This window comes from Monodelphis domestica, chromosome 6 (assembly GCF_027887165.1).
Source record: "Monodelphis domestica isolate mMonDom1 chromosome 6, mMonDom1.pri, whole genome shotgun sequence".
Lineage (NCBI taxonomy): Eukaryota > Metazoa > Chordata > Mammalia > Didelphimorphia > Didelphidae > Monodelphis > Monodelphis domestica.
The window spans coordinates 64,548,584-64,692,762 of NC_077232.1; the positions used below are offsets into that span (position 1 = coordinate 64,548,584).

General features: G+C 43.1%; 1 protein-coding gene across 7 annotated transcripts; it reads left to right on the forward strand.

Moving 5' to 3' along the window:
- The first annotated feature begins 4,966 nt into the window (after nt 1-4,966).
- Nucleotides 4,967-84,715, forward strand: LMO1 (LIM domain only 1). Of its 7 annotated transcripts, none has more exons than XM_007497054.3 (5): nt 4,968-5,948; nt 62,995-63,232; nt 66,563-66,776; nt 75,904-76,029; nt 84,218-84,715. In XM_007497054.3, the coding sequence occupies exons 2-5, from the start codon at nt 63,211-63,213 to the stop codon at nt 84,321-84,323; spliced, it is 468 nt and encodes a 155-aa protein (XP_007497116.1). In that variant the 5' UTR covers nt 4,968-5,948; nt 62,995-63,210; the 3' UTR covers nt 84,324-84,715. The 7 variants fall into 7 exon arrangements, with proteins under 7 accessions (XP_007497117.1, XP_007497116.1, XP_007497114.1 ...); XM_007497052.3 differs by lacking the exon at nt 62,995-63,232 and adding an exon at nt 12,830-13,024 and having other exon boundaries at nt 4,971-5,948; XM_007497053.3 differs by lacking the exon at nt 4,968-5,948 and adding an exon at nt 12,390-13,024.
- The last annotated feature ends 59,464 nt before the right edge of the window (nt 84,716-144,179 follow it).

Below are 144,179 nucleotides of genomic sequence, written 5' to 3' on the forward strand. Positions count from 1 at the left end.
AGAAGACAATTTCTTGGGGGTAGAGATTATTGCATTCTTTGCACTTGTCTCCCAGCTCCCAGTGTCTAGTAGAGTGCCTGGCATATAGTAGACACTTAATAAATGCTTGTTGGTTGATTGGATGATTCATAATACTTGCATCAACTCCCCCACAATTTATTGTGAGAAAATTGCTTTGCAAACAGAAATCTGAACCATCGTCATTCTGTCAGTTTTTTAAAGGATATTGCTCAAAAGGTACTCTTGCTTCTCATATTTTTAAAAAAAATCTTCTCTTTTGTCTTAGAATCAATACTGTGTTTTAGTTCTAAGGCAGAAGATACTTAAGGACTCTGGCAATGGGGGTTAAGTGGCTTGCCCAGGGTCACACAGCTAGGAAGTGTCTGAGGTCATATTTGAACCTGGGACCTCTAGGCCTGGCTCCCAATCCACTGAATCACCTAGCTGTCCCCTTGCATATTGCATTTAATAAGAGTTCTCAGCCCTTGAGAGAAGCAGTATAAGGATTATTATAACCATTTTACAGATGTGTTAACTGAGTCCCAGGGGTATCTGGGGTTATCCAGTTTGGGAAATTTCCCTTTGACATCTAGGAGAGATATTTTTGAGCAATGAAGAAATAAAAGCCCAGAGAAAGGATTTAAATAAGTGACCCAAAGTCATGTAGTGAATCAGTGGCAGATCTGGGACCAGCACCCAAGGCTTCTGACTCTCAGGCCAGAATTCTTCCCCTAATTCATACTCCCCCCCCCCAAAGAAATGCACTAGGCATACTAGAACTCTCTTTTAGTTCTCCATGTTCATGGTGTCTACAGTGACACCCAGCCTAGCAAAAACCATCTTGAGTCTCCAGAGACTAAAGGGGCTCCTGAACTAAGAAGCCATGATTCCAGTAGTCTAAGATGGGATGTTTACAGAAATTCCTCAGATTTGGACATTCCAGTGGATATTTAACTGATACAAACCCCACTGACAGTCAGAAAGGTAAACAGCCAGACTGGATTTCAGAACTGGGCATCAAACTTTATTATAACCAAATAAATTTCACCTTAGTCCTTACTCTGAGCCTATAGAGTCTTCCTCTGCACGTGACTAACAAATTGAGTTATCTCACAGGAAATTAGAAGAGTTGAGAGTCGAGATCACCAGATCAGAAAGAGAAACACATTGTGAAGAGTTTTTATGTTTGCATTCTCAGTACCTAGGACAGTGCCTAAGTCTCAACTGGTACTTTAGTGTTGGTCACTTGACAAGAATTTAATATGTATTGAGGATTTTGCTAAGCACCAGTAATATAAATAAAAGCAGGAAGAAAGACAGTCTTTGCCAGCAAGGAGCTTACATTCAAAGGAAAAGACAACATACAAAAAGGCATTGATGATGAGGGCAGCTATGTGGCCCAGTGGATTAAGAGCCAGGCCCAGAGATGGGAAGTTCTGGGTTCAAATCTGACCTGACACTTCCTAGCTGTGTGACCTTGGGCAAGTCACTTAACTCCCCATTGCCTAGTCCTTACGACTCTTCTGCCTTGGAACCAATACATAGTCTTGATTCTAATACAGAAGGTACGGGTTAAAAAAATTAAAACTAACAAAAATTAAAAAATAAAAAGGAATTGATGAGAGGGTAAAGTGAGGATAGAACAAAAGTATCCAGTTCAGGAACATGATCCAGGTGCAGCCTGGGGAAAAATGAGAACTGCTTGGCCTGGGCATTCTCCTTAAATGGAGGTTCTGGGAGAAGCAATGGTTTTGGAAGGCACTTCCAGCGCATTAATTCCAGGGCTGGAAGAAGGCTTCAGGAAGAAGAATGGAAGCATAGGAGAGGAAGTCTGGACTGCAGCTTGGGGAAGGATAAGCCATGACTAGCTTGAGCACCATCCTTAATAAATTCCTGGTGACTGATTGATTGATAAGCATTGATAGATGCTCATTATTGTTAACCCTGGACCATAAGGAGGTTAAATTATGTTCAGTTTGCTCTTTTGGCAGAAGTCTGTGATACCATTCATAAAGGATCTTTTAAATGAAACTTTGATCCTTAAGGAGGTTATAGGGGAGAAAGAGATAATCTTCAGTTATCAGGAAAATTCATTTCCCCTAGTGTTCTGGATAGTTGTTTTCTTCAAAATTTAAAACATTTTAGATCACTTAGGTCAAGTGTGTATAAGAATTTGGAGGTAGGAAAAAAAGGAAAAATTTGATAGCAAATAGACCTACCCCATCATGGAATGGGCTGCCTATGAAAGCAGCAAAACCCTCATTGGAGGTCTTTAAGCCAAGGTTGAATGACTGCTTTGGGGGTATGTTTCTGAGTGGGATTCTTGTTCAATTCTGGGTTAGACTATGAGGTCATTTTTTTTTTACTCTGAGATTCTGCAATCCTAGTGGCTTTAGAGATCATTTTTCCAAGAGTTGCTAGATGTAGCACAATAGAAAAAGTGTAGGCCTGGAGTCAGGAGGAACCTGGGTTCAAATTTGACCTCACATACTTCCTATCTATGTGACCCTGGGCAAGTCACTTAACCTCATTTACCCTGCCCTTATCCAAATCTATTCTACAGAGGAGGAAACAGACCCAAAGTTGGAAGGAGCAATACTAGATTTCTTTATTCTACTGCACTTGGTTTTAATAATCTTTCTTCCACATAATCTTGTCCATTCCCTAGTTTCATGGGCCAGACAGTGAGTCTTTGCTTTTAAAATCATTCTTCCTTTGCTGTTTTCTAGGCTCTGTGCCTGCCAAGGACTTTCTGAGACTTGGTTAAAGTAGGACAAATTTTTCTGACAAACCTTCATTCCTTCTCATCCCCTTCAAATAATGATCATTTCATGATGTCATAGTAGAAAGAATATTGAATGTAACCCGAGTTCAAACCCTGGGCCACGTTGGACTGATCACTTAACCTTTTTGAGTCAATATCATTTGACTAACATCTAAGAGTTATGATCCTCTAGACAAATATTCAAACTGTTAAACCTCCCACAAGACAGGTAATATACCTTATTATCTCTGTACACTTGTCCTCCTTCCCCTTGCTAAGTTCACAGCCATCTTGTTCAAAGTAGAGACTTAGCAAACATTTGTTATTGGTATAGAGAGGGAAATAAAGTAGCTTAACTTTGGCCAATCAGGCTCAAGCTCCATGACGATTGGCTTGGACCTGGGGAGTGAGGAGAAGGGGAGAGAAGTGAGTGTTCTCAAATAATGGCCTTGCCTGATATGGTACCACTTGATTGGTAGACACTGGATAGTTCCAGAAGAAAAAAGAAGAAAGAAAATACCCTGCCATCCAGAAGCTTATGATCTTGGAAATCTGAAGGCAAGAAATCCATTTGTAATCTGGGTTCTTGCTCCAGCCTTCTCACACTATACTTTCTGCATGACCCCCTAGCTTCAGGTTGCCTCCTTTGTAAAATGTGGGCCATTATCTTAAACCTGGGGTTCTTAGACCCTTCATGGCATGGACCCCTTTGGCAGTCTGAGGAAAGCGGAAAAACCCCTCTAAAATAATGCTTGTTTGTTTTTAAATATTGGGAAGAATCACTAAATTTCTGTTAAATGTTAGTGAAAATAAAGATGTCATTTCTTCCCCATCCTAGTTCATGGACCCTCCTGAAATCTAAGTTTGGACCCAGAATAAATGATCTCTAAAGTCTCCTTCAGCTATAACATTCCATAATGGAGGAAAAAGAGTTGCCAAACAGCCCCAGCTGCTGGGACACCTTAGTAATAAACACAGCATAAATTCAGTAAGTAACCCCAAGTTGTCACCATTGACTACTTCTATTTAGACTCCTCCTACTTTTCTTATATTCATTTTCCTCCTAGCCCCGTTCATGCACTAGAAAACATTTCTTTCTTGTTTATAAAAAGGGGGTTGGGGAGAGAGAAGGGGGTAACTGGTGGGCCCCTCTCCCCTTCCCAATTAAATAAAGCCTGTATGAACAGAGCTAATATTAGTTTCCTGATTTATAAAAGCCAAATGGATTAATGGATCAGCTCATTCATTGCCTGGGGGAACAAAAAGAAAATCTTCAATACCTCTGTGCACATTGAGAACAGGAACAATGAGGGTCTTTAGAAAGCAGAAACCTAATTTGGGGGAATCAATTACTCCCTCAGTCTCTGCCTCTCTTGCCTCTATGTCTCTGGCTTCTCAAGCTCTCCTCTCCTTCTGCCTCTAACTCTCTCTGGCTTTGACTCTACTTTTTCAAAGGAGATTTCCTGGGAGCTAAAATTTAGAAAACTCTTCTCGTACTCGTTCGTCCATGTCCCACAGATTCCAAGACAGCATTTGTGTGTGGTATTGATAGGGGTGTACGGGTTGGGGGATGGGGGGCATAGAAGGTATGACCTGTATGTCCCTCGGATTTGTTTTTTTGGGGGGGAGTAGGGAGGAATGGATTGTTGGTGAAGATATGGATCCTATATTATGTTGCGGAGAGAAGGGAGAAAAGGAGGCTTGTCCTCCCTTCTCAAGCATTTCGAGTCAGGACATTGAAAATAAAAAGCTTGCGTGTATTTGAGGAGTGGGGGAGATGGCACGGCTAAACTAGTGGGAAAGACTAAAGGGAAGAGTTCTTTCTTGCTCATTCTGAGCCCAAGTCAGTAAAAAGCAACCCCAAAGGCGAGGTGGCGCTGTCCCCCTACATCTCGGGAGGTCTCGCAAGTCCCTCAGCCTGGAGAGGCTCGGCTCCCTGCTTGCCCTACCTAATGAATTGTTCTAAGTAGTTCCCCGCCCCCTACTACCGCTGGGCTTTGCCCTCTGCTCCGGCCGGCCACTGGAGTATGAGGAGAGGGGGTGCTGGGAGAGTGGCAGGGCTTATTTCCTTCGAAGCACGTGTGTGTGTCAGGCGCTCCTCTCCTCCCCGCCCGCGCAGGCGGCTCGGCGCGCACGAACACACACACACACACACACACACACACACACACACACACACACACACACACAAAATCACTCTTTCACACACACATACACACACACACTCTCTCACACACTCCGGCTCCGCTTTTGTGTTTTGTCAGAATTAATGAGAAAAGTTCCCTTGCCCTAGGGGTAATTAGTGTCCTTGGAGTTAAATAAGCTAATACTTAGGCACCTCTGGCACAGGCAATTATGTTTGTGTATTGAATAATTGATTCAAAGAGGGGGGGAAGGGCCGCTAATCAGATCTGAGCATAATGAATTGATTTAATTAACAGGGGAATCTGAGGGTCCCTGGGAAATGCGGGCGTTTATTCAGCAGCCGGAGAGGGCAGAGGCACATAAATTGCGAACGGGCGGCGGCGGCGGCTTCGGCTCGGGCTCCAGCTCCTCCTCGCTCTCTCGCTCGCTGTCCCTGGCCGCCGCCTCGCCCGCCAGCGGACAAGCTGCTGCTATTGCCCCGAAGCGAGCCAGGCTCCGAGCTCTGGGTTCTGGGCTCCGGGCTCCGGGCACCGAGCGCCGAGCTCCGAGCAAGCTCGCGCTCCCTTCTGTTGGCTTCCCGGCGCACGGCCCGCTCCCGCGCTCTTGCCAGGCTGCCCTTTCACAAATTCATTATTAATCTCCCCCCCACCCCCCTGCGCGCCCGCCTCCCGCTGCACAACAGGGGCCCGGGCTGGGGAACCGGAGCCGGAGCCGGAGCCGGAGCCGGAGCCGAGGCAGGGGCCGGGATCCAGATTGGGAGAAGCAGTGCCGGCCGGGTCCAGCCCGGGCCGGGCGGAGGGCACTCTCTGAGCGGGCCGGCCCAGGGCCGGCGGCCGCCGCCTCCCGGTCCCGTACCCTAGTCACTGTCCCCTCTGGGGCTCCCGATCAACCGGGAAGCGGCGGCGTCTTGCCCACGCTCCCCGGGGCGGGCATCGGCAGCATCCGCCGGTGGACGAAGAGCCGCGGCGGCGGCGACGGCAGCAGCGGCGCGGGCGCAGCGCCCCGGCAGCCAGGACAATGGTGCTGGATAAGGAGGACGGTAGGTGCCCCGGCTCGGCGGCCGGACCCGTGCGCCCCGGGCCTGGGAGGAGGAGGGGGCCCGGTGAGGGGGAGGGGGGCAGGTTGCGCGCGCCACCTTCCAACTCCGTACCCCGCAGCCCCGGGAGGTAGAAAGTGGATTTGTTGTGGCTTGGAATGGGGCTGGATGGGGGGCGGGAAGCGGGGGGGACGCAAAATACGCATGGACGCTGGGCCGGCCGCCTGGACCGTACTAAGCCACCGACCCGCCTCGGTGGAAAGGCCAGACTTTTTGGAGCTAGTACCACCCCCCCCCCCAAAAAAAAAACTCTGTCCAGGGGCCTGAGGGGGAAGGGAGGGAGGGAGGTGTGGTGTGCGGTGGGGCGGGACGCATTGGCTTCTCCCCTGGGATCCCGCCCCCTGACCGCTTTGCCCAAACTGACAAAGGGCTGAGCAGAGATTTACTTTTTAAAAGGGGAGGAGGACGAGGCCAGAATTAACCCCAACACTCCAGCTCCTTATTCGGGAACTCTTGATCTAGAGACCCTTTTTGAGGAAGCCAATGGGGGATGGGGAGGGTCAGAGCAGTGAACCAGGGCGGGCTAGGACCTGTCACCAAGATCTGTCCGGGAGAGAGCCGGGTGGCCGGCCCCTTAAAGAGACCTGTCCTACTGCTAGGGGAGTTATGGGGCTAGGGGGCAAACTCCTTTTCCCACTTCTCCCTCTACCCTCCTCCCGATCCCCTCCAGGAGATAATGTGACCGCTCACCAATAGCTTGAGCAGTCCCAGGCAGCTCTTGTCTCCCTCACTCTCTGCCTCTCCACACCCCTTCCCCAAATACAGGGCCTTCAAGTGACCTTCCCACGTAGGTAGGCGGGATCCTTCCTAGAAGGGAGGCTCGGAGCTCCAGATAACACCTTCTAGGAGGCCCTTTGAACGCGAGGATCTCTTTAAAGGACAGACTGAGAGGGAGCCCCGAAAAGGAGGGAGAAGTCCTCAGACTCAATTCTTGTCGGTGGCCCATAGTGGTGCAATGAGGTTCTTGCTTCCTCATTCTCCAGCCCATTAAATTGTCTTTGTTTTCCCAGACTTCTCTTGGCTAGAGCTCTTAACCAGGGTGGTTACTCTTTGCTATTCCATCCCTACAGATGCCTCCCTCAGAGTCTCAGGTACAGGGATCGATCCTGGGAACTAGTTTTTGGTGGTAAACTTTAGAGGAAAAGTGTAGTCCTTTCTCCCATTCCTTCCCATGTGCCCAATTTTCTCTTATTTTTCCCTCTTGGCTCAAGCTTCCTATTATGATCCTAGGACTGCAAGTCTCATAGAGGGGTGCATGGCAATATTTGGCCCAAGAGCTCTTGCTAGAATTAGGGAGGTCACTGACCCAGGAAGCAGAAGCCTTTTGATTCCTCTCATTGGGGAGTCCTAAAGTATCCCAGAGTAGCATCCTTCACTAAGACTTTTTGGTAACAGGAGCTATACAATATTGGGGGGCATTGAGGGGGGGATGAGAATGTCCATGACTGCTTAGAGAGTGGGACAGCATGAGAGTTGACAATTAGTTGATCCCCAGAATCAGGGCTGCTGGGACCCACCAGGAAAGATTGGAGAACATTGTATTTTTACGATTTTTGCTCCCTGGCAATGCCTTCCAAGCCTAAGACTGCTTTCATGGGCTATGAGCAGAAAGATTGCTGTCTTTCTTACTTCTAATTAGTAGGGATGCAGGCAGGCACAGTTAAATGGTACAAAAATTAAGGACTGTTAAATTCTATGTTCCTGTTCAGGTCTGCTGACCTGTGATTGTAAGAATAGGTACTGGTCAATGTTAGGAGGGGAATATGGGCAAATAGCTGGAGGAGGGCTACTTATTGGTTCTCTCAGCATTGCAAATGTGGTCATTAAACACCAGGCCTTGCAACCGGTGTGACAGAAAGAAGACTGGTCTCTGGACTCACCTCGTGGTCTTCCTCACCTGAATTGCCTGGTTTGCTGGAAAGGAAGGGGGTATTCTGGGTGTTTATCTAGAGGGTTCCTTAAGGCCACATTCACCTTTGCCCTGTAGGCAGTGGGGCTGCCAGCAGACAATGGGTCAGCCTGCTTTGAAAAAGCTTTGCCTTCTTATCCTAGCCTCCTCTCTATAGACAGTTCAGAAAACCTGAGAACACATTTGTGTATCTTGATTTTTGTTCATTTTAAAAATCCAAGACTACGTAATTTTCCTGAAACTGTAGGAAAACTGAGGTTGCACATGAAAATTCCTTAGTTTTTCTATGTGGCAAAGTGCTAGTGTGTGTCTGTGTGTCTCTATCTGTAGCTATGTCTGTGTCTCTTTGTGTATATGTGGACATGGCATGCAAGTGTTTGCCTAATTCCAGAGGAAAATAGCTTGAGCCATCCCTCAGTGACTTTGCCCTGGCCCATTGAGGGATATGAGAAAAGCCTCTCGCCAGGCCCATGGGAGGCCTCAGGCTCCGAGTTCTCTCTGTGGAATTTCTTAGCCTCACTGGCCATGAACCCTTAAGAGTGATTTAGGAGACTAAATCCAATCTTCCCAGACTTGGGATAGGGATGAGGACAGTGTGGGACTGCTGGCCTCTGGCTCTATTAACTGCCATGACAACCTTTGGTGCCAGATCATAGTAATCTAAAGCTAGAACAGGAAGGGGCATTTGAAATGATAATGCCTAACTCCCTCAGGAAAAGACTGAGGCCCATAGAAAAGTGACCCTGCCCAAGATCAAAAGGCAGTAAGAATTTGAACCCAGGTTATCTGATTCTATTTCCTATTTCCTCTCCACTGTGTCATACTGTGTTTGTTCCTGGGTCATAGAATCCTCAACTCCAAAGGTACTTGACTCAAGCCTCTGCCTCAGCATCCCTTACAGGTGTTCATGGAGCCTCTATTTTAATATCTTCATTGACAGGGAGCTCACCCACTCATAAGCAGCCCTCCTATCCCCTTTCTTACCTTTCTCTGGCCCTAGGGACTGGTGCATCTGCATCCTACTGCTATGATCTGATTTTGGACCAGAGTCTCCTGTTAGTATAGCTCCCCTTTTCAGTTGTTGTTTAGCCATGACTCTTTGTGGCTTCTTTGGGGAGTTTCTTGACCGAGATACTGAAAGGGTTTGTCACTTCCTCTTCCAGCTCATTTTACAGGTAAGGAAATTAAGGCAAATGGGGTTAAGTAACTTGTCCAGAGTCACCCAGCTAGTAAGTATTTGAGGTTGGATTTGAACTCAGGTCCTCCTAACTCCAGCACAGCACTCTATCCACTATGCCCTTTTCCATTCTAGACCCAAAAGTCAGTTTTGTGAGGCACAGGTCCACACAGACAGCATCTTAAGCATTTGGCCAAATGTGAGTGCTAGCTCCTTATGACAGAAGAGAAGATTCCAGAAGCAAACCACCTTTCCTGACCCAACCTGATAGAATTTTTCTACCTTAGTTGGAATTGAGACTGTTGAGGCCACTGTATGGTAGGTTGCAGAGAGAGCCTTCCAAGGAATATGGAGGATACTTGACTTGTATGTTGTGGAATCCATAAAGCAGTATTATTTTGTGTGTCTTTGGACACTCAAGGGCCCTCCTCCATTAGAACCTGATGGTATATCTGAAACACTTTTCCAGATCCAACAACACCAATGTCCCCACAGATGTAGGGATTCAGGATAGCAAGAATAGGAGCGTGTGTTCCCAACCACTCATCTTCACTAGACCCGAGAAAGAAGAGTTTTGAGGTTTTAAAGCCAGAAGAGGTGATCTAGCTTAATCTCACTTTACAACTAAGGAAATTGAGGCATGGAGTGAATGAAGGAATTTGACCAAGGTCACACTGATAGTAAGTAAATGGTAGAATCAAGATTTAACCTAGGTCTCAGGATACCAAATTCCAGCATCAGGTTGCATCTGTCCTTAAAAGAGGAAGTTGACAGTCCATAAAGAGATCTTATGTCTTATAGCCCCCAGGGCTGAGATGGGCACTGCTGCCAGCCTATAGCCCTCTCCTCCTCTTTCCCCAAATCCCAGTAAGTGGGATTTTAGTTCACACAGCTCCTGCCCTGGCAGCATCTAGATGTTTGGTTTAGTTCCCATGGATTAATTATTGGAATTCTAGCTGTTTGACTGCTAATTAGGTGCCTTGGAGATTAAGAGGGAATATGATGTTAGGACTGAACTTAGGGTGTTGAGTGTATGTGGGAAGGTGTGAAGTAAAAGAAAATAATGAAAGCAAACAAAATTTCAATCCATTTCTGTGGAAAGAAGGAAATTCCTTCTTCATATCATGTTCACAAGGAGAATGATCTTACCAGGAATGAAGTGGGTTTAAATGGAGGTCCAAGATGGGGATGGTGTAGAATTTTAGCCTGGATGCCTGAAAGAAATCCACTCCTGGTTATCACCCAGAGTGCCAAAAATTCCAGCCTTGGAAATGATGGGTGATTGTTGATATAAGTTAGTAATGTGCATTGGGATGGAAGCAGAGGGGCTCAAATTCTGAATATATAAATATAAAATTCCAAACTGTGCTATTGTAATGCTGGGATTTTAGTTTGTTTGGGGGAGACATATAAGTACTGGAGGGAAAGTTTTCTTGATGAGTGACTTGGAAGCTTCTTTAATGGTTGAGAATCAAATACCTTTTGGGAGCAGCCCTCTATCTTTGGGCATATCAGGCACCTTTCTCATCTTTTCAAACTGTCACCAAGGGAAGGGGAAAAGAGTCCTGGATGAAAGCTATTCTATGCAAAATGAGCTACTTAGCTTCAAATATATCCAAGGACTCTTTGGATTAAGCAATCTAAATGGAGGGGAAGAGGGGAAAGCATTTGAGCTGTGGAGAAGGAAGCTAATTAAAAGCAGGTTGTGGGGCTACATTGCCTGAGCTTCCCACCCTTGCTTTTTAAAAGTCCCACTTCAATGCTTGGAAGATGGAGGGTAGGGGCCCTGAAATGGGGTCAGATTTGACCTTGGAGGGGCAGGGAGGAGCAACAGTCTAGTGAAAAGCCCTCTGATCTTGAGTCAGAATTTCTGAGTTCGAATCCCAGTATCAGTACAAGTTACACACACACACACACACACACACACACACACACACACACACACACACACACACACACATATATATATCCCTAGGCAAGACATTTCCCCTCACACAGCCTCAGCTTCCTTTTCTGTCATTTTGGGGATAATAATCATTGCAATGATTACACAACAGGTTTATTGTGAGGACAATATTTGTTAACCATATTATTAAAGTTGAGCCCTACAGCTCTAGTTTTCTTTTGTTGCTAATTTGAATGGTATTTTGTGATTTACAAAGTGTTTTCACATACTATACATGATAATTCATATGAACCTCATGACAACCCTACGGTGAAAACAGGACAAATATTATCCTTGTTTTGTAGATGAGGAAACTAAGACCAAAGGTATCAAAGGATTAAAGATTTCCTTACTCCTCCTATACCCTGAAGCCTTTAAAACCAAATTGTTTCCTATTCATTTCTTTGTCAGAATCTACTCTCCCAACATGCCAAACAATCAGAGTATGTTTTGGTCAGTAGTAGTTCTAATCTGATATTCAGAGTTGGCTTGAGCTGAATTTGGGGACAGCAGGTGGGGGTAGTGTGGTGTTCCCTCCAAATATAAGAAGGTAGAAGTGATTTAAACCCTATTCAGAACTCCACGTGGTCCAAGAAACAACTTGGGAAATCAGAAGAAGATTCTAGGCCAAGCTCTAGAACCACAGAATAGTCCAGGAGGGCTGGGACCTGTCCTGGCAGATGAATGACCTTCAGAGACTTGGGTAATGCCTGGCTTAGCAACAAAGATTCTTTCTGGTTTAGAGGTGGAAAGAGAGGGAAAGGGGAGTGAGTGTGTGCACTGCTCCAATCTCCAAATCCTACCTTCAAGGTTAAAAGTCAGGCACCCAATCCCAATATTTGGCTTAATGTGTTGGAAAGAGGCCTGGCCCCAGAGTTGAAAGGCCTGGAATTGAATCTCAGTTCACACCACTTGACTCTGTGACCTTGGCAGAGTCATTCCCCTTTCCAGGTGGATTCCCTCCCCCTTTGAAATGAGAGTTGTACATTCCATTAGGCTTGGAGCTGATGTTTGACCAGAGACGGAATGGGTTTAAGCCTAGAAGAAAAGATAATTCCAAGGTGATGTGTGTGTGTGTGTGTGTGTGTGTGTGTCTGTATGCACGCAGTGGAGTGGGGTGGAATGGGGCAGGAAGTGGGCGAGAGGCTGCGCGGGCCCCTCTTCTAGCTGAGGGCCACAGTGTACCTCTGGTCCTGAAACCTCTACAAAAATGATCTCGGGAGAGAAAGAGGAAAAGAGAGTCCTGTAGGTGGTGCTGGAGAACCAGGCAGCCTTCCACTCCCCATTAAACTCTTGGGGAGGGGGGGCAGTGTGGGAGGAGGGGGGCTGTCTCTGGGAAATGTGCGCATTTATTCAGTAGCAAGAGTGCAGACCTCATAAATTGAGAGAGAAAGGCAGCGGTAGCCAGCCTCCGATATTTCCCCCCCATCTCTTTGAATATAATTTTAGATTTAGATTCAGATTAAATCTAAGGGGAAAGCACTTTATAAGACTGAGAGCTGTGTAGTTGCGAGAGCCAGGGTTATGAGCTATCAAATGCAGTTACATTAAGACAGATTATACTGGGCAAATTGAGCCATTTAGAAGGTGAGAATCAAAGAAAAACTCTGCTCCTCTCTTCCCTCCTACTCTCTCCTCTCTCTGTCTCCTCTCCCTCTCTCCCTCTCTCCCGCTCTCTCTAAATTGCAGCCCCTAGTCTCTTGCAATTCTGAGGCACAAAAAGTAGGTGAGACTGCTTTTGTATCTGCAAAGTGCTTCACTTCTGAATGTAATTCTAGCTGAGTGCAATCTAGGTTAAGAGCTGGACAACCGGGTAATTAGAGCTCGCTGGCTGCCAAAGGGCTGTCCGCTGTGCTGTAGCTCATCCCCGTTCCTGGAGCCGAGACCTCTCCTCCCTGGAGCGGAGGCTGCAGCGGCTGGAGACGCAACGCCTGCCCTCGGACACTTCTTCTTGCAGCCGGAGATGATGGTGTTGGACAAGGAAGACGGTAGGTAGGCTGAGGAGGTCCCCCCACCCCCACGCCCCTGGGCTCCCTCCACTCATGCCTCCCCTATCCCATCCCGGCAGGCTGCCCCTGCCTCGGCGTGGCAGCTCTCCTGGCAGGAGCAGACAGGGGCCAGCAGGCACGCGAGTGTGCCTCGGTGCCAAGGGCCGACCCGCTGTGGTCGCCCTTCTCCCTGGCATTAATGAAAAGTGATCTAGCCCAGAAGGCGTCACTCCACGCTCTGTTTGTTGAAGGATGTACAGTAGGAACCATTTCTGCCCGTTTGAATCATCCAGGCTGAGAGCCCAGTGACTCATATTGGTCGGGGCTTTCGAGGGCTTCTTTATATAGTTAGGGTGGGCGGGAGGGTGTGCAGTGGGGGGGGGGGGGGTGTGCGTTCATGCTTGGGGATTGGGTGTGCATCCCTCTTGGGGAGGCAAAGTGCAGGCACCCAGAGCCCCCTCGCTGCCCGATTGCCCGCGATCCTCAGTCGTCGTCCTGTTTAGGATTTTGTCTTTGCGGCTTCCCTGCCCACCACAGCCATAAACCCCGCAGCCCTAATCCTGTGTTCTCCCCAAGCAGTGGGAGCCAGTTGTCGGGTTCCCAGAGCTTTGAGGACGACCGGGAGAGGGGTGTGCAAGGTGCACTGTAGGGGGGAGCAGCCCTAAGTGTCAAGGGACTGGCCCAAGGCTGCTCACCCCGGAACTTTAGCAGCAGCAGCAGGCGGCATGTACAGGGAGGATGTCATCCCAGCACAGGGCAGGAATAGAAGCTTCCCAAACCCAGCAAGTATGGAAGAAAACTGCTCCACTGCCCTGAGGTCAAGTTTAGGAGGTGGATCCCCCCCCCCCCAGGATGTCCCCTTCCTGGCCTCTGCACATTGGGTACTGTTCCTGGGCTTTGCTGTGTCCATTTCTCTGGGCTCTCTAGGAAGGGCAGAGTGAAGTTAAGGCGAAGAGCTTTGTAATGGCATATAATTGTTGCTGTGGTGCCCAAGAGGGGCCTGACTGGCCGGACTCTTCCGGAAATCCCTCATCCCCAGACCTTGGCCAAATGGGAACCATCCAGAGGACTGGTGGACTTGGGAGCAGAAAGCTGACGAGCTTATTCAACAGAATAGAGGCTCACTGGGTTGGAGCCAAAAATGGAATAGAAGAGTCATTAGAGATGGGCTGCATGGGGCCTCCTCCACTGGTGGAGGAGAGGCAACTGTCAGAGGCAGTGCCCTGAGTGGGCATGTGTTTGGGGGAGAGAGAACTGCAGGTGCCACAAGAGTGCTGTGGGTGGAGGAAACAGGAGCAATATTGCAGCCAAGTCCCGCTTGACCCACCATTACCCATGGGTGCTGAGTGCAGTGGGACACACGAAGGATGATCTGACAATGCCCAACTCTTACCTCGTCCCCCTGTTGACACAACCAGTTGGTTATTTCCCCCCTAATCCTTCCCAGTTAATAAAAACTGATGCAAAAGACCCTAGAGTGGAACTGAGACAGGCCACCTGCCCACAGTGGTAAGTGACTGTTTGAGTGGGAGCCCTGCTCCCATCTTTTCCCTTTCACGGCTGAGGTCTCTTCTTCTGACTCCTCTCCATCAGCCAGCAGACAAGAGAACTTGCCAGCTATGCAGCCTCTGTGGGCCCTGTTACAAGGTAGGGTTATTTCCATTGGAACCCTGAACATGGAGTCAGAAGACCTGGCTATAGGTTCTACTTCCTACTGGTGTGACCTTGGACAAACAAATCCCTTGATCTCTTTGGGCCTCTGTTTGCTCGTCTGTAAAATCCAAGGCTGGACCAGGTGAGATTTGAGATGTGTGCTGGCTCAGGAGGGCTGAGCCACCTCAGTTGTAACCAACCCTATGGCCATGATAGTCAGGCCTAAGACATCTGCATCCCTGTATATTTGAACATGCATAGTTCACATGAAGCCATGACACATTCTTGTGGCATTGATACACATACATGCTGCTTTCAAAGTCCAGCTGTTCTAAAGCTAATCAAGGAAATCCCTTTTTGGTGGGGCTGGTGATAACATAATGCCTGAGATGTCTAAATCTGGTTTTCCAGCAACCCCTTTTCTCCTTGGCCCCCTACATCAGGCAGTGTGAGTAATACCTTTAATGTTATTTTACAGGTGGGGAAACGAAGGCCAGCAAGTTAAGTGACATGTCTAGGGTCACACAGCTAGTAAATGTCTGAGACAGCATTTGAATTCAAGTCTTCTTGGCCCTAAGTGTAACATTCTATTCACTGTACCGTCTCAAAAGTCAGGGTGGATTTCTCCTGACAAAGATATGGGCTTCTTCTCACCTTGAAGTGTCCTCTGTAACTCTCCTGGCTTGACTGGGTCCTTAGGCCAGCCGGCCCTAGCCTTGCCAACAGCCCCTCTCTAGGCCACCCAAGCTGATAAGTTATGTGGCTTTGTAGAAACTGTACTGTCCTCCACGCTGAGCTTGAGCTCTGCCTTTCTTGTCCAAACTCATACCCATGCCATAATCACCACAGGAGCAGTTTAGCAAGGATTCCTCATCTCCTGCCTTGAGCAACAATGATGGACCATCTCCTGACCCTTATCTCTAGGGTGCTCCTAAGACTGGTGTTCTATGGGGATAGTGACAATGAGTGGACACAGAGAATTTAAGAAACTACTCCATGGCACAAAGCAAGCCAGGGATGGAATTGGAAACTGGACTACTTCCTGACTGGAAGGAAATTAGAGGCTTGGTTCTTCATTCTGTATAGGTGCCCAGTTCCTTGCCGTATAAATCCTTTTAAATTAGGGTAAGAGTCGGAATCGGACACATGATTTCACTTTTGTCAGGAGCTACCCCCTACTAACAAGGGTCCATACTTCCTCAACAAAATAAAGTCTTAAGAGAGTTGCCCAGATCAGTGCTGTCAGGTTCAACTAGAAATGGAGCCCTAGGAATCCTATGTTGACTTAGACAATCAAAAATTTACATTACTTATAAGGTATTGTACTTTTGTTTTGTCAAAAAAAAATTCCTAATTACAATTTAATCTAGCTCAAGCTGTCCAGCTACTGGAGATGTTACATGACTTGCCAGTATGCCTCAGAGGCAAGACTGGAACTCAGATCTCTATCCACTATTGCACATTGCCTCTCAATTTTAAAATAATTGCTATATTTTTTTTGTCAGATGAGGTTGGAGTGTGAGATCACCCCAGCATATACAGAACCTACAAAAGTTTGCCTTTGGGTGTGGATGCTTGAGTATGTATAGAAGACACTAAATATATAGGGCAAGCGAGAGAATTCATGGAAGGAAAAAAATCAATACGTTTGGGTTTGATTGTCTATAGAATAGATCTTTTGTACAATCTGTGCTGTTCACTAATCCCACTATCTGAAACAGCAAGTTTGTATTTAAGAGTTGCTAGAATTCCATCTAATGCTAAGTCTGTATGCAGCAGAGGGATGGGATTAAATCTGATGGTTCTGTCCAGTCAGCCCTGTTCCGTAGCAGAGGAAAGAGACAAGGTGGCCGCCAAGATGCTGGAAAGATTATGAGATGAACTAAAGAGTTCATCTAGTCCAATTATCTCATTGAACAGATGAGGTAATTGAGGCTAAGATAAATGGTTTGCCCAAGGTAAAACAGAAGAAGGGGCAGCGATGGATTCAAATGCAACGCTCTGAACTATGATATCAGGAGGATCGTAGTCCCATGGTTAGGAACGGGAAGGATGGGGGTTCCAAACTCACCACCCTCCCTTGATCCCACAAGGAGACAGTTAAGACAAATCAGACTACTTTTTTTCTAAAAGACTCTTTAAAAATTCTTCCTTTTAAAGTCTGCCTTCACCATACCATACATAGTCTCCTTCCATTGCCTAATCATGATGAGGTGACCCTAGGCTCCCGAAGCCTCTGTCATAGCTCATAGTTCTAGAACTGGAAGAGACCTTAAAGATGATATAGTCCAACCCTCTTACTTCCCACATGAAGAGCTTGCCCATTGTCACATAGCTAGTGGCAGACATAAGATTTGAGCCCAGTTCTTATGACTTCTCAATTCAGAATTTGTTTTTAAAAGAAGTGTATTTTTTATATAAAGCAAATTTATTTTCTCTCTTTTCCACTCTAACCCCCACTGAAAAAAGAAAAATAAAACTCTCGTAACAACTTTATCCAATCAAAACAAATTTGGCTTCAGCTGTATCCTCTCCCCTCCCCACCCTGGGGAAAAAAAAAATCTCAATTTGATTCCTGAGTCTGTATCCTTCTGTCAGGAGATGGGTATCATATTTCATTATGTGCCCCTTGGAACTCATGGTCAGATGGTGATCAGAGTTTCTTTCAAATTGGCATTGGGAACTACCTGACTTTCCGATTGGTTTGTCTTTACAAAATTGTTATCTTATAAACGAATCTCCTGGTTCTGTTCTCTTCACTTGTATCAGTTTACCCAAGTTTTTCCCAGTTTCTCTGAAACCATCCTCTTCTCTTATTCTTATATCCTGTCACATTCATATACCATAATATGTTTGATCAGTTTTCATTCCTTTGCCACCGCTTTGTAATAATAATAATAATAATAATAATAATAATAATAGCAGCTAACACTTACTCTGTCTGTGTCAGACATCATGATGGGTGCTTTACAATAATTATCTCATTCGATCTCACAACAATGCCATGAAGTAAGTGCAATTATTCCCATTTTATAAATGAGGAAATTTGATGCAAACAGAGGTTAAGTGATTTGCTCAGGGTCACATAGATATTAAGTGGCTGAGGCTGGATTTGAACTTCATACCCAATGGTCTATCAACTATACCACCCAGATGCCTTAACTTCCACATTCTTTCTACCACCCCATGATGATTCCTCTGAAGTCAGTGCCCCATGAGGTTCAGCCAAATTGGAAAGTCTTCATTAGACTGTCTATCCTTGGCGAGCCAGCCAGCCTGGCTGAATGGTGGAACTTCTCATAAGAAGCTCAACCACCAGGGGATGCACTTCATATCTATAAACCATGATAAATCTTAAGAGAGTACAATGATCAGTATAGATGGAAAGCATATCTACATGGAGCAAATAGCAAATCATTAACTTTTGCCTTACGGAGAAGTCAGCTTTGACTGATTATCATTGGCCTTTGCTTTAGCCCCTAGTTATAAAGGACAGGGTTATTCCTGACCCTTGGGGTTGCAGGCATGGCTGGTCATCTCATACCTCTCTTCTCACTGCCTCTGCTCCAAAGATCTTCTTGCCTTCCTGAGTAAAGAGAAAGTGGACACAGCCATCCTTCCAAGATCCCTCACATCTTTCCAAGTGACAACTTGAAGGGAAGAAGCTCTCCCCTCTCTCGTGCTTCATAGCCTGTTTTGTTTTGCTTTGATGATTCAAAGGAATTAGGGGAGTACACAAGTACAGGGTTTTAAACCATCTTTTTCTCCCCACTTAAAAAGCTTGAAAATCTTTCCCCCCAATCTGAGTAGCAGGCTCTTGGAAGGAGCTTTTGCTCCAGTTTGCTCTGGAGTGGGTCTGCAAAAGACTTGGGACTGCGAAAGACCAAAGCGGTCATGGTGGTGCTTGGCTTTCATGTTTCACTTCTGAGAGATAATAAAATATCAATCGGGTTTTGCTGTAGCAACGGTTTTTAAGAGACTTTCTGAAGTATTGAATTGTCAGATTTTTTTTGCTTTTAAAGCACAGTACATTATTAATAAAGTAATCCATTAGGTCGAACTGTGAGGGTCACCACAGAGATGGGCAGCAAGTTCAGCTTCTCAAATGGTTAAACTTAGGGTTTTCAGATTAATTGCTTTTATTTGGGAAGTGGTTCTTGGCCTCATAGGCCCAGGTTTACAGGAAGCTCAGGAACAGCATTTTAGTGAAGCCCCACCATCCATTCCAAGGCTGCATTCAGTGCAGCCAATGCCAGACAGCTGACCCACCCCAGCTTTAATGTAAGGATGCAAGACCTTAGCTTAGGCAAGCTGGTCGAGCCCCAGCTCTCCCCCCCCCCCCCCAGCAAGCTATTTGACCTTGACCAAATCTTTTCATATCAGGTTGCACCAGCAACCCAGATTAAGTAAGGAGATGCCAATGGGTAAGGAGCTTGAGGAGATTTGGTGATGACTGGTGGGTAAGGAAGGAAAGGACTCAAAAGAATGTTTGGTTCTCAGATAGCCTGATGTTCCAGAAGGAAATTGTAGACATAGACAGCTAGGCTGCATGCTTGCCTCTTCAGTAACCAACTTTCTCTTTGTGTCCTGAAAAGTGAGGGCAAAAGCATTACTCCCTATTAAAAAAAAAAGTCAAGTGGATAGTGATATACTTTAGTTGGGGGGGGGGGAGAAACACTGAATTTGGAATCAGAGGACTAAGGTTCTTCTAATCAATGCCCTTCTAGTGAATTTCTGTATGATCTGGAGCAGGATCCTTCCTCCTCCTAAGTCTCAGTTTCCTCCTCTGTAAAATTAGAGGGTTGTATTAATTCATCTAGGGATGCTTCCAGTTTGAAATCCTATAATTCTGCTTTTTAAATGATAAAGGAACCAAGTAGTCTAATAGAAACAACTCCCATCTTTATAGCACTTAAAAGTTTATGAAGTGATGTGTCTCCCCTGACAACCCTTTGAAGGAGGTGATGGAAGATTATTCAATAAAGAAACTAAGATCCAAGAGATGGGAAATGACATGCCCAAGGTTACACAGCTAATAGGGGAGGGAGTCAGACTTTGAATCTAAATCTCCTACCCCTGAATTCAGTATAGTTTCTCCAGTGTGACTATTACCTAAATCCTGACCAGTGACAATAAGAGCTGCTTAGCCTTCTTTCATTATGGATTGGAGGTATAAAAATATATTATAAGGTATTTTTAATAAAAAAAAGTGTTGAATGAGAATGAAACTGGATGCAACTAGGCTATAATTTTTAAAAATTAAATATTTTTCTGCCCCACCCAACCCCATTGGGAAAATAATCTTGTAAGAAATATTAAGCTATAAATTTGTATCGCCATTGTCTCCAGCCCCATTTGTTATTGTTCAGTCATTTCAGTTGTGTCTAACTCTTTGTAATGCTATTTGGGATTTTCTTGGCAAAGCTACTGGAGTGGTTTGTCATGTTTTTCTCCAGGTCATTTTTCAGAGAAGAAAACTGAGGCAAATATGGCAAAGTGACTTGGCCAGGGTCTAGTAATTGTCTGAGGTCATATTTGAACTCAGATCTTTCTGACTCCAGGCCTGGACCTCTATCCACTGTGCCACCTAGATGCCCCATTACAGGGACAGCTTTAAGTTGAATTTGGGACCCTTTGGCTGTGGTTGCCATTCTGGACTGGTCCTATAGCATCCCCAAGAAGGCAGAGGTCCTGAAGGGGCTCTTTGATCTGCTAATATAGAAATGGGTTAGAGGTAAGAGGAGGCTGACCTTTTCAAGGTCTAGGCAGCAGAGTGTTACATCTGATACTAGGCTTCAATAAAAAAGAAACGTTACATAAGCAACTATCAGAGCTCTGTGATTGCTCAGTACTGGAGGAGGTATAAAGTTTAAATAAGATACGATCCCTTTCCTCAGGGGACTGGTAGTCTGGTAAGGATAGAAGATACAAACACAGATTATTATGAAATGCATCATTGAATGATGAATATGTTAGAGAGATCTAAACCAAAAGGCTTTGTGAGGTCAGAAGAGGCAGAGAATAAGGTTGCTAGTGACTGAGGAGTTTGGGGAAGACTTCATGGAAGAGATAGCATTTGAGATGTACTTAAAAGGATGACTAGGACTTCTTACCAATATGGCCCTGGACAAATCACTTGACCCCCATTGCCCAGCCCTTACCACTCTTCTGCCTTGGAACCAATACTTAGTATTGGTTGAAAGATAGGAGATAAGGGTTTAAGAAAAAAGAATGACTAGGTATTCAGTAGTTAAAATTAAAGAGGAGGAAAGAGGGCATTCCAGGCACAAGGAACAGCCTGAGAAAAGACCCAGAAGTGGGAGAGGTGATACATATGTACATAGAGGGAGAAGGGAGTACATCCCAGGTAAGTACAAAGACAGAGAGATGGCAGCTAGAAAGCAAGAAGGCTGCTTGAGTCAGGATGCAGAGTGCATGAAAGAAAATAATGTGAAATGTGAATTAGAGACAGCCACCAGGCTAGGTTTTCAGACCCAACCTGGAGAGTTTGTTTTATCCTAGAGGCAACAGGGAGTGCTTGAAACTTTGGGGGCTTGGAAATGCCATTGTGTGTACCCTTATTCACTGTGTGGAAGATAGTTGGGAGATTGACATCGTATCATGGACTCTATCCTAAGACCTGGGTCTGTAAAATACCAGGTATTTGTCCTTTCTGGGCCAGACTGACCCCATATGGTGCCTTCCTCATGGCTTTATGGGCAGAGGATGAAACCCTACACACACACACACACACACACACACACACACACACACACACACACACACACACACACATACAGAGCTATCACTCATCTCCTTATCTCTGAGACCCCAGATGCATACAACATCTGGTACACTAACACTCCAGCTAGCTAATGGATCAACTCAGAATCTAATGGGAGAAAGTTCCCTTTAGTGAAGGCTCCAGCTGCCTTAGATACAGAATCTCTTAGGGTTCTAAGACCCTGGGGGCAACTGATGACAACTTTGGTGATCAGGTTCCCTGGGGCTAGAGAAAGCTCCCAAACTTTGATGGATGTTCATTCTCTTTGGTGCCTGGCCATCTGACTCCCCGTGGAGGGTTTGGACCAGCAGACAAGGAGTTATTATAGAACTCCCCTCCCCAGCAAGCAGTCAGAGTCCCATGGTCCATACCAGGGCCACCAGTCCTATAACCCAGTGGACAGGAGGCCCTGTTTGGAGCATTGCCCATCTCCAACCTTTGGATAAGAGGCCAAGTCCTGTGGTGACTGGAGGAGGGATTTTGCCAGGTGGTTCTGGAGAACTGGCTGCATTTAATGTTCAGACACCAGGCACCTGGACCCCCATAGAGCAGTCAGATTGCTGGGATATAATAAATACCCAGCAGTAATTACATACCTTTCCCTTCCTCCTTCCCACATTCCCCCCCCCCCCCCTTGCCCATGGAGATCCAGCGATGCACACACTCACTCTGAGGTCAGCCTGATGTGTATGTGGGCCTTCAGCCCACCAAGCCCTGGTGCCAGATGGGAATTGGCTTTGGGAAAGGAGCTCTCTCCTGTCTTTCTCCTTTGTGATCTCCCAGTCATTTGCCCACGCACGGCAATAAAGGGTAAAACGCAAGTAACATAAATTGGTCTGTCTTCCTGAATCCATGTCTCGCTAATGTACCCAGATTAACTCAACTGTAAATTGTCTCCTTTGGATGCTGGTGTCTTGCTAAAAGTTTCCTCTATGATTCATGATTTGGATTGCTTTTAACAGCTATTGGCTAAGCAATATGGTAAGGGTACAAGGTGATGCAATTGGCATTAGTGGGAGGGTGCACAGGAGCATATAATGCAGTCAATACTACATTAACTACTGCTGCCCAATTACAGAAACGGGGAGAGTGGCTTTTAGGAGCATTAGGACTCCGTGGAAGCGCTGAGATCACCTGCTGCTGCATCCCTAAAAGCTTCACCCTTTGTGTGCTGGACTGGGGCCCACACTCCCCCAGTAAGTGGGCCTGTCAGAGAGGGAAAAAAAGAGCCTCCCCTCCTTTCCCCCCTCACTCCCTCCCCCTTTTAGAGCCGATCACCCCGAAGATGCTTTTAGCACAAAGAAATGGAAATCTTCCTATGCTGGGAGCTGACCTTTCCTCTCCTCATCTCCTGGAGCAGGGCAGGCTCTGTGGAGACACTAAACCACCTTTCGGTGGCCAGGCTGCCTCCACAAGACTAGCATTTCCATTTAATTCCAGAGAGCCTCTTTAGAGTGATGATCTTTTGGGTGTCCTATCTGTGAGCCTTGCAGAAAGGAGCCTTATTCTAGCCCTTTACCCTTTCTCCAATCTGTATATTATTGTTCATGAGAGCTGCCCATAGAAGAGGCCATTTGAGAGGCTGAGCCCTCTGCAGTCAGGACATGTACAGATTCTACATATATAGCAGTTGCCGCCACTGCTAGAGCCCATAAAAGCCAAAAGCCATCGTTTGGGATGTGGAGAGATGCCTGGACTCCCACAAGCCAAGTTAGGGACGTTTTCTGAATGGAGTGTGACTTAGTAGGTCTGTCCTAGTCTGACCCCAAACTATCTTTTGAGCCTTACTCCATATTTCCCATCCCCTGTTTATGCCTTGCTAGCCCTCTCCTCTCTGTAGTTGACTGAAAATGGACTTCTCTCCAATTGGATCCCCCTCCAATCTCTCCCTGTTCAAACCTTTCCCCATTCCTTGAAACTTTTCCCCTGCCTGAGCCTCTCTCTCCCTTCTCCCAGTGAAAGTGAAGTCTTTTCATGTTTCTTTTTTAATTTAAAATTTTCTTTTTATTACGAATTTTAACAAACAGCAAAAACATGAAAAGGAAAATTCTACACGAAACTAAGTTTTTATTATAGAATTTTTCCAAAAATGTATATTAAATTTAATAAGATAGTAACAAAACTGCCTGTTTTATGAACTTTAGAGACTTAATCTCAATCTCCCTCATGTCACAGCTATTTATGGACCAGCTTTTTCTATTTCCTTCCCATTAAGATCATAGATCTAATAATAGCAAGCATTTATATAGGGCATCAAGGTTTACAAAATTCTTTACATATGTTATCTCAACTGGTTCTCATAACAGCTTTATGAAGTACATACTGTTATTATTCCCATTTTACCAATGAGGAAATGAAGATAAGTGATTTGTAGAGGGTCACACAGTCAGGAAGTGTCAGAGGCAGAATTTTAATTCAGATCTTCCTGATGGCAAGTCCAGCACACTGTTCAGTACATCACCTCATTTCCTCTAGAATGGAAAGGGACCACAGAGACCATCAGTCTCTTCATTTTACAGATGTAGAAACTGAGAACTCATCCAAAGTCACATATGGTAAGCAACAGAGTAAAATTTGAACTCAGGTCATCTGACTACAAAGCCAATGTTCTTTCTACTGCATCATGCATTAGAGTATGAGCTCTTTGAGAAAAAGGTGTGTATCAGATGCATATACCCACACACAGACACACAAGAAAATTGGTACCCTTGGTGTTAAGTTCAACACCTTATAAAAGGTGTATGTTTAATGTGAGCTTTGTTGAATGAATGCATGCATGCATGCATGCATGAGTGAATGATTCTGAGTCCTGTGTCTCTGACCCAAAAGGCATTTCCACTGTCACCTTCAATTATTTCATTAGGGCAGACTCAGAAAAGAAAAGCCCTGACTAGGAAGGAAACACCCCCAAATCGTGGATTAAGGGGAATTGACATTTACACAGAAAGCTACTAATACAGCAAGGACTTGAACTCAGCTCTCTCATACTACTAGGGCCTCGAATCAGGTGCCAAAATGTGACTGAGCCTCTGAAAACAGAAGTCAGAATCTCATACTAACACTGTTCATAGTGAAACCTATTCTAAATAGCATCAGTGAGAGAGGACCCAGGTACCCAAGCTGACAGCTACCCAGAGGGTGTGGCTTTCTCTTCAACCTCACAGGGACTCGAGTGGAAGAGGCAACCCTCCACCCCTTACCTCCAGAAAGCTGGCCTTACTTTAACCTACCAACATCTCTGAAGATGCTTCCTAGAAGGAAACCTATAAAAGGAGCCTTAGGGCATCTGGTGCTCTCCTTGGTGCTAGGATCAAGGCTGCCTTGCCTCACTGAGCTTGTTTCCCAGCACTGGCTCTAGTACATACTACTGTGCAGGGACACATCTTGCCTGCCTACCTGACCCAGCATTTGGCCCACATGCTGACCGAAAGCCAAACAGGCTAGCCCAGAAAGGAGGGAATCCTTCATCCATCTAGAATTTCAAGTAAAGACTGAATGCCCAATGTTAAGAATTACTGAAATAGATGTCTACTAAGGTCTCTTCCATGCCAATGATTCTGTGAAGTCTTCCCATTCCTGCCATGGTTTAGAAGGTCACAGAACCTAAGCTGTACTGATTTTTCCCTTGACTGTTTTGGCCACTATGAGTTCCCCTTGCCTGGAAAGCTTTCTCCCCTGCCTCTCCCCACCCAGTTCCCCTCAACTTTCCAGATCCTACCCACATTCAAGGGACAACTCAAATTCACTTCTAGAAAGTCTTCACCAATTGCTCTGAGCTATTCTGCTCCAGAATCCTACCTTTTGCCCTTAAATCCAGCACACACTAGTTCAGTGCAGGGGCTCCTAAACTTTTTCAGACCCCGAACCCCTTGGCTTTCATTCAACATTCCAGTTCCCCTATTTAATATGACAGGAAGCAAAATCTAGAGTTAACAATGCATAGGTACACAAGAAAGAAGACAAACTGAGATGACGTCTAAGATTCTGGATTCATGGATATAAGTTGTTATAGATGGAATGAAAGTCTTTTGTAATAGTTCAGTGTGATCGTATAGTTATTTGCAAATGGCTCCCATACCTTATGGGCAAGCTTCTTAGACCACCTAAAGGGAGAAAATACCCTGTTAGAAACTCCTGGTTTAGTGTTTAATTGTTCCTGATTGTTTAATAAGATCAGAGTATAAAATGGCAGAATTGGGTAGCTGTTAAAAGATAGAGCATAGAACATGAGAGTTGGGTGACAAACTAGAACATAGAACATTAGACCCAAAAGGAATAGTAGAATATAGAATGTTAGCATTAAAAGGAGCCTCTGGGATCATCTAGAACAAAAATTCTAAACATCATTGATATCATAGATCCCTTTGGAATTCTGGTAAAACCTTCATTGCCCTTCTCAAAATATGTTTTCTAAATGCAAAGTAAATAAAGGAAATCAATTCTATTGAAATGCATTTATCAAAATATACTAACCCTTGATCTCATCCAACACTTAAAAACTGCAGCTGAGGTTGAGGAGAAGAGACATTCCAAAGGCCATTCAGAATGTTAGTATCAGAGACACAACTAGAACCCACATCTTCTCAGTGTAAGGATCATGCAAGACCATCATGCTGACACATTTTTTAAAACTTTCAAGTAGCAAAAGCTATTTGATAGGGGAGTGTTCTCAATCTTGTCTATCAGCTAGAATGAAAACATTGTGCAGGCAGGAACTTGGCCTTCCCACTGGGCCAGTCAGAAGATTGTGGTTGCAAAGGAGAATATGCTGGCAAGGTTGGTTAAGCCTGATGGCATTGAATGCCAGACTGTAGTGGGGGGAGAGAAATAAAGGTCTGCTTCTAGAGGCAGAAGGCAGACATAGTAGAGCTGGGGAGCCTAGCCGGGAACAGCCCATCATCCCCTTCCTATGGTCCATGAATTAAGCCTTTCCATATTCCCTTGCCTCCCTTCTTCCATTCCTGCCTGGAAGGCCATCAAGATACCATTGGCAGCCAGCTCAGGAGGAATGGTGTCCCCCATAATCCCCAGTAATCTCTGAGAAGGGTTATATGTCCCCAGTAGTCTAGTGGAACTCTCCTGGAAAACCCTGGGGAACTCCTAGAGTCCTGGGAAGCTATCCTTCTCTCTTCTCAAAGGTTTGTGGCCAGAAGGAGAGTAGCTTCCCCAGCAGATCTTGGCTGAAGTCACATTAGATCTCATACTAGAGAGCTATGTGCAACTTTTTCTCATTTTTCCCCAAATCCTAGAGTCACAAAATGTCAGGGATAGACAGGAGCGTAGGTATAATAATAATAACAACAACAACATTTATGTAGCACTTCATGGTTATAAAGCACTTTACATACATTTATCTCATTTGAAAATCCAAGAGGTCCTAGATTGTGAACTAGAGACATCAGAGGTCATCAAGCCCAACACCTTCATTTTACAGAGAAGGAAACTGAGACTCGGAGGTATTAAGTGCATTCTTCAAAGTCACAGAGACATCATTCATCAACAGAATGGAGCCCAGAATCTGAGTCCCCTGTTTCCCCCACACATACACACACACCCTGCCCCATTCCTCTGGTACAGCTACCCCCCTCGAAAGAAATAAATCCTAATTTAGAGAAAGTGAAACGGTTGTGTTACCAGGACTGACTCAAAACACATGAAAATATGTAGATGTCTCTGTGTAATCAATTCACTGGTTAGCCTTTCCTGGTTTAAATGCACACCCTTTAAGTGGGCTGCTTCGGGAAATTTGTACATTCATAGAATAGCTGATTGAAAAGCAATATTTCAGATAAATACACGCCGGCGATCTATCAGTGGCTGTAATAAAACCTAGGCTTCAGGCTGTGATTTTATTTTGAAATAATAAGAATTGGTTTATTCTTTTTACTTGAGTTACCATGGTAATTCTGTCGTGGAGCAGTGTTATATTGATTTAGAAAGTGGACAGTAATATTTCTTTTGTGTTATTCTGTTTCTCGAGGTTGATTTCTAATTTCCACTTGGAGATTACTTTTATAAATTTCTTAAGTCCTTCTACTTTTTTTTTCCTTGTGCGGTGTAATTTTCCTCCCTCACACTGCCATTTTCTGAGCTTATTGGTTTGCTCTTATTTTAAATTAAACTTGCTGGTTTCAAATATTGAAATGACATCTTTGTCTGTGTCTGTACCTCGGTTTAGCAAAATATTACAGTCTGATGTCTTATGCTTAATAATTTAAGGGAGATGCTGTGTCTGCCATCATGGGTGCTGGTAACTTATGACTGAACCAACACGGGGCTTAAACTCCTGACATTTTAATATTGTGTGGCTGAAGCTTCCGCCCCCCTGCTCTGCTCCTTACAGGAGAAAAATCTACTTGGTCACTCAGAATATGAGTTTTAATAATTAAACTTGCAGGGTGGGCACTGGCTTCTCTTGGTAGAGAAGAGGGGGGTGGTGAACTCGTGTGTCTAGGAGACTCCTGGAGGGCCCGGATATTGGCACCTCCTTCACTCTGTTGAATGTAGGTGTCTCTCCCTCACTATTATATTTTTTCAGCCCTTCTCCTTCATCTTCTAGTCCACATTCCTCTTACCTTGGATCTTCAGAAACTTTCTAGATAGACCCTCAGAAGGCATCTGGTCTGATGTGTACCTCAGCAGGAATCCCTTTCTATAGCATCCCCAACAAGTGGTCATCAAGCTTCTGCTCACAGGACTCCACTGACAAAGAACTCACTTCCTTACATGGTAGCTCATCACACTCCTGAATAGCTCTGAACATCAGGGAGCTTTAAGCTGAAATTTACTCTCCAGCTCTTCAGTTTTGTTTACATGGACTGTCCTCCCCTACCTGGAGCCAGTGGCTTCCTACACGACTCAGCTCAAGAACCAAAAGACCTTTCCTGGTCTCCACCCTTCCTATCACACAGCACACCCCCATTTCCTTCCTTTCCCAAGATCACTTCACACCTGTATGTGTCCATTATATGTTGTATCATTTCAGTCTTTCTATTCTCAGTGACTTGCATGGTTTAGGATCCAGGAAAGGGGCTTAATGAATGCTTTTGGCTGATTTCCCCTCATTGGTCCTCTTCCTTCTCTCTGGAAACAAGTCTGATCCTTGTTCCCCAAAATAGCCTTTCAAATATTGGAAGATAGCAATCAGTTGTGTCTTGTCCCCCCTATACACCCATAAGCACACTTGCATGCCAAGCTTAGTGTTCTCAGTTAATTAATTAAGGGACAAAGCTACTGACAACGGAGGGCTACTGACATGTAATAGAATGAATTTAAGAGGTCTTGATGGTAGATGTGGCTTCATCACTAATTTGCTATGTGTCCTCTTGAGTGAGTGGACCAACTTTTCCAGGGCTCAGTTTCCTCATTTGTGAAATCAGAGAATTGGATTAGATGATCTCTAAGATCCCTTCCTATGTAAGGTAGAAATTCCTCCTCCTGGTATCATGGCTAATTGGCTATGTGACTTCAGACAGCTCATGGCAAGCCTCTGCGCCTCACTTTCCTTCTAAGCAGGTTGGGAAAGGGCGTGGGACTTCCCCCTTTCTATCTACGTCATAGAAATGCTGTGACGTTCAAACGAGGTAAAGGATGTCGAGCTGAACTCAATCGTGGATGAGTGACTTCTGCATTTCTAATCTGCAATATGGAGATCATCATAGAAGGGATGACCAAGGCTATCTAATCTACCCTCTTTCATATGAGGAAACGGAGGCTCATGGAAGTTGAGTGACTTGCCCAGGATCACAGGGCTAGTAAGTAGCAAAATAGAGATTGGAAGCCACATCTTTTCCTGTCATATCTAACTCTCCCTTTCATGGCAGCATGGCTGTCTCCTTGGGTGGTCAGGCCTGGTTAATGTCCTGATGGAGTCCAGATGAAGAGGGCCCTGTGTCCTTCCCCAGGGCAAAAATCCTGCCCTTGGTTGCCAGAAGAATCGGTGCTGTCTGGGAGACATCCTCCATTTAAATGTAATATCTACTGCAGGGCCTTGAACACAGTAAGGGTTCAATTAATGGTGTGTTGAACTGAGTGGAAACTAGCCTTGCTCCAACTTGAAGCAGGAATTCCTCAAAAACATTCCAGCCTCTACTGGAAGACCTCCATTGACAGGAACCTCACTACCTTCCAAAAGAACCCCTGTTCCCTTTGGGGACAGTTCTGATTCTCTTATATTTTGTTGCATTCTGCCTTTCTCTGCCACTTTCTTCCATCGCTTTTGGGGCCAAATCCCCCTTCCATATGATAGCTTTTCCCATCATTGAAGGCTGTTAGCGTGCGTGTCTTTCCCACGCACACACATTTCTCCTAGCTTACTTCCCAAGTTTTCTCTTCTCCAAGTGAAGACTCCCCAGTTCCTTCAACCCATCCTAAACTGGCATGACCCCTAGACCTTTCATCATCCTGGTTGTCCTTCTCTGGACCATCCTCCGCTCATCTATATCCTTCCTTAAGTGTGATGCCCAGAATGGAACGCAATCATCCTGCCACAGTCCCAGCCCCCAGATGTTGGCTCATCTGTATGAAGGACCACAAGACTCTCAGCTCTTTTTGCATTTTTAACTAATTGCAATGATACTACTCTTTCAATACTACAGTGCAGCCAACATTTAACCATTTATTAAATATTGATATGGCTTTAAAAAAAAAAACGTTTTCACTCCTCTCCAGATCTCCTTTTCTCTTCGCAATAGTTTTGTGAGGGAGGCCAAGCAATCACGTTATTTTCCCTTTCCTGCAGGCCCAGAGAAGGGAGGTAACTTTTGTCAAGTTGCAAAGCAAATTCATCATAGAATCTGAGCAGACCTGGGGTCTCTCACCCCCCCCCCCCCCAGTCCAATGCCCTTTCCACTACTGATTTAGAAACAGAGAAGCCCTTCTGTTTTGTGTGTGTGTTTTCTTTAAAAGGAGGGAAACCTATTGTGAATATGATAGGCTTTCCTAGAGAATCAGCTCCCTTTTTGCTTGGAAAAAGGTCAAAAGGTTAACAGAGCTTTGTGAAAAGAATTAGATTAAAAGCTCATTCAAATGCAACCCAATTGTCCAGGCATTGATTGGCCGCCCTTCTGGATAGCATCAGAGATGTCTGGCCATGCATGGTCTAGAGAGCATTCGGTTTAGAGGCTGTGCAGGACAGTGGAAACAGCCCTGGCCTGGGCTCAGGAAACCTGGGTTTTAGCCCAAAAGCTCTGCCATGAACTCTTCAGAAGGATGGAGAAGTCTGTCCCTTCCCCTCTCTGGGTCTTAGCTTTCCCACCTTCAAAATGAGGATGGTAGGTTTAGATGATAAAACAAGAACTAGGAGAAACCTCAGAGACATTTATTTAGTCCAGCATCCAGTTTACAGATGAGGAAACTGAGGCACCGGATGTTTGAGTGGCTGGCCCAAAGTCATAAAAGGCAATCATTTAGAAACAGGATTTGAACTAAGGTCTTCACCACAGTCAGTGGCTTTGCCCCAGTTTCTAGCCTAACGCTGGGGTCATTAGGGAACAACCAGATGGTTAGAGCCCCACAAATGGATCTCCAATAGTAGGTTCCAGGCTGTGATTTGAGGTCCACAACCCTTCTCAGTCTGGGGTTGTCTCTTGGGCTCACCAGGGTAAGATCTAGCAACTATATTTTAACAGTTCCTGGAGGGGTTTGGAGAAGGAGTAGATGGAGCCAAAGAGGGAGTTTTTCATGACCAAACTCCGAGGAACCTTTTTTTGGGGGGGCTTGGGGGGCTTGAGCTACCAAGGGGTGAAGAAGGAGCTGAGAAGTATGAAAGCTCGTCTCCTCTCCACTCCTCTCACTTCCCTAGAATCTAAAGGAGAGAACCCCAGTATTAGATCACTCTGAGAGAGTGGGAAGAGCTCTGGGCTGGGGAGTCCCAACACTTGGTTTTGCCACTAACTTGTTGGGCATCCTCATCTACTCTTCTCTTACCAAGGCCTCAGTTTTCTGTCCTGTACAAGAAGTGCTGCTGGGTTTGCTACCACTCTGACAGTGTCAGCTCTCCATGCTTGTCTGCCCTCCCCTTCTGTGTGGTCCACAGATCCTGCCCACCTCCAGACCTCATTTTATTGTTATTGTTTAAAGGGTTAGGATGGGGGTAGGGGAGGCAGTGCCTGAGACCAGATGGTGTCAGCTAGGCCAATGGGTAAGAAATGGACTCTTGACTCCCTCCACCTCCCCCCACCCCCCCACTGGAGCATTCTGTCCATGGCACTGAATTACTCAGAGGAAATTCTTCTTATGTCATCTGCAGAAGGGGTCGAGGCATTTCAGCAGGCCCATCAGCTAATAAGATGGGTAACCCAGCCATAGACAGAATGGCGGGCCCAAGGCCCAGAACAAACCAGGCCTTGAGCTCTAATGGAAATGAGGTCGTACATCTCAAAGAAATTAAGCAGACACTCAGGATGAGGCAATGTTTACTAGGGGTCTGAGCCTGGTGGGATGGAGGCAAAAGGAGGAAACCTTTGTTGTTGTTTAGTCATCTCCAACTGGAATGGTTTGCCATTTCCTTCTCCAGCTCATTTTACAGATGAGGAAACTGAGGCAAACAGGGTAAATGATTTGCCCAGAGTCACATAGCTAAGATTCTGGAGTGGGTTGCCATTTCCTTCTCCAGATCATTTTTACAGATGAGGAAACTGAGTCAAACAGGGTTAAATGATTTGCCCAAAGTCACACAGATTCTTGAGTGGGTTGCCATTTCTTTCTTCAGTTCATTTTACAGATGAGGAAACTGAGGCAAATGGGGCTAGGTGACTTGCCTAGAGTCACACAGATAGTAAATGTCTAGTTCAAATTTAAATTCAGGTCTTCCTGATCCCAGATCCAACGTTCTATCCACTGTGCCAACTAGCTGCTCTGGAAACTTTTAGAAGCTCCCTATTACAGAAGAAAGGCTACACTCAGCCTGACACTGCCCTACCCCACCATTTTGGAAATCATTGAATATTATAACTGGCAATAGTCTTATTGATTATCCAGCCCAATTTCATTTTACACATGAGGAAATGGGGCCTAGATTGGTAGGGTCATTTGCCCAGGTATATAGCCCAGTGTCCTATGCAGTGACTATACAGTGATGGTAGCAGTCAGGCCCCATTTGGTTTTCTGATCAAACCTTTGCTCATACTATTACTTCCTCCTGAAATGCCTTCTCTTCCTATGCATATAAGCCCTACCTATCCTTTGAAGCTCATTACTTCCTCCCGTTGAGTCTTCCCTGACTAACTCAAGCAGAAATATTCTCTTCCTCTCTCTTTTAGCATGTCCTACCTCTTCTGCTTTGAGTTCTTGTTACCCACATATGGATCTTCTCTCCTTCCCTCCAAGTCAGGGACAGATTCACAGCTCTGGGTCCCACATGAGGCACATCTTGCTGCAGCCTGGAATTTCTGCAGCCTCATGATTTGAAGAGCCATCGAGGCCATGTGTTTTGTATAAACATTGATGTGCATGTTGCCTCTCCCTTTCCTATGTGACCTCCATGAGAGCAGAAATTTTTGCTTTTGTCTTTGGATCCCGGCACCTACTAGCACAGAGACTGGCACAGAATAGATCTTTAATAAAATGCCTGTCAATTGATTGATTGAAGCTCCCATGTCCTAGTGGGGGTTATTGTGCTTCAGAATGGAATTTCAGCAGGCTCTCAGTCTGGGAAGAGTATCTAAGGGACAGTGTTCTCTGCACAGTGGATCCATCAAGTGGATTTGATGGATGGTGGAAGTGATATTTAGGTCTTTTTCAACTAAAGACCCTACCTAAAGATAGCTGGAATTCTTGGGTACTCTTGGGAGGCAATACAAAAATACTATATTTGGAATTCAACAGATAACAGGTCACTGCCAAATTATTTTACTTCCTTGGACCTTACTTTCTTAATCTGGAAAATGGAGCTAACAATCCTTGTCCCTTACCTCCCTTCTAGTGCTATTGTGTGTCAAACGAATTCATGGGTTAAATTGGAGGCCAAAGACCTGAATTTGAGTCTTAACCCAAATTCTTAAAAGATATGTAACCATGAGCCAATCATTTCTCTCCTCAGTTTACTCCTCTGTAAAATGGATTCAATAAAATGCTTATATTGAATAAGCACCTGCCTACGGTATACAAGGTATACTAAGCATCCTGGAGTAGTGGATAGAGAGGCATCTCTGGGTCAGTTTCAAGCCTCTTCTCCATGATAGATAATGATTGTGAGACCCAGAACAAATTCTTTAACCTCTCTGAGACTTAGTTTCCTCATCTGTAACATGAGAAAATTAAACAGCCTCTAGGGTCCCTTCCAGTTCTAGGTCTCTGAAGTACCCTATCTGCATTGGTTATGACAAGTTCTTCACTAGGTATACCCTGTTCCGGGGAAAACAAAGGGATGAACCAGCCAAGAAACACCATGGGATGGGTCCTAGACATACAGAGATGTCAACAAAATTGCCTCTATTCCTGAGGATTTTATGCTTGCTGTGGGAATGCAACACCCACTAATGGGGTAAATATAGGAAACTTTGAGCAAGGAGAGAAGACTAAAACAAGATAATTTGGAAAGGCTTCCTGTAGGAGGTGACACCTGAGCTGAGCATTGAATGAAGGCCAGGATTCTAAAAGACTGGAGAGGGGAGGACGGCCATTTCAGACATGTGCAAAGGTCAAGATCAGAAAACAGTTAGTTGTCCAGTTTTGTTGAAATGTTGGTTATATAAAGAGGAATAATACCAAATTCGCCTGAAGAGGTTGACGGTAAATGACAGCCTAAAGAGTTTACATTCATCCCATCTGTCCTAGGAGCAATAGGTAGCCATAGATGCTTCTTGAGAAGGAGGTTGACAAGGTCAGATCCATATTTTAAGAAGAATATTCTTTCAACTATATGAGAGATTTAAAAGGGGAGACACTAGAAGCCAAGTGACCAGTTGGATGCTGTTACAATATGGTGCCTCCTGGTGGAAAGAAGAGCATGGATGGGAAAGACATTAGGAAGAAAGAACTGACAAGCCTTGGGGCAGTTAGATAGCACCGTAGATAAAGCACCAACCTAGAGACAGGAGGACCTGGGTTCAAATTTGAACTGAGACACTCCCTAGCTATGTGACCCTGCCCACTCAATCTTCTCTTCTCTTCTCTCCAAGGAAAGAGAGTGATTGATAGCACTTGTACTGTTTCCTTCTCAAAGGATGTTGGGAAGACCAAATGAGATGATACATGTGGATGCCCTGATATAGGACTCCATCGACCTAGGGATCATTTTTTTAAATAAAAGAGTGCTTCTAGGAATGGGAGACCTTTTGTGGTGATGGGATAAAGGCTTCTCCCTCCTCTTTGGGCCAAGATGTTCATAGGAGGAATAAGATTTCATAAGTGGTCTCTTTGGGCATTCCCTTACCTGGGCTTCTAGGGATAGTCCTGCTGAGGTAGTTCCTGCCTCCATATGCTTGACCTGGGAGAAGAAAGATAGGGCACCTGGCCTCAAAGGATTTCAAATCCCATGCTTACACTTGGCTACATCCTCTTCCCTACCCCCTGGAATAGAAGGAAGAAGGACACTTACATTGATGGGAGTAGACAAGAGCCTTTGGTCCCCTTCCCAGAAGACTCCCAGGCTCTCTAGAGCCTGAGTTACCCTGACTCCAAAGAGCCCAATTTACTTGGCAAGAGACCATCTGAGCTACTGAGAATAGCCCTGGGGTCACTTAAATTTCTCTGAGCCTCAACTTCCTTCTTTGTAAAATGAAAAAGTTAGACTTCTTCATGTTGGCAATCTGGGCCTCTGTTCCATCTCTCCAGGGCTCAAGTGTCCTTTGGCTCTCCTTAAAGCAAAGCTTAAATAAAAACTGGTTTTCTCCCAAGAAGGGAGAGGCAGCATGACCACAGTGTGGTAGTGGATGGAGTCAGGGAGACCTGGGTTCGATTCCTTTCTCAGACACTTATCAGCTGTGATGTCTTGGGCTTTCTGCAAGCCTTTGTTTTGTTTGTTTGTTTTTCATATGAGAAAGGTTGGACTCTGAACTCTAAGGATCCCAAATTTATGGTCCTGTGAAAGGTCTTCTTGAGGTACCGGTGATACTGGGATCTCCTAGAGAGCTTGAAGCCACTCAATCAGGGAGATTATGCCCTCCCCTAACCCCAGGCATAGGCCAAAGGAAAAGCTGACCAGACCACAGCCTCATCCCTTAGCATCATTCTTTCCCAACCTCCTCATCTTTTTGTGGGAGAAAACCCTTTTCTTTTTTTTTTTTAATAAGTTTAATTAATTAATTAAGACTATTTTTCCATGGTTACATGATTTATGTTCTTTCCCTCCCCTCCTCACACCCCCCCCCCCGTAGTCAATGAACATGTCCACTGGAGAGAAAACCCTTTTCTGAGTTTGGCTGAGGGGATGCCTTCAGTCTTTCGCCCGCACCCCCACCCCGCAAACACAGATCAGACAGCAAGGCGGCCCAGCTTGCCAAAAAGCTTGCGGTCTTTAGATCTTGGGCTGGCTCTCTGGACAGATATAGAAACAGCCTTCCCCATCAGCCCCCCCCCCAAGCACCCCAGTGCCTCGGCCTCCAGCTATTTCCAATCCTGCATCTGGTTCAGCCTAATGGGTGTTTGCATGAACGCTTTAGTTAGCCAGTGGTAATAAAACACTTTAAATTTATTGTGACATTTGGATTTAATTAAAAAGTACACACTTAGGGAAGTAAAACATAATGGGAAGAGAGGCAAGGGGTGGCAGTTCTCCTTTTTTCTTCCCCAAACTAATTAGAGTTGTATTTTAAATTGTTTATGTGCCGCTAATCATGGTAATAAATCATTTATACTGGAAAAGACACACTCGAATGTGCCCGTGTAACTGTTCCCGCTTTCAAGTTTCTATCATGGACAAATTGATCTGGAAGTGAATTTATTAACCACGAGGGAAGAAATCATTAGTGCTTTCTCCAAATATTCCCCAGGTGTGTTTTCATTGTGGCGGCTTCCTGCCTTAACTAAAAGTAGCTTCACGCAGCCTCACTGGTAATTATGATACAAATTGACTTTCCATCACTTCAAAGAGGAGGCTGCCTTCTCACCCAGCTCAGATTGGTCTCCTCCTACCCCAGCTGGTGGATTCAGGGCATCACCGCTCCCTGGAAGCTCCAGGAGGCCCAAGGAGAGGGTTCTCGAAGTGAAAATACACCCGTGTCCCCGCTCACAACTAGCTAATGACCTCGAAGATGATCATCCCCATTTCTACAGGGCTTCCCAGCTGGCAAAGCATTTTCCCACAACACTCCTGCCAGGAAAAGAGTGCCAGTATTATTATTACCATTTTACAGAGCAGGAAGCTGAGGCCCAGAGACAAAGGAGCTTGCTCTGCAATCACCCAGCCAGTGAATGGCAGAGGAGAGACTGGAACCCAGAACTTAAGAACCTGGGGTCCTTTCTGGGATGTGCTTCTCACTACCTATTGGATAAAAATGTATGAATTTTGACTCTGACATCCAAAGTACAGGAGGAAGTAGGAGCAGTGCCAAAGCCCTGGGATCAATCCAAAGCAGAGGCTTCTGGAAAGCCTTTATTTCTTTCATTGTCTTTGAGCAGGAGTAGAAACAACCAGGCTAGCTGGCTAGCTATGCTCCACTGGAGGAAGGAGTAAAAGGAAAATGGACCTCTGGGTGGAGGCATCCTTTTGTTTGCTGTCTGTATGGGTGAATATAATAGACTCAGACAGATACAGACAGACAGACAGACAGACAGACAGACAGATAGATAGATAGATAGATAGATAGATAGATAGATAGATAGATAGATAGATATGGAGAAGGACAGATAGCTAGCCAAGACAGATATGGAGATGGAAAGACAGACAGACAGACAGACAGACAGACAGACAGACAGATAGATAGATAGATAGATAGATAGATAGATAGATAGACAGACAGACAGATAGATAGATAGATAGATGGATAGATGGATAGATGGATAGATAGACAGACCCAGATACATACATACATACATATGGATAGACAAATGGATATAGACAGATAGATGTGTATGTATGTTTATGTGTGTGTGTACATATATACAAATACGCCCTTAGCCATCCTTTTGCTGGACTGATGCAAGCCTTGCCAAGGGACTTGGTTATGAAAGGCTTCCTCTTGCTTTATTATTCTTTCTCTCCCAACGCTCTCCCACAGCACCACCATGACCACAAGGGAGGTGATTAATCCCTCCCAGGAGCTCAGGTATCAGGAGTCTGTCTTTACCGACTATGTAACAATGGACAAATCTTTCCATGACTTTGAACCTCAATTTCTTCCTCTACAAAAGGGGGATGGAGGAGGGTGTTACTAGAGAATATCTAAGGTCACTTCCAGCTTTAAAATCCCTGATTCAGTGAAGTCTTTGGCGTGTCTCTATGACCAGACTTGTTGCCTATGCTAGGAATACGTCATGCTCCTTCTGACTACCCTGTGTAGGTGGTAGAAAGATGTGGAAAGGTCTAGATGATTTCTAAGGTCCTTTCTAGCACTAAATCTATAATTTATACAATAAGCCAATTTGAGAGGAAGCATAGTAAATAGAGGGATTACCTTAAAGTTTGGGTTGGCTGAAAACAGGAAAATGCAGTAGATATGTATGGTTAACCTTGATTTTTAATAAAGCAGTTGAAAAAGTCAGGAAGACCTGAGTTGAAATCCAGCCTCAGATACTGTAGAGATGTGTGACCCTGGTCAAGTCACTTAACTTCTATTTGCCATAGTTTTCTTATCCATAAAATGGGGATAATAATATCACCTACCTGCCAGGGCTATTGTGAGGATCAAATGAAATGATATTTGTAAAGTGCTTAGCACAGTACCTAGCACATAGTAAGAGCTATATAAATATTAATTATTATTTCTTATTATTTTATTTTTTTCTTTTTCTTTTTCTATTTTTATTTGGTCATTTCCAAACATTATTCATTGGAAAAAAAGATAATTTTCTTTTCTTCCCCCCCCACCCTACCACCACCTCTCCCATAGCCAACACGCGATTCCACTGGGTTTCACATGTGTTCTTGATTCGAACCCATTTCCATGTTGTTGGTATTTGCACTAGAGTGTTCGTTTAGAGTCTCTCCTCAGTCATTTCCCCTCCACCCCTGTAGTCAAGCAGTTGCTTTTCATCAGTGTTTTTACTCCCACAGTTTATCTTCTGCTTGTGGATAGTGTTTTTTAGATCCCTGCAGATTGCTCAGGGTCACTGCATTGCCACTAATGGAGAAGTCCATTACCTTCAATTGTACCACAATGTATCAGTCTCTGTGTACAATGTTTTCCTGGTTCTGCTCCTTTCGCTCAGCATCACTTCCTGGAGGTTGTTCCAGTCTCCATGGAATACCTCCACTTTATTATTCCTTTTAGCACAATAGTATTCCATCATCAACATATACCACAATTTGTTCAGTCATTCTCCAATTGAAGGGCATCCCCTCATTTTCCAATTTTTGGCCACCACAAAGAGTGCAGCTATGAATATTCTTGTACAAGTCTTTTTCCTTATTATCTCTTTGGTGTACAAGCCCAGCAGTGCTATGGCTGGATCAAAGGGCAGACAGTCTTTTATCACCCTTTGGGCATAGTTCCAAATTGCCCTCCAGAGTGGTTGGATCAATTCACAACTCCACCAGCAATGAATTAGTGTCCCTATTTTGCCACATCCCCTGCAGCATTCATTACTTTCCATAGCTGTTATGTTGGCTCATATGTGTTTCTTGTAGACAGCATATGGTAGGGTTTTGGACTCTAATCCACTTTGCTATTCACTTGTGTTTTATGGGTGAGTTCATTCCATTCACATTCAGAGTTATTATTACTAGCTGTGTATTTCCCAGCATTTTGATTTCTGCTCCTTTTCCTGCCTTTTCTTCTTTCACTATTTCCTTCTACACCAATGTTTGCTTTTGAACAGTCCCCCTTGTTCCCACCCTTATTTTACTTCCCTTTCTACCCCCCTCACTATTTATCCCTCCCCCCTTATTTTCCCTGTAGTCTTTCTAAAATTAACCCCTTGCTCCCTCCCTCTCTTGTACTGCTTCCCTCCCCACCAGACCAGTTGTTACCCTTCTACTCCCCTATAGGGTGCAAACCTATTCTCTGCCCCCAATGAATTGGATTGTTTTTCCCTCTTTGAGTCACTTTCAAAGCACGTAAAAGTTGAGTGTTTCCTGTCTCCGACCTCTTTACCCTTCCAGTGTATTGATATTCTCCCCCCTCCCACAATGAGCTTCTTTATGACATATAAATTTACCCCCATTTGTTTCTTTTCCCATTTCTTTTAATATTAACCTATTTTTAAGCTCTAGTTATATATATATATATATGCATACTCATGCGTATGTATTTTTGCATGCATATATCTATATACCTATTTACGTCTTGTCCTTTCATCCTATACAGTTTGTTGCTGTTCCCTCTAAGTATACTTCTTTTTGCTGCCCAGGTAATAACAACAGTTTTTAAGAGTTACCAATGACCTCTTTTCTTATAGGGATACATATCATTTTAACTTATTGAGTCTCTTAAATTTTTTTTGTTTTTCTTTTTTCCCCTCTTTTTTAATTACCTTTTGATGATTCTCTTGAGTTCTGTGCTTGTACATCAAATTTTCTCTCCAGGACTGGTCTTTTCTTTACAAATTCTTGAAATTCTTCTATTTTGTTGAATGACCATACTTTCCCCTGAAAGAATATAGTCAGTTTTGCTGGGTAGTTGATTCTTGGTTGTAGACCTAGTTCCCTTGCTTTCCAGAATATCATATTCCATGCCTTTCTTTTTTTCAGTGTGGATGCAGCCAGATCCTGAGTTATCCTCACTGTGGTTCCTTGGTATCTGAATGACTTCTTCTTGGCAGCTTGTAATATCTTTTCTTTGTTCTGATAGTTCTTGAATTTGGCTATAACATTCCTGGATGTTGTCAGTTGAGGATTAAGTACAGGAGGTGATCTGTGGATTCTATCAATCTCCACTTTTCCCTCTTGTTCAAGGATTTCGGGGCAGTTTTCTTTAATAATTTCCTATAACATAATGTACAGGCTTTTTCTTTTGTCATGGTCTTCTGGTAGGCCAATAATTCTTAAATTGTCTCTCCTTGAACGATTTTCTAAATCCTCTGTTTTGTGAATGAGATGCTTCATATTTTCCTCAATTTTTTCATTCTTTTGGTTTTGTTTTATAGTGTCCTGCTGCCTTGTGAGGTCACTTGATTCTAGTTGTTGTATTCTGGTTCTTAAAGACTGGATTTCATCCTTAGTTTTTTGGTCATCCTTTTCCTTTTGGTCAGATTTTCTTTGGAGGTCATCTTTCATCTTCTTCACCTCATCTTTCATCTGCTTTGCCTCATCTTTCATCTCCTTTGCCTCATTTTCCAGCTGGTTGATTTTGGCTTTCAAGACACTATTTTCTGTTTCCAAATGACTTATCTTAGTTTTTAAGTTCTTTTCCCAATTGTCTTCAGCCTCTCTTAATTGTGTTTTGAATTGCATTTTGAGTTCATCCAAAGCCTGTATCCAATTCGCTGGGATTTCTGATTTTTCCTTTGCTGATCTCTCCCCCTCTGTTTCATTCGCTCTTTGCTCATTACCTGTGCAGAAGCTGTCTATTATAATTTCTTTCTTCTTTTTCTGTTGTTTGCTCGAGTTTACCCCTTCTTTGCTCCCCATATTTGGCTGTGCTCTTGCTCCTCTCATTTTTTTTTTGGTTTTGGGGCTGTCAGTCTCCCCTCTTGGAGCTTTGTCAGATCTCTTGGTACAGTCTCTAGGGGAGGAATGTTAGCTTCCCTGTCCTCTGGAGGCTTTTGATTGGATTGAGTTCAACTGGGTCGGGCTGTATGTGGTATGAAGCTCTGGGGCTCTGAAGACACCTGGAAGGCTGGGCCACCCAGGCTCTTTCCAGTTCTCTCCAGCTGCTTCTCCGCTGTCCGCTTTGCCCGCCTCCCTAAACTCTGAGGAGTTCTGATGGAATTATGTTCAACTGAATTGGTCTGGATGTGCCCCGAGGCAACAGTGAGACTGGAGCCTGATGGAGGGACCCAGCCACGGCCCCGTCTCTCCCTGCTGTCCAAGCTGGATGCTCCGAGCCTGGTGCCTCACTGCTCACAAGGTAGACCCTGCAAACCAGCACCTTTGCCCGCTCAGAGGTTCCCACTGCTGCTGGGGGCTCAGCCCTCTGCATTGTGGGGGAAGGGTTCTGGGACCTTCGCTCTGCCTTCCCCTTAGCCCTGAGTATTCTTGAATTCCGGCTTTTGGGGGGCATACCTTTTGATTTGAATCCAGAAGGAGGGTTCCCCGCTTCTGTCCTGTTGTTCAGCTTGAATTTCGGTGCCCTAGGAGCATTCAGTCTGTATCGGTTAAGGAAGGGTCTTCCACGAGGTCTGAACTTTTGCTGCTTGCTAAGCTGCCATCTTGACTCCACCCCCTATTTCTTATTATTTTAAAAGTCTTATCTTCCCACTCTTCTTGTGGGGGAAAAAATGGAGAGATTATAGTCCAGTTTGTTGGATCGAGAGCAGGTTGAATAGCTATATTAAAGAAGGAATCTCTAGTAGAGTGCTTCAAAGGTCTGTTCTTGGTCTTAATACTACTTCACATTTTTATTAGGGTTAGATAAAAATAAAATAAATAAATAAATAAATAAAATAAAATGCATCTGAGGAAGTCTCCAGATGTAACAATTTTTTGTGCCACTGGACCCAGGCTTCCAACGCCGAGAGAGTGGGACTGTCACTGTGCATCGGTTTTTCCACTTAAATCTCTTTCACGCACAAGTATCTTTGTGCACACTCATATATCCTAACCCCATCCACCCTCTTCAAGACCTGCGGCGATGGGGGAGTGATGACGCAACAGGTGGAGGTGACCACTGGCAGTTGTAGTCACGATCCTGCACATAGGCGGCCCACGGACCAGTGGTCGCTTGGCCCTGTGGGCAGCAGGGACGTTCGGCAGCATCCTGGGCGACTGAGCAGCCCTCTCTAGGACAGCACTGTTCACCCTAATCAAGGGAGGGGACTAGAAAAGGTATCCCAAACACCCTACAAACACCTGGTCAGCACACCGCGGCTGGTGGGTCATCCCCTTTAAGCAGTCGAAATCAAAGAAAAAATACAAAGAAACTCCTACTAGGAGCATGGAACATCAGGACATTACTTGATAGAGAGAATACCCCAAGACCTGAGAGAAGAACAGCTCTAATCGGTAACGAACTGGCGCGATATAACATCAACATCGCAGCCTTAAGCGAAACATGCTTACCAGAAGAGGGATCACTCAGTGAACCCACCACTGGATACACCTTCTTCTGGAAAGGTAGAGCCTCAAATGAAGACAGAATCCACGGTGTTGGCCTGGCCATCAAGGCCAGTTTGCTCAAACAGCTGCCAGACTTCCCTGTGGGCATCAGCGAGAGGCTCATGAAGACCCGTTTGCCTCTCAGCAAAGAGCGGTATGCCACAATCATCAGCGCATATGCCCCAACACTGACCAGCACAGAGGAGACCATCAAGCAGTTCTACTCTGACCTGAGTGCCGTCCTGCACTCAGTGCCCACAAATGACAAGCTGATACTATTGGGAGACTTCAACGCCCGCGTTGGCCAGGACCATGAAAGATGGAAAGGAGTGCTCGGCAAACACAGCGTGGGCAAAATGAACAACAACAGCCTACTGCTACTCAGCAAATGCTCAGAGTTCGAACTCACCATCACAAACACTGTGTTCAGAATGGCGAACAAATATAAAACAACGTGGATGCACCCAAGATCAAAACAGTGGCATCTCATTGACTACATCATTGTACGCCGGTGAGACATCCAGGATGTAAAGATCACCAGAGCCATGAGAGGAGCTGAATGCTGAACAGACCACCGATTGGTTAGAGCGACTCTTCAAATGCACATTGTGCCTCGCCATCCAAAATGCTCCCAGACAGTTCACCCATTTTACAACGTGAGTCATCTTAAAGATCCATCTTATTTGCAAACATTCCAGTCCTGCCTGGACAACAAGCTGTCTGCCAAGGGATCACTCACTGGAAGCTCAACCGAGAAATGGAACCAGTTCAGAGACGCAGTGAAGGAAGAAACATCAAAGGCAGCCCTAGGCCCAAAACAACGCAACCACCAGGACTGGTTTGACGAGAACAACACTGCTATTGAAGACCTATTGAGCAAGAAGAACAAAGCCTTTATGGAGTGGCAAAATAACCCAAACTCTGCTCCTTAAAAGGACAGATTCAAGTCTCTCCAAGCCATGGCGCAGCGTGAGATCAGGAAGATGCAAGACCAATGGTGGGAAAAAAAGGCAGAAGAAATCCAGTGGTTTGCTGATATGAAAAACTACAAACAATTTTTCAGTGCCCTCAAGACTGTCTATGGGCCATTAAAACCCACCACCACTCCCTTGCTATCCTCTGACAGTGACACTCTAATAAAAGATAAAAAAGGCATCAGCAACAGGTGGAAAGAACACTTCAGTCAGCTTCTCAACCGACCCTCTTCAGTCAACCAAAGTGCCCTTGACCAGATCCCCCAAAACCAAACCATTAAACAACTTGACGTCCCTCCTTCAATAGAGGAAGTCCAAAAAGCCATTCGACAAATGAGTGCAGGCAAGGCACCCGGTAAAGACGGGATCCCAACCAAGGTGTACAAGGCCTTAAATGGAAAGGCACTCCAGGCATTCCACATAGTGCTGACCAGCATATGGGAAGAGGAAGAACATGCCCCCAGAACTCAGAGATGCCTCCATCGTAGCCCTATACAAGAACAAAGGCTCACGAGCAGCCTGTGACAACTACAGAGGCATCTCACTACTCTCCACTGCTGGAAAGATCCTCACCCGTGTTATACTCAACAGACTCCTGTCATCTGTTTCAGAGCAGAACCTGCCTGAATCACAATGTGGCTTCCAACCAGATCGCAGCACCAGCGACATGGTCTTCACAGTGAGGCAAATGCAGGAAAAATGCCTTGAGCAGAACCTGAGTCTCTACATTGTCTTCATAGACCTGACAAAGGCGTTCGACACAGTGAACAGGGACACATTGTGGGTGATCCTCAGCAAGCTCGGTTGCCCAGCAAAATTCGTCAAACTGATCCAGCTCTTTCATGTCGACATGACAGGGGAAATCCTATCTGGTGGAGAGACTTCCGATCGCTTCAACATCTCCAATGGCGTGAAACAAGGCTGTGTCCTCACTCCGGTACTATTCAACCTATTTTTCACCCAAGTATTACGACATGCTGTGATGGATCTAGACCTGGGCATCTGCATCAAATACCGACTGGATGGCTCACTATTCAACCTTCGCCACCTGACTGCAAAAACAAAGACAACAGAGAGACTCATCCTGGAAGCTCTATTTGCAGATGACATGGCCCACCAAGAAAATCATCTCCAAACCATTGTGGACAGGTTCTCCACCACAAAACTATTTGGCCTGACTATCAGCCTCAGCAAAACAGAGGTGCTGTTCCAACCTGCACCAGGGAGGCCAACGAACCAGCCGTGCATTACAATCAACAGCACGCAGCTTTCTAACGTCAACAGTTTCAAGTACATGGGCAGCACCATCGCCAACAACGGGTCCCTAGACCACGAGATTAATGCCAGGATCCAAAAGGCCAGCCAGGCACTTGGGCGGCTGCGCTGCAAAGTCCTCCAACACAGAGGTGTAAGCACTGCAACGAAGCTCAAAGTGTATAACACAGTGGTCCTCAGCTTGCTCCTGTACGGTTGTGAGACATGGACACTGTACTGGAAGCACATGAAACAGCTGGAGCAATTCCACCAACGCTCCCTCCGGTCAATCATGAGGATCCAATGGCAGGACCGAATCACCAATCAGGAAGTCCTCGACAGAGCCAACTCCACCAGCATCGAAGTCATGGTCCTCAGAACCCAGCTACGATGGTCTGGACACGTCATCTGCATGGACCCACAGCGAATACCAAGACAGGTATTCTATGGTGAACTGTCAGCTGGTCTCAGGAAATAAGGCCGACCAAAGAAAAGATTCAAGGATCAGCTAAAGTCCAACTTGAAGTGGGCTGGCATGACACCAAAGCAACTAGAACTCGCTGCCTCTGATAGAAGCAGCTGGCAAACCCACATTCACCAAGCCGCCACCACCTTTGAAGATGAGCAACGTCGACGTCTTGCCGCTGCGCGTGAACGCCGACACCAGGCCACAACCGCACCTCCCGTAACAACTGGTGTCCCATGCCACAAACTCTGTGCCTCAGCCTTTGGACTCCAAAGCCACATGAGGGTACACCGTAGATGAAACTGCACAAAGACAATAGTCATTCTCGATCACCGAGAGACTACCACTACTAGATAAAAATAAATGAGGTCAGCTAGGTGGCACAGTGGATAGAATGTTGGACCTAGAGTCAGGACAATTCATCTTTGTGAGTTCAAAAATGGCCACAAGAACTTGCTAAGCTCTGTGACCATGGGCAAGTCACTTAACCCTGTTTGACTCAGTTTCTCAACTGTAAAAATGAGCTAATGAAGAAAATGGCAAACCTCTCTGATATTTTTGCCAAGAGGATCTCAAATGGGGTCACAAAGAATAGGATATAACTGAAATGACTGAACAGCAACAAAAATAAATGGACTAGATTATATTAGGGTTAGATAAATGTCATAGTCATAGATTTCATTTTTACCAAGTTTATGTCTGATGTAAAGCTGGGGAGTTGGCACTTTGGATGACAAAGTCAGGATTCATAAAGATCACTTGACAAGCTAAAGCATTGGTACAATTCTAATAATCTAAGTTTTAATGAGGATAAATATAAAGTCGTGGTCGGGTTCAAAAAATCAATTTCACTAGGTATCATAGGAAGGAAGCAGGTTTGGCTTGCATTTTTGTTTTTCTGAAAGATATCTAGGGTTTTCCTAGCCTACAAGCTCAGTATGTATCAACAATGTGATACTGCAGTCAGAACAAACAAATAGTGATCTGGAAGGCCACAAGGTCCCTCTCAGTGGAAGTTTTGAATGGATATCGTTGGGTGACTACTGGTCAAATTTGTTGTGGAAGACTTTTTTTCTGATATATATCTGAAATGATGCAATACTGATGCTAGAATTAGCAGATAGAATGTTACCTGAGACCTTATGACCCATTGATGCCAATTTGAGAGGCCTGGGACTATCAGATGTGTCTAGAAGAGTCATCTAGGTTCCCAATACTCTCCCAACATTCTTCTTTTCTATCCCCATTACTTTTTTATTACCCTTTTATAGGGGGACACTTCTCCTGGGCCATCGCTACCTGAAGGCTGTGTACTAACTCCCTGAGCACTTTGGGCTTGCTCAGGCCAGATCCTGGCTGGGACCAACCATGAAAGGAGTCTTATATGTACTTGTGTAAGAATCTGATGGTTCAAGTTAATTTCTCCCATTCCATGGATGTCATTCTCCCAATCAACCAGGGATCAAGTTTGACTCTTCTTACTCCTTCACCATTCCCCAAACAGATTGCCAAAACCTATTGCTGTTCCTTCACAACATCCCATACATCTAGCATACCCACTCCCCAAAGCATAAGGCTAGTTCAGGACATCTTCCCTGGAGGATGACCACTACTACTGAGCACTGATATTGAGGTTTGCAGAGTGATTCACATCTCATTTGGTCCTCATATTCTCTCTGAGAGATAGGTGCTGTGATTATCCCCACAAATTATAAACAACTTGACTAGAATCATACAGGTAGGTGTCTGAGGTGGTATTCAAACCCACAACTTCTTGACTCCAAATCTAGTGGTATTCCTGACTTAAATGTGCCATTGGTGTCCCTACAATTGTCAGAGACTATTCTGACAACCTCCAGCTTCTCTCTTCTCTATCCATCCATCCACCAAGTGGATGAACAAACTGAGGCAGAAGTGAAGTGACTTGCCCAGAGTCACACAGCTAGTAAGTGTCTGAGGTCTTCCTGTCTACAAATCCAGATTCCCACTATCCACTATCTAATTAGATGCTACCACCCTTACCCAAAGGGAAAGAAGTAGTTCTCACTATTTCTCACTACCACAAGGACTTTTCTGACAGAGACCCTCCACATGATCACAGAATCCTAGTGTTGGAAGGGATATCAGAGGCACCTGAACAGGAATCCCCTTCCCAACATCCCCAATTAATGGCCTGCTAGTCATTGCTTGTGATCTTTCTGGGGACAGCCCATTCCTTCTGGGGCAGGATGGCATTAAAATTAGGCATGGAATCATAGGGTAACAGATTTTCAACTAAAAGGGATTTGAAGGGGTATTTCCTTTAACCTCCTCAGTTTATAAATGAGGAAACTGAGAACTAGAGAGAAGTAGTAACTTAAGTAAGAAGCAGAAGGAAGACCCAAACTCAAGTGCTCTGAATTCAAATTTAGCTCTCTCTTCTCTGCACAATTCCAATGCCAACTCTGACATTTGATTCAAGACCTGGGACCTCAGGCAAGTTATATAATCTTTTCAGCCTTGATTTTCTCATCCATAAAATGGGAAAATTTATCCTTGTACTGCCTACCACACCACCTGGGACACTCAAATTAGATTATGTAAAGTACTTTTGCAAACTGTATGTGTTATGTAAATCCTGGTGGTTGTTGTTGCAGTCCTATCTTCCAAAATTTGCCTCTCTGAAATTGTCAGCCAGGACTTACTTATGCAGGACAAGTACTCCAGACACTACAATTTGCCAATTCTAGGATGTTAGGGAGGCTCTTCTTCCCTGGCTTGAGATGTGGAACGAGAGATTTAGGAATTTTTTTTCATCTAATTTTATTACTTTTTCTCATTAACAAGTTTTTATCTTCTCTCACTCCTTTCCCTCTCATCCCCAGTTGAACAACAGCAACCACAGTAAGAGCTTCAAAACAAACATACCCAGATAGGCAAAGCAGATTCCCTTCTTGGCTATAACCTAAAGTGCATCTCTGGCAGAAGTGAGGAATATTGTACTTCATCTGTAATTGTGACTTTGTCATTATATAACACAAATTCTAAAAATCTTTCTGAATTGTTTTCTCTATGATGTTATCATATAAATTGTTCTCTGGGTTCTGCTGAGTTTACTCTTTATCAGTTCATACCCATACCACCCCAGGATTTTCTGAAATCATATCCTGCTCAGGGATGTCAAATCCACTGCCTGTGTGCCCTGAGAAACCTGCAAAACTCCCAGGTGTACCCTCAACTAGATTAAAATGTAACTGAGAGGGGCAGTTAGGGGGCTCGGTGAATAGAGAGCCTGTCAGAGAGACAAGAGTTCCTGGGTTCAAATTTGGCCTCAGACACTCTCTCATTCTGTCTCTGAACAAGTCACTTAAACTCTTTTGCCTCACTCAGTTAAAACACACACAACACACACACACACACACACACACACACACACACACACACAGTTGTTTTGTTTTTTTTTTAAAGGTAATTGGAGAAAGTTTAACAAAATAAAAAAAAATACAATACAATGTAGATAAAGTTGGTTTGTGGTTTTCTAAATCAATATAATGCCTAAAGGGATCCCTTTCTTTTTGAGTCATTGCCACATCATTTTCTCACAGTATTTGCCTGTATTCATATCATCTTTTGTTTAGCCCTTCTCCAGTAAGTGGGTACCCCCTGAGATGACAGTCTGCTTTATATATCTAGCCAGTGAAACTTTAAGGGCTAGCTGTCTTTCCATTAAAGCCCTCTTCTGAGACCATAAAATCATTTAACTCAAATCCCTTAATTCATAGATGAAGAAACAAGAAACTAAGATCCAGAGAGGAAGACTTAATTGAGGTCACACAAGTAGTAAAGGGCAGAGTGACACTCAAGGTCTCATCCTCTGACTCTAAAGTCATCACTATCCATGAGCTTACCTTCTAGACATATGTTCTTAAAATTCTCTGGGTATCAATCAACAAATAGCCAATAAACCTCTTCTGTTTGGGAAGAACCCTCTTCTACACATTAGGAGAGTGTCTACAGGCCAGACTCGAACCAATGACTCAAAGGTCTGTTCTCTTCACTCTCTGTATACTTCTCAGTTCCTACTCTTAGAGTTGGGGGTGGAGGGGCACTCAAAAGTGAAGTGGTTCTTCTCCATTCTCTGGAGGTCCAGTATGGTCTCCAGCGCCTCTAGAGGCTGAGGGGCGACCGGAAGCTAGCCACGGATGCCCTCGTTGGTGGGCAGGAGGGACTTGATGGACTCAAGAGACACACAGACACACGGTCTTCCCATCCTAGACGGAACCCTGTTTCTGATCCTCTTTCCAGCTGCACCTCTGGATAGCCATGGAATCTCTCTCCAGATGTGTAACAGACTGGGGTGGGGGAAGATAAGGAGACTCCCCGATGTCTCGGGTCCCCCCAGTTCTACTACTTGGGGCCCTAGCTGGGCCCAAGAGTTGCGTCTGCTTTGGGGCCGCCCCCCCCCCCTCCCGTCTGAAGAGTGCAGACGCTGCCGCCGCCGCTGCCGTCAGGGAGGCAGCCACGAGTCCCTCAAGCTCTCCCCAGAGTGGAAGCTCTCTGGCTGCGTTGGGGAGAGTGCGTTTAGAAGTTGGAATTCAAAATTGATTCTGAAGGACTCTAATCTAAAATCCCCCTGATGCCAGCAGCGCGGCTCTGACTCCTGCTAGACTCTCGTTTTCCGGCTCAGCGCTCTGGCGTACAGTTCCCTGATGCTGTGAAATTGAGACTCGTCTGGAGAGGCGAACTTTTTTTTAAGAGCTTGCAGGACACTTAAGACCCTGATTTCATTAGACCAGCCGCGGGAGTCCTTCTGGGTGTCCCAGGAGCGGGCAATGAGCTGCCCTGGAGAAAGAGCCGGCAGATGCCCCGGGGCGGGTACACAGAATCACTGAATGTCAGAGCTGGGAGGGCGCCGAGGCTAGAGAAAAGAAAATGGCTCTGCGGGGAGGGACCTTAGAACACATAATGCCAGTGTTGGGAGGGTCCTTGGAACAGAGAATGTGAAAGCTGGGAGAGACCTTAGAACAGAAAGTGTCAGAGCTGGGAGGGGTCTAAGCACAGAGAATATGGAAAGCTGGCAGGGACCTTAGAACACATAATGCCAGTTTGGGGAGGGTCTTTAGAACAGAGAGTGGCATAGTTGGGAGGGACCTTAGAACAGAGAATGTGAAAGCTGGCAGGGACCTTAGAACACATGACGTCAGTGTTGAGAGGGTCCTTGGAACAGAGTGTGAAAGCTGGGAGGGACCTTAGAACAGAGAATGTGAAAGTTGGGAGGGACTTTGGAATATAGAACACAACTGTCAAAACTAGAAGAGGCTTTAGAACATAGAACAAAAAATACCAGAATTGTTAGGCACCTTAGAACACAGAATGTCCCAGTTGGAAAGTATATTATTAAATAAAACATATAGCTGGGAGAATTCTCAGAACACAAATGTTATACCAGGGAAGGTCCTTAGAATAAGGAATTTCAGAGCTTGGAAATTTTCCTAGAGGGCTGCTAGTTGTGCTCTAAGAGCCCTCTCAGCTCCAGTACTGATCAAAGGATCATAGAATCAGACCTAGCAGGGATCTAGTCCAATCCCCACACTTTACAAAATGAAGAAACTGAGGCACAAGTTAAGTGACTTTCCCAAGCCTCGAGAGTCTTTGAGGAGTCTTACATCTCTCCTGCTTCTCAAAGGGTTCCCTGAATTAGAACCTACTGTCTAAGTCATTTGAATGAATTTGGCCCTTCTCTCCCTGATTGGTTCCCCATCTCAGGTAGGCCCTGCCCTCCCCATCCTGGAGGCTCTGCACCTAGTGCCTCTGAGGTCAGGTGTCCTAGACTAGCCCTTTTTATTTTATTCCCAAATGGAAATGTGATCACCCTCGAAACATGATGACCAGATCCATGAGTAAGGAAGATTATTCCAGCAGCAATCCAAAGGCTGAATCAAAAAAGTATCTATACATGTCTCCTAGCCCTCTGGAAGCATATTATCGTCCATCTTTTGCAAATATGGAAGCTGCAACCTAGAGAGGGACAATAATTTACTTAAAAGGGATTTGAACTCAGGTCTTCAAATACAAATTCAGTACCTTTTCTAGGGTACATCAATAGATGATAATGCACAAAGACAATTATCATTCTCGGTCACCGAGACTACCACTACTACTACCTTTTCTATTATATCAGAATATAAGATTCTCAGGTCTTCTCTATTCCACATCTAGCAGTATTTCATCTACTGGACCTCCTAACTGCCTCTGTGAAGCCCTGGGATTCAGAGTGACTCTGGACCATGCATTTCAGGAAAAGGCTCCCTCAAATCTAATCTGCAACTGGGATTTAGGTTAAATATTAGGAAGGACTTCCTAAAAGTGAGAATGAGTAGGTCATTAAGGAAATGGAGGACAGGTAGATTTGATCTGGACTTGTGTGGATAAGAATAGAACACTGAACTAAAGTCAGGAAGACCTGAGTTCAAATTTAGCCTAAGACACTCCTTATCTTAGGCAAGTCACTAAGCATCTTTCTAAAACTGGTCAATAACAGCAACAAAAAAAAAGAGAGCAGGTCTAAGGCATTTTTTAAAACAATTAAGCTACAAAAATGGAAAAAATCATGCTTTTGGAAGAGAATTTCATTGGACTGCTGGGACACTTTATATATTGGGTGTTTCTAGGGATGCATCTGTTGTTTCTGAACAAAATGGATAAATAATTAAAGAAATAAAAATGAAATTGAAGAGGTTGCACCAATTTGGAAAATCTTTTCAGTCTCTAAATCCTCTATTTATTATCCAGAAAAAAATAATCATTTGATTGAGTGCTTAGTTCACCCCTAAAATTCACAAATGGCACTCCTTTCTTTAGCAGGGACTGAGCACACAAACAGGGATTTATTCCAGTGTTCGTGTCTGAGTCCGTGTCTGTGTCCATGTCCGTGCGTGTATGTCTGTGTGTGTGTGTGTGTGTGTGTGTGTGTGTGTGTGTGTCTGTATGTGTTTGCCTAGGCAGGGTGTAATTACTGGGGAAAGATTGAAAATGTTTCCTGAAGGAACAAAGCTGTTTTCTGAAGTCAGGAGCACATTAAAAGGTTTGCAGGGCAGGCTTGATTTTTAGATAACTCTAAAGTGGATCCCAAATGGACCTGGGAGAAGGTTCGCTATCTCTGTAATGGAGGGAGTCAGCCAGGGCTGCCAGCCCAGCTGGCCTGGGGAGAATCCTGTGTCTAGACAGGTCTGTGGTTTTATGGCCCCACCCCCACCCTGAGCCTGGGAAGATGGGGAGTCTGAGGGGCCAGAGAAGTTTCCTTCTGTCCTTCTAAGCCTGGCCTCAGTTTCCTTCCTCCCTGTTCAGATCTACGCTAGGACCCTAGGGTAGAGATAATGTGGTGTACTAAATAGAGTACTTCACCTAGATCTGTGCTGTGTGACTAAGAAAGTCCCTTAACTGTTGCCAGCCTCAGTTTTCTTATCTGTAAAATGGAAATGATAATAATAGCCTCCATCTCAGGAGGCTATTGTGACAATCAAAGGAAGGAATTAATGTCTTTAGTGTGATTTTTAACCCTACGATGAATCAATAGATAATTTTTTATGGGTTTACTGTACTTCATGCCAGGTGATGTGCTAGGGGTTAAAGTCCTCTCTATGTCAATGTGGGCTTTATTTATTACTGAGAGTCTGTCTAAGTGAGAGTGTGGGACTTGGAGTGAAGATACATTCACTTATGGAAGAAAGGAAAGAAAGAAAAAGCTTTTATTAAATCCTTATTCTATACCAAGCTGTGTATAAATTTGGGCAACTCATTTTTCAGGAGTCTCCTCCTCTTCCATCGGGGGTTGGACTAGATGACTAGTCTCCAGGATTCCTTTCCAACCCTAATAATCTCTTATCTCTCCATGGCCTTGAGAAAGTCATTCCCCCTCTCCAAGGTTCAGTTTCCCCATCTGTAAAGTGACATGGTTGAACCAGATCCCTTCTAGTTCTAACAACTACGATTTATCCTTTCATGACCTTGGAGAGAGCATTTCCCATCTCTGAGATTCAGTTTCTCCATCTCTAAAGAAGGGATTAAACCAGAAGACGTGTAGCTTTAACAACTCCCACCATAACCTTGGATAAGTCACTTTCTTTCTGAGCCTCAGGCTTCTGACCTGTAAAATGAGGCCAGGATTCCAGACCCTGCTTCTACTGTCACAGGGGTGCTATGAGTTACAAAGGAGAGAAAGTACTTTGTAAATCACTAAGTGTGGTTATAAAGAGAAAACATCACAGCTGAGAGAGACATCAAAGCTGAGATATCCACCAGTCCAGCCCCCTCATTTGAAAGATGAGGAAAACCAGGTCTAGAGAAGGAAGGGACTCATCCAAAGTCATACAGCAGAATGATTAGGGTGCAAGTCCCTGGGATTCTTTTCATCATCTCATATTGCCTTTGAAGTCCTTCTGAAAAAGTCACAGAATATCAGAGTTGGAAAAGACCTCATAAGCTAACTCTTCCAATCCATGCCTGTAAAAAATCCACTCTTAAAATCAGATTTCCTGCTCCTACTAGTTCTGCTCCTGAGGACCAAGCAGAGCAAGTCTAATAATACCCCTCCCAGGTGACAGTCCAACAAATACTTAACAAGAACTACTCCATCTTTTTGTTGTTCAGTTGTTTTTCACTACTGTCTGACTTTTTGTGACCCCATTTGGAGTTTTCTTGGCAAACATACTGGAGTGGCTTGCCATTTCCTTCTCCAGCTCATTTTACAGATGAGGAAACTGAGGCAAACATGATTAAGTGACTTGCCAAGGCTCCCACAGCTAGTTAGTGTTTGAGGCCAAATTGGAACTCATGAAAAGGAGTCTTCTTGATTCCAAGTCCATTGCTCTAGGCACTGTGTTACCTAGCCTTTCTTGTCAAAGTCTTTTCTTCTCCTGGCTAAACATTTCTGGGTGCTTCATCCAGCCCTCATATGACATGACCTCGGGCCCCTTTGCCATTCTAGTTGATCTTCTCTGGATACTCTCCAGTGTTATATATATGCCTTTCTTAAATATGGGTGGGACCCAGAATCAAATATGATACCCCAAATGGAGCCTGAACAAGTCAGGGTAAAGGAGATCTAGACCTCCTAGTCCTGTCATTGAATCTCTCTTTATGGAACCTGAAAAGTGAGATTTTCCAGCTGTCATAATATTCTGTTGACCACCATCAAATGTACAATCCACTAAATAGCCTAGATTTTTTTCCCCGAAAAACTATTGTCTTGCAAGTCCCCTCCATCTTGCATGTATAAAGTCAAATTTCAGAAGCAAATGGCTTTTTTTTGGTCCTACTAGATTACATTTGATTCAATTGATACAATTTGATTCAATATTAAAGTCTTCTTGAATCCTGATTCTATTGCTCGATATCAATCAATAAACCTATATTAGACCCTGTATAATTAGAATTTTCCACCCCAGGACTCTCTCTCCCAGCATCCCATTTGGGTATTTACGCTAATGTACTAAAGTAAGGAAGATAAGTTTTGTGTAGCTCTGTCCTTGCTCTCTTTTCCCAGGCATGTGGTTTGTGGAGGTTGGATTGAAAACAAGCAGGAGAATTTTATTCATGTGATCATTTTTTTTCATACTTTTGTTTTTTATTTCTTCTACTTCATGTGATTATTAATAAATCTTATAAAATATAACACTTGGAGTTTTGGGATATTAATTTAAATCTAACAGCCCCTACAATGTGTCAGGCATTGTGCTAAGTTTTTGGAGTACAAGGAAAGGCAAATAACAGTCCTTGGTCTCAAGGAGCCCCCAGATTAATGGGGGAACAACATAGAAATATCATGTGTTATTGATTCCTCCTAGTCATCTGCAAAGCAGATAAATATGTCTTTATCCAAATCGTTAATTTTGTTGTTGCTGTTCAATTGTTTCAGTCATGTCTGACTCTTTATAACCCCATTTGGGGTGTTCTTGAGCAGACTGGAGTGGTTTGCCATTTCCTTCTCCAGATCATTTCATTGATGAGGAAACTGAGGCAAACAGGGTTTAGTAACTTGCCCACAGTCACATAACTAGTCAGCATCTATGGCCAGATTTAAACTCAGATCCTTCTGACTTCAAGGCTTTATCTACTGTGCTACCTAGCCATCCCTAAATTAATAAGAATATTCAATAGAACAAATCCCTGTGGTACTGCACTAGAGACTTCTTTCCAAGTGCAGTGCATATAATTCTACTATTATCTAGCCCAATGATGGCAAACCTTTTAGAGACCAAGTGCCTAAACTACAACCCTCATGCTGTATGTGAGCCACCCCCTTACCCCAGATGGGGGAGGAAGGAAGTGCTCCCACTGGGCTGCTGGGCAGAGAGGTGAGGGATGTCCTCAGGCATGGTAGAGAGGGGAAGGTGAGCAGCCCCCTCCGGCACACATGCCATAGATTCACCAACATGCATCTAGCCCATATCTATCTAGTTATCTTGCCCCCAAAGAAAAGCACAAGACATTTTGTCAAGTACTTTCCCAAAAGCTATGTCTATGTTCCCTCACCTATCAATTATCTAATTCTTTAGTGATCTATGATTTTTCTCAGTATGGGAACTACCTCTACCAACACAGATAGCCACCCCTAATAACATGGTAGATATTTCTAGAACTGCCTCTGAATCAGAGAGGTTAAATGAGAGATTTAGTCTTAATGGCCTCAAAAGACCCATCCCTTTCAGCTCTAAATCCTGATGTAGCCCCTGTAGCCTCCTTCCAGAACTTCCTTTTTTTTTAACCAAACTTTTGCCTTCCATTTTAGAATCACTACTGTTTATTGGTTCCAAGGCAGAAAAACAGTAAGGGCTAGGCAATGGGGGTTAAGTGACTTGCCCTGAGCCATACAACTAGGAAGTATCTGAGGTCAAATTTGAACCCAGGACTTCTCATCTGTAGGTCTGGCTCTCAAACTACTGAGCCATCCAGCTGCCTTCTGCAGAGCTTCCATTTTGAGAAGGGGCTCAGGCTAGTCATGTTTCACTCTCTGGACTACACTACCACCTACCCTAACAGGTATCTCTTCCTCTTCCTCCTCCTCCTCCTCTTTCTCCTCCTCTCAGCCCCCTTTTCTGTGTTTTTGTCCCTAACTAGAACATGAGTTCCTTAAAAATGAGGACTTTCTCTTTGCTCGTATCCTCCAATTCTTAGCAAAGTGCCCAGCACATAGCACTTAAGAAATGCCTGTTGGCTAGAGGTCTTGAGGAACAATCAGGGGCATTCATGAACCCCTAGCCTGTGACTACCCATAAGCCCCTGTGATTATTTTAAATTTATCTAGAGCATACCTTAAACTGTACTTGGAGACTGGGAGTAGAGCAGTGAGGAATGGGATCCTTCATTAGTAAATCTCACTGCCATCTTGGTATATAACCAATACACAATATTGATTCTAAGATGGAAAATAAAGATTTGTTTAAAAATTTTAAAAAAGGAAATACCCCATAAGTACGGGATTTGTCTGTCTATAACACACCTCTTTGCACTTTTTATCCAAACAGATTAAAATCATTTCACCTTCTACAGAAATGCAATGCCTTCATCGCCCTTCTCAATGAATGTCACAGAGATGGAGAAGCATCAAATTATTATTGACAAGCATCCATCCAGGGTCTGCTCTGTAAGGGTGTACCTCTGCTGGCATGGGCCCCTCAACTAGGCTGTAGAGGCAACCAGGTGGTGAAGGTACCGGAGAACTAGAATCAGGAAGACCTAAGTTCAAATCCAACCTCAGACACTTACTAGTTGTGTGACCTTGGGCAAGTCACTCCATCTCTGCCTGCTTCAGTTTCCTTGACTGTAAAATAAGGATGATAAAAAACCATCACCCCAGGGCTCTTGTGAGAATCAAATGAGATAATATTTGTAAAGTACCTGGCACAGAGTAGGTGCTAGAATAATGTTTGGTCCCTTTATAGACTATATAACGGGGAGGAGCAACAAGAAGTGGACTATCTCCAACCCCCAGGCTATCTGGAGAAATAAAATATCCCCACAGGAAGCCCTGGATGAATAAGTGGGGGCAATGGAAAGAACATTGCAAGTCAGAAGACCCAAGTTCAAGGTCCTCCCCTAGCTGGTTCTATGACCTTGAGTAAAAGCCCATAGTTTCTATATTTGCTTCCCATCCTGAACAGCCCAGCTAGGAGCTTTGAAGCCTTCATAAACATCACCGTATAAATGTGAGCTATTGTTAATATAAAAGTCTAGGCTGTTTGCCCAAGCAGTGGCGCAGATAAGGAGCCCAGAGAAGAACTGGTGGGAGGGAAAGACCTACTGCCAGACCTGGGATTAGCCATCATTTAGACTGTTCAGTCAACTGATCAACAACTAGTTATTGATCGGAACTAGGGTATGACTGGGAAGAGGGGCAGGGGGCTAGACGAGGTTTGAATCCCAGCTCTGCCATCACATCCTCTGGAACCTTGGCTGAATTACACCCTCATCCATTACAAGAGGACGATGAAAAAAAACAAAACCAGCTCAGATTTGTGTGGCCTTCAAGGTCAATGCTTTCTTTTTCAAATCCCCTTTTACTGGGAACTTAATTCTCAATAAATCCAAACATTGCTAGGGACAGAGAACTGGATGGTAAGAAACGGTGACATTTTTAAGAAAAACAGATACATCACGTTCAAGAAGGTAGTGGCCAAATGACTCTGGATGTCTTTCTGCATTTTTCTGGGCATTTAAAAATATTGTTTTGTTTTATAATGTCTATTCATATCTCATAAAACACATATTATATATATTATTATATATAATATATTTTATATATTTATATATTTGTATTTTGTAACTAGAGATTAAAAAAAAACTATGGTTGCTACACAAATCAGGGCCTCAGAGAAGAAATGTCAGAATGCCCCCTCCCTCAACCAGATATACCCCCAAGTACAGCACCCACTAAACCATGTCTCCCAGGTTACTGCATTCTTTCTTCACATCGGTCTTCTGAGATAGGTAAAGAACAAGTGTCACTCTCATTGAACTGATAGGGAAACTGAGGCCCAGGGAAACATCCAAGTCAGGCTTCAAATCCAAGTGTTCCAACTCTCTTTCTCCTGTACCAGGTTGCCTGGAGCCAGGCAGAGATCATAGAAGGCACTGTCCCATCCATGAGCCCTCTGGGTAGGGGGCAGGCTCAGGAGATTCCCTCGGAGAGTGGTCTCAGTGAGTTGGGAATGGCACCAAAGAGTTGGTAAAGAGTTAAAGGTGGCTGCCGGCAAGTATAGGAATGCTGGGCAGGGTAGGGAAAATAAGCCAATTACCCGGGCTTCACATGTGGCCAGGGACTGACCTTTGTGTATAATTAGTCCTTTTATTTAAAGCAAAGATTTTTTTGGTAGAATAACTAATTAGCTGTCATAAATGGCAAATGGGAGATTTGGGCGGGTGGGAGACTGCCCCTTTTCCAGTCTGCTCCTGCCACCACAGCCGCCCCCAAGGCTGGCACGCTCTCCTCTCATTAGGGCCTGTCTCCAGGCCTTTGGCTGGGCTAATGAGCAGAGAGAGAGAGAGAGAGAGAGAGAGAGAGAGAGCAGTTGCTACACCTAACGGATCCCTTCATAACAAGGCATGGAATAGAAGTAGAACCAACCCACTTCAGCACTAGCTCCCCTCCCCTCTGATGTGGCTCTTGCATGGGTCTGGGTGGCTGGGCATCTCTGCTGAGTGCTGTGCCCTCAGCTGGCTTGTATAAAGCAGAAGGAGTCGGGGGAGCCTGGAGGCAGATATCATTAGCCAGCATTACTCTTTCAGACCAATTAACCTTTAGAGCTGCATTAAAGAAATTAGGTAGTGAGCATCCCTGCTTTCAGATGAGCCCTAGGGGTGGGGGCTGAGAGAGTGGAGGAGGGGAGAGGAGAGGAGAGGAGAGGAGAGGAGAGGAGAGGAGAGGAGAGGAGAGGAGAGGAGAGGGAGAGGAGAGGAGAGGAGAGGAGAGGAGAGGAGAGGAGAGGAGAGGAGAGGAGAGGAGAGGAGAGGAGAGAGGAGAAGAGAAGAGGAGAGGAGAGGAGAGGAGAGGAGAGGAGAGGAGAGGAGAGGAGAGGAGAGGAGAGGAGAGGAGAGAGAAGAGGAGAGGAGAGGAGAGGAGGGAAGAGTGGAAAAGAGAAGAGGAGAGAGGAGAAGAGAAGAGGAGAGGAGAGGAGAGGAGAGGAGAGGAGAGGAGAGGAGAGGAGAGGAGAAAAGAGGAGAGGAGGGAAGAGTGGAGAAGAGAAGAGGAGAGGAGATAGAAGAAGAGAGGAGGAGAGAGAGGAGGAGAGGAGAGGAGAGGAGGGAGAGTGGAGAAGAGGAGAGGAGAGAGGAGAAGAGAAGAGAAGAGAAGAGAAGAGAGAGGAGAAGAGGAGAGGAGAGGAGAGTGGAGAAGAGGAGAGGAGAGGAGGAAGAGTGGAGAAGAGAAGAGGAGAGAAGAGGAGAGAAGAGGAGAGAAGAGAAGAGAAGAGAAGAGAAGAGAAGAGAAGAGAAGAGAAGAGAAAGAGAAGAGAAGAGAAGAGAAGAGAAGAGAAGAGAAGAGAAGAGAAGAGAAGAGAAGAGAAGAGAAGAGAGAAGAGAAGAGGAGAGGAGAGGAGAGGAGAGGAGAGGAGAGGAGAGGAGAGGAGAGGAGAGGAGAGAGGAGAGAAGAGAAGAGAGAGGAGAGGAGGAGAGAAGAGTGGAGAAGAAAAGAGGAGAGGAGAGAGGAGAAGAGAGAGGAGAGGAGGGAAGAGAGGAGAGGAGAGGAGGGAAGAGAGGAGAGGAGAGGAGGGAAGAGAGGAGAGGAGAGGAGAGGAGAGGAGAGGAGAGGAGAGGAGAGGAGAGGAGAGGAGAGGAGAGGAGAGGAGAGGAGAGGAGAGGAGAGGAGAGGAGAGGAGAGGAGAGGAGAGGAGATACTATGGATGGAAACGAGTGGTCAGGACTTGGAAACCAAGTGGCTGGAGAGCCAAGAAGAGGGAAGAGGGATGACTACAAGGTTTTAAGCTTGGTGACAGGAAGATGGCAGTGCACAAACGGAATTGGATAGAAGAGTGGAAGGGGCGGGTGGAAGGGAAAAGATATGAGTTTAGTTGGATCATGTTGAACCCAAGGTGCCAGGGCAGCAATTAGCTGGTGATTTCAGGGGGGGCTTGGAGCTCCAAGGTCATTCTCCCTCTCATCCTCACACACAGAGACACCACTAGATATGCCTGTTCCTTAACAGTGTCCCAGTGTTGAACCCCTCTGCCCAAAGAGTGAAGCTCTAAGCCATCCTCGGGGTCATGGACAGACCAGTTTTGGTCTGAGATATTGCCCAGGTTTAGGATCTTACCCAGGAATCTGGACTTCTGCCACCCAGAGTAATAGATTTCTGGATCAGTAGTTGTAGTCACTGCTGTAGGGAGAGGAGGGATATGAGGTGATGGCTTCCACTCTCTCTTTCTTTCTCTCTAACAACTTCTCCTTCCACAAACTCTCCTCTTTCTCTGGAGGGATATGAGGTGATGGCTTCCACTCTCTCTTTCTTTCTCTCTAACAACTTCTCCTTCCACAAACTCTCCTCTTTCTCTGTGTCTCTGTCTTCTTGTTTCTCTGTGTATCTCTCTATCTCTTTGTTTAAATGTCCCCATCAATAAACAAGCATTTATCAGATATATACCAGGCACTGTGCTAGGCTCTGAGGATATAAAATCAAAAATGATACAGTTCCTGTTCTCAAGGAGCTTACATTCTCCTAGGGGAAATGCAAACCTGTTCACAGCTAAGTAATACTGTATGGTTAAGAAATATAAATGTAAAGAAATGTAAGGGTGAAAATCAATGGTTGGACAATAATTTTATGAAATTATGTGGTCACCAATATTTATTATATCTTGAATCAAAAATTTATTTACAAAATAGAGAGGAAACAATAAAGTAGAGAAATGTGAAGGGGATAGAAAAGTTATCTATCCTATCTTAATCCAGGCAAAGATTAATTAGCTCTCAACCAGGAAGGCCTGGAGTGAGTAATCACGTGGTCTCCTCCAAGATGGAAGCTAGTCTCTCCAGAAACTAGGAAAGGAGTCAGCCTTTCACTCACCCCATGAAGTAGTCCAGGAGTCAGAATTCAAGTTGAAGTCGAGCTCCAAGCCCATGATCCAAGCCGCAATCTCCAGCTAAGCTCCCTTGAAGACTCTCTCCAGTCAGGAGACTATCTCCACAAGATTGACTCAAGCGGGAGATTCATGACTTTTTTATAGTTATTTCTTGTCCCTGCCCCTCTTCACAGAGGCCATTTGCAATAGGAAAAAGAGAGAGTGGGGGTCCTATCAGCTGTGGGAGGGGGATCAAGAAAGACCTTTAGAAAAGATGTGCTGAGACTTGAAGGGAGCTGAGGGTCTTAAGAGGTTGAGGTCAGCTCTGTTTGCCTTTTAAATTTAAATTTAAAATATTAATATTTGTCATTGAACTTAGTTTTTAAAGCATGGAATCAATCAAAGCTTATGGTAAAAGTTTCTTCAATATCTACTTTGTTTCCATATTTTTTCACTGCAATAAATATATAAACTTGAAAAAAAAAAAAGGAGGAGGTCAGGAAGGAAGGCATTCCAGGCATGAGACATGGCTAGTGCAAAGGTTCAGACTCTAAAGTTGAAGTGTCATGAACTTGTAACAGCAAGACAGCCAGTTTGGCTAGAGAATTGAGATCATCAAACCTTCTTTCTTTTCCCAGGTCTTTGTCTGCCCCTCTCTTCTCTTGCCATATCTCCCTCTGGCTCTATTTAACTCATATATGTGTGTGTGTGTGTGTGTGTGTGTGTGTACATATATATGTTTTAACTCATATATACATACATATATGAGTTATGCATATATATATAAATAGTCTCTTCTCCTTCTCTCTCTGTCCTCTCCTTTTTGTGCAGATATTTCTGTTTGTTCTCTAGTTTCTGCCCATCTTTCATCTTTGTCTTGACTTCTCTCTCTCTCCTCTTTTCTCATTTCCATATCTGTCTGCCTTTCTCCCAGGATATCTCCCAGAGTCTTAGTTTCCTCATCTATAAAATAAAGACGTCAAACTAGATGGCCTTTGAGGGCTGTCCCAGTTCTACATCTGTGATCCCATGAGTTATCCTCCTTTTCTATGATTATGGTCTCCTGATTCTTCCCTATTATTGCTATTTCTGCAGCCCTTTTGGAGTCAGGGAGAGTTGAAGGGGTGTGGGATGAAAGGCAAGATCAGAAAGGAGGTTTGCATGATTCAGGAAAGACCTTGGGCACCCCGGGAGGGAAAACCAGGGACTACAGATCACTGGGTTCTGGTGTAGGGGTGTGGGGTGGGGGTAAAGAAGCTGATGTCATTAAAAATTCATTTTGGACCCTTTCTCTGCTTGGCCCTTACCCAGCACATCCCAGATCTTTTGACCCAACAGTATAAACCATAGAAAGTACATCCCAAAGACTGATGAATAAGTGAAGAAATTAATGGTATTATTCCACTAGTAGAACAAGTCCTGGAACCCCATCCTAATGGTCACAGCCCCCTGAGGGGATTGATGGCAACAATCTGAAGGCCAAGAGTGCCAACTGCTTCCCCACCCACTACAGGGAGGAAGTAAAGACCTAAAACGGGCAGCAGAGACCAGGACAACTGAGAGTGGATTGACAAACTGGGTACGAACAGAGGACAGCAACCGGGAGGCTGAGGAAGCTCATTCTGCTTGGCCCCAGAGGGCAGAATCAGCACGAATGAATGGAAGTGGCATCGAGGCAGATTTGGGCTCCATGTAAAGAAAAACTTCCTAACAGTCAGCTGTCCTCAATATGGAATCGACTGCCTCTGAAGGTAGTGAGCTCTCCCTCTCTGGAGATCTTTATGGAAAGCACACATGACCACCTTTGTTTATTTTTCTTCATTTTCCATTTTTTTTTGTTTTTTATCAAAAAGCATGAATTTTTTTCAAATGGAGTGTTCATAAAACACTTAGCACAGTGCTCAGCACACAGTAGGCACTTAACAAATATAACAAAATGTATAACAAATAGCCAATTTGGCCATATCCCAAAAGGTATATCCCATCCTGAACCCTGAGTCCATCACCAGTCAGGAGACACATATAATAGAGAACGTTGCTTCCCCTTACCCTGTAGCCCCCCTACCCACCCCCAAAGAGACCAGTTCCCAGTTCAGTTGGACTTAACAATGTTGCAGAGAGGAGCACAATGATATGTATTGGACCATGGGCTCTCCAAAGTGCCCTTCAGCTCTGAAATTCTTCAGGTTTGTAAGAACCCTCACCTGAGGGAACTGAAACTGTCTGGTCTAAAGGAAGAAGACTTGGGTAGACCCACTTGCCATCTTCCAGTACTGAAAAGGCTGCCATTGAGCTGTGCCATAGCTGAATGAGCTACCTCAGGAGGCAGTGAGTTCTCCATCACTAGAAGTCTTCTGGCAGAGACTGGGGGACCCCTTGTTGAGGATGTCAAATAGGAGGAGCAAGGGAGATAGAATCAAAAAGACAGTTCAAATGCAGCCTCAGACATTAGCTATGTGACCTTGGGCAAGTCACTTAACTTTTGTTTGCCTCAGTTTCCTCATCTATAGAATAGAGATAATAAAAATAATATGTGCCACACAGGGTTATTGTGAAGATCTAATGATATAAGCACTTTGCAAATCTTAAAGCTATATAGAAATGCTAGTTAGTAGTAATTATAGTAGTAGTAGTAGTAGTAGCAGCAGCAGCAGTAGTAGCAGTAGTAGTTGTAGTAGTAGTAGTAGTTGTTGTTGTTGTTGTTGTTGTTGTCATCATTCATGTTTGGGTTATATTGGATCCCTTCCGAGGTCTCTTCCATAACTAGGAATATATGACTAAATGTGATATGTGGCAAAAGTCAGAAAATCTAACACCCAAAACTGATTTTGGGAAGGGAAGGGGAAATAAGCATTTATATGGCACCTACTATGTGGCAGGCACTGTGCTAAGCACTATACAAATATTATTTCCCTTGATCCTTACAGCAACCCTGCAAAGTACATACTATTGTGATCTCCATTTTACAGATGAGGAAACTGAGGCAGGTGGAGGTTGTGACTTGCCCAGGGTCACACAGCTGGTAAATGTCTGAATCTAGATTTGAACTTGGGTCATCTTAACTCCAGCTCCACTGGTCATCCATTGTACCAGAAGCCTCCATTTTCTCATCAGCATCACAAAGATAATAATACTCACCTGCCTTTGTTTCACCTTTCACCTTTGTTTGGGGGAAGTGGTTTGCAGATCTTAATACCACCCAAAAATTCAAGCAGTAGTTCAGAGGCCAGCTGAAATGGCTGTAGATCTGTTCTCCTGACTCAAGTCAAACCTTAGTCCAGGTTTCCTCTAAGGGCCCTCCAGGGCATGTGCATTTGCTGGAGTCCAAAGTGAGTTCTGGGCTTTTTCTCCCAATTTCAGTGACCCAGGAGTTATCTACAATTTTATTTAGTTTCAAAACCTGAACTACCTCCAAGCAGAGGTTGAGGGAATCAGGTTTATACAAGAGAACCTCAGAGCTGTAAGGAACCTCAATAGTTGGGCAAAATAGACAATAGAAAGAGACCTGGATCTCTTAGAGGGCTCAGTCAGCTATGTGACATGGCAGCCAAAAAGGGGTGGGGGGGGGTCTTATTGATCTTAGGCTGTATGGAGTCATAATATGCAGAATGAGGGGGTTACAGAACTGCTTTCTGACCCCCACAACCTGCTCAGACCACATCTAGAATAACTGAGCTCAGTTCTGGGCAGCACTGTTTAGGAAAAAATATTAACAAATTGGAGTATATCCAAAGGAGGGCAACTAGTATAATAATAGTAATAATAATTATAATAATATTTATATAATGCTTTATGATTTACAAAATACTCTCTGCACATAGGTTTTAGATACAGATATAGTTTAATAAATATATATATAGAACTATATACATGTATATATTTATAAATGTATATCTATATGTATGTGTAGAGTTTGATAGATAGATGATGAATGGATAGATAGACAGGTAGATGGTGGGTAGATAGATTAGATGATGAATGGATGGATAGAGAGATGGATGGATAGATAGATGATGGATGGATGGATAGATATAGATGGATGAATAGATAGATAGATAGATACATAGATAGATACATATATAGATAGATAGATAGATAGATAGATAGATAGATAGATAGATAGATAGATAGATAGATAGATAGATAGACGGACGGATGGGCAGATAGATGGATAGATGGGAGGGTAGATAGGTAGATAGATATAACTCTCACAAAAATCCCAGGAGGTAGATGCTATTATTATCCCCATCTTACAGATAAAGAAACTAAGGCTGAAAAAGGTTAAGTGATTTTCCCAGGGTCTTCCAGACATCAAGTCCATTTACCCCTGCCTCCAGAACTGGAGACCATGTTACACAAAGGTCATTTGAAGGCTATCAGGAGACTTATCCTGAAGAACAGAAGACTGGGGCAGTGGGCGGGGAAGGGGGGGAATCACATCATAGTCTTTTAAGAATCTGAAAAGTTGCCATGTGGAAAAGAAATTAGTCTTGTTCTTTAAAGCACCAAAGGACAAAACTAGGACTCGAATGGGTCTAAAGTACAGATTTCAACTCACTATAATTAGAAACTTCCTAATAATTAGAACTGCCCAACTGGCAGTGTAACATCATGGGAATAACATTAGAACTGGAGGTCAGGGAACATAAGCTATGACTTCTCTGCTATTTACTCTTTGTATAATCTTGGACAATCACTTAACTTTTTTTACGTCTCAGTGTCCTTGTCTATAAAATGAAGGGGATGATCCCTAAAGTCCCTTCTAATTAGAAAGCCTAGCATCCCATGGACCGTGGCACAGTCTGTCTATGCATTGCAAGGAAGACTGGACTAGAAAGGTCCCTTCCTGCCCTGGGATTCTGGGATCCCCACACAGAGATCCCACCTTGGTACCTATATGGGACTTTCCAGAGGAAACTATCCAAAAAGGGATTCTGGTCTAGGACAGGAGATAGAAGAATGGAGAGTTGCCATATGGGTGGCTGGGGAATAAAGGGCAGTGACTGTGGATGAGCAGGTCCTCCAGGATCACCATGGTGACTCTCCTATGTACATTAGACTGTCCCTCCCTCTATCTCCAGGTGTGCCCATGCTGTCCGTCCACCCCAAGGGGAAACAGAAAGGCTGTGCTGGCTGTAACCGGAAGATCAAGGACCGATATCTCCTGAAAGCCCTGGACAAGTATTGGCATGAGGACTGTCTGAAGTGTGCCTGCTGTGACTGCCGGCTGGGAGAGGTGGGCTCCACGCTCTACACCAAGGCCAACCTCATTCTGTGCCGCCGGGACTACCTGAGGTAGGGAAGGACCAGGGCAGAAAGAGGAGGGCAGAAAGAGGAGGGCGACCTGGGAGGGAGGGGAGGGCAGCTGGATTTCACAGACCCATAGAGTGCCCATTTCTTTCCAACTGTCCTTCCTGGCCAAAGATGTTAAAGCCAGGAGACAGGTAATAGCAGAGGTACTGGGGAGAGAGCATAGAACTCACCCACCTATTTGATATAGGTAGTTCTCCAAAGACTGTTTGGTCAGTTATTTTGGCCAATTAACATTTATTAAACACTTACTGTGTGCCAGGGACTATGTTAAGCCCTAGAGATAAAGAAAAGAGGCAAGAAAAAAAATAGTCCTTGGCCTCCAGCTCACATTCTAGTGGAGAAAATAATACATAAACAACTATAAATTGGAGATCATTTCAAAGGGAAGGCACTAGCAGTGGGGAAGGAAATTAAGAGATGGGGAGCAGGTTCTAGAAAAGCTTCTTTTTTTTTTTTAAACCCTTACCTTCTGTCTTGGAGTCAATACTGTGTATTGGTTCCAAGGCTGAAGAGTGGTAAGGGCTAGGCAATGGGGGTCAAGTGACTTGCCCAGGGTCACACAGCTGGGAAGTGTCTGAGGCCAGATTTGAACATAGGACCTCCCATCTCTAGGCCTGGCTCTCAATCCACTGAGCTACCCAGCTGCCCCCTAGAAAAGCTTCTTGAAGAAGTTAAGATTTGAGGTGAGTCTTGAAAGAAGCCAAGAAAGCCAAGTGACAGAGGGAAAGAGGGAGAGCATGTCAAGCATGAGAGATGGCTGCTGAAAAGTCATGGCGTAAGGGGTAGCTAGGTGGCTCGGTAGAGAGAGATCCAGGCCTGGAGACACAGGACCTGAGTTTAAATCTAGCCTTGCTTCCTAGCTGTGTGACCCTGGGCAATTCACTAAACCCAATTGCCTAGCTCTTACCACTCTTCTGCCATGGAACCAATACCTAGTATTGATTCTAAGACAAAAAGTAAAGTTTGTTGTTGTTGTTGTTTTTTAAAGAAAAGGCATGGCACTGACTCACTCAGTAAAGAGACAGAAATCAAGTGAAGACTAGAAAGGTAGGAAGGAACCAGGTTGGAAAAATCAAGCAAAAGATTTTTTTGTTTGATACTAGAGGCAATAGGGAGCCACTGGTGTTTGTTGAATAGGGGAGTGATGTAGTCAGATCTGTGATATGGGAAGATTACTTTGGCAGCTGAATGGAGTTTGGGCTGGTGTGGGAGAAACTTGAGGCACAGAGAAGACCCAGCAGGCTATCGCAATAGTAAGGACCAGTGCCAGGGCAGTAAGAATCAGAAGAGTAGGATAGGAGAGAGGTGGGAAGGTATCATCAAAAACAATCATAACATCATTAATAATAATAATTAATATTTAGATGGGGCTGCTAGATGCTAGAGTGGCTAGAGTGTCAGGCCTAAAGTCTTCCAAAATTCAAATCTGGCCTCAGGCCCTTATTAGCTGTGTGACGTGAAAACCCAAGTCATAAAGAGTCACACTTGACTGAAAAACGACTAGACAACAATGAAATATTTATATCACACTTCTGTGCCAGGCTCTGTGCTAAGTACTTTCCAATCATTATCTTATTTGAGCTATAGGTATGTGCTATTATCCTCATTTTACAGATGAGAAAATTGAGGCAGAGATTAAGTGACTGGTAGTAAGCACCTGAGGCCAGAATCGTGACCTACCCATCATCAACTTGGGAACTCCCCACTCTAATATAAGAGCTCTTCTGTGCCCTCCATTAGCACCATCAGCTTCTCACAACCCAACACAAACCCCCACTTGTCATGGAAAGAGTATTGGATTTGGGGTAACCAGTCTTGGATTTAAATCCTGGCTCTCCTGCTTACTTGTCTACATTTGGGCACATCTCCTCATCTTCCTGGACTTTCTTTTCTCATCAGTAAAATGAGACAGTTGAGCTAGATAATCTCTTAGGATGTTCCCAGGTAAAATCCAGGATCCCACAAACTTTGCAAACATTCTGTGGCCATTGGCATGGGTCTAATCCTCATATGTCCTGGTTTTCAGGCTGTTCTCTCTGGGTCCCACATCTAAGTACTCTAGCTATAGTAAGTCAGTCAAGAAGCTTTTTTTAAAATCCTTTTCTTCTTTCTTAGAATCCAAATAAGTATCAGTTCCAAGGCAGAAGAGCAGTAAGGTCTAGGCAATTGGGATTAAGAGACTTCCCCCCAGTTTCCTTTTTATACCAATTTTAATGAATTGTCCAGTAAAGGCAGTCTGGGGTTTCTTTAAAGTATGTGTTCTGTGACAAAAGCTTATGAAGGTCAGAGGAAAGAGAGCTTGAACTCCTCACATAAACTCATTTTAAGGTTGGTTAAGATGAAAACATCTGGACCAGCCTCCACTGGACAAAGCAATTTGGATGATTTGCAAGTCTCACCTCCTGCTTCACTGACTCCTTTTTTGTATCTGATGGGTTCAGAGTAGGACGCTAGGAACTGCAAAGGCATTTGTGCCCAACATAAAACCATATGTTAGTCTGGCCCTAATAAAAAGTTGTTTCCATCATTGTTTAAAGCTAGGAAGTATCTGAAGCCAGATTTGACTCCATTTCTTTCCCAACTCCAGGTCTGGTGCTCTGTCCACTGAGCCAACCAGCTGCCCAACAAAGTATTTTTTAAATACTAGCATCAGGCTAAGCCTTAGAAATACAAATACAAGTAGAATGACAATCCTTGCCCTCAAGAAGCTTATATTCTAGGGGGCATCTGGGTGGCTCAGTGGATTGAGAGCCAGACCTAGAGGCAGGATCTGGCCTCAGACACTTCCCAGTTGTGTGACCCTGAGCAAGTCACTTAACCCCCATTGCCTAGTCCTTACCACCACTCTCCATGGAACCAAAACATAGTATTGATTCTAAGATGGAAGGTAAGGTTTTATTAAATAAATAAATGAATGAATGAATAAGTAAACAAATACATAAACAAACAAATAAATAAGAAGCTTATATTCTATTGGAAAAAGACAATATATAAAAAGAACCTGAAAAGAGTAGGACAAAGACACCCAACGTTGGGGCATGGTAGAAGAATTTTGTAGGGCAGATTGATAAAAAAGATGTCAGAGGAGTGGGGCTATCCCCATCATTGTAGGCACTATGCCTCTCAAAATGGAGCCTGAAATCATTCCAGTTTTTCTAGTTGCCCCATGGGTCCTATTTACCTTGCAGTCCACTAAAACTACTGTGTCCATGTCATATTAATTATTGCCAACTGTGCCTCTTCTCTTCTTGCACAGTTGATTTCTTGTACCACTGTGTAGGACTTTACATTTATCCTCTCTTACATTGTATCTTATTATCTTGAATTCTATTGTATCTTGTAATCAGCCTATCATTCTTGTCTATAGAGCTCTTTGAGGGCTTTTTCTTCTGTCATCTAACAATTTTGCCATTTTCCTTCCCAGACCCTGGCCTCCCCCCACCCCTTGGGAGCCCAGAGCCTGGCTGAGTAAAGGTCCCTTCTTGATTAGGGAGACCGACTGCTTCTCTTCTTTCCAGCCTCCCCCACTGCCCCATGCCTAACCTCAGCCCTTGGAACTGAATCCACATTCAGGGCTGCTCTCCCTCATCAGCTTTAATTTGGGCCACTCCTGACATCACCAGCCCGGTGGAGCCAGACCAGCTGAATTTTAGTGTGTCTATAAACCAAGGAAAATTGTCCTTGGCTCAGCTCCTGCATTTAGATTGGCTGCCGACAATGGGGATGGTGAAATTCAGGGGAAGAGCCATTAACCGTAATTACCACCACAGGCTAAGGGTTTAATTGTGCTCCATTTTAAATCTTGGGGCCGCTGCCGCCACCTTATTTACAAGCTGCTTCTCTCCGGGAGCTCCATAAGGAGAGAAGATTTACATGGGCTCTCTGGGCTTTTAAGTTCCTGTCCCTTTTGGGGGAGGGGGATAGCAAGGGAGAGAAGGCTGGGGGAAGGTTTAAGTGAGTGGGAAAAAATAGCCTGTGACTCACTCTTCCTGGCCCAAGAGGGTCACCAAAGAAGGAAGAGACTGGAGAAATCTCCCTTCTCTCCCGGAAACGAAAGCTTCTCCTTAGTAGCTAAACACACAGACATTTCTTTTTCATAGAATAAAAGAGCTGAGAAGGACCTAAGAACATGGAATGTTAGAGCTGGGAGGAGATCTTCCAAGATCGAATGTCAGAGCTGGGATGGATATGAGGACTTGGAAGGTTCGAACTAGGAAGGGATCTTAGAAGACAGTCTGCCAGAGCTGGAAAGGACCTGAGAACATGGAATGTTAGAACTGGGAAGAACTGAGAACATGGTATGTTAGAGCTGGGAAGGGATCTTAGAAGACAGAGTGCCAGAGCTAGAAAGGACCTGAGAACATGCAATGTTAGATCTGGGAAGGGATCTTAGAGACAGAATATTACAGCTGGGAAGAACCTGAGAACATGGAATGTTAGAACTGTGAAGGGATCTTGGAAGACAGAGTGCCAGAGCTGGAAAGGACCTGAGAACATGGAATGTTAGAGCTGAGAAGGGATCTTAGAGACAGAATATTACAGCTGGGAAGAACCTGAGAACATGGAATGTTAGAACTGTGAAGGGATCTTGGAAGACAGAGTGCCAGAGCTGGAAAGGACCTGAGAACATGGAATGTTAGAGCTGAGAAGGGATCTTAGAAGACAATGTTAGAGCTGGGAAGAACTTGAGAACATGGAATGTTAGAACTGGGAAGGGATCTTAGAAGACAGAGTGCCAGAGCTGGAAAGGACCTGAGAACATAGAATGTTAGAGCTGGGAAGGGGTCTTTTAATATGAAAATCTGGGAAGGACCTTAGAGCATAATGTATCAGAACAGATCATAATATGTGAAAGCTGGGATAGACCTTAGAACATAATATATTAAAGTTGGATGGGATCTTAGGACATAGAACATCAGATCTAGAATGTAGGATTCCAAAAAGTACAGGGGAAAAAAAAAACAGAACATGGACCCTCAGAGCTGAGAAGTCTCAAAATATTAGAGTTAGGGGATAGCTTGGTGGTCCTGAAGATAGAGCAGAGGGCCTGAAGTCCATAAGATCTGGGTTCAAATTTGACCCCTGGCCAAGACACAACCCAATTTGCCTAACCCTTCCCCTTCTGTCTTGGAATTGTTCTTGGGTGGAAAGTAAGGGTTTATATATATATATATATATATATTTATATATAAACCAGAGCTAGGAGGGACCTCATATAATGTCAGAATTGAAAGGACTTTAGAACCCAAAATGTCAAATGTCAGAATGGGAAGAGATTAGAGCCATGGAATTGTGGTCTTAAAAAATTATTTTGATAATTACATTTTGGTTCTCATTGGTTTCCTTTAATAAGTTTCATTTTATGTATTTTAAAACACTTTTCTAAGAAGGGGCCCATAGATTTCATCAGTCTTCCATGGCATGGAAAAGATTCATTTTACAAATAAGGAAAAGAAAGTCTTTTACCCAAGATTTCCACAGGGAAATCTAGCTCTTCAGAGCGAGGACATGAATGGAGAACCCTTGACTCCCAGGCCAGGGGTCTTTTCACTCCAGAAAGCTCTTTGTAGATGCTCCTCCATGATGAAGCTAGACTGAGTTTAACATCTCAGGGGACTGGAATTGGACCCTCCCCATGGTCCCAGTCTTAAGCCTAAGCCAGGAATCTTATGCAAACACCCCAACAGTTTGCCATAGGGTTTTCCCTCAGACCGTGACAAGGGGACAGGTGACCATCGGGTCAATGGGGACGGGGGAGGGTGAGCCGCCTGCCCTGTTGCCTAAGCTGACTGTTTAGTTTAGTGAACATCTGTCCCAGCTTCCCCAGCTCTCATTTGAAGACTCTCCGCATTTAGAAAGGGGAAGAAAAGGCCTGTTTGGACACGCAGATGCCATTGGGGCCTTTTGTCCCAGCTAATCTGGAGAGTAGGCCGCAGCACCAGGCCCTGATGAATAATGGATCCAAACAGGCAAGGGCCTGGCATTGAAGGGGACAAATCCAGGATTAAGCACCAGCTGTAAGTCCATCCCCAGGCTTTCCTGCCACAGCTCAAATTTGGAGAAAAGGAGCCAAGATAAATCTTTGTCCCTTTCACCAAAAATGATGGTGGGGAGGAGCTCAGGAGGCACTCTGGGAGCTGGTGGGCCAGCAGGAGCCCAAGGTCAGTTCATTACTCATGGAAAGTGAGAAGATGGAGAGAGGTGGACCATCCCTAAGAGCGAAGGTGACTGGGAAAGATCAGAGGCCTCCCAGGCGATGTCCTCTGGGCCCCCTGACCGGAAGGTGAAGGATTTTTCAGAGCTAGACCAGGCTGATGCTCCAAACAGAATTTGATTCTTCCTTGTAATTATATATATATATATATATATATATATATATATATATATATATATAAATCTGCTTTATCAAAGAAGGCCTGGACCTCAATGTCAGGAGCAATGTGTCAAGGCTCAATTATTTCCTCCAACACTTACTAGCTGTGCAACCTGAGATAAATCACTTAACCTCTCTGATCCTATGTTTTCCTATCTATCTAATGGATTTAATAATACCTGAGATACCTACTTCCTTAGGGGTTAGGGGGAGATCAGAATCATGCTTTGCTAGCCTTAAAATCTTGTATAAACATCCTTTATTTTCATTAACAAAAGTGTTTAGAGTTGAAAGGGAATAAAGGACTCATTTTGCCCAGCCCCCTTATTCTACAGAGAAGGATACTGAGGCCCAAAGAGTGAAGTGTTTTGCCTAGCTTTATAGAAGAGGTATATCCATGATTTAATCCAGTTGGTCTGATTCCTGTGCTTTTTAAAGCTCTTTCCATTATGCCGCCATGTTTCTAAATCACTTTACTCACCCCGGTTAACAACTCTGTGAAGTGGGCAGTGACAATATTGCTATCCCCATTTTAGAGAGAGGAGAAATGACATGCTAGCAAGAGGTAGAGCCAGGATTTGAATTCAAGATTCTATGTCCAGTCTTCTTCTCATTATACCATGATTTCTCTGTCCTGTTCTTAGCTGGGTCTGCTTAACCCTTTTAATCCTGTTCTTTGTCTTCAATGGAGCATGGGTCCCCATTGGACTGAAGAGATTTTTATTTTAGTTTATTGATTAAGAATGTTTTCCCATGGTTACAAGATTCATGTTCTTTCCCTCCCCTCCTCCCCCTCTCCCATAGCCAACATGTAATTCCATGTAATTGATCAAGACCTATTTCCATTATTGATATTTGCCCTAGGGTGATCGTTTAGAGTCTACATCCCCAGTCATATCCCCATCGAACCATGTGATCAAGCAGTTGTTTTTCTTCTGGGTTTCTGCTCCCACAGTTCTTTCTCTGGATGTTCTTTCTCATAAAACCCTCAGAACTGTCCTGGATCATTGCATTGCTGCTAGTAGAGAATGGACTGAAGAGATTTTGACAAGGCCCTCTGAAAATCATGACCAACTCTACTTTGGGGATGATCCTCATCCTCTCCAGACTGAGGGGCCATTTGTGATGATATGAAGAGAAAGACCATACATGGTCATCCTCGTGCCCACAACCCCAACCACCCTGGGAGAAACATCTAACATGGCCCCTGTACAGAAAGTTCTATCTCTGCCCGCAACACCAAAGATCTGACCACAGTAGGTGGCTTAGAGAAATATGGAATATCAGAGCTGGGAGGAGCCTTACATCCTAAAATCTCACAGGTGGAAAAGACCAGAGAGCATGGAATATTAGAACTAAAGGACCCCATCTTCTTACAGTCAGGGAAACTGAGACTCAGAGAGAAGTAATTTGCCCAAGATCACACACAGGTCTCTTGCCTTCCATGTCAGAGATCTCTTCACTACTATAGCCACTGGGGTGAGACTGGAGTAAGGTCTAGATTTATACCTGGAAGGCTTGCTTGCCTCCAGTTCTTGATCTAGGTACCAAAAGTATAGAGTACCCCCAAATGGGGGCATAAGAAAATGAGAAGAGGGGGAAAAAAGGGGGCTTCTCCTCTCCCCTCAGCTGACCCACTGAAACCTTGGGTCTATGATCCAAGCAAATATGGCATCCCTAGTGTAACAGTTAAATTAGTCTCTAGTAATAAATATATTTTTAGAGGTTTATTAAAGATTATTAGAAATAAAAGATACAAATCAATAAGCCATGTTTCTAGGGCTGATAAGCCCATTCAATTTCACTTACTACATCTTGAGAGATGCATGTGCTTAGAAGCGGAAGCAGAGAGACCAAGTAGGTGTTACAGTCAGTTTAAATACAAATGCTGATCTTGCATTCAGGTGAGGACTCAGGTGAGATTATAGGGAATTCTGGGAAGTGCCAAGGACTTCTGGAGATTAAAGTCTGGGGTTCAAGTCTCCATTTTTACACTAGGACAGCCCTGGGTAGGTGACATCCCTCCCCTCAGAGCCCCAGGCCACCTCAGAGACCCTGCTAGCCTAGATTTAAACTCAGATGACCCAGGGAGAGAACCAGCATGGCATAGAGAGAGAGAGAGAGTTCACTGGAAGTCAGAAGACCCTAAGGTCTTGCTCCTTTTTAATACATGCCCCCAAGACAAGTCATTTTCCTTGTCTGGGCCTGAGCTCCCTAGGTTAAATGGAATAGGAGATAGTCCAGAATCCCTAAATCTGGGGTAGAAAATGTATATTTTTGATAACTGTGTTTCAAAATAATTGATTTTCTTTGTAATCCCACTTTCTTTTAGGCATTTACAAATATTATTATGAGAAGGGGTTCATAGACTTTACCAGGGTACCAAAGGGGTCCATGATACCAAAAAGCTTAAAAAACTCCTAAACCAAGTCTTTTGAGGGCTCCTCTCATCCCTGGTATCTTCTGCTTAGCTGGGTCTTTTGCATGCCTGGGGGAGATCTCCTTCAGGCTAGTTTGAGGATGCAGAGAATGCCACAGAGAAGAGATTAAGATGGCGCCTGTCCATCCCTGGGCTCTCTTGGGAACTCCCATCCCACCACCCTGCAGCGGTCAGCAAGATGGAGGCTGGGCTGCCTCAGCCTGGTGCAGTGCTGGAGTTGATACTGCTAATTATACTTAATTAGCCCTTCCTCCATTTAATTAAAATGGCTCCTAATGAATGTGCTTTCTTGGCAGGCTCTTTGGCACCACAGGGAATTGTGCTGCCTGTAGCAAGCTGATCCCGGCCTTCGAGATGGTGATGCGGGCCCGGGACAATGTCTACCATTTGGACTGCTTTGCCTGCCAGCTCTGCAACCAGAGGTGAGAGAATGGGCCCACCCACCCCCACCCCCCATTCCCCCAACCTCAAGCCTCCCCCTGGAACAAGCCTGTGTGCACCAGTGCGCCTTAGAACTCTGAGGCCCGGGACGTCAGAGCAGGAGGGGCCTTCAAGATAATCCAGACCCCCTCCCATTTTATAGAAGATGCTTCAGAGAAGGGAGTCTGCTTGCCCAAGGTACCATAGGTAAATGGACCAAATTTGGAACCTTAACTCCAAATCCAGGGCTCTTCCCATTTCACCAGTCAATCAATCTATCACCAAGCATTTCTAAAACCCTTAGTATGTGCCAGGCATTGTGCCAAGCATAGAGATTTAGACAGACAGACAGACAGACAGACAGAGATAAGACATTTATTAAACATACACTATGGGCCAGACAGCTACAGACACAGTGGATAAAGTGGCAGACCTAGAGTCAGAAAGAGTCAGACTCATTTTCCTGAGCTCAATTCTGGCTAGCTGGGTGACCCTGGACAAGTCACTTAATGCTGTTTGCCTCAGTTTCCTCATCTGTAAAATAAGCTGGAAATGGAAATGACAAACCACTCCAGTTTCTTTGCCAAGAAGACCCAAATAGTGTCATGAAGAGTCAGACATGACTGAAAAATGGGTCATCCACAACAGCATGCCAAGGCATTGTGCATCATTTTTAAACAGATGATGAGACTGAAGCCCAGAGAGGGGAAGAGACTTTCCTGAGGTCACACAGCAAGTCAATGACAGAAAGGCAGCTCCGATCCTTAAGCATCATACATTCTGATTAGTAAAGACAATACAAAAATGGAGTGTTGGAAAATGTGAGAGGAAGGAAACCCCAGAGGGGCTGTGGTGAGGAATCTGGGAAGTGATATGGACCAAGAGAGGGCAAAAGGCTCATCTGACAGTTCCATGGAGAGCCCACGTTACCAATGGATGGAGAGTGACAAAGAGTGCCATTTTGAGAAGGGGGTAGGAGCCTGACTCCTTGACACAAAGAAACATCATAGCTAAGGAATCCTGGAATCTCATGGTTGGAAGGGATCTCAGAAGTCACTTAGTCCAACTCATACCTAAACAGGAATCCCGCCCATAACATCTCTGTTGAGTCTCTGTTTGAAGACTTCCAGTTACGGGAGAATCACTACCTTATAAGACACTAAATTCCACCTTGGAATAACTCCATTCCATTTTCCTTTTGTCAGCCTTAAGTCTTTCTCCAGAAAGTCTCTAGCCATTGCTCCTAGTCCTGCCACCTGAAGTGGAATCCCTCTTCCCCAGAATAGCCCTTCAGAGATTTGAAGAGAACTTGAATCTGCCTCCCCCCCACCCAGCTCCCTCCAAGTCTTGTCTTACCCAGGCTACACACCTCCCATTCTCTCATGGCATGGCGTCCATTTGCATCATTATTCTGGCCTCCCATCTCAGGCTGTCGATGATCCTTTCTCAAATATGGAACCAAGAACTGGACACAAGACTCCCTGGACGGTCTAAGCAGAGGATAGTGGGTGGGACAGACATCTATCTCCCTTGCTCTGGAGGCTGCTTCGATTAATGCTGCTTCTCTATATTTCTAATAATAATGGAAAGAGACAGAGCGAGGGAGAATTAAGGGAGAAAGAGAGGCAGAGAAGTAGAGAAAGCACCCAGATGTGAACAGGAACAGAGAGGCTGGCAGGCAGGAAGGCAGGCAGGGAACTTGGTTTCCCCATCTGTAAAATGGAGGCAACTTTCTAATACCTCACAGGTCTAGGGTTTATGAGGATCCAACAGAAAAGAGAGCTATCTCCGAGTAGAAAAGAGGGACTAAGGGAAATCTGGGTGGGCTTCCTGACAGAGGTGCCATTTGAGCTAAAGCTTGAGCTTATTGATAAAGAGGATAGATTTGGCCACAAGGAGCGAGAGAGGGAATGCAGGCTATAAATGAACATATCTGAAGAACCTCTTTCTTGCCTTGGTTTCCCGACAGATCAGAGGAAAAGTTAGGATCCATAGGAAGATATGAGGATCATAGGTTCAGAGGTAGAAGTCTAGTCCAACTTCTTCATTTTACAGAAGGGGATCCTAGGACCCACCTAGAGAGGTTTACCAAAGGTCATTTGGATAATAAGTGGCAGAGTCAGGATTCTAATTCAAGTCCTCTCACTCCACATCCATGGCTCCAAGGAATTCCAGAAATTGTACTTCACCCCCTCCCCAGCCTTTTCTCTCCTATCTTGCCTTGGAAGGGCAATATTTAATATAGTCCAGAGGGTGCTTGGAGATCATCTAGGTCAAAGGCTTTTCCTTCCCACATGCACTCCCAGCCTCATTTTTAAACAGATGATGAGACTGAAGCCCAGAGAGGAGAAGGAACTTTCCTTAGGTCACACAGCAAGTCAAAGGCCAGAGGGGGCATTGGACCTCAGAGCTCTTGCTTCCCAGGTCTGGGCTTTTGGAGGGTGGGGAAGGGATTGTGGGAGAAGACAGACACATCCCGCAGCATTTGGAGAAAGGGGAGGGTCAAAGACTGTTTTAACAAAACGAGGAGGGGTGTATAGGGTGTTAGGGAAGGCAAGCCCCTGGCCAGCTCATTGGCCTGCTGGCCCTGACCACTCAATGAGGCTGTCGCACCACCTAGCGGCCAGTGGGAGAGCAGGCCTGGATAGTTCACAGAGAGGAGGCCCCCTAATGTCAATCCCAGGACAGCCAGGATGCGATCTCTAGAAGATGTTCAAGGAAGGCTGGAGCCAGGCTCTGCCTAGACCCCTGGCGACCAGACGGAGAGGGTCTGGGACGGGGGCTGGAGGATAAAGGGACGAATGTCTCAAAATGACGAGGGAGTCACTTCATTCTGTGTGGCTTTATGGGAAAGGACCTCCGGGCAGAGGGAACGAGAATGGCTCAGAGCAATGAAAAGATCCGTAACCTTGGAGTGGAGAGAACTAGACACAAGTTCTATAATTCTTCCCTTCCTAGCCATATGCAAGGGGGGAGGGGGTGGAGAGATCGCTGATTCTAGAATCCAAGGACCCAGGTTCCAATTCTGATTGGATGCTTATGCCGGGCTTTTGCAAGTCACAACCTCCATAGATCTCAGTTTGCTTGTCTCTAACGTGAGAAAGTTGGAGTAGATGGCCTCTGCTTTCAGCTCTCAACCTACGGTTCTATGATGAGTTGATTCTTGTCTCCCAGCCTTAGTTTCCCCATGTAAATGAGGACGGTTAGTCTACTTCTGTGATCCAGCCATAATCTCCTATTCTCTGGGTTCTCAGATCTTTCCCAGATCTGAATGGAACAGAGGGAATAAGCAGGACCTTAAAGCTACCATACTGGACCACAAGTGTCTTCAGGACCCGCAACCCTATAATCTGCCTTAGATTCATCTGGAGAAGGGACCTGTGCTGTCCTGCCACAGATTCTTTGCCTTTCTGAAAGCACAGGGAGGCGGGAAGAGTCTCCTGCCAGCTCAGAGTAGGGAGGGAGTGTCCCCAGGGTTTTTCTCACTCTCAGATGTCAGGCAATCAATCAACATTTATTAAGCACCTAGAGTATACTATGCAAACATGCCTTGGAAGTCAGGACATCTTGCCCTCCTTCTCCTCCCATTCCTTTCCTATCCCTGAAGTTCCTGAATTGCAGGAATCACTTATGTGGAAAGAGAAAAAGAGATGGAGAAAGGAAAGCAGAAAGTCATAAGGCTAGGCCAACGTTGCTTGTCCAAAATCCAAATGAAACATCCCATTCTGTAAAGGAAAGGCTGCTTGAGTACAGGAGCAGGTGAGATGAACCATTCTCTGGCACTAGGGAAGCTGGGGGTGGAGGGGGTGTGACAAGAAATATGATCATAAGCAGAATGAATGAAGGGAAGGTCAAGAAACCAATGCCATACAGATGGGCATCTTTACCCATAAGGGAGATTCTAGAACTTAGAACATCAGAACTGGGAGAGAATTTAAATGATAGGACATGAGTTGAAAAAGGACATAGTACCTATAACATCAGAGCTGAGAATGATCTTAAAACATAGAATTTTATAGCTGAGAGAGACCTTAGAATCCAGAACATCTGACCTAGGAAAGATCTTGGAACAGAGAACATCAGCACTGGAACAAACATTAGAATGTGGGATATCAGGGCTAGAAGGGACCTTAGGACACAGAACATCTGACCTGGAAAAGACTTTGGAACACAGAACATCAGTGCTGGAACCAGCCTTAGAATGTGAGATGTCAGACCCGGAAGGAACCTTAGAACACAGAACATCTGACCTGGGATAGATTCTGGAACACAGAACATCAGTGCTGGAACAAACCTTGGAATATGGGATATCAGGGCTAGAAGGGACCTTAGAACAGAATATCTGACCTGGGAAAGACCTTGGAACATAGAATATCAGAGTTGGAACTAAACCTAGAATGGGGGATGTCAGACCTGGAAGGGATTTTAGAATACAGAACATCTGACTTAGGAAAGACCTTGGAACATAGAATATCAGAATTGGAACTAAGCCCTACAATGTGGGATGTCAGACCTGGAAGGAATCTTAGAATATTATCATGGAATGTCTGAGCTTAGAAGGAATCTTAGAGCATAGAATTTCAAATATGGAAGGGACATTCTTGACTATTCCAACAGTAGTTGTACAAAGGAAAAGAATTATGTACTTAATCAAGTTAGCAGCAGATTTGGGGCCCACATCCTCTCGTTTCCTAGCCCAAACACTACCCCATCCATTATATCACATTCTCTCCACTGCTTGTGAGTACCTGAGTTTTGTCCTGAAGATAATGCAGGGCCTGGAACCCTAGGAAGAGTTCCTCTGTTTGGGCTGGGAATTTTCTTATTGGATGGTACAGAAAAGAGAAGTCAATGCTTCTGAGAGATCTGGGGTGGGGAAGGAACGGCCTTAGCTAGGACCTGGGTTTGGAGAAGCATCTCTGGAAGCTGGCCCTGGGGAGTTTGTGCCTGACCCAAAAGGAAAAAGGCCTCCTGTGACCTTTGAGGTAATCAGCCTCAGAGCCAGAAGATGTCCCTAAGGGGCTCCTGAGAAAATCAGACTAGTGGGTGGAACCAGGATTAAGTTTTGTTCCTAAGGCTGAGGCACAAAGGAGTCCTCAGTGAGCATTTTTTAGGTGAGGTCAAAATGGCAGCCATGTATTTACAGGAGAACTAGCCAAGAGGCCATGGATAAGTCCTAAAGTCTCTCTGGGCCTCACTTTCCCCATCTATGAAATGGAGATAATACTTGAACTATCCTCTTCACAGGGCTATTATTAGACAAAACCTTTGTGAATCTTAAAGCTCTATAGAAAAGTGGCATGATTATTTCTTTTCATTTCCTGAGTCCTGAACCCATGTGGTGGCTCTCTGTGGGTTTTCTATGTGGCTGTCTATTTCCCCACATTGACAAGCTAAAGTGAGCTAGTCAAAATGAAAATGTCACTAAAGGCAGTGCCAAGAGGAAACTGGTTGAAACTGGAAGAATGTTTAACCTGAAGAAGAAAAGACTTGGGAGGAGAGGTGGTAGGTGCAAGGAGACTGAAGGACTAGCCAGGGGTAGGGGGATCCAGGAGCAAGAATGGAGGCTACAAGGAGGCAGATTTTGCTCAGGACAGGGGAAGACATCCTCCCAGTTAGAGATGCATGAAAACAGAGTGCCTCTGAAGGCAGCTGGTTCCCTAACACTGGAGGTCTCAGTGAAGAATGGATAGTCTTTTGTTGGGGTATTGTCGAAGGCAATACTATCCAACTGGGACTTTTACTAGATGACCTCTGATGGCCCTTCCTTAGATTTTGTGATTCTAGGACCAATTCACTGTGTAGGAGAATGAAAAGCCTTTCCTAGTGGCGCCATTTCTAGGTCCAGAAGACAAGGATGTGAATTGTTGGCTAGCAAAATCAATATTCATGTTAATCTCTTTATCCAAATTGTACATTTTAAATAATAGTTTACAAAGCACTTTGCCATAGTTTCTCTGATCTCTAAAACAGCCCTAAAAACTAAGCAGGGCTCAAGGGGTATGGTTCCCATTGAACTGGAGGAAAATGCCAGAGAGGAAATGAGTTACCCAACATCAGAGACTGAATTAGCAATGGAGTCAGACTTGAACCCAAAGCTCTGGAGAATTGAAGGAAAGAAGGGAAAAAATCTTGAAGGAATACACAAAACCTTAATTCTTGGTTTGGATATAAACTCTTAGTAAGAGAGCATCTGGCTGCCTTTAATAGCTCAGGTTACCAGGTCTAGGTGAACTATATTCCATAACATGAAGAGAATTGGCAGATGTGATGGCTGACTTCATACCTTCCTTCTTCGAATCAAAACTATGTATTGGTTCTATGACAGAAGAGCAGTAAGGGCTAGGCAATAGGGGTTGTGACATAAGTAGGAAGTAGCTGAGGTCAGATTTGAAACCAGGACTTCCTGTCTCTAGTCTTGACTCTCAATCCACTGAACCACCTTGCTGCTTCCAATTGCATAGTCTTTTAAAGATTATAGAGGATGAAAAAGGTGCTATGAAACTGAAGAAGAGAACATATCCTAATTTTCATAAAAAGGAATGGATAGGAATCTTCCAAGAATGAACTGGTGGAAGCTTAACTCAATTCCTGGCAAAAATATGAGTGATATTAGAGGGATGCTTTGTGACTATCTGGAAAAGGAAACAGTGATCACAAAGAAACTAGCATGGCTCTATCAAGTAAAGGTCATGCCAGACCAACCTCATTTCCTCCTTTTGACTCTCCAGTAGATCAAGAGAATGTCCTAGATACAGTTTATCTGGATTTTAGAAAAGCACATGGCAGGCTCTCACATTATTCTTGAAGGCAAATCAAAGCAATGGAGTCTAATCAGTGATAGTTTCATGGATCCAGAACTGGTTGAATGATCAGCCCCAAAGAGTGGTCATTCAATTGTTCAACATCACCTTGGAAGCAAGATTTGAATGGAATACCCCAGGGATGATAACCAGGATCTTAATTATTGCAAAAGGCTAGAACACTGGATAAAATCTAATCATATGAACTTAGAGATAAATAGAATGTATTACACTCAGATTGAAAATTTTCATTAAGTATAAGATGGTGAAAGTGTGGTTCTGTAGAACTTCCTCTGAAAAGATCTGAGGTTAACAGTGGACCACAAACTCAATTTGAGTCAATGTCATTCAAATGTGGTGGGAGGCCAGAAAAGCTATGTATTGAGGCATAAAGTATATAAGCCTAGGGAAGTCATAGTCATCCTCTGCCTTATTAGATCTTATGATGTTCAGTTGTGGCATTTTAGGAAGGACATTGAATACCTGGAGAGCAATCAGAGGAAGGTGATAGATATGATAAAGGGATTAGAGATCATTCCTTATAAAAATTGGGCACATTTATCTTGAAGAAGAAAGACTGGCCAGGAGAGAAGCTATCTGTCTTCCAGTATTTGAAGGGTTATTATGCAGAAGAGGGATTAGATTTATTCAGCTTGGCCTCAGAAGGTTGACTAAAGAGCAATGGATAAAAGTTGGAGAAAGGCAAATTTAAGACTGATAGAAGGAAAACATCCTAACAGAGTTATTCAAAAGGGAAGCTGACCGCCTTGGAAGACAGGAAGCTCACTCTGATTAGAGATCTTTAGGCAAAACCCAGCTGACCACTTTTCAAGGATGTTGTTGGACTAGATGGCCTCTGAGAGTCTTTCCAACTTAGAAATTTCACTATTCTGAGTCTGAAAATATAAAGGATCCAGCCTTAAGCTTTAGGTCTTGTGAATCATGGAGAGCATCCCAGGACATTCTGGGATTGTCCCAGTCCTTCCACTTCTCATGTATGAGTCCCCAGCTAACACTTTGGGCAGATGGAAGTCATAAAGTTCTGAAACCATTATATGCAAATCCTATTGGAAATGTAATATACTAGAGGCTGGACTGACTAGTCTAACCTAAATGTGCCCCCCCATTTTGCCAATGGGCAAACAGGTCCAAGAGGGAAGGCGACTTGCCCAAGGTCACACAGGGAGTTGGGGTCAGAACTGAGTCTGGAATCCAAAGTGCTCCCTCTCAGCCCAATGGTCAACCATTCCCCCAACTTCCTTCTTCAACTCATCTCTCCCTCCCTCCCTCCCCCTCTCTCTCTCTCTCTCTCTCTCTCTCTCTCTCTCTCTCTCTCTCTCTCTCTCTCTCTCTCTCTCTCTCTCTCTCTCTCTCTCCCCTCTTCCAGATTTTGCGTGGGAGACAAATTTTTCCTGAAAAACAACATGATCTTATGTCAGATGGACTATGAGGAGGGGCAGCTGAATGGAAGTTTTGAATCACAGGTTCAGTAGCATCCTCCCTGCCCTGGTCTGGGGGCTCTGGGGCCAGCCCTGCCAGCAGCTCACCAGCCCACTCTGGCTGCAGCGAGGGAGACCGCCATTGGCCTGGCTTGGCCCACCCATGATCTTTTTAAAATTCTCCATCTACAGAGGGACCCCTCCCTCCTTGGTCCCACGCCATCCCTGCCAGGCACTGAGCAGTTACAGGTGTAGATGTGCGGTTGTGCCCCTGTTCCTGAGCCCTGCCTCGCCTTTCCCCACCTCACCTAGCTAGTCTGTGCGTGAGTCTGGGGGCCAGGCAGGGCCTGTACAGCCTGTCTTCTGTATATAAACTGGAACATTTATTTTATGAGAAATGTAATGCAATTTTATTACTGGTGTGAATTAAAAAAGTATGAATGTTTCCTGGGGAGCCTCCCTGTCATTTATTTGGGGTTGGGGATGAAGACCGGCTCGAGAAGAACTGCTAAATATTTGATGATAATAATAATAACTCATATAATGCTCTGCAGTGTGGTTGTTTTTTAAACCTTTCCTTCTGTCTTAGCATCATTACTGTGTATTGGTTCCAAGGCAGAAGAGTGGTAAGGGCTAGGCAATGGGGGTTAAGTGACTTGCCCAGGGTCACACAGCTGGGAATGTCTGAGTTCACATTTGAACCCAGGACTTCCTGTCTCTAGGCCTGGCCCTCTGTCCCCTGAGCCACCCAGCTGTCCCCTGTTCTACTGTTTATAAGACATGTTCCTATAATATTTCTCATCTGATCCAATCTTCAAGAAGGTCAGAGCTGGGAAGGTCTTTTAGAGTTTACCTGGTCTGACCCCTACACTCATTTTATAGATGGGAAAACTGAGGTCTACAAAGCTAAAATGACTAATAATAGGATCTGTATAGTGTTTTACAAATATTAACTCATAACAACCCTAGGAAGTAGACACCATTATTATCCCCATTTTATAGATGGATGTGTCTGAGACAAATGGAGGTACAACAACAAAAACCCTGGAAAGTGGATGCCATTATTATCCCCATTTTATAGATGATGTGTCTGAGGCAAATGGAGGTACAACAACAACAACAACCCTGGAAAGTGGACACCATTATTATCCCCATTTTATAGATGATGTGTCTGAGCCAAATAAAAGTAAAGTGACCAGAGTCACACAGCTAGGAAGTACCTGCAGTAGGATTTGAACTCAGATCTTCCAGACTCCAGATCTAGTGTTCTATCTGCCTCTGATCCAAAACTGATCCAGGTTCTCAGAGTGAAGTCAATCCAATTTAACTCAGCAAATATTTAAGTACTGGCTGTATTTACTGCCCTGGCCCTAGCACTGAGGAAGACCCAAAGTTTACCTCTGAGCTCATTCCATGCTCTCAAAAGGCTCAGTCTAGTAGGAAGACAACATATGTCCACAGATAAATCCATAATAGACAATGTTCCATGATAAGCCCATTACAGAGGTCCAGAGCACAGTGTTCTGTAAGATCTGAAGGAAAAGGTCATCATCAATTGGGAGGAAAATGGTCAGGCTTCCCTGAGGATGTGGTATTTGGGGGGGAGTTTAAGGAATGGAGAGGAACTCAAGGGAAGCTAGGTGGCACCATGGACAGAGCTCTGGATTTGGAATCAGGAAGACTCATCTCTCGGAGTTCAAATATGTTTTCAGCTACTTACTAGTTGTGTGATCCTGAACAAGTCACTTAACCTTATTTGCCTCAGGTTCCTCATCTGTCAAAATGAGCTGGAGAAGGAAATGGCAGACCACTCCGGTAACTTTGCCAGGAAAACCCCAAATGGAGTCATGAAGAGTTGGACATGACTGAAAAACAACTGACCGTGCCAGACACTGCACTAAGCACTTTAGAAATAAAATCATTTGCTATGCACATATATCTGGGAAGTCGGGACTATGCTGTGATTATCCTCATTTAAAGTCAAGGAAACTGAGGCTGAAATTGTTAAATTATTTGCCTAAAGTCGTACAGCTAATGTCTCAGGCTAGATTTGAACTCAGGTCTTTCTGACTCTAGGTCCAGCGCTCTATCCACTACATGACCAAGCTACATGTAAATATCATGTAATTCTCACCCATACATACACAGAAGCAGCCAAGGGAGGACAGGCTTCACTCAGAGCCTCGAGAACATCAGGGCTATTGGGACCTTGGACAACTCGCTCATTTCCTACCCAGAGTGAGAAATGAGGACCAGAAATTGGCAGCTTGGCTTAAAGGCTCATGGGCCAGGTATGGACCAAATCTGAGGATCTAGAGAGTGTCTGTAAACTAGACTTGGTAGCACATGCTGAACTTTAGGGCTCCCCCACCAATAAGAGGGAGTCACTGTGAACCTAAAGCCCAGCCACCACTGCCTGCATCCACATTGAGCTTTCCTGAGCCTCCCCCAGCCTCATAAATCTCACCCTGTCCCAACTGTACTGTGCGGGCAATGGGGTGAGAAAAAAATATGGGCATTGCATTTGGAAAGACAGCATGGTGCAGGGGACTGAGACCGGGAAGCCAAGTGCTTGGACTCCACTATTAACTCTTTGGGTAATCTTGGACAAGTCCTTTCCCCCTGTCTGAGTCTTGATTGTTTCATCTGTGAAATGGAGAGAAAAAACTCCTCCCCCGTATCTTTTGGAGAAAGGAACTAATGAGATAATAAATGGGAAGGTGGTTGGTAAAGTAGAAAGTATGAGTGTCCCTGGAGAGCTATTAGGGGCTAGACTGGTACCCCAGAGAGCAATCAGAGATATCAAGGACACTTCCACCTACCCCAGCTCCTTCCCCAAAGCTCCGTCCCAGCTGGGCTTTGTGGGGAGGACAACCTGTCCTTTCCCCTCCTTTTTCCTCCAACCCAGCCCCTAGAGGCCATTGCAAAGTGCCCATAGCCCAGAAGGGCAAGTAGGGCCTTAATACAGACACATGGAGATGTTAACCCAGAGAAAGAAAGAGATACCAGGCAGACAAAAATACCCAGGCACAAAGGTGCATACATAGACACACAAATACCCTTAGGATTTTGAACTAGAGGGAACTTTTATCAAGCATCTATTCACGTCTCATTTTAGTTCACATAGAAATAGACCTAAAGTCGAGGTCATTATAAGCATATTTGGAATCAGAGGTTGTTTTTCTTGTTTTTTTCCCAACAGAGAAGTAGGAAGTGAAAGAAATGAGATTTTTTTGTTAATTAAAGAATTTAATTTTAAAAATAAAGTCAAAAGTACACACATCCTTGCACAAATAGACTCCCTTAAAAACACCCTCTGTGAATGAGGAGTGATGGGTACTCCAAGTAGGGAACCTTCTCACCATGTAGGAGGGCCCTCCTTCCACATACTGGGTCCACTTGTGGTCTTTGGTACAGATAGTCTCACTCTTATCGTATAGACTCACAAAACTAAGAGAGAGATATCTAGGCCATGATGATGGAGGCCAACAAAGTGAAAACGCAAGAGAGGTACTTGGGAAAGGCCTGGGAGTTGGGCCAGTCTTTGGAACCAAGAGAGGAGAGCTGCTCCCAAACAAAAGTTCCATTGAGTTTCACTACCATCATTCATTCTAGTGTAGAAGGAGCCCCAAGGATAGCAAGGTCCCCTTTGAGTAAAGTATTATCCTTGGATGGCTCAAGGAGAAGCCAAACAGACATCTCTAGCTTCTTCTCTCCCCCACTCTTCTCCAAAAAGACTTTCCTTTGAGTAAAGAGGGTAACTAGAAAGTTGGAGCTGTAGGCCACCACTTGCCCTGATCAGAGAGTGGAAGTTTCGGGCTATAATTATATAGATACATATGACATAGTCTATATATTTATATATAAATATATCATACATAATATATATACCTATTTTAATATATACATATATCTGCTCCTTTAAATACTGTTAGTCTAGGGCCATTCTGGCAAACCTATAGCACACCAGCGGGGGCTGCTCCCTTCCCCCTCTCTACTTCCCCTGAGGATATTTTTCACCCACTCCTCTGCCCAGCAGCCCAATGGGAACACTACTTCCCTCCCCTGACTGGGGTAAAGGGGAAGCTCACATGAGGGTGTGGTTTGGGCACTTGGTCTCCAAAATATTCACCATCACTGGTCTAGGGGATGTGGTCAGAATCAATGTAACTTCAGGTTGCCGTTTATTATTATTGTGGGGAAGGGAACTCAAGGCTTGAACTTCCAAGGCTTGACCCCTTTTCCCACCAAATATCAGTTCCACAATGAATACAAGTAGTGAAGAGCAAAGAAACCTATTTATCCAAAACATAACAAAACAGAAATCAATTAAGATATAGTAAGAGACTCTAGAAGATGATACACAGTGAAAGAGCTCTCTCCTTGGGAACAAGCTAATTTAGGTCCACCCAATAGAGGGCCCCCAGATCTCACCCAAGAGGAAACTCTCCAAAGGCTCTGGAATAACAATCTGAGGATGCATCCTAATAGACTGCTGAACCCTTTCTCATCTTCCCAGAATCTCTTTCTTCAGCAACTTGGCTTCTTCCATCATATCTCTTTCTTTCTCTCTCTGTCTCTGTCTCTGTCTCTCTGTCTCTGTCTCTCTGTCTCTCTGTGTCTTTCTGTCTCTCTCTCTCTGTCTCTCTCTCTGTCTCTCTCTGTCTCTCTCTCTCTGTCTCTCTCTGTCTCTCTCTGTCTCTCTCTCTGTCTCTCTCTCTCTCTCTCTGTCTCTCTCTCTCTCTCTCTCTCTCTCTCTCTCTCTCTCTCTCTCTCTCTCTCTCTCTCTCTCTCTCTCTCTCTCTCTCTCTCTCTCCAGAAAGCCAGAAGCACCTGGAACAATGAGATCCTTGATGAATCTCAGAGGTATATACAGAAAAAAACTGAGCTCTCTCACTCTCACCAAGTCCATTTGGTTCTTCATACAGGAAAAGGCATTCATCTCCACTAATAAGGAAAGAATCTCATACCAATGGGCTTTGGGATAGGGGTTGCATGAGGAAGAAAGAAGATGCCTTTGCCCTTCAGGGGTCACTCCTCACCCCCTTGGGTAGGAGAAAGATCTAAAACAAGTCCAGTTGGCTGCCTCACTTGGCAGAGAGGTCTCACCCTCACATTCAGATACTTTCCTGTCCTGTGCTGAGTGCCTCCTCCACGCACATACCCTTCACAGGGATACTCTCCAGGGCCCCCAAATCCAATCCAATAGGAAGGCAAGAAATTATACAAGATGAACAAATGTATGAAGAAAGAAGGGAGATGAGGTCTGGCATAGAGGATCCCTAAAGTGTGCAAGGTCCCTTCAGCCTCTGCTCCCACACAGACTTCTCTTCTTACTAGTTCTCTCAGAGTTAAGGAGGGGCCTCTGAGAAGTGGGAAGGGTTAGGAAGGGGTAGAGCAATCATAATAGATTCTCCAGACACTACCCCTGAAAGAGGTAGAAGGGGAGGATCTAAGAAGCCCTGGGTTTGTAGCTGTTGTTTTTGTCCTCTCTTAATCTATCCGGCATATCCCCAGATGTGGCCCCAGTGCCTAAGGGAAGAAAGCTGGATTGGAGATGCCTTGGCCAGGCAGACAGGCTGGGCTCACATTCATCCAGCTTCTCTTGCTCTAGAAGGGGACTCTATTCCCCCATTTTGAGGCTGAGGTGGGAAAAGTCAGGTAGAAGGGGTCAGAGTTCTATTTTTTAAAGGACCAAGAGAGGTGACACTGTTTCAGTGCTGGAGATCTGGGTGTATTAAAAAGCACTAATTTTTGGAGTAGATGAGATCTGTGCTCAAATTCTGAATCTAACTCCGATTATTTGTGTTCTTGTTCAGGCATCTCAGCTGTCTGTCTATAAGTCTATTAAGTCGGTGCCTGCCCTCAAGAATCTCCTATTCTAACTGGGATATTCCATACATAATACTACTTCATTCCATACATATTATTCAGTGACCTTGGGCAAGTTTCTTAACTCTCCTGGGCCTCAGTTCCTTCATATACAAAATTAGGAAATTAGGAAATCCCATCTAACTTTAAGTCTATGATTCTTTGATTTGAGGAAAGGACCCATGATCCTCCAATCCATGACTTCCTCTGTGGAAGTACTCACATAAATACATCCAGGTATTTTTTAGTAGATGGGATGCCAATCCATCCATGCATGAGTAGGTGGTTTCATAAGGCAATGCCCCTATTGCTCATTCTAAAAAGAAACAAAACCATCATCTGGGGACCCTAACTGTCTGGTGATGAGCCTCTCCTGGCTTAGACTGGTCAGTCAGTAGACTGACAGACTCCTACTATGGATGCTTGCCATCAAAGCCTTTCCATCTTGGTTGGACCAGCCAGTATTGACTTTAAGAACACAGAGTGATCACCATACTACCTTGAGGAAAACAATGGTGAAGGGTCTAACACCACCAAACATGGGGGGGAAACGTCAACTCTTTTGTGGCAAGCAATGGATTTTGTTGTCATCAAGGATGCAAAATATTGTGCCTCCATTAGCTCATTTGATCTCTTTAATCATCCTGACTTTTTTTTTTCTAGACCTATGGTTGGGGAAGCTTTTTCTGGTGAGGAAACAGCCTCAACCAGTACAGATTAGCAGCTATTCTACTTGCTTTTAAGAAGTTGCCTAGTGGCAGTAGGAGGCAGCTAGGTGGCTCAGTAGATAGAATATTGGGCCTGAAGTTAGGAAGACCTGAGTTCAAATTTAGTTTCTGATATGTCCTAGCTATGTAAGATCATGGGCAAGTCATTTAACTTCTGCTTATTGGACAAAAGAATGCACTGGAGAAGGAAATGGCAAACTACTCTAGTATCCTTGCCGAGAAAATGTCATGAATAACTATGATCTATGGGGTCACAAAGTATCAGACACGACTGAAAAACAACACAACAACTGGGGACACTAAGATGTTGGGTAACTTGCTCATTGTTTTCCAATCAGTATATATTTTTGTTTTTTGATAACCTTTACCTTCTGTTTTAGAATCAATAGTATGTATTAGTTCCAAGGGAAAAGAGTGGTAAGGGCTGGGCAATTAGTATTAAGTGACTTGCCCAGAGTCACACAGCTAGGACATATCTGAAGTTAGATTGGAACCCAGGACCTCCTTGACTCCAGGCCTGATTTTCTATCCACTGAGACACCTAGATTCCCCTCAACCAATGTATGTTAAAGGTAGATCATACTTTGTTTTTGTTTTTTTGTTTGTTTGTTTGTTTTTGTTTTTTATTTCAATTTTATTTAATTACTTAATTTAGAATATTTTCCCTTGGTTACAAGAGTCATGTTCTTTCCTTCCCCTCTTTATTCCACTGGGTTTTACATGTGTCATTGCCAGATCATACTTTGAAAAAACCAGTTCATACAACAGGTATTATTCTCCCCATTTTATGGATGAGAAAACTGAGATTTAGAGACTTGCCCAGGGTCACTTAACTAGTCAATGCCAGGAGTTGGATCTATATCCAGCTCTTCCTACCTCCAAATCCAGTGCTTTTTTTCAATCCAATGTTATCCCTCTTGTCTTTAAAAACAAACCCTTTCCCCCCAGACTGTAGCATATGCCTCTACCAACCCCTCTCTTGGCCCCAAGAGCAGCCTTTTTGTAATGTTTGGGATCCCCTTCCCTCTTTTTCCCCTTTCCCAAACTTGGGGGGGTTGTGGAAGATAAAGCTGTCACCCACGTTAATTACATGGTTATCAAGAGATAGCAGGGCCCCAGAATATGCCGTTTCTGGGCAATTACGATTGTTTCCAACAGAGTTACCATATTGTAGTCCATGAAATAACATGTCATTTTGCAGTAATTATGTAATTAACTTGTCTCACCACTCTAGGATGCACAACAATTAATTCCCTCACAACGAGAGAAACTAAGAGTCAGCCTCCCAGACTCAGAAACCCTGAAAAAGCAGAGCAGGGACCTTGGAAAGGGAGGAAATCAGCCACTGCCACCAAGAGTCTCAGCCCTGCCCAGGAGTTCGATTCAGCCTTCCATCTTTCCTGCTAAGGACTTTTTGGTCCCACCTATGCACACTGGGCTCTGGTTTATGCACAACACACTGACAAGAGCCCTACAGGTCCTAAAAAAAGCACCTCACTAGCTTGGAGACCCCACGTCCACTGATGCTCCCAGGGGAAGGTGGTACATCTTGTGGGTGGTGATGGAGTGAGCCAGGTGTCTGATCTCTACATAGCATTGCTTTTTTCTCATTTAGAAGCTCCTTCTTAATCAGCAACCCTATATACCTACTGCTTGGCTGGTGTTGGGGGAACACCAAAGATAAATAGGACACATCCCTGACCCTCATGGAAATCACCCTCGAGAAGAAGGAATATCGTGTCCAAGGAGAACACTTTAATCTTACTAAATTCGACTCAATGTCCTGGCTTAGCTTATCCCAAGTTGGGCGCTGACTACACGATTCAGTGTGTTAGCTAGAACATGCCTCCTATGCCTTTGTCCGAATCATTGGCAAAAAAATGTTAAATAGTACAGGGCCAAGCAGAGATTCTCAGGGCAGGTACTAGGGGCCACCTTTCTAGCTGACATCAAACCATTAATGCCTACGCTTCGGAGGTGGCCGTTCAAAGAGCTCTAAATCCAACCCGCATCTCTCCATCTTATCCATCAATCACATTTTTTAAGTACCTACCATCTATCAGGCACTGTGCTAAGGGCTGAAATGAATGAAACAATCCCTGCTTAGAGGGACCTTACATTTTAGCAATGGTGATAATAAGTGTGTGTGTATATATAGAACATATAGATATGCAAAATGTATACATATATGTATATATAAACATATATATATGCAAACAAATATATGGGGAGGGAGGCACAGTGGATAGAGTGCTGGGTTTGAACTCAAAAAGACTCCTGAGTTCAAATCTGGTCTCAGACACCAGGTGTGTGACCTTGGGTAAGTCACTTGATCCCTTTTGCTTCAGTTACATCATCTATAAAATAAACTGGAGAAGAAAATCCCAAATAGGGTCATGAAGAGTTGGGCACAACTGAAACAACCGAACACAACAGTATATTTATACATATGAGGAGAAATGGAGGTTTATGGTCATAGAAAAAGAAAAGGAACAAATGGGTAATGGCGAAATCCACTGTGTGGTTGAGATGAAATAAAGGAAGTAGTCATGGGATTGAAGGAGCCTAGGGAATTGGGAGGCGAGGGGACCACAACATGGATTTTGAAGCTCCCTAGTATATAATAAGGACAGGAATTAGGAAGGAAAGGAAGCCAGTGGGCTATATGCCAAACTCTTTGAGAAAGGAGGGAGAGTGACCTGAGGGCTGGTGTACAACAGCCACCTCCATTTGAATTGGGTAGAACATTTTAATTGAGTGAACTTCAAAGGAGGGGTGGTTGCTAAGTGATGGTGGTAAGTCTGGGAGAGGCTTTCTGAATTTTTTTTTTAATCTAGGTAAGCCAGTCTAACTAAGAACTCTGTCAAAAAGGAAATGAGGTTAGGCTGACATGACCTGTTCTTGATGAAGTCATGCTGGCACTTTGTGATCACTGTTTCCCTTTTCTCGATCTATTATTTCCTTAACAATATGTTCTAGAAGTCTGCCATGAATCAAAAGTCAAGGTCGGTGACCCCTAGTTTAAAGACACCATTCTCTTCTTTATTTTGAAAATGCAAGAAACATTTGCCTTCCTTCAGTCCTGTGCCACCTCATCCATTCTCTATGATCTTTCAGAAATCACCAACAATTACTCTGCGCTCATGTCTTCAACTCCTTCTGTACTTTGGAATGTAGTTTGTTTGTAATCATCAAAAGATCCCTAGGTTATCTCTTGCTATGTCTCCGCTTATCCTCAATAGCCAACCTCTCTTAAGCCTTTTTAAGTTCTCTCCTTTCCACTCCAAAGTATATTCTTCTTTGATAGAAATTGAGAAAGCTCTTCTGGTTTCCGAGTCTAGCCTATGTTGCACCAGACTGTCTCTACTCTAGACATATCCTTTTTCTTGATTCTCTATGCCTAGAAACTTCCAGCTTCTAGACAATTCTCTCACAAGACCCCCTTCACCTTTTAACATCCTGAGGTTGCCCTGATGCATGGAAGAGCAGCCCCAAGAGTTTCACCCAACAATCAGAAAGATGTAATATAAGGTGGGCATAACAATATGGCAAATACAAGATGAGGAGTCCTCACAAAGGGTCATTATATACTTCCTCCTTCATCCATAGCCTGCAGACCATTGGGTCTGATAGTCTAACCAGATAATCTCTCTCTGTTCTGCTTTGGAGGTGTTGGGTGCTGCCCCAGTTTGAAGGGTGGGTGCTATTCTAGCATCTTTTCTTTAGTCTCATCCTTGGAGGTCTCACTTTAAGTTATACAGCTTTCTTTTCTGAGTTAAAACAGCCAAATCAAGTTCTCCTGCTTCATATTCCTGGCCAGTTGAATTATTGTGCAAGACCCCCTTTAGAACCCAAGGAAGTTATCATGGACTAGGACACCTTAGCAGGAAAAATTAAAGCAAAATGAGAATTTGGCATCTTACCTCTCCATCATCTAGTATCATCATTCTAAAACCCAGAGGACTTAGCTGAGTTCTTTAATCTTCATCTTTTTTCCCAAAAGAGCTTTAAAAAAATAACACCCATATGTTTGTCAAGAGACTGCATTACTTAGTGGATAATGTGCCAAGCTTGGAATCAGGAAGTCCCAAATTCAAATATTTTCTCTGATGCATACTAACTGTGTGATCCTGGCAAATCTTCTCTGGGTTTCAGTTTCCTAACTTATAAAATGGGGAGAAAGTGGTGATCAATAATCTTTTCCAACTCAAAATTTAAAATTCTAAATCGTTTAGCCTCTATGTGTTTCAAGCAACTTTGTTCATCTCCATTGGTAGAAGGAGTTTCTTAGACTGATAAAATTACATATTGTAGGTTTAAAGATGGAAAGAACCTTCAGATTAGGAAGATGAGATCCAGGGATATTAAGTGTTTTGCCCAGGGCCACATGAACAACAAAGAGAGAAGCTAGGATTCACATCTGGGTCCTCTGACTGTAGATCCTTTGGGATATTCAAGTTATTATCAGTAGTTTTCCTTGGCTAGTCTCAGCTCACACTTAACAAGAACATTCCTTTTATTATTCTTCCAATATGGTGGCATGCTTTTCTATTCATCCTCTACTACCTGCACTTGCTTATATCTTCTCTACATACTTATTTTTTAATAGGAAGACTGTTATTAACCATGCTGTTTCCCCCAATCCCTCCATTAGAGAAGGTACCATTTGACAAAAACATAGATGCATATATAAAACTATCTTATTTCTATTTATCGCTTCTTTCTCTGGAGGTAGACATACACAAGCCATTCTTCAAATAATATTTCTGTTTCTGTATATAATGTTCTCTTGGTCAACAACTTTCTCAAATATTAACCAATATCTTTAGACAATTTGCCTTTTTTCCTCTAATTCCAGCTGTTTTCTTTAAGAACTCTCCATCCCTTTTGGGCTGGTTTCCTCTATCACATTTTACCTATGATATCATCTACAAAATGTGATCTTTTTATTTTCTCTTTGCCTGTGCTTATTCTTATAATTTCTTCTTGTTGGCTTATTGCTATAGCTAGCATTTCTAGAACTATCCAAATAATAGTGGTGATAATGGATCCCCTTGCTTTTATCCCTGGTCTTATTGGGAAAGTATCTAGCATTTTCCATTATAAAAAATTCTAGTTGGTTTTAAATAAATGCTATTTGTCATATTAAGGAAACATCCATTTGTTCCTATACTTTTTGATATTTCAACAAATGGGTATTGTGTTTTGTCAAAAGATTTTTCTGCTTCTATAATCATGTGGGTTTTGTTTTTCTAATTGTTAATGTAGCCTATTATGTTGCTAATTTTCCTAAATTTGAACCAACTCTGCATTCCTGAAATAAATTCAGCCTGATCATCATGTGGGCATGCCTAATTCTAAAAGAACAGAATAGGTAAAATGGAAGAGGTGAGAAAAGAAGAAAACTGTATATTAAGAAAATTCATTCCTGCGAGGAAAATCAGGAACCAGAGTAGGAAATCATCTGAATTAGCATCAATATCAACAGAAGAAATTCTAAATTTCAAGTATACTACTGACCTCCTGGAGAAAGAGAGGAGATGAAAAGTTCTAGAAAGAAATCACAAGCCTGATACAGAGGCCTAATATACTAGGAGGGGCAGACCTCGAAATATATGTAAATGTGGTGCATGTCTTTTTCTACCCACCCAAAGGAAAAGAGCTAATAATTTCTTGACTTGACTTTTCATTCTTCAAAAGGCAAGAGACTCTAATAAAGGGAAGTCTTATTCTAGATCTAATTCATACCAAAAGAACAGTTGGTTGAGCTAGGCAACAGAATGAGAAATATAGGGATGGAGGGCAGAATCTGCCTACTGCACTCTTAGTGTCTCTTGGAAGTGATTCAGGGGTACTTACTGCTTGTGATCTCACTGTCAACCTCTTCATTGCCATCCCCAACAAATCCATCAAATGATAGAATCTGCCTCTCTCTGTCTGTCTGTCTGTCTGTCTGTGTCTCTCTCTTACCTTCTTACATTTCTTAGTCTTTTATTCCTGGGTCCTTGATAACTGACATTCCCCTCTAAGTCTCTTCCCCCCACCCCCCAACTCTCTTGAATCCATGTTGACCATGTTTGAAACCCAGGTTGACAATAATGATCTGGTGCCCCTAAGGGATGCCTTCCTTTGCTCTTGTTGCTGTCTCTTTGTCATTCATGTCTGCTTTGATTCTATCTCTCTACCTCAGTCTCCTTCCATCACTCTCTGTCTCTCCCCTCCTCTCCCCTCCCCACTCACCTGCATTTCTGTTTGTGAACATATTGGAAGTAATTCCCTGGGCCTTGCTAAGTGACCCCCTCCTCCCATCTCTTGCTTACATTAGAGACAAGAGAGCTAATTATTCAGTCTCCCTCCCTGGTGCTGCTTCAGGGCCATTTCAGAGCTGGTGCAACCCTTTAAAATGATTTTTAAAATCCATTTTCCCTCTGCAGGCGGGAGCAGATTGTGCTGCTGCTTCCTCCTCATTAATGCTAATTAGTGCACAATTCATGTTTGAGCACAGAGGGGACTATGTTGGCCCTTCTCCTCCTGGCCTCCAGCATCTGGATCCTGAATCCTAGCAAATGTGACCTTTAGGCATGGACTATACCTGGGCCAGCCAAAGATCATCACTGCTAGAAACTGGAGAGCAGACACCACTGAGAGGGAAAAGTCTTAGGTAGCTGCTGAGGGTTCTTTATGAGACCCAAAAAGAAGTAAATGTGGGATTGTTCAGAAACATGAGTCATTTATGCTGAAGGAAAGGGTGGATGTTGGAAGGAAGGGGAAATATTGTTCTCTCACACCACAGCATTGGATGGCACCATTTGGATGGACTTGATAGGTGATCAAATTCAACCGTGGCATTTTACAGATGAGAAAACTGAAGCTCAGGAGAAATGACTTGAACATTGTCTCACAGTTAATTAGAGTCAGAGACAGGAACCAAAATCAGGTTTTTTGAAACCAAATCCACAAAGTCATGGAATTTTAGGGCTGTGAGAGACTTTAAAGAACATCTAGTCCAACAGGATGAAAGAAAGGTGACTTATTCAAGGTCACATGAAGAAATGGTGACTGATGTAATACTTGAACTCAGGTCTACTGGCTACTAGGCTAGAGTTCTTTCTGCTGGAAATCAAGAGATATAGGTTCCAATCCTGGCTCCATTCCTAATTCATGGTGGAATCTTGGACAAGTCTCTTTAAGCTTTGGGCCCCTCTTTCTTCATTTCTGAGAAATGAAGGAGTTATGTTATTTAATCTCTCATGTTTTGTCTCATTTTGATAATCCATGATTCTAAGAGACTTGTTCACTTAAAAGGACATTAAGGATATGGGAGGAGACAAAGAGTCAATCAGACTTAAGAACATGAAGTGCCCTTAAGCATTTATGACACATATATCATAGAATTTCAGAGCTGGAATGGTCCATCTAACTTATGAAGAGACATACAGACTGATGCTTCCACGAACATCTTAACCTCTCAGGTTCACAATACCCTTGAATCCCAAGAGGCAGTAGGAAAAATTAAAAGAGTTGTCGCTCTAGAGTCAGAGCATCTGGGTTCAAATTTTGCATCCAAAGCTTGGTAACTGTCTGGGGAAGTTATTTAATCTCCTTGGAACTCAGTTTCCTCCTCTGTAAAATGAAAGAATGTTTCTGGAGGCTTTAACAATTCTAGATCTAGGATACAGTGGTCTACTCCTCTACACCTCCTCAGTCATACAAATGGTTGACCACACCCAAAATCTCACCATCACCCACTTTTATGATAAAAACTCTAATCTTCATTTATTAGACACTAAACACATTTCAGTCCATTTTTCCCTACACCTTACATAGAAAAGATTCCTGTTCAGGGATAGGTTGGGTCAAATGGCCTTCAGGATTCCTGATGTTCTGAGATTCTATGATTCTTCTTTTAGTTTTGCCTTCTGGGGCTAGGCATGCAAGGCTAATCTTTCTTTAACATGACAGTCCTTCAGTTGAAAACAACTATCAATTCCCTCTACATATTCTCTTCTCTAGCCTAAATACCACCAGTTCCTTCAAGAAATCTTCAGATAACATGAACTTGAGGTCCTTCACCATCCTGATCTTCCTTCTCTGATCCAATGCCAGATGGTCAATGTTTTTCTTAAAATGTAGGTTCAGGGAATGGCTGAACAAATTGTGGTATATGTTGGTGATAGAATACTATTGTGCTAAAAGGAATAATAAAGTGGAGGAATTCCATGGAGACTGGAACAACCTCCACGAAGTGATGCAGAGCGAGAGGAGCAGAACCAGGAAATCGTTATACACAGAGACTGATACACTGTGGTACAGTCGAAGGTAATGGACTTCTCCATTAGTGTCAATGCAATGTCCCTGAACAATCTGCAGGGATCTAAAAAATACTATCCACAAGCAGAGGATAAACTGTGGGAGTAAAAACACCAAGGAAAAGCAACTGCTTGACTACAGGGGTGGAGGGGAGACTCTAAATGAACACTCTAATGCAAATACCAACAACCCGGAAATGGGTTCGAATCAAGAACACATGTGATACCCAGTGGAATCATGCGTCGGTATGGGAGAAGTGGTGAGAGGGGGAGGGGGAGGAAAAGAAAATGATCTTTGTTTCCAATGAATAATGTTTGGAAATGACCAAATAAAATAATGTTTTTAAAAAAATGTAGGTTCAAGAAATATGCATAATACTCACGAGATGAATAAAAACCAGTGAAATTCTTCACTTGTCTGAGTTTGTCCTCTCCCATAGGCTTCCCAGAAATGTGGTGAGTATTGCCCAGTCATGGGAGACAGAATAATACAGGGTAAAGTACACTTGATTTCATGTCAGAAGACCAGGGTTCAAATCCTTGCCCCACCATTTTACTACCCATGAGACCTTGCACAAGTTTCTGAGTTTAATATTCCTCATTTGTAAAATGAAGAGTTTTTGGCTAGATGACCTCTAATGTCCCTTCCAGCTCTCAATGTATGATCCTGTGAACTTATCAACTCATTAGGTACCTTGCTTCCCTCCATAAGACATCCTAGGCTTTAGCTAGGATCGTGGTTCCACAAGGATGTAATAGTTAGAGGACACTTATTCATGCCCTTGTTTTAAAAACATTTCCTTGTCCTATACTAATTAATATTTTTATCATCAACTTGGAGGAAGGCATAGGCACACTTGTCAAATCTGCAGATGACACAGAGCCAGAAGGGAAAGCTAACAAGGTATATGACAGAATCAGATTCCAAAAGAATCTAGACAGGCTAGAACATGGAGCCAAATCAAATTAAATGAGATTTAATGAAGATAAATATAAAGTCTGACATTTGGGTTTTTTAAACCTCCACAAGTACAAAATAAGGAAATCTTGGTTAGACAACAAAAATTGTTTGTTGAATTAGATCTGGTCTATAAGCTCAAAATGAGTCATCAGTGTAAGTTGGAGGCCAAAAACACTAGGAGGACCTTAGGCTGCATTCTAGCAAAGCCCATGGGACTGGAAAGGTCACAGGCCCATTGTACTCAAATCAAACTAACCAAACACAGCCAAAGTGTTGTGTTCTGGGTACTGTATTCATGACTAGAATATATCAAGAGGAGGGGCATCAGTATGGTAAAGACCTTAAAACTATGCAATACAGAGAGCCTAGGCTAGAGACAGGAAGTCTTGGGTTCAAATCTGATCTCAGATACTTCTAGCTATGTGACCATGGACAATTCATTTAATAGCCATTTTAGAAATAACTCATTTGATCTTCACACTACCTCCACAGAGTAGGTGCTATTCTTATTTTTATCATCCACTTCAATGAAGTCTGTCTTCTTTGGCACTCCTGCCTTAAAACCAATACACAGTATTGATTCTAAGTTGAAAGATAAGGATTTTTTAAAAATCAAAATTGTGTAACATTTTCAAAAGGATTACGCAATACAATTCTAAATGGAAGACATGGAAATATTCATCTTGGAGAAGAGAAGACTTAGGGAGCACACAAGAGCAGTTTTCAAGTATTTTAAAGGATGTCTCATGGAAGAGGGATTAGACTTGGTCTGCTTAGTCCTAGAGGGCAGTAGAAAGAAGTAGCAAAGAAGCAGATTTAGACTTGTACTAAGGGAAAACTTAATAAGCTTAATTAGCTGGAGTACCCAAATGATCCAGTGGCTAAAACATTAGGCTTAGAGAAAGGAAGACTTGAATTCAAATTTGACCTCAAACATTTACTAGCTGTGTGATCATGGACAAGGGTTAACCTCTGTCTGCCTCAGTTTTCTCAACTGTAAAATGGGAATAATAATAGCAACTACTTATTGTTGAGTTCGTGTGACGTTCAAATGAGACTTCTAAAAGTGCTTAGCACAGTTCCTGGCACAAAGTAAGAATTGTAAAAGCATTAATTCCCCTCTCCTCCCCCCATTAAAACCATTCCAAAGTGGAATAGGCTGCCTCAGAAAATAGAGGGTTCTCTCTAATTTGAAGTCTTTAAGCAAAAGCTGGAAGACAGTCTCAGGGCAAAATTCAAAGCATCCTGCTACATTATAGACCCACCCTTGAAAATACCAGCCATAGGAGGTGGGGCTCAGGCAGCAGCAGCAACGACAGCAGTGGTGAGGCAGCAGCAGCCAAGGCAGCTGATGGGTGGAGGGAATACTATTATAAGAAGAGAAGGAAGAGAGTGGTGACAGGTAATAATTAAACTTTACTCTCAGTGAAATCAGTTCTGAGAGGAAAGAACCGTCAGATTCATTGGAGTATAGAATTCTTTCTTACCCTATAGGGAAGTAGAAAGGAAATAAGGAAGAAGGGTTGTGGGGAGGGGGAGTATTAAAAGGGAGGGAAAATGAGTGTGGAGGTGACCAAAAGATCCTAAAGAGAAATAGGAGGGGAATAAGAAGGGAGGGGATGGGAAGGAAAGTAAAATACAGGTGGGGAAAAGGGGGACTAATTAAAAGTAAACATTGGTATGGTATGGAAGGAAATAGTGAAATAAGAAGGGACAAGATTAAAAAAGGAAGCCAAAATGATGGGGTGGTAATCAAAACTGTGAATGTGAATGGGATGAACACACCCATAAAACAGAAGCAGATAGCAAAGTGGATTAAAAACCAAAATGCTACCATACGTTGTCTACAAGAAACACATGAGGAAGGTAGAAACACACAGGGTAAAGGTAACAGACTGGAGCAGAATTTATTGGGCATCAACTGAGAAAAAGAAGGCAGGAGTAGAAATCATGATATCTGACTAAGCCAAAGTAAAAGCAGATCTGATCATAAGAGATAAGAAAGGTAAAAGAAAAAAGGCGGTATAGACAATGAATGAATGTCAGTAGTCAACATGTATACACCAAATGGTATAGCATCCACAGTTTAAGGGAGAAACTATTGGAGCTTAAGGAGGAAATTTAGATAGTGAAACTGTATTAGCGGGAGACCTCAACCTTCCTCTATCAGATGTAGATAAATCAAACAAAAAATAAATAAGAAAGAACTAAGAGATGTGAATTAAATATTAGAAAAATTAGAATTAATGGATATATGGAGAAAAGTAAATAGGGATAAAAAAGGAATGCACCTTCTTTTCAGCAGCACATAGTACATTTACAAAGATTGATCTTGGACTAGCACATAAAAACATTGCAAACAAATACAGAAAAGCAGAAATAATAAATGAAACTTTTTTTCATATCATGATGCAATAAAATTATAATTAGTAAGGGTACATGGAGAGGCAAATAAAAATTAGTTGGAAATCAAATAATATTATTCTCCAAACCTGTTTGTTTAAAGAACAAATCATAGAAACAATTACTGATTTCATTGAAGACAATGATGATGACAATGAGGAAACAACATATCAAAATTTATGGGATACAGCAAAAGCACTGCACAGGGGGAAATTTATGTTCCTGAGTGTCCATATTAATAATGAAGAGAAAGAGGAGATTAACAAATTGGGAATACAACTAAAAAAAGTAGAAAAAGAACAAATTTAAAACCCTCAGATAAAGACCAAATTGAAAATCCTGAAAATCAAAGGAGAAATTAATAAAAGTAAAAGTAAAAGAACATTTGGATTAATAAATAAGACTAGGTTTGGTATTTTGAAAAATCAAATAAAATAGATAAAGTATTTATAAATCTAATTAAGAAAAAGAAGGAGGAGAGACACAGCTAGATGGCTCAGTGGATTGAGAGCCAGGCCTAGACAGTAGGTCCTCAGACATTTCCTAGCTATGTAACCCTGGGCAAGTCACTTGACCCCCATTGCCTAGCCCTTCCCACTCTTCTGCCATGGAACCAATACAGAGTATTGATTTCAAGACAGAAGGTAAAGGTTTAAAAAAAAAAAGGAAGAGAACCAAATTAACAATATCATGAATGAAAAGGATGATCTCACCTCCAATGAGGAGGAAATTAAGGTAATTATTAAGAGCTATTTTGCCCAATTATATGACAATAAATATGTCAATATAGGTAACATGGATGAATATTTACAAAAATATAAATTGTCTAGATTAACAGAAGAGGAAATAGAATACTTAAGTAATCCCATATCAGAAAAAGAATTTGAACAAGCCATCACCAGGCCCAGATGGATTCACTAGTGAATTCTATCAAACATTTAAAAATCAGTTAATCCCTATACTCTATAAACTATTTGACAAAATAGGCAAAGAAGGAGGCTTACCTAATTCTTTTTATGATACAAATATGGTACTGATTCCCAAGCCAGGTAGACCAAAAACAAAGAAGGAAATATCCTTCAATCAATATCATTAAAGAACAAAGACGCAAAAATATTCAGTAAAATACTAACTAAAAGGCTATAGCAAGTAATCACAAGGATTAGTCACTATGACCAGATAAGATTTATACCAGGAATGCAAGGACGGTTTAATATTAGGAAAACCATCTGCATAATTGGCCATATCAACAGCCAAACTAATAGAAATCACATGATTATCTCAATAGATGCAGAAAAAGCCTTTGACAAAATAAAATACAACACCCATTCCTATTGAAAACACTAGAGAATATAGAAATAAAAGGGCCTTTCCTCAAAATAATAAACAATATTTATTTAAAATCATCAGCAAGTATCATCTGCAATGGAGATATGTTAGATATCTTCTCAATAAGATCAGGAGTGAAGCAGGGATGCCCATTATCACCACTACTATTTAATATTGTACTAGAAATGCTAGCAGTAGCAATTAAAGAAGAAAAATAAATTGAAGGGATCAAGTAGGCAATGAGGAAACTAAACTATCACTCTTTGCAGATAACATGATGATATACCTAGAGAATCTGAAAAAATTCACTAAAAAGCTAGTAGAAATAATTGATAATTTTAGCAAAGTTGCAGGGTACAAAATAAACCCATATAAATCATCACCATTCCTATATGTTTCCAACAAAATTCAGCCGCAAGAGATAGAAAGTGAAACTCCATTTAAAGGCTTCCAGAACTCTCAGCCACAGATGGTAAGGAGGGAATCAGATAACTGCTCAGAAGGAGATTACAAGGGTCGCTTTGCTTGCTTTAGAGACAAAACTCTTATTGCATTGTTACAGAGATCCAAGTACTGGGACATGGTCTCAGGGGGAGGAGGAGAACTAGCACACACCAGCATTTGCAGTCACTGGGGAGTAGGGGACCCTGGTCACAGTCCCAAGGGGGAAAAGAGTACTTGAGGTTACTCAGAGACTAGAGCACAGACCAGTAGAGTATTAAACACACCTCTGCTTACATCATACTACCCTGGAAGAAGTGAAAGGAGATAGATCCCTAGAACCAGCTCTGAAGGCCGCTGCACAAAGAACTTGAAGAGAGCTCTCTTCACCATAATTGCAGAGCCCAATTTTAACAGTTTTTCTTTTTTAATTAAAAGAAAAAGGCTGGAAAATGAGCAAACAGCAAAATAAGGAACAATAGAGAGTTATTTTAATGAGAGAGAAGACCAAAACATAAACTCAAGAAGAAGACAACAAAGTCAATACTACAGCATTCAAAACCTTTAAGAAAAATATGAATTGCTGTCAATCCCCAAAAAAAATTCATGAAGGAGCTTAAAAAAGATTTCAAAAAATAAAATAAGAGAGTAGTAGAAAAATTAGGAATAGAAATGAGTGATATAGGCAAATCTTGGGGGGAAAAATCAGCTACTTACTAAAGAAAGCATGTAAAAATACAGAAGAAATTAATACCCTAAAAAAACAGAATAGGTCTATTGGCAAAAGAGGTCATAGAAAAGAACTTTTTTTAAAAAGTAGAATTGGCCAAATGGAAAAGGATATGCAAAAATGCACCAAAGGACTTCTTAAAAGGTAGACTTGGCCTTGTGGGAAAAGAGGTGTAAAAATTCCCAGAGAAAAAGAACTCTTTCAAAAGTAGAATTGGCCAAATGGAAAAGGAGATACAAAAGCTCATTTAAAAAAAATCTAGGGGGCAGCTGGGTAGCTCAGTGGATCAAGAACCAGGCCTAGAGATGGGAGGTCCTAGGTTCAAATCTAGCCTCAGCTACTTCCTAGCTGTGTGACCCTGGGCAAGTCACTTGACCCCCTTTGCATAGCCCTTACCACTCTTCTGCCTTGGAGCCAATACACAGTATTGACTTCAAGACAGAAGGTAAGGGTTTAAAAAAAATCAGTCCATAATTATGGTATATGATGGTGATTGAATACTCTTGTACTATAAGGAATGATGAACTGCTTGACCTCTATAAGAACTAGAAAGACCTACATGAACTAATTCAGAGTGAAATAAGCAGAACCAGGAGAATATTATACACAGTAATTGAAACATTATGGGATGATCAAATATAAATGACTTTGCTACTAATAGCAATATAATGATCCAGGACAACTCAGAGGGACTTATGAGAATGAATGCTATCCATGTCTAGAGAAAGAACTGTGGTATTAAAATCCAGAAAAAAAAACATATGATTTATCACTTTAATATGGGCATATGACTTGGGGTTTCTATCTTAAAAGATCATTACAAAAATGAATAATATGGAAATTAAATTTTAGTGTTAATATATGTATAACCCAGTGACACTGCTTGTCAGCTTTGGGAGAGGAGAGAATAAGAGGGAAAGAAACAACAAGAATCATGTAACCATAGAAAAAAATTAAATCAAATCAATAAAAATAATTTTTTAAATCATGCTACAAAAATTAGAATTAGACAAGTGGAATCTAATGACTCCAAGAGACATCAAGAAACAATCAAACAAACTCAAAGTAATGGGGGGGGGGGGGAGAACAGAAGAAAATATGAAAAATCTCATTGGAAAAACAATTGACTTAAAAAATAAAACCAGGAGAGATAATCAAAGAATCATTAGGGTACCCAAAAGTGATGACCAAAAAAAGAGCCTTGATATCATCTTTGAAGAAATTACCAAGGAAAACTACCCTGGAGGGCAAAATAGAAATGTAAAGAGTCCACCAATTACCTCCTGAAAAAGATCCCAAAAGAATAACTCCCAGGAATATTATAGCCAAATTCCAGAACTAGCAGATCAAGGAGAAAATATTGCAAGCAGTCAAAAAGAAACAATTAAAATATAATGGAACCACAGTCAGGTTAATACCAGACTTAGCAGCTTCTACATTAAAAGATCAGAGGGCTTGGAATATGATAAAGAAGATAAAAGAGCTATGATTTCAACCAAGAATCATTTATCAGAAACAAGCAAAACTGAGTTTAATAATCCTTTAGGGGGAAATAGATATTCAGTGAAATAAAGGACTTTCAAACATTCCTGATGAAAAGACTAGAGCTGAATTTAAAATTTGACTCTCAAATATAAGACTCAGGAGAAGTGTAAAAAGGTAAATAGCAAAAAGATTTCAAAAGACATAATAAGATTAAACTGCTTACTGTGGAGAAGAGAGAAATTACAAGAAAATTGATTTCCTCAATCTCCTTTTCTCTTAAATTTTTCTCTGTGACCTCTAATTTTTCTTTTAAATCTTGCATTTGTTTATGCTGCTCTGAATGATTTTCATGGAGGTAACTTGTGGTTTCATGTAATTCAATGAGACTCACAGTATCATACTTTGGGAAGTAATGCTTCAAAAAATTCTTTAAGTGAGGTGACAAAATTTAATCTATTACATTACATACCTACATGGGAAGATGATTCTTGTAACTCCTAAGAACTTTATCAATATTAGGGCAGTGAGAAGGCATATACATAGACAGAGGGCAAGAGTGTGAGATGAATATGATGAGATGATATAAAACAAAATTAAATTAAGGCATGAGAAAGAGGACTCCATTGGGAGGAGGTAGAAGTGGAAAATAGAATGGAGTTAGTTATCCCACATAAAAGAGGCATTAAAGAGCTTTTGTAGTGGAGGGGAAGACGGAAAAGGTAGGGAGGAGAGGGTGTGATCCTTGCTTTCATCAGATTTGGCTCAGTGACAGAAGAACAATCAATTGCATATAGAAATCTATCTTACCCTTTAAGAAAGTAGGAGGGGAAGTTTTAAGCAGAAGTTGGAGGAACACTTGGCAGTGATACTGCAATGGGGATTCCTGCTCTAGGCAGGGAGACTGGACAAGGAAAAAGTGTCCTTCTTTCTAGTTGTACCTTCTTTCTCTGAGATTCTGATTCCATCCCTCTGACCTAGGGCACACAGAGATAATTTCCATGAATGCTGGAGGTTTTTCCTATTTAATATGGAAAAAATGGAAAGAGATCAGAATATGTACTGCTCATCACAATGCCTGGTTTGGAAGAAGGCACAGAGTAGGGTATGAATGGAGATCAATTCCTGAATAATCCCCCTGTTCAGGAAAGTCATTTCCCTAGTTCCAGAGTAACTGGTGAGATAAGGAAGGAAAAGAAACTAGTAGGGGATAAGGACAGAGATGGGTTAGAAAGCTGGAAGGGAGATTGGGGGAGGGAAGGAATTTAATAAAAAAAATCCCAATAATGCAGGTAGGCCCTTGGAGGATGCCAGCCCCCATTCTTGGGCACAATCCTTTCTCAGCCCCCTAGGGAGCTCAGGGTAATATCTTTAAGTTTTCCCAATGGCCAGAACCACTTCATTAGTGATTCCGAAAGGGTGAAGAGGTCTGATTTGGCTCAAACACCCCCACTAGCAATATTGCTTGCCACCACCAGTGCCTTTATTAGGGGGGTTGGGTCACACACCCCTCCCCCAGTGTGCTTCTCCAGACGCAAACAGACTGCTTAGGAAAAGACTTCATTCAATCAAGCAGGGCCCAGCAGAAAGGCCCAGGTCAGCTTATTACAGGCAGGTGCTCACTTGGGGGAGCCTGGGATCCTTCAAAATGGAATATGGAACAGAGACTTATTAAAGAGTAGCTTTGGAAAAGGACTAGGGTAAGACCTGGGGGACACAGCTGCTCCCTCCCCTTGAGAAACTCCATATGACAGTGTTAGTGGAAAAAGCACAAGATGTAAAGTGAAGAGAGTTGGGTTCAAATCCCATCTCTACCACTTGCTATTTGTGTGAATTCACACAAGCTAGCCCTATCTCCTCTCTGGGACTAAATTTGCTCAACTGTCAAATAAGAGGGTTCGATTCAAAGACTTCTCCGGCACTAAAATTCTGTGTTACTTCTTGGTCAGAAAGAGCATAGATAAGACCATAATTTAGAACCAAAAGCAACAATATAGAGATCATCCAGTCCATTCCATCATTTTAAGTTGAGGAAACTGAGGCAGAGGTTAAATGACTTGCCCAGAGTTACATAGCTAGTCACTGTCTAAGACTAAATCTGCACTCAGATCTTTCTAATCCCAGGGCCAATATTCTGTCTATTATATTACCTTGTCACCCCAGAGAAAGTTACTGAGTTTTGGAGTTGTGCTGGATCTTCTTGACACCTAGTTCAGAATATTTTGATATATACTTGCTCTGTGACCTGGGAAAAATCACTTACATAGCCAACCATAACACAAGGCATTTCTTTTAGACTATATGGTATTGGAGGGCAGCTAGGTGGCTCAGGGGATTGAGAGCCAAGCCTAAAGATGAGAAGTCCTGGGTTCAAATCTGACCTCAGATACTTCCTAGCCATGTGACCCTGGCCAAATCATGTAATTCCCCATTGCCTAACCTTTACTGCTCTTCTGCCTTGCTGCCAATACATACTATTGATTCCAAGATGGAAGGTAAAGTTTACAAAAACTATACAGTACAGATGAATTGTCTCTCAATACTGACAGCATTTCCCTGCTGGAAGTTTCTTCAACATGAAATCACAGGCCTAGACAAAAAAAAAAAAGAATGGGGGAGGAGCAAAGCTGAGTCATTTCTACCTCACAAAATATAGTTAGCCCATAAACTAATAGATAAACTTCAGATAAAGAAGAGTCAGAAAAGGACCACCAGGATAACAAAAGGACCTGAGCCGATGATATAGATTTCTTCAAGAATTGGGGGGAGAGGGGTGCAGTTAGGTGGCAGCTGGGTGGCTAAGGGATGGAGAACCAGACCTAGAAAAGGGAGGTCCTGAGTTCAAATTTGAACTCAGACACTTCCTAGATGGGTGACCCTGGGCAAGTCACTTAACCCCCATTGCCCAGTCCTTACCATTCTTCTGCCTTAGAGCCAATAGTCTTGATTCTAAGATGGAAGGTAAGGGTTATTTGTTTAAAAAAAAAAAAAAGGAGGAATGTCAAGTAGGAGAGATTAGACTTTTCTCTGTTTGGCCCCAGAATGGAGAACCAGGAATAATAGGTGGAAACTGCAAAAAGGAAAATTCAGCATCAACATCAGAGATTAAACTTCCTAAAAATTACAACCATCCAAAAAGAAAGTGGGCTGCCTGCCTCTAAAAGTTTCTGCCTCAATGAAAGTCTTCAAGCAGAGACTTGAGTTTATGGTCTAGTGGGCATTCCTTTTTGGCACAGGTTAGACCAGATGGCCTCTAAAGTCCCTTCCATCTCTAAAATTCTGGGATTCACGAAATTGTTGCCTTTTGGCCTATGACTTTAGCCTGAAGGGCCATTTTATCTGCCATTTATCTGTACCAGAGAACAATAATAATAAATTGTTACGAAAAAGTTGGCCTTTTATAGTGCACTTAACGTAAAATCGGTAGTACATACATTATCACCTCCATTCTACAGACCAGGAAACTGAGGCTCCCGTCAGGGTGGGTAAGTGGAGAGAGAGAGGGATTCACCCAGTGGGGTCATGCATCTGCTAAGAGTCAATTCCGATTCTCTAATTTAGGAGACATTGATAGAGTTCAGTAGTTTCCATTTAGTGCCTCGAAGGGATGGTGACGATGCTCCAAAAGACTGGGGCTTAACTCCCGGGGGAGACACGAAGATCAAATATATAAAACCCTTCGCAAACCTTATTTCTATAAACTATAGCTAAATGCTGGCTCTAAGTGGAAAAGCAAAGCCCACGTTTCCGAACTAAAGTCACCCGAGGGAAGAGGGGGAAAGCCCTTCGCACAGGTTCCAAGTTAGGTTCGCAGGGGAATAAAAGAAGGGGTCCCGAGAAATGGAGCCTGGGGCTCCCCTCCCCAACCCGCATTAACAGCAGGAGAGGGGAAGGGAGCAGGAGGACGAGGAGGAGGAGGAATGGATGCAAACATTTGTTCCGCCCGAGAAGAAAGCAGCCCGAGCCCAGCTCTCCACTGCTACCGCGGCTCCCTCCTTTTTTTTTTTTTTTTTGCCAAATCAGGCAGAAGATGCTGGCAGCTGCAAATATTCAATTATGCACAATGAGAAAAATAATTTACCAAAATAATGGCACTTGGAGAGAGCGAGAAGAAAACCCCGTCCTCTCCAGAAATGGCGTGGAACAATAAATCCCTTAATTAGCTAATTAATATTCAATTGGGGTCAGTGGGCTTCATAGAACCTTTTCTCGGGCCTCGAGAAATTCCAGCGCGCCGCCGCCGAGGCTGCTCACGCTCATTATCGCGCCCGCGCAGGCAGCCTTATCGCGCCGCCAGTTGTCTGCGAACAATGGCGACGCATTATCGGGCCCCAGCAGCAGCAGCGCTGGGCCCTCCCCACCCCTGCTTTTCACCCTACTGTAGGGCGGCCGCCGTAACCGTTGCTGCCGCCGCAGCCTGGGAAGAGAAGAGCCTTAGCCATTGAATGTAATTGATCTATGGCTCCGCCGCATTGTTGGCGCGGTTTGTTTGCTCTTCTGGTATTTAAGGCGCCCGAGCGGCAACCACCCCCCCCAAGCCCCCACCCCCTCCACCATCTTTTCATTGGCTGACGTCCCCCCTCCTCCCACCTGTCAATGACAAACTGTCAATGTCGCATCCTAACCAATAGGATCCAGAAAGCCTCCGATGCCCATGGATTGGGTTATCGAATGGGAAGGAGGAGGCATCAACCTCTCCTCTAAATTCGAAGTCGAGAAACATTGATATCATTTGGATTTGACCGCTGCTACACTAACCGCTGGCAGTATAGGAGGCAGAGAGTCAGGAGGCTTGGAGTCAGGAGCCTTCAAATCTCGGCTCAGGTACTTAACTAGCTGGGCGGACCTTGGGCAGAGCCTTTTCCCTCTCTGAGTTTAAGTAAAAAGAGGGAGTTGGACTAAATGGATTTTCCCAGGGCCTCTCCAGCTGTAAAGCTGTGATTCTAAGTCATTGCAGCTTTCTACTCTGAGAACCCTAGACTGGGAGTCAGGGGACTTGTCTTTTGAATCTTCACTTAACTATTTAATATTGACAATATACTATGTACATCATATCATATAATTCCAAGTGTTCTAAAAGGTCTTTAGGCTTTAATAGCTTAAAACTGTACTATGACCTTTGAAACACCTTGTATTCGTTATATAGCACTTTAAGGCTTGCAAAACACTTTACAACTTTCTCATTTTATCATCACGACAACCAGGGAAGATGAGTACTATTATTATCCCCATTTTACAGTTAAGAAAATTGAAACAGACAGACTTGCCTAGGGTCACACAGCTAGTAAATGTCTGAGTCTGGATTTGAATTCAGGTCTTCTGAACCCTACTCTATCCCCATGCCTCCTAGTTGCCATAATGATATAATTCATATAATGTAATCTAGCATAATATAGTATGGTGCTTATATGTTAATATATAATGTAATATAATATAATAGCATTTATTATGCTCACTTTAAGATTTGCAAAGCAAAAAAAAAAACCTCTGCCTGATACAAACTATTATTATCCACATTTTACAGATGAGGCAACTGAGGCTAAGGGAAGTTGAGTGACCAGCTCAGTCATATAGATAGTATCTAAAACAGTATTCAGACTCTCAGATGCCATCACACTAAGCCAAGACTTTAAAAGATTAATTTCTAGGAGATTCACACAACCTTGGAGTCACCCAGAGCCACACATCAAATAATAGGAATTCATGCTCTTGGGGAAATGCAGAAGATAAAACCTCCTTTCCCTTGTAGCAGTGCCTGATGTAGTGACCAGGAAGAGAAACTAGAGGAGAATTGGGCCACAAACTAGATACCACAAGGGTAGAAATCCTCAGGGAACAAAGTCCCAGGTACTAGAGGTATTATGTCCATTTTTCAGAATAGGAAACTGGGGCTAGGAAGGAATACATACATGTTTGGCATTTCACTCCTCTTACCTCAATTTTTTTAATCTGTAGAATGGGCATAAGGGAGAGAGGGGTGGCTTGGACAGGTGAAAAGAGCACTGGTTCCTGCAGTTACTGGAACTGAATTCAAATGCTGCTTCTGACACCCACTACTTGTGTGATGGTGGATGAATTACTCACAGTGAGGCCTCATTTTCCATGAGTGTTAAACAATGAAGTTGAATTAAATGGCTTCCATGGACCCTCTCAGCTGAAGATCCTTGCTTCTATGACTCCTAAGCCCAGCTAGAAATTCCTGATTATTTGAAAGTGGAAATTATACTTGTATTACCCACCTCACAGAATTCTTCAAAGAAACACACTTTTTAAACCCAAAATGCCATTATAGAAATATGATTTTACTAGGCTAGGGTGTTTGTTGAGGAAAGGGTGTGGTCTTGTCTTTCCCTAAGACTAAAAGTCTATGCCACCATGCTGCAATTGCCTCCTCACACTGGTCCTGAGAGACCCTTCTGTCATTGGTGAGTTCTTCCCAGAACCTCCATTTTGGGGGAAAGATCCCAGATGAACCTTGCTCCAGATCTAGCCACCATACTCCTTCAATGGTACCAGCTTTCTTTCTCCCCCACCCCAAACAGCTCTCCCTTTATGTATTTTTTTCCCCTATTAAAATATAAGTTGGGTTGTATGGGGTGCTCAGGGAGGAGGAGTATCTCTGCTATGGAGGGCTTGTCGTGCCCTCCTAGGGCAGCTCTCCAGCCTCTGACCCCCACCTGACACCCAGCTCTCACTTGTGGCTCCCAGTAGCTGCTAGCGTGTGGCAGCGGCCACACCCCGGGCAACGGCTTTGACAGGCCGGCTAAACCTTGCGAGGGTAGCCATCGGGTCGTCGACCCCTGGTGAACTAGGGCTTTGCTCACCCAGCATGTGAAGACTGCTTCAGCTGAACAGACAGAAGAAACCAATAAGAAGGTTCAACAGCTGAGATGGCAACGCAGCAAAGCACTGTGGAGTGCTTAGGACGTGTTGGAGCACAAAAAACAACACAGCCATCCAATGCAGCTGAGGAAGTCTCCAGGTGTAACGACTTTTCGCGCCACTGGACCCAGACTTCCAACGCTGAGAGAGTGGGACTGTCTCTGTGCATCGACTTCTCCACTTAAATCTCCTTCACGCACAAGTGTCTTTGTGCACACTCATCTATACACCATAGATGAAAATGCACAAAGACAATCATCATCTTCGGTTACCGAGAGACTACTACTAAAATATAAGGTTCTTGAGGGCAGGAACTGTCTTTTTGCTCGTATTTGTAACCTCAGCTCTTGGCAGTACCTGGCATAAAATAGAGTTTAATAAATGCTTGACCCCATTACTAACAGTGGGGAGGCATCTTGTTGTGATGGGCCTTCTTTGTCACTGGAACTTCTTTCTCACTCTCTACCTTCCCAGAAACAGGTCCAGCCTGGAGAGCCTGGTGTCACTTCTCAACACAAGCAACTGCTATCAGTAACTCAAACTACTTAGACCATCCTCCTGATGAGAAAGAGACAGACAGACAGACAGACAGAGAAAGAGAGACAGAGTGAGACAGAGACAGAGAGAGAAAGAGAGACAGAGAGAGACAGAGAGACAGAGACAGAGAGAGACAGAGAGACAGAGACAGAGAGAGAAGAGAGATTCCCTACAGAATCCATACACTATGAGAATATAAAAGATAAGATCCTATTTCCTTTGGAGCAGTGCTTGAGACACTGATCAGGAAAATAAAGTCAACAGGACAGGTTTTTCTGATGACCAGACACTACATGTTCTCAGGTACCAAGTCCCAAATAATCTCCCTCCCTTGGACCTTAAGCCGCAGTTTCCTAAGTGAATCTGAATAGGGGCAGGCAGAACACCCTTGGTGTTAGTTTATGAGTCTTAGTTTAGAACTCTAGCCCAAGGCAGCTGATAATCTGCAGGTGGGAACCCAGCTGTGCCCCACCTGTGACTGCTGACAACCTGTCTTCTCACCTCAATCTCTAAGTGCCTAGAGCTCCCTTGGGCATAGCCAAGCCCTGAGAGCACTTGTGATGGGCATGCCCGGTTGCCCCTTCCCCAAACAGTGTCATCCTCTGATCTTTTAGACAGGGATTTTAGACAAGCAGTCCCTGCTGCACCCATGAGGAGGAAGCTGAAGAAATATTGAAGTGGAAGCCTCAGCCCATCACTGCAGCTCTCCGGGATGGCGAGTGGGAGACCATTGCTTTATGGGGTGCTAGCACATTTTAGAAAATAGTTGTGATCAGAATTAGATTTTGTGTTTAGTCGGTAGTAAATTTTCTAGGTTAGTTTGGAGAGGCCATTTAGGCCCCAGCTGTCTGACACAGCCACTCTAAATCACTGCCTGGGATCCCTGACATGTAATATACTCTCCTGATGATTAGATTGTAAATGAAAAATATAGTCAGCATTAACACCACAGAAAATGAACTCTCATTGCCCCTCGTGCACCTAGATGCCTCCCGACCTCTTCAGCTCAATGTGATAAATGGAAAATCATACAGATGTCCCATGGGTGTGGTGGGGGAAGGAGGGCATGGTCAGTGTGCAGAAACCTGCCCATTTGCAGAAAGGCATGTCTGCCAGCAGATGTATAGATGGGTCCTGCCCAAGGGCAGCAAATTAATTAAAGACAATCTCTCTACCCAGAGCTAGGAATTCATGCCACTGCCCAAGTGAGAAATAGTTCTGCTGCTTCTCAAAATACTCACTGATGAATTCAAAGTGTGATCGATTTTGAGCTAGAAGGGACCTCAGAGGACAGCTCTTCCATTTCCTTTATTTTATAGCTGAAGAAACCTAAGCTCTGAGGAAGGGAAGTGACTTATTCAAGGTCACAAGTTAGTATGTTTTCTGAGCCTGAAAGTCAACCAAGTCCAGGGAATTCACTCTTTGGTTTAACTTATCTTAGTGGATTTGATAACTTGATGAGCATCACAGGAAGTCACAGAGAGTCCAGTCTTTGCTCAGCTCAAGAAATTGCTACCTCACACTCAGAGCTATCTAATGATGGGAATAGGTAACCTTGGAAAGTAGTGAGCTTCCCATTACAGGGGGTCTTCAATAAAGGTCTTCAATAAACAATGTCACTTGTCAGGGACATTGCAGAGGAGATTCTTGCTAAGGTGTGTGCTGGACTCTGAGAGAATGTTGGTGTTTAAAAGACATGGTAGAAAAAAGGAGGAGTTTAAGATCACTAATAGCATTGTTATTTCCTAAATATAATGCAGCCCACTCTCCCCCTTAAATCTTTAATGCCTAGTCAAGATTAGTAACTACTGGGTTACATCAATGGATTGCCCATCTGTGGCATGTGGTGACCTGGCCAATATGTATTCTTCATCCACTTGGTTTTTCCTGAGTGAATTGTTAGGCTGATCTCTTGAATGGCTCTAGAGCTCAATTAAGAGGCACTGTAGAGGTCCTAGACATAAGGAGATCAAAATGATGCCATCTGCAAAAAAGAGTGAAAGATGTCACCACTGGGTTGGACTGAGCAATGACAGTCAGCTTTCAAATCTAGTAATTGGAACAGTAAAATCTTACAGTGGCAAAGCCATGGAGATCATCCAGTCACCCCCTTCATTTTGTGCCCAGCTGGAGGTCACCCAATTCATTTCAATCCCAAAAGTATTTCATGAATTACCTACTCAGTCTACTCAGTACTAGGCACTGTAGTACCTTCACAGGAGCTTCTCTTTCACTAGGGGAAAGCAACATGTATCCAGATATGTCTATACAAAATAGAGTTAATGTGAAGTCATTTTAGGGGTGCTTGGGGGAGCATCAATGGGTGGGGAGAAGGGAGATCCATGAAAGGCCTTTTGTAGAAGGTTTTGTCCTTTGATTTGAAGGTAGCTCACCCTTATCCTGGATGTAGAAGAGGAGACAGTGCCCTCCACACAAGAGAGAGTCCAGGCAAAGGCGTGGAGTGTCATGGGCTGGGAACAGAAAAGGGGCCAGGGTGGATGGCAATAAAGGGTTTGAGGAAGAAAAATGAACAGTCAGTCTGGAAAGACAGTTTGGAGCCAGATTATGAAGGGCTTTAAATGCCAGACAGAGAAGTTGGTTTTTTATCCTGGCGGCAATACAGAGCTGCCCAGGTAGTAAGCTCCAGAGCCCCAACTCAAACAGAATTCTGGCTCCTCAAAACAATCCTCTAAGAAGGACAGTGTATTGTTGTTCCTGCTTTATAGATGAGAAAGCAGCTTCAGAAAGGGGAAATGATTTGCCTACATGCTGCTTCCAGGTGGCAAAACCTGAACTCTTTGTTTCTTGACAGGGACAGAAACCATCTTTTGCCTTTGCATCCCAAGTGCTTCTGGCTGAATAAATGCTTGTTAACTGATGGACTAGGATCCTAGACCAGAGATCTGGCACCACCAAGCTGCTACCCTACTTGCTGTGTCTCCCATGAAGAATTGTTGTTGTTGTTGTCATTGTTGTTGTTGTTAAACCCTTACCTTCTGTCTTAGAATCAATACTGTGTGTTGGTTCTAAGGTAGAAGAGAGAGGTAAGGGCTAGGCAATGGGGGTTAAGTGACTTGCCCAGGGTCACACAGCTAGGATGTGTCTGAGGTCAGATTTGAACTTCCCATTTCTAGACGTGGCTCTCAGTTCACTGAGCCACCCAGCTGCCCCCTCCCATGAAGAATTTTGATGTGATAATAGCTCAGGTTGCCCCCAGAATCTCGAATTTTATAAAGTACTTTTCTCACAACAACCCTGTGAGGTACATCATGCATTTTTTGTTCCCCCTTTGTTACAGATGAGGAAATGGACACAGAAGGGGTAAATGTCCTTCCAGAGACCACAGAGTAGCTGAGCTTGTCTTGTGGCCTTTATTCCAGTAGCTAAAGATCTTATTTCTGGGGGGTAGGGCAGTGGGCAAGCCCAGGCACAGCGCTTCTGGGAAAAGAAAGTTCCTCTGGCCCATTCGCCTAGCCTGAAAAGAGGCTTGGGGCCCTGGGAGACCTGAAGGGATTGTACTGCCTGGAGATCCTTCAACTTAATGACTAATTACTGCAGAGCAGTGGGCGGGATTTTGGCTGGAGATCAGCCCTGCCACTCCATGAATAATTTGCATACAAAATGCTTGATTTTGGCAATCTATTAAAGAGCCGCCCAGTGCTGGGGGCTTATCGCAGGCACACAGCAACTGGGAGCCTTGGCTATCTCCGGAAGTTCTGTTGATGCAGAACAATTTGAAGCCCGGCCCAAGCTGGTATGACATTTAAAGATGCCTTCACTTAATTATGTTACACAAATATTGGGTTGTTTATCCTGGGGAATAAAGTCTTTGGGAAGTCAAAGTTGGCGTGGGCAGAAAGGCGGACGCACTAAACTGATTCTTGGAGAGGGAGCCTCCTCGGAGATCCAGCCGGGAAGGTGGGTGGGATTAAAGAGAGAGAAGGGAAGGGAGCAGGCTCTATTTTCCAGAGAAGGACCACATGTGGGTGACTAGCAGAATGGCTGCATTCTTCATTGGCCCCATCTACCCTACAGTCAAAGGATCTTTGGCTGAAAGGAACCTCTGAGGCCACCGAGGCCAACCTTCCATTTTACAGGTGAAGAAACTGAGGCTTGGGCAGCCTGTGACTTACCCAAGATCATACAGATGGTAAAGTTCAGAAACAGGTATTTAACAATGAGCCCAGTGATGAAGGCTGGCTGGGAAAAGGAGAAACTATTAGCCTTGTGACCTTGGTCATATGAATTCTGTATGCCTCAGTGACCTCCTTTGAAAAAATGGGGGAATTCGTATGTGTGTAGAGGCAGTGGCTTCACCCTGATATTCTATATTCTAAGGTGTTTTCCGTGCTAACACTGCTTTCTGTTTGAAGACTCCTCCTCCACCTGATAGCCTATGTTCTATGTTAAAAAGACCCTCCCACTCTAACATGCTTCATTCTGGGAGAGTAAAATCGGCTTTTGTGCCTTATTTGCTAATTATTCACCATAGAAGAAAGGCCATTCAATTTTGTTGATTTCTTTCTTTTTTATGCCACTTTCATTTGTAAAAACTAAATTCCTATAGCTCAGGGGATTGAGTCAGGCTTAGAGATAGGATGGTCCTAGGTTCAAAACTGGCCTTAGACACTTCTTAGTTGTGTGACCCTGGGCAAGTCACTTAACCCCTATTGCTTTGGAACAATATAATTCTGATTCTAAGACAGAAGGTAAGGGGGGGGGGGGAGAGAGAGAGAGAGAGAGAGAGAGAGAGAGAGAGAGAGAGAGAGAGAGAGAGAGAGAGAGAGAGAGAGAGAGAGAGAGAGAGAGAGAGAGAGAGAGAGAAGGAGAACAAAGCCCAGAGATGGGTGGTCCTAAATTCAAATCTAACCTCAGTCACTTCCCAGCTGTGTGACCCTAGGCAAGTTACTTAACCCCAATTGCATAGCCCTTGCCACTCTACTGCTTTGGAAACAATACCCAGTACTGATTCAAAGACAGAAGGTACAGGTTTCTAAAATAATAGTAATAATTAAAAATAACAATAAAAACTGCATATTCCTCTTTGATGTATGGAGTGTTGAGGGAAGACTAACACCCCTGGTGTGTGGGTTTGCTGAGCCCTTTTCAGGGCTGCTCATCTACCTTTGGTGTTCACCCATCACCGAACTCTCTCACTTGTGGCTCGAAGAAACTGCAACAGCAGAGCAGCCACACACCGGTAAAGTCATCTCAGCAGCCAGGCCAAATCAGGGTGAAGGTAAGCCAGTGTAATGGGAAGATGAGAGCAGCCTCTTCCAATGGCCACAAAGGCAGTTGCAGCAGGCATTTTGGATTGCCTAGAGTTGGTGAGATATTAGAGAGCCAAGGTCATCCACTGCATCCCAGGCCTGATTTTTGCCTTGCTGCTGGACTTTGACGACTCTGGAAGAGGGAGGGAGAGGCTGATGACTGCAACTCTACCTCACTTCAATCCAATTCAGGTACAAGTCAAGAAGTCACCCTGGTGATATCACTGGCCCTCTTCAAAACAAAGGACAAGCAACGACAGTATTTCTATTCTACCCTAGCCAATGAGCCATCCCTTCTAAAAAAAAAAATTAAAGAAAACTAATCACTTGTTTGATCGTATATGTGATATTCCACACCCACAGTTCCCCCCCTCCACAAAGAAAAGGAGGCTGATTTTCTCTCTCTCTCTCTCTCTCTCTCTCTCTCTCTCTCTCTCTCTCTCTCTCTCTCTCTCTCTCTCTCTCTTTTTAGTTGGTACACAAGCTTAAAGATACATCATTTAAACATTTTTTTTAATTAAAAAAAATGACACACTAACCCTTTGATCTTGCACAGCTTTACTGTTACTTCAAAAGAGGCTGAAAAAGGGGAAGTGACTTGCCAAAAGTCACACATCCAATAAGTCGGAGCTAAGAACTAACGCCCAGATTGATGAGATAAAGCCTAGGACTATTTCCACGGCAATGAACTCGTAATTCCCCTATGATAACTTCTGAGATCTGGAAAGAAATAAGTGGAGAACGAGGAGGAGAGGATAGAAAAGAAGATGTTTGCTCTGGGAATACAAGACAAACCAAATGTTTTTCTTACAATATTGGCAAGTCCAGAAGCAGTTGATTCTAGTATGGTGATGTGTGCATATAGATCCCAATTATGGGAAGTTTAATACTCAGACTACCACACTACAAGGAGATCACAGGGCAGAAGGACAAGGCAGTTGGGAAAGCCTACTCTGAGAAGAATTGAATCTGACTGACCAGCTTGCAGAGCACCAGTGACAAGGGCTGCACATACTCCCACAAGACTTTGGAGGTGAAATCGAATTATATAATGGCACCCAACACTCTTGGAGTTGGCTTTATGCCGCTCAGGCAGGTGGTAGTCTCTGGGATGGTTTGCAAAATCATTGTTCCAAGACAGGGATTGTAGAGACAGATGAGCATAGTGAAGATCCAAATCATGGAGAGCGGCATCTCACAAACCTTGCCCCCCTGGTCTTTCATGTACCTGTGAGAAACAAGGATGCTTCCTGAGTGCCTCGTTGGGAACTAACAGCATGCCTCTCCCTTTTCATGAGTAAGAGAGTAAGATAGGATCTAGGCTAAAAAGAGTAGCCATGTTGGGCAGAGCTGGGTCCAGGGATCAAAAGGAATGCACAATCAGTGTTATAGGTGAGTAATCTTATTAGCTTTTATTTAATCCAATTAAATTATTGATTGAGTCAATGACATCTGGGACAGAGGTTTTTGACTGGCAGTTGTGAATTGAAAAAATGGCGTGGTTAAATAATGGAGGTCAAGCAAGATATTTGATTAGTGGACACACACTCCTAGACTGACATTGAAGCCCAGTAGTCCAACATAGGGGTGAAGTCAGGAAGTGACAATGAGTGCCCTGAGGCTACTGATCCAAAAGAAGAGGCAGATGGGCCAATATCCACTGCACCCACTGGTGGTTAAAGGACAGGTTTACTGAATACATTGATTCAATCTAATTCCACCATTATTGGTAAGTGCGTCAGTCCCTCATGGTGCATATCCTTCTCATTATACATTATTTCTCTTCCCCTCAAACTGGCTTTTTTGCTCTACTTCCCAAACGACACTCCTTGGCCTGCCTCTATTCTTTTGCATTGGCCTAGAATGAGCTCTCTCTCCAACTCTGCCTCTTAGGCTTCCTTCTGTGACATCTTTTCTGATGTCCCCTCCTCCATTTGCTAGTACTCTCACCTCCAAAATCCTTTGCATTTTTCGTGTAGAGACTTCTAAATGGATATGATGTCTGCCCAGAACAGAAGCTTCTTGAAAACAGGGAAGTGCTTGTTGATTGATTATCGTGATAACTGTCTATTTGAAGAGCTGTCACATGGTCACCAAGAATGAATGATATGGAGACCTGAGTTCAAATTTAGCCTACTGGCTGTGTAATTCTGGGAAGTCACATAATCCCTCAGGGCTCTAAACAACCAAGACTCTGGGTTTCATAGAAGATATAGACCTGGGGGCAGCTGGGTGGCTCAGTGGATTAAGAGCCAGGCCTAAATGGGAGGTCCTAGGTTCAAATCTGACCTCAGACCTTCCTAAGCTGTGTGACCCTGGGCAAGTCACCTAGCCTTTACCACTTTTCTGCCTGAGAACCATTGAGTCTAAGATGCAAAGTAAGGGTGTACAATTTTTTAAATTAAACTTTAAGAAAGATGTAGACCTACCACTTTCAATAGCTCCACAGCTACAATGCTTAATTGGTAGCAATAGTTTCTTCAATCAGGAGTTCCTTATACCAATAAAATCCCATGTCCAGTTACTATCCCCAGAACCTAGAACAGAAGCTATGGCATATAAGAGGCAATGAATAAATGCTCTTTAATTAATTGATTGGATGATGGACAAAGCATGGTACTAAACACTGGAATATAAAGATGGACAATGACACAGTCCCTGACCTTAAGCAGTTTACAGACTAAGAGAAGGAAGGGATATAACACTCTTTCGACTGGATACAAATAGATCCCAACAAGCTGAGCTGGGAGTTAAAGGAAGATGCAGCTTTTAACATGCAATGATTTGCAGCGAGTACATGCAACAAAGGAAACATCATGTTCAGACATGGAGAGGTGGGAGAGGGCTGGACAAGTGCGGGGAACAACATATACTATCATTAGTGGAGAATTTTAAATGAAGAGGAGTGGCATGCAGCAAGTCTGGAAGGCTTGGCTAGAGTTAAATTGTGAAAGACCTTGAATGCCAAGGTAAGGAATTTGTGATTTATTCCATAGCTGCTGGGGTGCCACCAAAAGCTTTGGAGCAGGAAAACGATTTGGTTAGATCTGTGTTTGAGGAAGATCCTGTTGGCAGTTGTATGGAGGATGGAATGGAAGCAGAGAGGGGCAAAGAGTCTGCCAGGTAGGAGGCTATTATTCTAGTCCAGATGAGAGGTGATGAAGGGCTGAATGAGGGTGATGGCAGTAAGAGCAGAAAGCAGGGTCCAGATGCCAGAGATATTGTGGAGGTAGAAGGGACAGGAAATTACAAAGCCCTTTTACTGACCCCAAGTTTTCCATAAACGGCAAGGTTCATCTTTGCAAGACAAACATGGTTTTGCTGTATGGCACAAAAACTGGCAGCTGTACCTAAAGATGGGCATCATACAGAGCAGTGGACAGATATGTGGTAGGCATAAGCAGGTTATGTAAAATAATAATAATGATGATGATGATGATGATGATAGCACATATACAGTACTTTGTAAAGATTAAAATTAATATTCAATAACTATTATATTTTAAAAGTTTTATTAATAATAACTAAAGTAAAAAAGCTAACTAACCCAGCCCCCAGAGCCGAGGGGGAGGAGCTTCAGAACTCATAAACAATTATGTGAAGACATAAATGTGTACAAAGGGAAAAGCATTCTGGGTAATGTCATTTTAGGGGTTCAAGATTTTCCAACTATACAACTTTAAAGTTTACAAAGTACTTGACAAATATCTCATTTGACCCTCTCAGCAACCCTCCAGTGTTAAGTACTATTATCCCCATTTTACAGAAGAGGAAACTGAAGCAAATAGTGACATTCCCTGGGTCACACAGCTAGCAAGTATATGAGGCCAGATTCCAACTCACTCAGCTCTGAGTTCAAGTCTAGCCCACTTCCTTTCCTCTCACTCTTTTCTTTTTTCTTTCTTTCTTTCTTTCTTTCTTTCTTTCTTTCTTTCTTTCTTTCTTTCTTTCTTTCTTTCTTTCTTTCTTTCTTTCTTTCTTTCTTTCTTTCTTTCTTTCTTTCTTTCTTTCTTTCTTTCTTTTTTATAAAACCCTTACCTTCCATCTTGGAGTCAATACTATGTATTGGCTCCAAGGCAGAAGAGTGGTAAGGGCTAGGCAATGAGGGTCAAGTGACTTGCCCAGGGTCACACAGCTGGGAAGTGTCTGAGATCAGATTTGAACCTAGAACCTCCCATCTCTAGGGCTGGCTCTCAATCCACTGAGCTACCCAGTTGCTCCCACCTCTCACTCTTTTCTTAACAGAGCCTTGGAGGATACATGATTACAGGAATGGTGCAGATAAAGATCCATTAAGGGAACAGAAATAGTCAAATAGAAGAATTGGGAGTGGGGGAGGCAGAGAAAAGAGTATCAAGAAGAAGGTGATCAACTATGTCAAAGACTGCAGAGAGTTCAGGAAGGATGAGGATTGACAAGAGCCTATTTGGTATGGCAATTAAGCGATCATTATTAAATTGGGAGAGAATAATTTTGATTGAATGATAAAGGCTGGAAGCCAAACTGCTGAAAGTGAGGGGAAAAGAAGTGGGCTGCCTATTGTAGATGGCCTTCTCAAGGAATTTAGCTTCAAAATGGAAGAGAGATATAGGATAATAGCTAGCAGGGATGGACAGATCAAATGAGAATTTTTGAAGGATGAGGGAGACAACAGGCATATTTGTAGGCAATAGGAAAGCAGCCAATAGGCAGGAAGAGACTGGAGATTAGAGAAAGAGGAGGGATGATAGAAGAGGCAAGATATTATAGGAGATAGGATGGAATGTGCATGCAGAGTAGTTAGCCTTAGCAAGCAGAAGGAAGGACCACTTTACGCAAAACAAAAATGAAGTAAGAGATAATGGCAGAAGGAGTTTGAGAGTAATGAGATGAGGAACAGGGAAGAAGAAGGAGCTCTCTGTAAATGGCCTCAATTTTTTCAGTGAAATATGAAGCAAGAATCTCAACTGAGATGGTGAGGCAGAGAGGGAGTTCTGGAAGGCTTAAGGGAGGAATGGAAAAGTTTGGCAAGCCCTTCTGGTGAATGGGATAGTGAATCAATTAGAGGTGTGTAAAGTATTGCCTTGCAGCAGTAAGGACCCATTTGGAATTGTGTAACATAAATTTGTAGTGGACCTAGTCAGAACTGTTTTGTAATTTTCTTCATAGTGATTCAGCAGCATGTGAGTAGAAAGGAAAGCTATGGATGGTAAAAAGCTAGAGTTTGGATGGACAAGATCTTCAGTAGGATAAAGGGGTAATGGTGTTGAGAGAAGAGGGACATGTGAAACTGAACAAGAAAGGAACTGAAGGGAATATACCCTGTGCAAGGGGGTGTGGAGGGGATGATGGTCTGGAAAATAATTAAAGGGGAGAAGGACAGGAAGTAGCAGTGAGGATGAAAAATAAGGTTTGAAGTCAACAGATAGAAGGAGAAGTTGAATGACAACAAATTATGATCAGATAAAAGAATTTCAGAATCCACAGATATGGAACAATTCTGAGCGATGGCAAGATCAAGGGTATTATTGCCTTCTATGTATGTAGCTGCAGTGAGGTGGAAGAGCATGTCATAGGAAATAAAGAAGTTGAGGAATTGGGACATCAGGGTTTTTTGAGGGAATATAGATATGAATGTCAAAATCTTCTAGTAGGAGGTTGGGCATTGGGGAGGAGAGAAAGATTGCGAGAGCTACTTTATATGGCTCTTGGGATTCAAAGACAAAGCAGAAAGTAGTCCATTCTCTGAGTTTACGTTCTTTGAGGGTGGTATGAGATATAACCTTCAAACAGCTAAATATATTTAATATAATTGAGGAGGAGGAAGAGAGCATATACAACTAGGGATATCAAGGATTCCCATAAGTTGAATGGATGTGTATCAAAGTGTACTGTCTTTTGCATCAGTGTATTTACAGTTTTATTTTGGGGTTTTGGTTTTGTATGTGTATACTCCTAAAACAATGACCAATATAGCAGCGTGTTTTTCATGAAATAAAAACTAAATAAAAAAAGAGTTCCCATAAAATGGCATGGTCTATACATTTGGTGCTATTTATGCAAAAGAAAATAGAATGTCTGGGTCAGAAAAGAACAGGTAAACCCATTTAACTAGACCAGAGAGTTAATGAAGGGAAGAGATATGAAATCAGTTTAGACAAGAGCCAGACTACAAGGGGCTTTCTATCCCAAACTGAGGTGTTTAACATTTTAAAGACAAAAGGAAGCTACTGAAATTTCTTGAATAAAGAAATGGCATTTTGCTTTTGGTAGATTAGCAGCTCTCTGAAGGATGTTTTAGAGAGGAGGGGAGATTGAAATCAGATAGTTCAGTTGAGAGGTTATTGCAGTAGGCTGGGCAAGATGAAATGAGAGACTAAACTAAGAAGAAAGTCATTATGAATGATGATACAGGAATAAAAGAGCTAAAGATTTGAAGTTTAAAATCTGGGTGACTGGAAGTCTCTCTCAAAAGAGACAGTGAAGTTTGGGGATGGAAGGGGTTTGAAGAAAGATATTGAGTTCCATTTGGGGCATCTTGAATTGGAGATGTCTGCAAGAAAGTCAAGTGAAGATGTCCAGCTGATAAGGAACTAGAGTCCAGAAGATTAGGACTGAATCTATAAATCTGGATGTCATTTGCATTGGGATTATAATAGAACCAATTGAAACTGATGAGATGGCCAAAGATAAGATACATCAAGGAAAGAGAAGACTCAGAACAGACACTTAGGGAAACTTTCAGTTACGGCATTGATGAACACCCAGAATATAAGAATGAGAAACATTAGTCAGGCTGGGAAGAGGAAAGTCAGGATAGAGCAGAATCACAAAAGCGGAGGGAGATGAGACCATGAAAGAGTAGTGGGGTGAGTCAACAGTGTCAAAAGCTCTAGGGAGGTCAAGAAGGATGACCACTGGGAAAAGGCTGTCAGATTTATCGATTAAGACATCAGTAGTGACTTTGTAGAGAATAATTTAAACTGAATAGTAGGGTCAGAAGCCAGATTGATAGGGGTCAAGAAGTGAGTGGGAAGTGAAACCCATTATTGTAGATGGTTTCTTCTAGGACTTTGGCCATGAAAATGAGAAGTATAGGTGATACGGTCAAAGTGTAGAGGGGTCAAGGGAAATTTTTTTTTTTTTTTGGAGAATGAGGAATACTTGAGCATGCTTATAGATAGATGAGGAGTCTAAAGGAAAAAGAAGGTTGTCAAATATCATTTAAAATTTTTTGGAAACTAAAAGGAAGAAGAATTTTAAAGGAGAAAATGATGGGTTCAGTTGAAAAGAAAATCTGGGAGAAAAATCAGTTTACCTAAACCATGAACCTAAACTGTGTAGGGACACCTAGTACCATGATGGTATATACACCTAGTAAATCTGTGGTTGATGTTTTTATGATGGATGCTAAACCACTCACCTTAGCTAATTCAGAAAAGTTTCAAAGAATTCAAGTTTATGGAAGTTGCAAAAAGGCAAATTTCAACTTAATATAAAGAAATTTTTCATTAAAAACAGAGCTATCCAAAATTGCAGGGGGTGGGGGAAGAGGAAATCTACAGTTGGGCTTTACTTCTCTTCAGGGATATGAGCAATAGAAATGTGGAATTTTGGAGGTCACTCTCCAGCTCAAAATGATGTAACAGCTCCCCAGCGCCTACAGCACCAACTTTAAACTCCTTTCCTTGCTGTTTACATGCCCTCCACTTTGGGACTGATGCCTGTTTTCCCAGGCATTTCTACACACACATACAATGCCTTTAATCATGCTACTCCATAAGCCTTGAATGACATGCCTCCCCATTTCTACCTGCACACCCCCTACCCAACCTTTGAGGTCTCCTAGTAAACTCAAAGAACCTCCCAGAGGGCAGGGGAGTGGCATCACCAATGAAAGATGGAGTCATGCCTTGTTCCTCCTTTGCATCCTCCTTCAGAGTACCAAACACAGCTTGCCAAAGTGGAAGGACCAGATCAAATGTTAGCTCTTCTAGGAATCCTTCCTCCATCCCTTCCCCATATTGCCCTTTGCTTAGATGTCTCCAATATCACCTGAGATCATGGCTCTTTGTGCCTTTCCCGTGGTATTTCTCATATCCAGACTCAGGTTATCTGTGTCTCTTGCAATGAACTGTCTGAGGGCAGGAGGCATGTTTCATTCATCTTTACATGTCTCATTCCACTGGACCCAGAGGAGGTGCTCAGTGTAGGTATGGAGTTGGGCTTGGAGTCAGAGGGCATGAAGAGTTCTAGGCTCTGACCCTTAGTTGTTGTACTATCTTGGATAAGTCACAACATTTCTGAGCTTCAGCTCTCTTTTCCCTAAAAAGAACATAATGTTTACATAGGTTACTTCACAGAGTTACTATGGGGGGGACTCTTTTGGGGGGACCTCTTTGAATATCTTAAAAGAATACAGAAATAGAAGCTATTATTTTTTAAACCCTTACCTTTTACCTTAGAATCAGTACTATGTATTGGTTCCAAGGCCGAAGAGTGGTAAGGGCTAGGCAGTGGGGGTTAAGTGACTTGCCCAGGGTCACACAACTGGGAAGTGTCTAAGGCCAGATTTGAACCCAGGATATCTCTTCTCTAGAACTGACTCTCAATCCACTGAGCTACCCAGCTGCCCTCCCTTCTTAAAGTAAGCTATTATTAATAATGAATTGTAAAGGAAAGCTAGATGGCTCAGTGGATAGAGAGCCAGGCCTGGAGTTGGGAAGACCTAGATTCAAATATGGCCTTAGACATTTGCTAACTATGTGATCTGTGCAAGTCACTTAACCCCAAATGCCTAGCCTTTGCTGCTCTTCTGCCTTGGAACCAATATTTGTATCCATTCCAAGTCAGAAGGTAAGGGTAAGGGTTATAAAAAAATAATAAATATGTAATGAATGAGTTGTTATTCATTCATTTATCTATTCAATCAATGGATAAAAAAATGCCTATTGTCCAGGTTATGATATGCAGTTAGGTGGCTGACCCATTGCATATCTGGGATGGCCTATGATAGTGATGGTGAACCTTTTAGAGACCAAGTATCCAAACTGCAATCCTAAATCCACATGTGAGCCTTAACCCAGACAGGAGAGGAAGGAAGTGCTCCCATTGGGTTGCTGGGCAGAGAGGTGGGTGATGTGAGAAATGTCCTCAGGCACACATGGAGAGAGGGAAGGGGGCAGGCCCCCTCCAGCATGCATGCCAATATGGGTCTATGAGGATGGTCAGTGTGTTGGGTCCAGAAATGAAAGGGAAGAAGAAAATGGGATATAATTGTATTGGGAAAATTTCCTTGAGCAAATAATTTCAAATTTCTGGACCTCAGTTTCCTATTCTGCAAAATGGAGATAGTAATGCCCACATGACCTTTTGAGTCATTAAAAGCCCTAGGAGCTTCTACTAGGCAAGTTCTCTGAGGCTGGGCATTGGATATGCCCTGCAGGCAGCTCCTGTGTCTCTCTATTTCTACCAATAAGCTATTTCAGAGCTCCAATACTGGACTATAATTTATATATTTACCAAATTTTTGTCAAACGTAACTAAGAAATTTAGGATCATGAAATTATAGACTGGTGAAAAACAATTACATCAGCCACTTTTAATCGCTTCCAGTGACAAAAAAATTAATGTCATTACAATAATTGTTGCTCTCAATTTTGCAGTAAGTGGTTTTCCCCCCAAAAGAGTCATTAATTAGCCAATGCTGATGTGGCATATTCTCCAATCTTTTATTAGCCACCCACATATTGCACACTGGGGATGATTTAAAGGGCACTGGGGGGCCATGGCCACATTCCTTGGAAAAGTCAGGACTCTCAACTGCCACCCCTTCAGAGCACCCTCTTTTCTCTGAGATCCACAAACCTTTCTTCAAAACAACAAATCCAAGGGTAGAAGCAGAAAAATTGCTGTGGTGTAGTCAGGGTGAAGTCAACAAACATTCAAGTGCCAAGCACTGTGCTAAATTCTGAGAATACAAAGAAAGCCAGAGGGAGCCAGAGTTAGGGTTACATGGGTAGATTATGCAGCTTCCTATGTGATGAGATTAAAGATATCTCCCTCTTTGCCATATAGCTCTGCATCTTCAAGGCAGAAATGCTTCCCCTGTTACAGTGCCTTCCATAGGAGATATGTGCATTTTAACTAAATTGGTCAAGGGATAAGTATAAAATCCTGTTCTCAGATTCAACAAATGAGCTGCTTAAATAGAGCATTAGTGGGACTGAGGAAGACAGAGAAGGAAAGAGCATGGAGACTACTTTTTTTTTAATCACCAAAAACAAACAAGCAACAACATAGTTCCCCAGTTATCACAAGCTCAAGATGAATCAAGAGTGTAACAGAGTAATCAAAAAAGATATTGTGATAATATCCTAAAGAAGAATTAAAAAGAAACTTTCAAAGACTTAGAAACTCTGATCATGTAATGCTCTACCACAATTCTGGAGGACTCATGATGAAAGATGCTACCTACATCCTGATAGAGAGATAAACTACTCAGAGTGTAGATCAAGACACATTTTCATTCTTTTTTTAGACATGGCTAATGTGAGGATTTGTTTTGCTCGACTGTACATGTTTGTGATGAGTTTTGTTTATCTTCCTTTACCTCCACGAGGGAGATAAAAGAGGTAGAGGATTCTAAGCTGAAAAACAAAATAAAGTTGAATTTAAAACAGGAAACAATAATAGAAGATGTCATTATTTTAGGCTGCATTAAAAGAGGGTATCATATCTAGAATGAGGGAGGTGTGAGTGTGAGAGCCCCACTGTTCTCTGATCTGAATGGATAATGTCTAGAATATTATATTTAGTACCAGGTTTTAGGAGGAACACTGGCAAACTGTAGTGTGTACAGTGGATGGCAACTAGGCTATCAAGGGGACTAGAGACTTTGTTAGAGGAGAAACGGTTCAAAGATTTGGGACTGTTTATATTGGAGCCTGGAAAAAGAGAAAGATAACATTGTTAATGTCTTGAAATATCCGAAGGGTTATATGGTAAAAGAAAGATTAGACTTGTTCAGCCTGACTCCAAAGGGCAAAAGTAGGAGGAATTATTGGTGCATCGCTGTGGTGTAAAGAAAGATATAGTTTGGTGGAAAGAGCACATGAATAACCAGATTCAAGATCTAACTCTATTACTTACAACACGTATGACTTTGTACAAGTCACTTCCTCTCTCTTGTCTTAGGTCAGCTTTCTCCTCTATAAAATGAAGAAGTTGGATTAGATGACCTCTAAGGTTTCTTTCTAAACACCATGGTCCTAATAAGGTGCAACAAGATAAGTGAGAACCAGAGGGGGGAAAGCATTAGACTCTTTGAGCCTCAGTTTCCACTTCTGTAGAATAAGAATATGAAAATACCAACCTCATTGTGGAGTTGCAGGGGAGAAACATGCTTATGAAACCTAAAACACCATGGTTACATAATACAAATTAAAGAAGAATGAGCTCTCCGTCAGTACAGGTATCCAAGCAAGACGAAGGGTGGGTGCAGTGAGGATTCCTGCAGAGAGGCAGGGGACTGGCCTACTTGCTCTCAAGGTCCCATCCCCTTCTGGGATGCGGTGAATCTGTGTCGCTAGCAGGGACAATACCTCATTGGCAAGAAGACCTGCGCTGAGACCTGGGGCTCAAGCTAGATTACTGCAGGGAGCTAAACACAGCGTCCTCTTTCCATTCCAATGAATTACTGCTGGGCTGCCAGTCGTTAGGGATGGCTCACTCCCCCTAAGTTGTAATGAGGGCGATGGGTATTAATCTCCGCAGATATCGAACCATAATTATCTGATCATCGGACCTCTTTAAAAAAATTAAAGCTGCCCATCTATCCTTTCCGGGGCTGCCACATTGTAAAACAATGAGCGCTAATGGCCGGTAAGCCCCTGGGGCTGGCAAAGCGTTTCTATCAGAACACTGCCACCTTCTGGAGGCCAGGGGCTAGGCTGTCAGGGAGCCGGCTTGAGGACTCTGACTCCGGACTCCCGAGTGGGAGTCTTAAGGAGCACAGGAACAGCGGGGCTGGGCAGCCATTGAGTTTCTCCTTGGCCTCTTCAAACACCCTTTGGTGCCCCTCTTTCCCTGCCCCCTTGGCAAGGCTAACTCCTCCCCATCATCCCTTACTCTGGTTTGGTTGTTAACGAATCATCCATTAATTCAATGAGTATTTTGTAAGTGCTTACTATGAGCAAGGCATTATGGTAGGTCTAGAGGATACAAAGACAAAACAAACAAGCAAACAAAAAGAAACCACCCAGCCCTAAAAGCTGCAGGAAACAACAGATACAAAGAAAAGTAAATATGAAACAGATACATAGTAATTTAGGGAAATAATTGGATAGGAGCTTCAGGTATTATTCCATTCTTAGGGCAGTTACATTTAATTTTTAAATAATCCTTACCTTTGTCTTGGGATGGATACCAAGTATGCTAAGTATCAACTCCAAGACAGAAGAGTAATAAGGGGTGAGTAATTGGGGTTAAGTAACTTGCCAAGTATTACTTAGCTGTGTGGTCACATTTGAACCCAAGACCTCAGGTTTCCAAGAGACTGGCTATCCACCATGCTGCCTAGCTGCCCCTTGACAGTTACATCTTAATAAGGGATTCTTGGAGAGAAAAACAAAATAAAGCAAAAACCTAACAGAACTGGGCAAAAGAACTCTCCCTAGGAGCAAGGTGCTCCTTGCTAGACAGGTGCACCTAAGTGCCCCTGATTTTAGACACATTTATCACTAGTCTGTTACTAACTTGCTGTGTCACCATGGGGAAGACACTTCTGCTTTCCAGGGCTCAGTATCTTCCTCTCTAAAATGAGGGTGTTGGATTCAATGTCCAACTCTAAATGTCCAACTTTAATATTCTTTGTTCTGTCTGTATTCTCTGAGCTCTTCCATGGCACACATTCCATGTGGCGAGGCAGAGGTCATGGGATTTGGACCTGAAAGAGCATCAAGCATCACCAACTCTACAGGTAACCAAGGACTTCTTGGACATCACCATAGAAGAATTGTACATTTCATTCACAACAGAAATCTACGGATTCCACATACTATTGAATTGAGCAGCATTTTAGCCAGGATCTCTTTGAAAACTACCAGTGACAGGAAACTTGCTATATCTTGAACCTATCTTCTTTGACTTTTGTATACCTCTAGTTATTAGGAAGGATTTTGCCCCCCATTAAGTGAAAACCTGCCTCTCTGCAACTTCCACTTGTTACTTCTAATTCTGCTCTCTGAAGCCAAGCTGACCAAGCTTAGACCCCGTCCTACACCAGTCTTTTTACTGGTAAAACTCAACATGATAGAACAAAGCATGCATCTGATTTGGTGTTAGGATAGATGAACTCTGAATTCAAATCCTACCTATGAGCCTCCTGACTATGTGACTATCAGTGAGTCATTGAAATTTCTCTGAGACTCATCTTCTTCACTGGTAAAATTAGGATGAGAGCAGCAGATACTTCATGGGGTTATTGTGAGGTTCAAACAAGATGATGAATATACAGCATTTGTAGACCTTAAAGGGCTTTACAAATGTCAAGTATTCAGTTTAAGGGTAACAAGGAGTCAGGAAGATTCATTTTTGTGAGTTCAGTTCTGGCCTCAGACACTTATTATTAGTTGTGTGACCCTGGACAAGTCACTTAACCCTGTTTGTCTCAGTTTTATGTAACAGCTCATCTGTAATATGAGCTGGAGAAGAAAATAGCAAACCACTATAGCACCTCTGCAAGAAAACCCAAATGGGGACATAAAGAGTTGAACACAACTGAAAAAATGACTGAACAGCAAAACTATTCAGTGTACTTCAAGATAGCCATCAAATCCCCTTTATTTTTAGGCAAAATCTCCAGCTCCTTCAGTTGATTCTCATAGGACATATTCTCATAGGTCTTCAATACCCTTGACATACAAAGCTCATCAAAGTCCCTTGTAAAATTAGCCCCCAGAAAAGAGTACAATTATCTAGATGTGGTCTGACTAGCACTTCTAAAGTCCTGCACACTGTCTTTATTAAAAGGGAAGGTATTTTATTTGCCAGGCCCTAAGCTAAGTGCTCTAAAAAATACATTTTTATTTCATTTGACCCTCACAACAACAAAAGAACAACTACCTTCTGAGGTAGGCATTACTATTATTCTCATTTTACAGTTGAGGAAATCGAAACAAGTAGAAGTCAAATGACTTACCTTGGGTCACAGAGTTAAGAAGTATCTGAATCTGGATTTGAACTCAAGACTTCTTGACTCCATACCAAGCACTCGATTCATTCTGCCACCAGCTGCCTCTCATAGTCCAAGATTTAATATTCTTGGCTGCCTTATCACATTGTTGAATATTATTGATCTTTTAGTTTATTTGGGAAATTGATATTTTGAATATAAATTTAGTTCTATTTATCCTTATTCAATTTCATCCTATTAGTTTTAATACAATATTCTATCTTGCCAAAGCCTTTTGAGACCCCCAACTCTCATTCACTGGCCTTCTTAGCTTCCCATCATTTGCAGATTTGACAAACATACCCTACAGGCCTGGATCCAAATCACTAATTTAAAAAATGTTCAAAGAAAAGACCAACCAAGCACAGATCCCTGGAGCACTCTACTAGAGACCTGCACCCCAGGTAATAGCTAATCATTAATGATTATTCATTGATTGAGTCAGTTTCATTATATTATCATCTCATCTTTAAGGATTCTGTGACTTTGTTAAATTCCTTGCTAAAACCTAATTATTTTATATGATTAGTACCAATCACATAAAGATATTCCTTGATTTAGTTCAGTTACCCCATCAGAAAATGACATAAGTCTGATATGATTTGTTTCTCTTTTAAAAATGTTTACAACCCTTAGTAAAGTTGCAGGATACAAAATAAATCCACACAAATCATTAGCATTTCTACATGTTACCAACAAAGTTCAGAAACAAGAAAGAGAAAGAGAAATTCCATTTAAAATGCCTCTAGATAACATAAAATGCCTGAGAAATATTCTAAATAATTAAATACATTTTAAACAAATAAATAAAACAATGATACATATATAATGCAGTGGAATTGCTCATCAGCTCTGAAAGGAGGGAGGGAAGAGAAGAATCATATATGAATCATATAACCATAGGAAAATATTCTAAGTAAATTTTTAAAAATTTTAAAATGCCTGGGAAACTACCTGTTAAGACAAACATATTAATTATATGAATACAATTAGAAAACATTTTTCACAAAAATAAAGTCAGATCTAAACAATTGGAAAAACATTAATTGCTCATGGGTCAGCTGAGCTAATACAGTTTTTTAAAATGACAATTCTGTCTAAATTAACTTACTTATTCAATGCTATATCAATCAAACTACAAAATAATTATTTTGTAGAACTAGAAAAAATAATAATACAATCCATCTGGAAGAACAAAAGGTCAAGAATATCAAGAGAATTAATGGGAGAGAAAATGTTAAGGAAGTTGGTCTACAAGTATCAGATCTCAAACTGTACAATAAAGTAATAATCATCAAAACAGTCCAGTACTGGCTAAGAAATAGAATGTTAGATCAATGGAATAGATAAGACTCAATCCATAGGGGTAAATGACCTTAGCTACCTAGTGTTTGATTAACCCAAAGATCCTAGCTTTGGGGATAAGAATTCACTATTTAACAAAAACTGCTGGGAAAATTGGAAATCAGTATGGCAGAAACTAGGCATAGACCAATATCTCACATCCTATACCAAGACAAGGTCAAAATGGAGATAAAATTTAGATATAAAGAGTGACACCATAAGTAAGTTAGGGGAACATAGAATAGTTTATCTGGCAGATCTATGAAGAAAGGAAGACTTTATGACCAAATAAGGGATAGATAGCATTATAAAATATAAAATGAATGATTTTGATTATATTAAATTAAAAAGCTTTTGTATAACAAAACTAAGACAACCAAGATTAGAAGGGAAACATCAAATTGGGGGGGGGGGTTGTAACAAGTTTCTCTAATAAAGGTCTCATTTCTCAAATCTATATAAAACTGAGTTAAATTTATAAAAAAAAAATACAAGTCATTCCCCAATTGACATAGTCAAAGGATCAGAAGAAGCAATTTTCAGATGAAATCAAAGCTATCAACAATCATATGAGAAAATGTTCTAAATCCCTCCTGATTAGAGAAATACAAATTAAAACAACTCTGATGTACCACCTCATACCTATTAGACTGACCAATATGACAGTAAAGAAAAGTGATAACGTTGGAGGGGTGCTGTGGGGTGGGCAAGCCTCCCACAGCGGATGGGGTCTTGCAGGTGGAACGGTGTCCATGAAATGATGGATGGGACACAGCTTTTGCATTCAACCCACAGCACAGGTTTCATAGGATAAACTGCTCTGCCTTGGCTGAGGCCTGGCTTTATTTTATACCCTCATGATCACATATCTACTTGGCACACAGTTTCATTCTCAACATATGTGTTTCCATGGAACCTAACAACAGACAGGAAGCCTAGGGAGATAGTCAATGAAACATTGTTGCTAAGTGCAGGATCAGAGGGTAGAATCAACATGACTTAGATATAGGTTAGGGAATTCAGAGCACAGATTTGCTAGAAGTTTTTATACCTAGAAAAGAAGGTCCTATCTAAGTGGGTATATAAGAATCCTTAGGTTTAATTTTGTAAGTGGGCTTTCCTGGTAATATCCTAGGGGGACAGAGTGGGACATCTGTATTAACCCTGCAAGAATGTTGCTCTCATCTATTTTTCCTGGGGCTAAGTAAGAATAATAATCATAGCAATTCCAATAATAAGGGGATGGTAATAAGGAAAGTCACTTAGGGGGGGTTTCAGTGGATGTTTCCATCCTGCCTGGAGGCTGCTTTGCAGTCCCCGGTTTCCACATGGACCGTGCCAAACAGAGTAGTCTTTGATAGCTCCCGGCAGAGGGGATGTGGCAAAATTGGAACAATAATGCATTGCTGGTGGAGTTGTGAACTGATCCAATCATTTTAGTGGGCAATTTGAAACTATGCCCAAAGGGCTATAAAACTGCATACTCTTTGATCCTGTAATACCAAAGATATAGCAAAAAAAAAAAAAAGAGGAAAGGACCTCCTTGTACAAAAATATTTATAGCAGCTCTTTTTGTGGTGACAAAGAATTATAAATTGAGGGGATGTCCATCAATTTGGGAATGGATGAACAAATTGTGGTGTATGTTGCTGATAGAATGCTATTGTGCTATAGGAAATGATAAGCAAGATGATTTCAGAAAAAGCTGGAAAGATCTGCATGAACTGATGCAGAGTGAAATAAGTGAACCAGAAGAACATTGACATAGTAACAGCAATATTGTATGATGATCAACTGTGAAAACTTGACTACTCTCAGCAATGAAATGATCTGGGACAATTATGAAAGGCTTGTGATGGGGGAATGCTGTTCACCTCCAGAGAAAGAACTGAAGAGTTGGATGGATGGAGATCAAAGCATACTATCTTTATGGTTTTATTTTGGAGTTTGGGTTTTGTATGAGTGCACTCTTACAACAATGACCAATATGGAGGTGTGTTTTGCATAATACATGTACAGTCCAGATCAAATTGTTTACCAACTCTGAGTGGGGGGAGGGAAGGAAATGGTTGGCATCTTATAATTTTGGAAAATGTATATTGAAAATTATTATCGCATGTAATTGGGAAAATAAAATATTTTTGAATTTTTTTAAAAAGTTTTCAAACCATCCTTTTAATAATGTATACTAGGGTTTTGCTAGGAGTTGAAGTCAATCTCAATAACCTAGAGTTTATAGATTCTACCTTTTTGCTTTTTTCCTTTTGGGTCTTTCTTTCTTTGAACAGAGCTTTTCCTGTTCTCTTTGAAAGACCACTGATGTGACTCACTAATTCCATCTGCTATTCCTTTCAGTACCTAAGCTCATCTGGGTCCAGGGACTTGAGTCCTATGGGACAGCTGAGTGGTCCCTTGCTATCTCTTAACTTGTCTCAGGGCATCAGCTTTAAGCATGGTTAGTGATCTAAAGTGGGAAAGGACCTCAGATATCAGAAACTGAGTCCCAGGGACATAAAGGGACTTGCCAGAGTTCCTACAGTTTGAGGTGGGATCTAAACACTAGTTTTCTTAACTCTTGTTAATTATTCTTGTTTTATCCTCAGGTAATTTATAATAGATCATAGAGAAGGCAGCAACAAGAGTTGAATAGTTGTCTTCTTACCACCAGCCATTATCATCATCCTACCCATGCTGGATAGTGGTTTTATCTCTCTTTTTTTAAATCTTTTTGGTGTCCCAACATGGCTCAGATGTTCTGGACAACTTCTCCAATTCTGACCCAACAGCCTTCTTATGTTGAAGATGCCTCCAATCTTTTTTTTTCAAACTCTTAGCTTCTATCTTAGAATCAATACTGTGTATTGGTTCCAAGACAGAAGAGAAGGCAATGGGGGTTAAGTGACTCAACCAGGGTCACACAGCTAGGAAGTATGAGGCCAGATTTGAATCTAAGATCTCCTGCCTCTAGGCCTGACTCTCAATCTACTGAGCTACTCAGCTGCCCCCGATGCATCCTCTTCCTCTGACTGGTGAGTTTTCCTTTGAAATCTTCATTTGAAAAAGTATCCATGCTAGCCTTGATCACCTCAAAGTCAACTCATCGGCTTTGTTCATAACTCCCCAGAATACTTTGTCCAGCATCCCTCATCCCTTAAAAATGTAAGCTTCTTGGTGGCTCAGTGGATTGAGAGTCAGGCCTAGAGACAGGAGGTCCTGGGTTCAAATCTGACCTCAGACACTTCCCAGCTGTGTGAACCTGGGCAAATCACTTGACCCCCATTGCCTAGCCCTTACAACTCTTCTGCCTTGGAGCCAATACACAGTATTGACTCCAAGATGGAAGGTAAGGGTTTAAAAAAAATGTAAGCTTCTTGAGGGTGGCACAAAAGTGGACAAAGTACTGAGCCTGAAGTCAGAAATACCCGAGTTCAGCCTATTTCACTGAACCTCTTTTTGCCTCACTTTCTTCAACTGTAAAATGAATTTAATAATAGCATCTACATCCTGGAGCTGTTGTGAGGATCAAATGGGATGATATTTATAAAGTGCTTGGCACATAGTAGGTGTTTAATAAATGCTTATTCCCTTTCTTCCCTTGTGCTTGAATTTTTTTCCAAATTTAACATAATAACTGATATATAGTAAGGTTTAATGAATATTTTACTTTATATAATATAATGTTTAAAAGATTCTTTTGTTATACTTGGTATTCATCAACAGCCTTAGCTCATTCCCCTAGAAAGGGAAGTACCCTTACCAAGGTCACGTAACTAATAAGTAAATGAGGAAAAGGAAGTCCAAAAGGGGCAATTGACATTCACAATTGCAGAGATAGCATGTAGCCAAGCTGGGATTATAACTCAGCTCCTTTGACTCCTAGCTGGACCACACCAGGATGCCTCCCCAGGACAGCTGTCCACAGCAATGTACTGAGGAAGGATCCTGAAAAAGAAGTGTCAAGACTCCTGTATCCAGGACTCTTGAATCTTCCTTCCTGCTGTTCCTTACATGGATATTTTTTATTCTTAGCCCATTGCATGATCATATTTTATTAATTTACATCCTGCTGTTATATACTGTCTAGATTATAAATCATACATATTTCCACACTCTGTCCTATTAATAAGATGCCAAAGAAGAGCAATTATATTAAGAGGTATAGAAACAGTCATAACAGTACTCTCGGTATCTCCATCTTGAACTCTGTAATTAATTCACTGTGTGATTAGGGGGCAAGTAATTTCTCTCTGGCTCAATTTCTCCATCTGTAAAATGAAGATATTGGGCTAGATTTCACTCATCTGTTCCGTGAGGTAGGTTAAGATTCTATTGTTGAAGATTTATTGGGGAAGGTTGCTTAACTTTCTGTGTGACCTTGGACAAGTTACTTGACCACCATGGGCCTCAGTTTTCTTATCTGTAAAATGAAGGAGTTGGCTTGGATGGTCTCTCAAGTCCAAGTCCCCTGTAGCTCTTAATCTGTGATTCTATGACCCTAATATTCAATTCATATTTAATGAGCATCTACTTTGTGTGAAGCTTCACAATGAATACTGGCAGTTGATAAAGACACAAACAAAGAAGACAAAGTTCCTACCCTTTGTAGACCCCGTAATACTAAAATGTATATATTTTTAAAATAAAGAAGAAATAACAACACAATTGTTTTATAAATGCTGTGGCTAGTAAGGGTCCTCTGCCTTCTGCCTCTTCCAACTTCTGATTGCTAAATCTGCCCAAAAGAATAATGAAGGACTCAGAAATTGTTGCCAAGATCACAACTTCCATTGACCTTATGACAGATGCATGATTTTGTAGTCTATTGGTATTTTCTGGTCCCAAGATCTCAGGGAGCATTCAGCACAGTCTGAAACACAAACCTTCTCCAGGGACTTAAAATGTAAGGATATGCAAACATTGTCAAATAAGTAAGGAAACATCAAACCCTTACACCTGTACTGCTTTGATTCCAAGAGGTCTCACGTTCTCTCTCTTCTTCTCCCCTTCTTTCCCTCGTTTCTCTTCTTTTTTTAACCCTTACCTTCAGTCTTGGAATCAGTACTATGTATTGGTTTGTCACCTACTATCACACACATGGGTCACAGGTTCTAAGGCACAAGAATTGTAGTAAGGGCTAGGCAACTAAAGATAAGTAACATGCCCAGGGTCACACAGCTAAGAAGTGTCTGAGGCCAGACTTGAACCTAGGACCTCCTGTCTCTAGGCCTGGCTTTCAATCCACTGAGCCACCTAACTGCCCTTTCCCTCTTTTCAATACATTCTGTTATACTACAACAATATAAAAGCCAATCTGCTCCAGAGGCTCTGATTCTCATTCCTTGAGACTGTCATGTCCTTGATTACAATAACACATGTGATAAGAGCTATAGGAGTTCAGAGAAAGGGCCCATCACTATGGGCTGAGAGAGCCAAGGAAAACCATAGCTGGACACTAATGTATGGAAAGAAGTAAAGAGAGGGTAATAAGAAGAACTGACCTATTGTTATTATATCAAAGCCAGATCTATAAGGTTGTGTATTCCTGGGTAAGTTATTTAACCTCTGTTTGCCTCAGTTTCCTCAACTGTAAAATAAGGATAATAATAGCACCTAACTCCCAGAATGGGTGTGAAGATCAGATGAAATGATATTTATAAAGCATTTAACAGTGCCTGGTACATGGTTGGGTGGTTGTTAGCCTTTGTACTCAAAGAGGTCCAATGACATCACAGGGTGATGTCTTGACTTGCAGAGTTACATAAAGTTACATAAAGTCTTCAACCTCACTCTCTCTTCCAGTCATTGAAATCTAGTGGCAAGACAAGAATTTGGCAGTAACTGGAATGCAGTGGATAACTTTGATGTCTTCGATATCTGACCAAGCTATAGGCAGTCCACAGTGCCTGCTTCAGCCACCTTCGCTACTAATGGAACAAATTAGTTATCCCTTCCACACTGCAACTTTCCCCATCATGGTTTTGATATACTATGGGTCAGTATAAGAAACGAAATGGGAATTTTGTGAAGGCTAGCAGATGATGCAGAAAAAGTTTAGAAACTCAGAAATGCATAATAAACCCTAAATTTACAATAAGGTACTGTAAACACCCCATAAAGAAAGAGAAAAAATTCATACTTCTCTGGTATGAAGGAAGGGGTAAAAAATCTTACATGGATTTTTCAGAGAACTGGGGTTCTGTGTTTCCAATCTCTGAGATGTGGAAGGGATAATTGTATTCTTATCTACCCATTCCAGTAGGGCTTTGTTGACAATGTGGCACGTGTGCCAGAAGGGGCTCTCCCTTGCCCCTCTCCACTGCACCTGAGGACATTTCTCACATGACTCACCCCTCTGCCCAGCAGCCCAATGGGAGCGCTTCCTCCCTTCCCTGTTTAGGCTAAGGGAGTGACTCACATGCTGCATGAGAGTACAGTTTGGGCACTTGGTCTCTAAAAGGTTTGCCATCACTGCACTAGAGGAAGTCTTTACTTTAGTACAGATTGGAATAGACATCCTTTTAATTCACCAATGGGTTTGAGGCTCATTGGTTACTGCCATCCTTGTTTAGCCAATAGGCTACTGGGATGTGGCTGCTATGCATGCTACAGTTTCTTGGAGCCACAGGTGAGGGCTGAGTAAGCCTTCACACCAGAGGTGCTAGTCCGCCCTGAACATGTCATACACCTGAGACACTTAATAAATGCTTATTATTAACCATTTTTGGATGTCTGTAAGGTATATGAAGGGGAGGAGTAGGAAGTAAAATTGAAAAGGTAGGTTGAAGCCATATTGTGAGACTCAAAATGTCATTGATTCCTCCTTATCCCACTTGCCCCCTATCTCTACTGTTCCCTCACCTACAGCCTTAGGTTCTTTCTGTTGATTCTTCCTTCCAACATCTCCTATCCATGCACACCTCTTGACTCCCACAACTTCCACCCTAATTTAGGGCCATATCACCTCTTCCCTGAACTATTGTAACTGGTCTCTCTGCCTCCAGTCTCTCCTCTCTCTGATCCATCCTGCATAAGCTGCCAAATTAATCTTCCTAATGCATAGCTCTGACCACATCCCACCTCTGCTCCCAGACTTTTCATTTTGGTGCAACTCAATTCAATATCATGAAATTAATTGATTGAATCTGTATTGAGTGCCTACTCTTGGACCAGCTACTTCAAAATATAGTAATAAAAATTATTCCTTGCCATAGGACATTGGAGCTAAAGGTCTTAGAGATCATCTAATCCAACCTACGCCCATTATAGAGGAGGAAAAGGAGTCCCAGAGAGGTTAGGTAACTTAGTCAAAGGTTCACAGTAAGTTCAACGGCAGAATGGGGGCTGCCACTTCTCCTGACTCCCAGCCTAGAATTCTTTCCCCTGCATTATGTCCTCTCATTCATATACTGCTTTTCACCTATAAACGTGCTTTCCCATCTATTATATAAACAGTGCAAAATATCAGCTAGGGGCAGGGGGTGCTGCCTGGAAATAGAAGACATTTGTAATTCTTTTGCCTCTTTTTATATTATCTCTCCCTAACAGGCAGAAGGGACTACAATAGATCAAAGAGGCTCCATTTAAACAAACAGATATTTCTAATTGACAACAGAAGGGCAAATATGACTCTTCATAATGAATTCTCTAGGAATGGTTATAACTTTAGAAACATTAGCCCAATCCAAATGTTTTGCTGGAACTTCAGCATCCTTGGGCCTTTCCCTTTTTTTTTCACACCCAAACCCAGAGAAATTGCTGATTCTGTCTCCACTGTATCCCTCACAGCTATCTCCTCCTCTCCACTCTCCCTGACAACAATCTAGTTGAGGCTTTCATTGACTCTCCTGAACTAGATCGGAGTCTCCTAATAAGTCCCCCTGCCTTCCCTCCATCCCTGTCCAATTCCTCCTTTCCACAGATACTTTCAGAATCTGCCTAACACACCCCTCTGGCCTTGGTCCACATCTCTGCTCAAAAACCTTCAGGCATGTTTATGGGGGTATGTGATTTGGGGTTTGGGTTTTAAAAGATTACTCTTACAAAAATGAATAATATAGAAACAGGCATTGCGTGATAATACACGTATAACCCAGTGGAATTGCTTGTCAGCTCTGGGAAGGGAGGGAAGAGGTGGGGGAGAGAACACAAATCATGTAACAATGGAAAAAAATTTTAATTATATATTTTAAAAAACTTCTCGTGACTCTCAATAATGTTTGACCTCTTCCTCCCTCCCACTCCCCCCACCCCATAAAGTGCTCTTTCTCAAGTATCTCATAGCTCTTCTCCTGACTCCTTGCACTTAACTCATTCTCTCTTTTCTCCTACTGATCAAGAACTTATCAAGCACATTCTGTGTACCAAGTATTGGGCTAAGAGCTGGTTGTACGAACCCGGAGTAAAAAAGAAGCATCATAGTTGTCAGCATACACATTATATGCCCTTTTAGACTAGAAACTTCTTAAGGACAGGTTCTGGGACTTTTTAGCTTTCTATACTCTAACATCTATCACGGGAAAGTGTATATGATAAATGTGGGCCAGTATTTATTGAACTGAATAGAATTTATATGGAGAGCAGAAGACATATGTTAATGTTCAGTCGTTTGGGGTGTGCTCGAGTCTTCATGGCCCCATTTGAGCAAAGATATTGGAATGATTTGCCATTTTCTTCTCCAGCTGAGAGGCTGGAGGCAAACTGAGGCAAATAGGGTTAAGTGACTTGTCCAGGGTCACACAGGAGGAGGAGAGATTTGAAATCAGTCTTCTGGACTCCAGGGCTGGCACTCTATTCACTGTGCAACCTTACTTCCCTGAGGACATATGAGGGGAGAGTTAAAAAAATTCCAAGACCAAAAAAAAAAAAGAAACTCCGGTAATCATTTCCAGGGTAGGGTAGAATAACTTCTCTTGAGCAGAAGGGACAAATCCCTAAGAAACACAAACCCCGATCAGAGAATCTCAAGGTTTGAACCACTGTGACTCTATTTCCCTCTTAGAAATGTGCATGGTTGGGGGGCAGGGGGTGCTGCTCAGCCTAGGTCCTCACAGCCTAGGTCCTGTGCCCTTCCTGAGGCAAGCATAGCCATTTGTGGCAGGGGCTAGGTAGGGGCCAAAGTGTTCTGGTCCTAAAAACTGGTAGGACTAGAGTGTGAAGACATCATCTTTGAGGAATATCTTCTGGGGAATACATAGTCTAAGCAGTGTGGACACTTCCTCCATCTACACAAATTGGAGCCTTTTATCCTAAGTATCCTTGTCTTTCCATAAACCCTTATGAGGACTCCAACATACGTGTTGTCCTATTACTTCCTCATGTTCTATTACTATCTCAGGGAAAATGTATCTTTCCTCCTCCACACTCCCTACATGACTAGCCACATCCTTTCCTGGACATTAAGTAGGAGTCCTA

Excerpts from the sequence above, each read along its gene's own strand:
- LMO1 (XM_007497052.3), top strand. The coding sequence starts at position 13,000 with ATGATGGTGTTGGACAAGGAAGACG. Across the intron at positions 66,777-75,903 it reads TGCCGCCGGGACTACCTGAG|GCTCTTTGGCACCACAGGGA; the intron begins GTAGGGAAGGAC and ends CTTTCTTGGCAG. Across the intron at positions 76,030-84,217 it reads TGCCAGCTCTGCAACCAGAG|ATTTTGCGTGGGAGACAAAT; the intron begins GTGAGAGAATGG and ends CCCCTCTTCCAG.